The sequence below is a fragment of the Trachurus trachurus genome, assembly GCF_905171665.1.
Source record: "Trachurus trachurus genome assembly, chromosome: 24".
Lineage (NCBI taxonomy): Eukaryota > Metazoa > Chordata > Actinopteri > Carangiformes > Carangidae > Trachurus > Trachurus trachurus.
The window spans coordinates 24,131,395-24,275,573 of NC_139910.1; the positions used below are offsets into that span (position 1 = coordinate 24,131,395).

The 144,179-nt window shown below is 43.1% G+C and overlaps 6 protein-coding genes across 10 annotated transcripts; 4 read left to right on the forward strand and 2 right to left on the reverse strand.

Annotated features, from left to right (window-relative positions):
• Nucleotides 1–2,920: 2,920 nt before the first annotated feature.
• On the forward strand, nucleotides 2,921–43,186 carry runx2b (RUNX family transcription factor 2b; the record flags this gene model as incomplete). Its single annotated transcript, XM_084000351.1, has 7 exons — nucleotides 2,921–2,993; nucleotides 20,617–20,879; nucleotides 22,453–22,609; nucleotides 24,801–24,905; nucleotides 35,734–35,901; nucleotides 39,018–39,179; nucleotides 42,708–43,186. The coding sequence occupies exons 1-7, from the start codon at nucleotides 2,936–2,938 to the stop codon at nucleotides 43,184–43,186; spliced, it is 1,392 nt and encodes a 463-aa protein (XP_083856477.1). The 5' UTR covers nucleotides 2,921–2,935.
• Nucleotides 43,187–50,413: 7,227 nt separating this feature from the next.
• Nucleotides 50,414–75,039, reverse strand: LOC311007559 (uncharacterized protein). Its single transcript, XM_084000796.1, has 10 exons — nucleotides 74,141–75,039; nucleotides 72,710–72,886; nucleotides 69,765–70,212; nucleotides 66,880–66,887; nucleotides 66,125–66,762; nucleotides 56,029–56,138; nucleotides 55,816–55,941; nucleotides 55,106–55,212; nucleotides 54,682–54,863; nucleotides 50,414–53,294 (listed from the first exon to the last, which is right to left on the reverse strand). The coding sequence occupies exons 1-10, from the start codon at nucleotides 75,018–75,020 to the stop codon at nucleotides 53,130–53,132; spliced, it is 2,841 nt and encodes a 946-aa protein (XP_083856922.1). The 5' UTR covers nucleotides 75,021–75,039; the 3' UTR covers nucleotides 50,414–53,129.
• Nucleotides 75,040–81,595: 6,556 nt separating this feature from the next.
• hmgn3 (high mobility group nucleosomal binding domain 3) lies at nucleotides 81,596–89,733 on the forward strand. 4 transcript variants are annotated; one of them, XM_084000632.1, is made up of 7 exons: nucleotides 81,596–81,781; nucleotides 83,870–83,920; nucleotides 84,209–84,238; nucleotides 86,333–86,386; nucleotides 86,963–87,061; nucleotides 87,286–87,385; nucleotides 88,892–89,733. In XM_084000632.1, exons 1-7 carry the CDS (start codon nucleotides 81,767–81,769, stop codon nucleotides 88,897–88,899), a joined length of 357 nt encoding a protein of 118 aa, XP_083856758.1. In that variant the 5' UTR covers nucleotides 81,596–81,766; the 3' UTR covers nucleotides 88,900–89,733. The 4 variants fall into 4 exon arrangements, with proteins under 4 accessions (XP_083856758.1, XP_083856759.1, XP_083856760.1 ...); XM_084000633.1 differs by having other exon boundaries at nucleotides 86,966–87,061; XM_084000634.1 differs by lacking the exon at nucleotides 87,286–87,385.
• Nucleotides 89,734–93,571: 3,838 nt separating this feature from the next.
• phip (PHIP subunit of CUL4-Ring ligase complex) lies at nucleotides 93,572–129,164 on the forward strand. Its single transcript, XM_084000457.1, has 40 exons — nucleotides 93,572–93,687; nucleotides 93,801–93,859; nucleotides 93,945–93,974; nucleotides 94,126–94,185; nucleotides 97,409–97,559; nucleotides 97,813–97,911; nucleotides 98,234–98,394; nucleotides 102,062–102,283; nucleotides 104,473–104,573; nucleotides 104,988–105,058; nucleotides 105,689–105,789; nucleotides 106,300–106,340; nucleotides 106,889–106,987; nucleotides 108,232–108,388; nucleotides 108,922–109,056; nucleotides 111,551–111,679; nucleotides 111,849–112,074; nucleotides 112,751–112,873; nucleotides 114,735–114,918; nucleotides 115,113–115,215; nucleotides 115,467–115,604; nucleotides 115,800–115,897; nucleotides 116,043–116,250; nucleotides 116,669–116,779; nucleotides 117,034–117,141; nucleotides 118,539–118,663; nucleotides 119,059–119,141; nucleotides 119,312–119,423; nucleotides 120,351–120,412; nucleotides 120,548–120,703; nucleotides 121,559–121,679; nucleotides 121,780–121,905; nucleotides 122,139–122,214; nucleotides 123,132–123,191; nucleotides 123,383–123,535; nucleotides 124,076–124,228; nucleotides 124,394–124,605; nucleotides 124,705–124,946; nucleotides 125,299–125,445; nucleotides 126,789–129,164. The coding sequence occupies exons 1-40, from the start codon at nucleotides 93,648–93,650 to the stop codon at nucleotides 127,511–127,513; spliced, it is 5,508 nt and encodes a 1,835-aa protein (XP_083856583.1). The 5' UTR covers nucleotides 93,572–93,647; the 3' UTR covers nucleotides 127,514–129,164.
• Nucleotides 129,165–132,028: 2,864 nt separating this feature from the next.
• LOC311007922 (uncharacterized protein) lies at nucleotides 132,029–135,911 on the forward strand. 2 transcript variants are annotated; one of them, XM_084001340.1, is made up of 7 exons: nucleotides 132,029–132,242; nucleotides 132,438–132,579; nucleotides 133,183–133,272; nucleotides 133,575–133,669; nucleotides 134,914–135,074; nucleotides 135,182–135,298; nucleotides 135,383–135,911. In XM_084001340.1, exons 2-7 carry the CDS (start codon nucleotides 132,455–132,457, stop codon nucleotides 135,491–135,493), a joined length of 699 nt encoding a protein of 232 aa, XP_083857466.1. In that variant the 5' UTR covers nucleotides 132,029–132,242; nucleotides 132,438–132,454; the 3' UTR covers nucleotides 135,494–135,911. The 2 variants fall into 2 exon arrangements, with proteins under 2 accessions (XP_083857466.1, XP_083857465.1); XM_084001339.1 differs by having other exon boundaries at nucleotides 132,031–132,218.
• irak1bp1 (interleukin-1 receptor-associated kinase 1 binding protein 1) lies at nucleotides 135,747–140,898 on the reverse strand (the record flags this gene model as incomplete). The annotated part of the gene is made up of 4 exons (XM_084001338.1): nucleotides 135,747–136,277; nucleotides 137,016–137,146; nucleotides 137,261–137,342; nucleotides 140,624–140,898. 4 exons carry the CDS (start codon nucleotides 140,896–140,898, stop codon nucleotides 136,016–136,018), a joined length of 750 nt encoding a protein of 249 aa, XP_083857464.1. The 3' UTR covers nucleotides 135,747–136,015.
• Between the last annotated feature and the right edge of the window lie 3,281 nt (nucleotides 140,899–144,179).

Sequence of the window (144,179 nt, forward strand, 5' to 3'; positions counted from 1 at the left end):
GAGGCATCTACTTGTTTTAGACAGCAAATATTTACAGAGCGCCGCGCCAAGATAAACGCTTCACCGCACAAAAATAAGGTAGATGGCAAAGACGTGTGGAAATGCTGTTGTGCTGTGCCGTGTGGAACATGTGGGCGGATTGTTAGTTTTTCATGATTTCACTTTTCTTTTTTTTCTTCCTGATGCTATATTAAGTTTATCGAAATTTGAGGAAATAAGGGGCTGAGAATTCATGTTTACTCTTACTGTAGCATTTACACAGCAGAAGTCTTTATTTGGGTTGTGGTCACTTAATTATGACATATTGCTTGTGTTGTTATTGTGATTATTTTTTAATTACAGATACTAATTTGTTAATTGACCACATGGATTAATGTAATAAAATATACTTAGTGATTTTATGTTATCTTGGAGCTTTTGTGTAACTTTCTAAAAGTTACACTGTAAAATCTTGCTTTTTAAATATATACAACATAAATGTAGAGTTATTACATTTTAAGATGTGACTTTTAGATGTGTTAAATTGACATCCATAAATACACCCAAACAATATCAGCCGTATTCTATGATGCACAAACTGACCCTCAAACAGTTGAAACAGATAACAAAAAACATCTTTTCTTATCAATCTGTTGTGGTATTTAGCTTGAAAAACATTTTTTCCTTCTACCTGACCAGGTTTGAAGATTCCTGCTGCCACTCAGTAAAGCACAAGTAACAACTTGTTAGTTTGTGGTGCTCAGAAATTACATTAAAAAAAAAAAATCATCAGCAACAAGAACAGTCAATAAAACACAGCGGTAACAGTTTTCATTGGGACTATTTTTTTTAGTCGAAAGTAGATCCAATGAAAACTGCTCACAACGAGGGCTGTGGACTCTCCACAGTAATGGAGAATAGTTCCTAGAAAGTGAAGAGAAGCTGAAATTTTCACTTCACCTCTCTTCATCAGCATTTTATTTTTCTGCTGGAGGTAGAGATAGCAGAGATGAGTATCTCAAAACCCAAATGGCTGAATACCATTAGATGCAGGTGAGGAAATGTGTTTCTATAACATGACTGGACCGTCCCTTTAAAACACAAGCTGAAACTGAACAGCAATGATAGACTTGATATAGAAAACCCCTGAGCCTGTTCCAGTCTTTACTGCTTCGTCATGCTCGCCCCACTGGCAAGTGACAAGAAGACCGAGACACTTAAACACTTTCCAACCTGACTCAACACTCGGCTTCATTCCGCACATTCCTGTTCTTCTCTACTAACACCCCCGTCTGCGTATTTGATCTGTTGTAACAAACACCTGCGATGGCTGATCAAAGACGAGCCGTGACACCGCGAGGGCGTGGGCCGAACGTGCTTGTGTGGGAATCCGTGTGTGTGTTCGCATCTGTGTGTGTTTCAAGTGTGATGATTCATCGTTGATTGTCATGAGTTGCCTGCGCTGCACTCCATGTTGGCAGGCCGCTCTGTGTTATTGTGTGTGTTAGCGAGACTGTGAGAAGGCATCTCTTTCACAGAGGAGACAGGTGGCCGTGATTTACGGCCTCTTACAGGAATCGCCCGCGTCTATGAGAGCCATTTAAAGCTCAGCACGGGCCTGCTCGCACACACACACACACACACACACACACACACACACACACACGGTTATTACAGTAATAACAAAACAACAGGACTCCTGTCTGTGCTGACAGCAGCGTAAAGAGTGTGAAACAGGAGAAAGAGAACAAATTCAAGCTGCAAAAAAAAAAAAAAAAAGTGACACTGAAGCAACTCTTCAGACGCACTCTTCTGTAAATAAACTGTTTTCACACCACCCCTGCTTTCACTCACCCAGCCTCCCTCTCTTCCCCCATTCTCTCTGCTGCTCATGCATACACAGACAAACACACACACACACACACACACGCTCAGACACACACTTACACACCCAGTCTCGCACAGCCAGCCAGCCAGCCAGCCAGCCATTCGCTCCTCACTCACACCCTCAAATCTTACCAAGCTCAGCTCTCCCTGCTCAGAGGCAGACAGGAGCAGCACGGCAGCCTGTTAAAGGAGTTGAGGGAAGGAGCAGCGGAGTCAGAGAGACAGACAGAGAGAGAGAGAGAAGGAGAGAGAGAGAAGGGAGGGGGATGAAAGAGTGAAGGGAGAGGAAAGCAGAGAGAGCGCTGTTCCCCATATGCTTGGGGAGGCATGGGCGGTTGAACAAGCTGCCCCCACTGAAGCCTCCTGACTCATGGGAGCGTCAGACCCCGATCCCCCAGAGAGCCTGGAAGCGCCGGCGAACCACGCGTAAGAGAGAAGGAGGCGAGCCAGAGAGGAGAGAAAAAAGTCCGAGGAGAGGAGAGAGGAGAGAAGAGGAGAGGAGAGGAGAGAGGGAAGAAAGCCACAACGGTAGGCTGTCCCATTCAATTGCTGTGCCGTGATGACGTCAGAGGGCATGTGACCCAGGCTCTCCAGTGACGGCACATGGAGGGCAGGAAAGAGACGAGTTTTAAAGCTGGTGCCTTTTGGGTTGTGTGAGGGCTCTGCTCGCCTCCCAAACAACCACAGAACCACAGACGTGCGGCTCGGGGTTGGTGTTTGAGGGCGACCTGGAGTGTAAATGGTTAATCGTCGCGGGCCAGCACCAGTCACAAGGACGGCGCTAAGCGAGTAAGTACGTTCCAACCACACTCGCCAAGCAAGCAAGTCCGACACCATCTGATCTATCCGCAAAGGCGATATTTGCCTCTGCAATTTTTTTTCTCTATAAAACCAGACCTGGTTGTTACTTGTGGTCATCCAAATAGTTGATACGTAAAAGCATGTCTTGTGGATGGCTTTTCCATTTTTTTTCTTCATGACATGCTGCGTGCTCTTGGTTTAGGACGTGTCAAGGGTCACGGAAACCACAGAGGAACAAAAGTGGGGCTTGCTGCAACCAGAGGCAGCTATGGCATCTAACAGCCTTTTCAGCACAGTGACACCATGTCAACAAAACTTCTTCTGGGGTGAGTACTGTACCGCTTCGCTCGCTCTCTTGTTGTGTCTGCAGTTGGTGTCAGGGGGGCTGGGGGGTCACGGGGAGGACTTCGGGGTCAGGTGTTGAGGTTTTGGATGGAAGAAGGAAAGGGGGTTTTGGGTAAAAAAGAGGGTAAAGGATGTTTGGATCTGATCTGATGGAAAGATCTGGGTCCAGTGTGAGCGAATGGGGATCAGCTGAGGTCACCGAGGACCTCGCCATCCAGGTCCAAGCTTTTTGTGGTGGATGAAGGACCCGGCTACCATCTTGGCTTTTTTTTTTTTTTTTGCGGTGCGTAAATACAACAACGCAAAAAAAAGAAGAAAAAAAAGAAAAAAGAAAACCTCTTCACATTTAGAGATTTCCAGTATTTACTCTATGTGATGTTTATAAATATTTCTCCAACAGGGAGATGACATGTTTGTGCAACGTACCCTTAGATTTACAAAGCGATGCCATTGCGGAACCAAAAACAAAAGCATGGGTGATATTTTTGACAAACGTAAACAGACACTGCACAAGGGAGTTTACAGTGGAGCATTGAAACAAGATGTGGGGATTACTGGACTGTGTGCGTTGGGTGTCTGTGTTATGCAGAGGGAAGAAGTATTGATTAGTTTGCCAAGAAAGGTCTGTAATCGCTTCCTGAAATTGTTCAGTGGCACTGCTGCCATTAATTAATCAGGGTCGATTCCTGCAGCCTCCTGGGAGCGTTTCATCCACAAAACAGAAATCCACTGTGAACAAGTTGCTCCATGTCCAATCTATATACTTGAAATGTATAATTACAGCACAGTGATAATTAATTTCGACTCATAACAACCCGTCTATCCTGACTTACTGCTTTTCTGAAAATTACTAGGAAAGTATGATTTTCAGAATTATTGTCTCTGATGTGATTTGTATATACAAGTAACAAAAAAACCTCCTGAGACATATTTTCTTTCACTGGAAATATTTATCTTTTCAAATGACTGCTCAATTTCACTCATCAGTTGAATTTATTCTTCATATTTATCCTTTATTTGTTTAATTCCACGCTCGACGTCCCCCTTGGCTCTCAGAGTGGATCTATAGGAAATAAAACCGCAAAGGATTCAGGGGCTGTGAACAGTAGCAGTGTCAACTTTATTATTTCCAATTACCTGTGAAGGCCAATGTGCATGTTCCAGTTTGAGGCCCTCTGTTTTGGTTTTGCTGTATTTTATTGTGTCAACTCCTTTACACAATCTAATTAGAGCAGCAAAATAAATGATATTTTAGGTTTACCAGAAGGATTTTCAAATTTAAACAAACATTTTCGTTCCCGTGCGACACAAGAAATAGACAGGGCTGAGTTTAATAGACCCACCACCAGCAACACCACCACCACCAGCCCTCCCCTCTCCCCCTCTCTTCTCTCTTCTCTCTTCTCTCTGCTCCGGTCCATAGCCTCCGCTCCCCTGTCCAAATCAAATGTTTAAAAGATGTTTTTAAGAAGTCGCTTCGTGGTCAGACACAGCTGTTCTGGGCTCCTGCTCCACACAGAAGCAAGGGTGGTTCCTTAATACGCTCTGAAAGCCGGGAGAGAGTGAGCGTCTTCTACCAATCACCACCACCTATTACCATGTTAACCCCCTGACCTCTCGCTGTGTCTCTGGGGTCGGAGCGCAGGAGAGGAGAGGAGCAGCGCAGCAGGAAATTGAAAGCATGCTGCAGCGGAGGCTGAGAGGGGAGCAGATGTGTGCAGATGTTCAGGTGGAGACACTCAGAGGGGAGATAATCATCGATTCTCATATTAGAGATTGTTGAATGAGACCGTGCTGCAGCCCATTGATGTTGCCCCTGTTTGTGAACATCTGTGCAGTAAATCTGTCAGTGCAACCACAAAAAGTCCCCTTGACACCGCAATGTGATTTTGCAAGACCACCAGTGCTTTCTGTTGTCTTTCTAATTTAGGATAAATAAATAGAGTGAGCTGTACTGTATCAGGACTGGTATAAATTAGGAATGGCATCTTAAACATTTTTGTTTTGATCAGAGACAAAAGGGGATCTGATTCCTTCTTTTCAGTGAAGTTAGAGTTAAATTCTGAGAGTTCACTCAGCTGAAATTGAATGAAAGATTGACAGAAATTTATGTCTGATAATCTAAGGTCTATTTGTTGGACAGAGACTTGTTATAACTAGCTCTCTGAGTATTGCCTCTTTGTTGATTTTATGTATTTTCTTCAAGTCCTCCTGGTTTTATGTTTCTCCTGGATCACTTTGTCCGGCGTCAGCCAGTTTGCCGAGGACACGAGTTACAAAATATTGTTTTGTTAGTTAGAAAGCCACATTACCCCATCCCGTCTTCGGATTTGTATTTAAGGACATTTTTAATTTAAGGCTGAGTGCACATTCCCAGCGATAAATTGAGGCGACTTGAGGGAGCGGGCAAATATTCCAAATTGAGAGAAGGGGGCTCATTAAAATTTGTCTTGGCATTTACATCAAGGAATTTTCATTTAATTGCCTCAAATACATTTTTTATAACTCCTCATACTGGCAGATCAGATGGGGAGGGCAGAATAATCTTCAACATGTGTGGCACCCACTCAACCACCATGAGCTCTCTGGGGAACATTTAAGTGCCTATTTTCTCTATTACAAACTTAATTACATATAGACAATTAAGTCATGGGAGCAATTATCGTTCAGTAAAGTAATGCAGTCACAGTAGAGGGGAAAAAAAAAAAAAAGCGCTTACACAGACAGACCCGAATCAACACGATCAAAAGAAAAGCGGGTCGATGTGGGTAAATATCTAAAAACTCCAGGCGGAAAACTTTCCCCAAAGAAAATCTCAGATAATTTGCAGGGAAACCATATATGTATTTGAGAAAGGCAGCTTCTGTTGCATAAGTGTTGCCTTAGATCTAACCACAGGCCTGCTTCTTGGAGACATCTTAAAAGTGAACCAGACATCCTCCCCTCCTCCTCCTCCTCCTCCCCCTCCCCCCTCCCCACTCCCTCCACCTCACCCTCCCCAGCCAGGGTGGGGGGGGAAGACGTGAAGCCCACTCATCAATAGGTAATTTGAAAAAGCCAGGGGGAAAAATCCGAGCGCTTCACTGGCTGCTACTGTGCAGAGAAGACTCTTCCCTTAACTCCAGAGGCTCAAAGGAACTCTATTTAGCAATGCTTAATTGTACCTCTGAGGCAAACATGTTATTTAATCCCAGCAGGGTCATACTGATGGAGTAAAATGGTGCTGTGTGTGTTTGCGAGCTTGCACCACCTATTAGGACTTATTAGTGCTGGAGGTTCACATTAGTCTACATAATTCCTGAGGGTAATCAGAGAGGTGCAGTGTTAATGTGATCAGTGTTTAATCAAAGATAGATTAATTGGTCTGTATTTTCACTCAAATGTAGTGAGACTGAATGGTGGGTTGATTATGGCTCTAAATAGGCTGTAGGCAGTTATTAAGTCCTAAATGAGAGTGTCATGGGAACACTATAACCTGTGATTTTAATGGGCTGAAATACGCCTTTCCCACCACTGCTGAAGATGTGAAAGTTGTGTGTGTTTTTCTTTTAGTTTGAAAAAAAAAAAAGTCTTTGCCACGGTCATAGGCCATGTTTTGAATCATTATTCAGAAAGGGTGAAGAAAAAAGAAAAGAAAAAAAAACTTTTAACAAAATTCAATCAGTAAATCAAAGAAAACGAGAGCAGCGTTTTTCAGACAACAGGAGAAACCCTGACTGTTGGATATTTTTTAACCCTCGTATCAACTTTGGAACTTTCTTGTCTCTGAACCACTGATTCGTGTACGCTGTCTGCTTCTCCTTCCAAATTAAGCAGAGAGCAGTTATTGAAACATGCGGGGAAAGGAGTGAGATTACACCCTCCCCTGTAATATGGAGACTGCAACAACAAACTGGAGAGCTGAGTGTTAATACTCACAAGGCAGTGTGTATTATCTCTTGTTTTATCCTCATATTCAGTAGCTGCGGGGCTAATTACACTGTTATGACAAGGCAACCTGCCAATTGACTGTGCTTACTGAAGGTTTCTGCCTGTTTAAAGCCTTGATAAAAGACTCACAACACAATCTTCTCCAGGGAGCGATAAAATCTGTTTGTTAAACGCTGCGAGTGCTTCACATCTCTGCTTATTAACTAAGCCCCGTTTTCTCATAAATCAAGGAAAATGATTGATATCTTTGCCATGTTAATCTCAGGACACAAGTCAAAATTAGTGAGTGTGTTTTTTGGGATAGCTGCGCAAACTGGTGCTATATGCATGGCTCTGATTTTTGAACGCACCATAATTACCAGGTAGCTCGATGCCGATGCGTTGGCCAGCGAAGCTTTTAATGTAGCGCTGTGCTATTTTCACACTTAACAAGATCCTGCAGCCCTTCATCCATTTCAATTGCATCATGCTGGGCGAATTACCGTTATCCGATATAAGCCCTCAGAGAGGAAGTAACTACCTAACACTTTGAAAATTGGTCTATCTTGGAACGGGTTCACCCTAATGAAACAGAACACCAGTATTATAACCCAGATTCATATACCTCCTTCACTGGGCTCGCTCTGTTTCATGTCCTGCCTTTTCTCTCTCCCATCCCACCGTTCAGGTTTTTATTTTCATTATTTAAGTCAGGGAGATGGCTTTAAGCAAAGCTGATACAGCGAACTCAAACCGCAGGAAACCTGAACAACATTGTTTAACGTTCCCTCGCTGACCTGCGAAAAAACGGCACCAGGCTGCGCCGCTTCCACGCTCCATGTTTCTATAAGGGGGAAATATGGAGTGTTGAGCCTCCTGGATGTTTGGGTTCGGCCTGTAACGACGTGAGCGAGAGCTCGGCCACAGCACCTTACACAAGGCCTTACCTGTTCTGCCCCACGCCGGAGAAAAGGGAAGGTTTTTCCCCTTGTTAGTTTAATCTTAAAGGAATGCAGTATCCCCTCTGACTCAGGCCGGACTCCCAAATATATAAACCTACTTACCAGCAGGTCATGAAAAGAGCAGCCCCGTGTTGGACATGTTAGCCGTAACACATAATGTGCCAGAGTGTAAACATAGAAAAGGGGGTTTAGAATTTGCTTCATTTTTCAAGGAGAAGGTGAAACAAGATGAGTGACAGGGCATCAAAGAGTCACACCGAGACCTGACTGTGATCAATAGCTTGGCAGCAGATCAGTGGCGCTGTCTGAGGGCAAAAGCACACACATGAGTACACAAGTAACAACGTGTCTTCAGATGTTGGTTTCAGCGCTCGCTCTCAGCTCGCTCAGCAACAGCACGTGGTGGAGAAAAGTTGTATCTTTGAATGGGAGTTTGGTTTGTAGCCGTGTCATAGAGTAATGACAGTGAGGGTTTAGTTACTACTATGTAAACCTATTAATAGTTTAGATGTACAGTAGCGTGTGTGTGTGTGTGTGTGTGTGTGTGTGCACTAAAGGTGTCTGTGACAGAGGGATCTGTCTGCTTGATTAATGCTCTCACTCAAACTGGCACCTGGAACCAATCCCCCCCTGCTGCCGCCCCCGTCCCATGTGCACCGTATGTGTGTGTGTGTGTATGCATTCCATACACTGCGCCTTCAGAGGGGCTGAGGGTGGGTGTTGTGCGGGAGGCGCAGATGGAACGGGGCAGAGGAGGGGTGGGGGGGGGGGACTCGGAGCGGAAGAAAAGAAAGGTGTGTGTGCAGAGGAGGGAACAATAGGTGAACGTGCAATGAAGGGTATGGGGTGTCATTAATAACACGCAGGCCCCATCTCCTAATTTGCTCAAATTACCTCGGGCCCCCTGCCAGCGCCGAGGTGTGAACACAACAGATCAAATACACCTGAAAATCAGAGTGCCCACCCACTCGGCAACGCCCACACAAGCCTTTTATGGGGGTCTGACAACCCTGAAAGCTTATGTGAGCGAGTGGTAAGGAGAGGTTGCATGTTTATTCTTTAATGTGAGAGTGAGGGATAAAATGTGAGCAACAAGAGAGCGAGAGAGAGAGAGCGTGTCAAAGAAAGAAAGAATAAGAGGGAGAAAGAAGAAGAGATAGGATACAAAAGGGAGGATCGGTTTGCGCTCATGAGGCATTTAGTGAGAGCAACACAAGCCCGAGTCTTTCAAACCACCTCCCATATGGCACTGCGGGGGTGGCCATTTACCATCATCTGCCCTCCTCTTCTCCCTTCTTCCCTTTCCTTCCGCCTTCTCCTTCCCTTTATGTCCTCCCTTCATCCTTCCCATCCCACCCACACTTTCAGGAAAAGGGTGATGACAAATGTTACGGGGCGGCGATGCTTTGGTCACCACAATAATCAGAGTCACCAGACCTGCACCACCTGCAGCACACGCACGCTTGCACACACACACACACACATACACACACATGCACATATATATAAAGAGGGGGACATGCCCAAATGTGTGCGCAGACAACTGAAATGAAATATTCCCCAGAGATACAAAAGGGGCCAGGAGTGTGTGTAGGTGTGTGGAGTGGGATGCTAGTCTTTGAACTTTGAATAGTGTGTGTAGCTGATATTGACAGGTCTCTGGGGAGAGGAGGGAAACTTGAAATGGTAGCTCTCATTTGTAAAGTGGCCTCCAGAGAGAGAGGGAGAAAAGAAAGAAAGAAAGAAAGAAAGAAAGAAAGAAAGAAAGAAAGAAAGAAAGAAAGAAAGAAAGAAAGAAAGAAAGAAAGAAAGGTATAAAACACTTGATAGAGTGCAGCTATAAGCAGATATGTATCAATATGTTACTTATGCATTAACAGTTAACAGTAAATAATAAAAAATGATGATAGATATGATCAGAATAAAATGTAAAAAATAATCAATAAACATACTGAAAAGTAATATTTCATACAAATGTATATTTTAAATATGACATTGTTGATCATTGTCATCAAGTGTGAAGAAAGCCATGCAGTTTGAGTGATAGTCATTAACATTAAAACAAAAAAACAAACCAGAACATCTTGTTTACAGTGTGTTACACCCAATCATATAGTTATTATTTGTCAACGTGGGTTGATAAAGTTATACCTGTTTATGCAAAGTTACACAAGTTTGCACATTTCCATAAGTCTGCGTGACTCCTGCTGTGCAAAAAGAGAAAGAAAGAAAAGTTTGGAGCAATTTAAGCTGCCACAGCAACGTTACACAAGTGCAAAATCCCCGACATTACAGTTCAGTTTCTGGTTTCAAAGCTCTTCCCTGTGACTGGGGCAGGCATCTTTAGAGAACTTGTAGCTGTTGTGTTTTATGTTGATCCCTGAGCTGTGCCAGTTTACACATTATTCAACCCAATCATGGCGCGCCGACAAGCAGCTCAGCGTGATCAAAGGCTGTATACATACACAACGTCTGATCCTCTCTGGAGCAGGCTCTCAGTCTGGAGTTGAATCCTGTCACTCACCCAGACAGCTGCCCTCTTACAGTCGTCTGTAGTTCATTTTGTTGTCGCAGTTAAAAGTTTTCCGTCAACTGTTGCGCTGTTCATTCTATTTTCTGTCTTTCCCCAAAGGAAATAGGTCTCTCTCTCTTTTCTCTCCTTCTCCTTTTTGGACGGAGACCAATAACAGGCCTTTTCCACTTCACTTCTCCTGATGCTGAATGAGCAAAGGAGGATCCCAGAGGAGCAGGAATATTTTATTAGAGTGATTTTGAAAGTTCCTCTCCCCCTCCTCTGTCTTTCTTCCTCTCTCGTGATGGAATTTTAGGATGCTGCAACAATTCTGTGTGTGTGTGTGTGTGTGTGTGTGTGTGTTTCTGTGTGTGAAAAAAAACAGCTCACGCAGAGCAAAGACAATTCAAAGTTACAGCTAAATGACAGGCTGGGAGCTCCGGTCGTTTGAATTGCATTGTTTTCTTTTTATTCCTGCTTGGGAGGAGAATTGGTGGGAAAAAAAAGCCCAATTGGGACAGAAAGCGAGCAGTTTAGTCTCAGGAGAATTACACTCGGCACAAACAAAAATAGCAGCCATTTTTTGCTGACAAACACTTCTTAATGCGAGAGTATTTTTTTGTGAAGTTGGGCTCTTTTTGTTTTCTTATTTATGACAAAGCTTCCATTTTCTGGGCAGGAAAGGGGTGTATGTATATTGCAGCCTTGATTTACTGTCGCTTAAAGATGCGTGAGAAAACCAGGGGAATGAGGGATGTCGGAGTTCTTTAGCTTAATTGGAAGCACTGGTTTCTTTAAAAAACAAAGCCCTTTTAAAACAAAAATATGCTAAGTGAAGGGAATTTACAGCTGAAATGGTCTTTATAATGTCCACAGAAGAATTTATCTCCACCAATTCTGCAAACTGTCTCTTTCACATGGTTCATTACACACATGATTATACCTACACATGCACACTCACACACGCACACACACAGCCAGACAGATACACCCGCCCTTTTCCTGCAGGACCCTGCAGATGCAGCAGAAACAGTAGAGTTGGTCTCTCTGGTAAACAAACAGTGAGAGGCTGCTGGGAGTCTTCACTGGGCCTCCAAATTATAGTCTGGTTAACCAAAGTCTGAGAGCCAGCCCCTTTACTGCTCCACGCACACATACATACTGTACTGTACATACACACTCCCACCTCACATGCATATGCGCACATATGCACATGACCTGTGCACATTAAAGGCACTATAGAGGCATAGTTAAAAAGCACATATACAATCGGGTTCTAATGGGACCTTGTCTGCGCTGCTGTTGAGCCCAGGGTAAAAGATTTTATAGACATAAGAGAGACTGAGAGGGAAGCACACCCTGAGGGCTCATCATAAATATTACCCAATCATCAGGCTCACAGTGTGAGGCGATTACTGATGAAAAAGAAGCCCTTGCAATGTAAACACAGGTTTAATGTTTATAGCTCTTAACCCTGTATACCTATTTTAATGCTTTTTAAAGGTAGAAGCTGCTTTAAGATGCTTGAGTGTTACGCGACAATTCTTTGTGGCTTGTAAGAGGTGGAATAGTTGCTTCTTTTGCAGGAAAGTTGCTAAAAGAGAGTAATTTGGTGTGAGAGTTTTTGGTACATTTGTTCAGCAAGAGTGGGATGGACCGTTTCGTGCTTCCTTAATTGTCTGTAAATGAGTTCTGCAACTACTGGGAACGGTTTTCAGTCCCCGAAGGATGCAAGAACATATCAGAGTGATCTATGACGCCATAAAATCCAGTTAAAACATTTAAGATGATCAGTTCTCGTGAAATTATTTGCCATAAATCTCATGCTTCCACGGTGATAGTATATTGCAAGCGGACAATTTAATTGTCAGCCCGAGACCACATCCCAACAACCCTGATGCCAAGATTTTTTTTTTTTTTTTTACATGTGTGACGTTCATATTCTCAACTTTGCCATAATGCAACACCACAGAATAGATTGTATTTGAAGGACAGCGTTTCACAACATAATTGATGTTCCCTGTGGGATCCGGCAGTTGATGAGCCTCCCCGCTCCAGCCTCCATTGAGGCGCTATAAAGCTGGCGTCATCCGCGTCTCAGCGAGGGGCAGAGCAGACACGGCATGAAAAGGCCCTGTCCCGGAATGACCGGCAAGTTCTGAGTGTGGAAAATATGGGGTCATAGGTCACATAATCAGACAATAGTCATTTATCTTCTGTGAAATCATGTTTTCCCCCCAACTTTCATGATGTTTTCTTTCATTGAAGCCTCTTCCAAAGAAGACTGGAATTGATTTTGTTTGAGGACATGTCTGAGGACAGGCTGGAAGCTATGAAAGTGAACTCCATCCATCCGTCTCTTTTCTCCTCCTCTACACCCCCACTTTGTTGTGAGTCATCTCTGACCAGTGGCCTTATAGGCACGGCGTAATTACAGGCTTCAGGCAAAAGGTTTTAGGCAAAGGCCCATCTCTGAGTGAGCTGCATCAGCCGTGACACTCACAACTTAATTTGTTAACTCGTTCGGCGCACGGAGCATCAGATGCTACATTTAAGGCCTCTGAAAACACTCGCAAGCCAAGGCTCCTCAGGGCTCATTTTGACGTCTGATTGGTTTGGAATTCGATCTAATATGTATGGCTCCAGGTTGCGGAGTTCAGGCCCAGCGTTTTGGAGCGGCTCCGAGCTGGAGCGCGATCAGGAAGAGAGCAGGAAAAAGCAAAAAGGAGCGAGATCCAAACCCTCGGAAGTTGAGTGCCGTTGCTCGATGCACGCCCAGTGCTGCGGCTGCTCGGCCGTGCCTGCCCAGTGCTGTTTTTTTTTTTTAATTTCCTGTTTATCTGATTGGCTGCTGTCTCAGTACTGGACATATTCACTTGACTGACTGACAGTTTTGATGTTGATTACCCCCCAGAAATGGAGCCCGTAATACAAACTGTAGCGGAGCAAAAAGCCATTCACGGTGCCCGTTCTGTGAGGACGGCCAAGCAAAACATATTCTATATTTAATACATTTTAATGCTCCAAGACAAAAAATGTATATGGTATATTTCCAGGCGCGGATTTACTCTGCTTTGGGTTAAATGTTTATGTCTGTGTGCAATTGAGCATCCATGACAGACATTTTTTTTCCCCCTCCATCTGTTCCTCCTCTACCGCCGCTTCCATCGATTTGGACCTAGTGCACCTGGACATTCCTCCGCCCCGTCTCCGCGCATGTACAGTACAGAACATACATATATCCTCGCCTCCCGTCTCCTTCCTTTCCCCTCCCGTCTCCAGTCGCTGCCCCGTCCTTCCTCACCTTCCTCCGCTCTGGAAACAGGGGCAGTGGAAACGGGGCAAGTGATAGCCGATAGCCCCCCTGCGAGTGCTAGTCTGGGCCGCTGCCTGTTTGTAGTCACTCTATCTATCTCGCCTGTGCCTCCGTTACCTCACATAAATCATCCTCAATGGTACTGCAAGGACAGGCAGAACAAGGAGAAATCTCCCCCCCTATAAATCTGGTATTAGTTTTACCTCGCATAATGAACACAGGGCTTAACGGTCCTGGATACATGAGAACAGCATGTCTTGCAGATGTACTATAAATATTTTGATACTAGCCGGCTAGTTTGCAGAGGGGAAGTAGACCAGTGAAATACACAGAGGAAGGGAAAAGTGTAAAGTGGAATGTTGGCCTAGCCCGAGTGTCTGTATTGTCTTTAGCACCTACAGAGGGTCTCAGTCCAAGAAAAACGCTCTTTACAGGGTTCCTGTTCCCAGCCGTGGTCCGGTACCACTCCTGGATACGCTGCGTTTCCTTCAAGCCAATCCTTCAAACTGGTCTCCGAGGAGGGGGGGGCTCATTGTTTGATTAATAGCACGATCAGACCTGATTGAGTGATAGATGTTTTGAAGGGAAAACCAGGAAGCCTTAGGGACACTCTGGGACCGAGTCTGGGAAAAGCTGCTGCGAGGAGGGTTTGATTGGTGGAACGCTTGAATTAAAGTGAAGGGCTAATAATAGCATAGCTAATGACACAAAGGGCTGCATAGAGCCGGGGCCGGCCAAATATGTCTGATGACTGTAAAGATATTTTGTTGCAGCGAGGTAAAGAAAAACTCTTAACATACACACACAGTTGCATAGAAAAGTGGAAAAACTGAACTCCCTCTTCTTGGCATGTTTCTGGCCTCAACCCCGGGCACTGTCACCCTGCCCCATCAAAGAGCCACACACACACACACACACCAAAACGCACACACACATACACACAAAACCTACAAATACTCTCTTACACATGCACAGTTTTAGTGCTGTGACAGCAGGTGGTGTGTGACACGTCAACATCTGAAGGTTCCCTGGCAGACACAGAAAGAGTTCTCAGCTCTCTGCCCCAGTCGCTCAGATCTATCATTGGGACTCTTTAATGGCAGCCTTCGTCACATATTACTGCTTTATTTTCTCCTCTCCATCTCCCAGCCCACAGAAGTTCCTTTTTTGTTCCTATTTTTAAGTACAAGTGATCTCAATTAGGGACCTCCATGAAGGCGGTAGGCGGCAGACAGTCAGAGCAATAAGAGCAGAGAGGAAATTGTCTTTATACCCCTCCTCCCTCCCTCCCTCTCTCCCTCCCTGCCTCCCTCTCTACCCTCCTGCCACAAGCAGTGAGCGGCCGCCCCCTCCATGTCTCCATCTCTTTCCATGCTGCTCCCTGCCATTTAAAAAAGAACAGAGTGAAATATCAGACAAACTCCCTCTGCATCTCTCAGTGCTGCAGTATAAATACATTACACTCTATAGGCACGGCCGCTCCAGCTGTCTTGAAGTCAAACGCAAAACTTGGATGAGCCTCCGTGAAAATGGTTGCTCTGAGACACACACACACACACACAGATACACCGCAGAACGTGCCATCCTGGTCCAAACAGTTCACAGTGATGTCACAGGCTGCAGTGACAAACAGTCATTAAGGGCTTAGCTGTGATCTGGGATCAGTGCGTGGATGTGAGTTAGGTTAGGTCGTATCGATGAGGTCAGGAGGAGTCAGGTTTCGGCCTGTCGTCATCCCCCTGCTGGCTAACTGCTCCGCTAATTGGCATGCCCGGGGTTTTTGCCGGCTACCATGCTGAAGTGAAGTCCACCTTAGCTGACTGGCAGGACCAGGTTTGCGGCCGCCTGTCGGCTCTCTTGGTTCGGTTTTGGTTGATTGGCTAGTAGACTGGATATTTGGCTGGTTTTCGCTGCCTCGCCTGGTGGGCTCGCTGATTGGTTAGCTGGCAAGCCGGGTTGCCCTGGTGGGCTGCCAAACATGGAAACATCCCGTTAGTGCTGAAAAGGGCCTGGGCCTCGTCACAGCCTTCCTCTAGAAAGCTATAATTAAGTGTCTTGAAAAATGCACCACTGTGAAATGGAGCCTTAATCCTGAGTCTTAAGTGGCTGTACTTTTCCTCTTGAATGATGAGAGCATGTGCTTATGAAAAAGAGAAGGAGAGAGGAAGAGCGGTGTGGAGAGACAGTGATGTTTCTCACCAGTGTTTTTATTATTTCTCTATAAACGTTAAAGGGCTCCTCGGGTGTGTCCTGTTTAGACTGTAGCGTCGGACTGTTGGTGCATCAACACTGAGCTCCTGTGTCTTTTTTAATGAGGTGTTGTTAATGGCGTATATAAATGGGCTCTTATGTGTGTGTTTCTGTGAGTGTCAAAGAGCAAAAGAGATGTCGAGGTTGAAAAGAGAGAGAGATTCTGCATGGTTGTAGACAACATTACAGACAACATGTGTGTGTATGTGTGTGTTTGTGTGTGTACATATTAGTGGTTCACACAGTCTTTGTCATTCCAAGTGGGAATGAGAACAGAAACTTTTATTGCGCGCTTGATATCACGACAGGAAAATTAGTCAGAGTGTCAGCTGAGTTTGATTTTTATTGAAAACAAATAATTGAAACTGAGCAGCAGAAATACAATATTACCATAAATCATAAAACGCACATCCGTCTCAATGTGGTATACTGTGGTTCTTCACTGTTAGTGACTTCTCCTACTGTGCAATGACTCCAAGCCAGTGTAACACAGTAGATGAATAATACCAGAGCTGAGAGAGACGATCCAGCTGTGCACCAGGCGAGCAGCAGCCGCACTGAATGAACAGCTTTACGCTAGATTCATTACTACGTAATATTAAGTCTCTTAATACAGAGCAGGATCGGTCAGACATCCTAAAAGTCTAATACTGCGTTAAAAGTTCCAGCGCTGAAGTTTAATCTAAAGTCGATTCCTGGCTGGGTTAAGTCCAGGACACTGCAGCAGCGGTGGAAGTGGTATTTTTTTGATTGAACAGCATATTCTGGCACATTAACGCCTTCTCCTCTGTCTCCCTCACATCTCCGGGACATCAAACGGCGGATTTTTTAAAACTCAGAGGTCGCCCTACACCTCTGGATGACAGAGAGCCAGACTGCAGGCCTCAGCGTATGCATGCAGGCCGTATCCTGTAGGGAGCTGGAAGACAGATGCTGGACGTACAGCGGGGAGGCAAAGCGGAGTCAGATGGGACAAACACTCTTTGATGAGCCGGGCTTGTCAGGGTCTAAGTCACGACTACACCAGGGTGGGGTGGAGAGGAGGAAGGGGGGGAGGGGGGGGTAAAGTGGGGCGTTTTTTTGGGGGGGCCAGGGACTGGGCTGGGGGAAAATCAAAAGGTTCTTCTGCTGTTGCTGTTTCCTCTGATGCGACAATAACAGGGTACAGAAAAAAGACAAAAGTGCAAGCAGCCTGGGGATGTGAAATTAGAATAATGCACCGATTGATGTGTCTTTTACTCATAAACTTTACAAAGGAACAGCGAGAGGCTGAAATTCAAATCTGAGCGAAAACAATGTCAAACACGTATACATTCAAAATATTTACGCTGACCAAATTGATTGTGTGAAATTGACCCGGAGTTAGTTATTATTTCAACCCTAACATATCCTAAATTAGATTCCCCTCCAACATTAAGGGTGTTTTCCACATTACCCCAAATGTATTGAGCGCTGAAAAAAAAATGATACTATCAGAGCTGAAACTTAACTCTGCTGGAATAACTGGCTTCACGGTTCCTGCAAGGCCATGTTTATCACTATTACAGATTTAATTACTACTATTCACATTTATTCATCCATGAGTTGTTAGTTGATCTTTGAGAATGTTGGACAATGTGAACCATATTTCTGGTGTTTGGGGCACACGGAGGGGAAGTGTAACTCAATCACTCTTTTTTTTTTCCCCTTCCCTGTCCACATGACGAGGTGCCAGATGCGTGTCAGTGCTTTCAGACTTTATATATATCCCTCCCACATCCTCAGACACACACACACACACACATGCTAACAGACATGTATGCATGTGCACACCCACGTTCCATACATACATACTTAGGAAACAAAAGAAGTCAAGTTAAGTGCTCAGGCTGCAGCACCGCGAATAAACCTTGTCTTTGTCTTATTGTAAAACATATAAGGCTGTATCCAACTTAAGAGCATAAAAATAAGCTGCAAAAGCTCCGACAGGATCCGAATGCCCAGACAGCTGTGTCTCACAGTAGTCACTTTTATTCTGAAACAGGCCCACAGTATCAAAGGCCTTTGTCTTAAAGACTCTGCAATAAAAAAGCCCCAAAAAAGGAACACAGGGTAGCAACACATGCTGTTGTGTGATGTGGCACTCAGAAACACTCATCAGGAGACTGATGGATAATCAGGGCAGAGAGGGTGGGGTGGGTGATGAGAGTCGGCTGAGATACTGAGTCTCTCAGAGCTGACGGAGGGTAGATGATGCCCTCTACAGTAGACACAGGAGGGGTAGAAGAAGCAGGCCCTCTCACTGACGGGCCGGCTGCATCCACTCTCTGCACATTGGGACATTTCAGCTCTAAAATCAAAGCATAAAAATCTTTTTTATTCTTTGATCTGTATAGATTTTGCAGTCAATGCACAAAGCTGTAATTAAGCTGTAGTGTAGAAGTGCATTTAATGTTTTTTTTCTGATTAGATTGTCATCAAAATGTGGTTTGTTAGCTTTTGTCATGTTTTGAAAAATATTTAATTTGCAGGAAAATTATTGGATGAAGTACTCACGTGATTTATTTAAATAACACCACATTACAAGTGAAACCCTGCATTGAGAATAATACATCAGCAAAATGTACTTGAAGTCTTGAAAGTAAAGTAGTCAGGAAGATGCCCCCTGTGACTTTTACAGTATGATATCATATTGGATTATTATTACTGGTTCATTCATGTGAAAGGAGCATTTTATTGCTGTAGTTGGTCCAGATGGAGCTAATTATAACCGTTTTATACTACACTGTTGGGTAGTTTAATATATAATGATGCATGATATGTTATGAACTCATCATATGTTTTATGTGTTAAATCTTAATCTGCAAAGTAGCTGCTGCAGCTCTCATTTAATGTGGTGGAGTAAAAAAAAACAAAAAAAAAAACATTATTTGTGGAGTAAAGTCCTTACAGGTAGCATGAAATGGAAAGTTCATGTACCTCCAATTTGTGCTTAAATACAGTTGATGAGCTTCATCACATTGTACCAGTCATTTGTGAGAGATGTGTTTAGGAAAGGTCGTGCGTAATTACGCACTTCCAGGTGGTCTTTCGACGCGCTTGTGTTTGGTTTCATTTAATGAAACTTCACCCATGTAATAACTATAACAATTTGGATGAACTGCTACTAATTGTTAAACAGGATTTTGCGTAACTGACTTTTTTTTAAAGGCGCAGTCAGGAAACGTGCATATGGGTTCAGGCTCTTAAATGAAGCCCGTGTTAAAGCAGTAATACCTGTACACCTGCACAACAGCTCTCCCCTGCGACCTAAAGTGAAACTCTACTCCTGCGCCTCTCTACCTGACGCACCGCTCTCCGGTGACTCACTCACTCCAACCTTATAGAGCCCAACTCACTGCTCTCTCTCTCTCTGGACGCTCTCAGTGAGCCGCGCATTGTCAGGACATAGTGTGGGTAACACAACCCCGGACTGACTGGGACTGATGCGGTGTTACACACTGACTGGAAATGACCACCTCCAGAGTTAGGAGCGCGCGGATGGTCCAGGAGAGCGGTAACATGTCGGTACGTACAGCAGTGCTGCGTTCAAGTCCTCACTGGGAATAAAAGTAGAGATTAAAGGTGGTGAAAAACGGTGTGTGTGCGTGCGTGTGTGTGTCCTGAAGGTATAGACGTTACACGGAGACCTGTCTGGTCGTCTATATAGGCGTGATAGATTATGGCTGAGGGAATGGATCTGACTCCAGACACCACGTGTTGGAGTCGCATCAGTGCAATAATTGCTGGGCGCTTGAGCTATATAAACCACAAAAAGCCTGAGCACGGGAAACCCCGACCTCCAAACACTAACCACATTTACGGCTTCAAAAACGGGATTCGTTTTTCCGCCTCCTTCACCTCAGCGGCGATGATTTTTTTTCCTCGATTCATCAACCTTTTTAACCCTATACACAAAAGCAGCGGCTCGACAGAGAGACTTTATGGAAAAATAAGTACAATGTGCAGGCGTCGCGGGGTTATAAATAGCTCTGTAAAGTATTGTTAAAGCTTATCCCTTTGACTTTGAAAACTTTTTTTGTGTGTGTGTACATAGCCTGCGGGCTTTCAGAGACTCTTTCAGTTTGGCACAAAGACTTCAATGACGCACCTGGAGCAGCGCTTTGACTTTGACTCACTCAACGAAGACAGACAAAAAACTTTTTTTGAGCATCTGGGTCGGCTGTTCATTTTAGAGCCGCTTCTGTTTTTTGTAACTCTATAGCCTATTACGCGCTCGGACATTTATTTGATGTTATTTATATCCACACATGAGCAGCTACGCCTGCGTTATGGCGCATGGACGCTTCCACCGAGAAGTTTGAAAAACAGAACTTGTCATTTAAAACATCATCAAGTTTTCGAGGCTTGTTTTTCTTTGCCGGAGAAGTATATTTTATGTCGTTTGAAGGCACCCACTAAAGTTTGTAGTGGAGAGGGTTTTGAAACGCGGTGTTCGCTCACCAAGTCCCATTTTCCATTGGCAGACGCGCTGAGGTTCAGCGAGCAGCGGCACACACTCTGAGTTTCTCTCCCCCGAGCGTGTGTGTGAGAGAGACAGAGAGAAAGACAAGGAGCTGGAGAGCCTTCGGTGCCTTTTCTGATAATCCACGCTGTTGTGATGCGAATTCCCGTAGATCCCAGCGCCAGTCGGAGGTTCAGTCCGCCGTCCAGTAGCCTCCAGCCGGTCCCAGGGAAGATGAACGATGTGAGTTCTCCAGGCGGCCAGCCGGACGCAGCGGCGGCGGTGCCAAGACTGCGTCCCCACGAAAACCGCAGCATGGCCGAGATCATCGCCGACCACCCGGCCGAGCTGGTCCGGACCGACAGCCCCAACTTTCTGTGCTCGGTCCTGCCCTCCCACTGGCGGTGCAACAAGACGCTGCCTGTCGCCTTCAAGGTGAGTCCCGTCTCAGCTATGTGCGACTACATGAAAAGGTGGGTAAGCTGCGGTGTGGAGGATAAACAACCACTAAACTGAGCCAAGTATTAATTAAAAAAAAAAAAAAAAAAACATTGAACAAAGACTTTTATGCAACTTATATCAATTTCAGACAGTTTAAAGCCGTGAATGTCGGGTTATTCCCCCTATTTTTACACTGTTTATTTTATTCTCTCGTGTCAAGTATGACTTTTTAATCACCTGTATTTATCAAAGTTTCTGAAAAAACATTGTGAATTTTAAATAACAAAAATAACCATTTAAGGTGGAATGTGTTTTTAATGCCACTTCAAACAGAAATATATTCAGAAAATACATTTTTAAAAGACAAAGCATAAAGGGAAGGAGCTGTATAAAGGCCAGAAAAAATGTTAAATACCTAAATCTTGATGTAAAAGAAGGAAAGGAAACACATGTTCATATTGTTTCTTTTCATATGTTGTATTAAAACAAAAATTTTATTTTTTTTATTGCCAGTAAGCAGTTATCCTAGTGAGGTATAGCTACTATTGTGACTCATTTAAAACGCCTCAATCAGTGAGTAATAACGATAGCACAACCAAAGCTTTGTTTTCATGATGATTAATCACTATATTAGGCAATTAATTTTTCATGTTACAAATATTTAAAAATATATAACAGCATGTCAGAACCACACTACAGTCTGTGAGTGAAACTAACACTGATGTTTACGCTACATTATTGTAATTAGTCACGTGTTGAGTTTTACTGAACATTTAATGAGCAGAAACTCAAAGACAGAAAAAGATATATTTTAAGATGCAACAAAGAGTGGTTGTTTATATTTTAGGCCTCTATAGACTCCCATGATATTTCACAGGAAAGACCCTATTAATTACTTGACAGATATTATTAAAGGATGGATCAAAGAAACACCAGAGAGGAAATTTGTAGCTGCAGAGCTGGATCAAAATCAAATATGACACATTTTAAAATATATGTGTTATTTAACTGTTCTTATTACTACTCTCTGTAATTATTTCTGCTCTGTAGGCCCACTCATGCTCTTTTATCTGCATCCAGGAATCTAAATGATAACACGAGGTCTCCCTGCTTTTGTTTTTAAGACTCTGCAAGTATTAAGTATTTGAGAAGTGATTCACATAATCACATTCATCATGATCAAACAGCTTTGGGAGAATGAAATTACATCCATTTATCAAAATCATTTGGTGGAGGATGGCATGATGTAAAACAAGTCTGTCACATTAGCTTGAGAATTTCTTTCACCAGTGGAACAGAGAAAGAAACTAATGTTTGATTTCACTCAGCTTTTGGCTTTTAAACTAACAGAACCCCTATTATTCAATTTTCATCTATAATCGTTCTTCTTATTTTCTTTAACTATGAACAGAGAGAGGATTTGTTGCAGTATATTGTGGGTGGAAGTTAGATTTTACCACTTGTTGGCCACGGGGCTGAGGGTGTTATGAGTGTGTGTATTCCTCCAGAACATCGATCAAGATAGTTCCTAATCATCTGCCCTTTGACCTTTCGTGTCTCCCGACAGGTGGTCGCCTTGGGAGATATACCTGACGGGACTGTCGTCACGGTAATGGCCGGGAACGACGAGAACTACTCCGCCGAGCTGCGGAACGCCTCAGGTGTGATGAAGAACCAGGTAGCGCGTTTCAACGACCTTCGCTTCGTGGGCCGCAGCGGCAGAGGTGAGGCCGCGCTCCTCCGCCTCCACACTACTACTACTCAGTCACAGCTATTAGGTTCAGTGGTGTGGATTAGTGGTCACATTCCCTACGTGGCAACCACATAATGATCTCTCTAACTCCGGGCTCGAATCCCACCGCCAGTCTCCTAAAGTCTGAGTGGTGAATCATGTTGCTGCCACTCTCTTTGCTTTTAAAATGAAGCTGCCTTTATTTACTTTTTGAAATCTTCTAACCCAGGAGAGACAGACAAGCTTTGTAAACACCACTGTCTCCCACTTAGGATCTTTGCCCTTTGGACAGAGATGGGATGTGTGGTGGTCGTGTGTCAGTGCATTGGCTGCATAAGATAGTGTTGACTTGATAATCAGGAATAAGTGTTTTTTTTTTTTTCATCCTTCCTTTAATGTTCACCTGACATGACCCAGCTCAGACAAGGCTTATAAACATGGTGGGTGGTGCTACAGCTCTGCATCAAGTTAGTTCTCACTCTGTGTTATATCTTCAGGCTGTTAAGCAATGAGGCACACTGCTATTGGGTCCAATGGCATTCCCTGAATATTTGGCATCAGCAAAGCAACTCTTTGCATCATTTGTCATCTAGTTACTAAATCATCTTATTTATGATGTCAAATTTGGCTCCGAGGATGTGCTCTCACTCTCTTTTTAAAGATTCTTTCTGGAAATATTTCCTTAGAGACTATTTGACTACGGTTTCACAGAAAGTTGTCACCTAAGATAAGTTGGTGGTGTTAAGAGCTGTCAGCACGCTCCACCATTGACTTTTCTTTTCAGTTTGCTTCCCAGTTGTAGCTGTCAAAAAAGACGGCGGGAAGCGGCGGGGGTCAGGAGGGATGAGAGGGGCGATAAAGTATAGAGAGAGGAGAAGAGGTGGGGGGGGGGCGTGGTCTCTGGTCCTGCTGCGTCCCGTCACCGTGACACAGAATCTAGTCACAGGAAGTGACATAGGAGCCAGGGGAGATCAGACTACAAGGTGTCTGAAATGAATACCCAGCAATGACAGCGATAAGTACAAGCAGAGTGAACTGATAGGATGTTAGATAAAAGGCGTGTATAGAGAGGTGGGGGGAGCCAATAGAGTTAGACAAGTGGAAGAAGGCTTTTGTGGCGAAACGCATGGGCTGTAACCCACTTTCATCATGTTTTAACCTTTTCTATATGAAATAGCCATTTTTGAATAGAGTCTTTTTACACATTTAAAGAAGAGTGCGTTGGATTTCCCTTTTTTTGACATCTATGTTCCCACCAAAGAGCACCTTTGTCCTTTGAGTTAGACAAGTATTGATGGTTACAGGGCTGTATCATGACAGCGTGGGCAAATACTGTCGATAACATCATTAGGCTTAATAGCGTTAACATTAAGCCCAAATTAGATCACAGGTAGCAGATGACAGCAGCGATGATGGCCGAGCAGCGCGGGGAGGTTGACGCACTCGCTGCCCCACTTTTTATCGCAGATCACCAGCCCCTCTGCCTCACCCACATGCCCCTCAGAAGCAGGTATGTGGGACACCTGTTGCATCTGTGATCTGCTATCTCCCGGACTTATCAGCGCGCTTGAAAGGCATGTTTACAGTGAGCCGCAGCACGGAGCGGAAGAGGGGAGGACACGCATGGGCAGACGGCTGCTACTGAATGGACAGCTGCTCCGATGAGTCGCTGCCGCTACCTGCCCCCCCCCCACACACTTCCTGTTAGTGCGCGTAGTCATGGTTACGTGATGCGCCTGCATACCTCGGGCGTTAGTGCTACTTGCTGACTCGGCCGTTGCGCTCTGATTCATAGCATTCCTCGTGCGCGCGCAGAGGAACATACGCACTCGCACAGACAGACACTCAACCCCAAGGCAGCAACTGCTGGGGATTATTGAGAAAGGAAGTGACTATTAAAATGCCTCTCGCCCACTCACACTGCGTTAGACAGGGAGAAATTCTGGATAACAAGACACTGGCTCCTCCAGTCAATCTTCCATTTAGACTGTGCCAAAGAACCTAAATAGACCCCCTCAAACATGTTGTCTGCCGTTAATCCTCTTAAAGTCGATTTTTCCCAGTTTGTATTGGCCATTATGTGATCACAACCACACTTGTGACTTAGGGATGGTTTAGCGATGAATGCAGGTCATTGTCTCTGCAGATGGCATGTCATTTGATGTTGTTTGATGTCACCACAGGCAAGAGCTTCACGCTGACAATCACAGTATTCACCAACCCACCACAAGTGGCCACTTACCACCGAGCCATAAAGGTCACCGTGGACGGACCACGTGAGCCCAGGAGTGAGTACAAATGCATGCGTATACAGTTTGCCAAAATGCGCACAATATGGTCTTCTTTCGTTTTACTGTGAAATGGTTTTGTCAGTAAACGTGTGATGAAGTGTGGGAACTCGCGAGAGACAAGCTAGAAAAAGAAGTTCTAAAATCAAAGCTGCAGAAGTCAAGATATTCTTGTTTTATGGGTCAAGGTCCAGAAACACTGAATCCTACATTTCCCATAATGTACTACAGTCATGTCTTTCATTGGACCTCTGTTGCCTCCTAAATGCTCATTTCAATCAACCCCCAAATCTCCAAACTCTAACATAGGTTCAAATTTGAAGTCTCAAGCCCGAGCCAAGATAACCCTGATGACATCATCCCTGCAGAGCCACACAGGACATTATACAGCTGTTTAGTTCATAGACTGCAGCAGCCTGGGCTCTGTGTCCTCACCAAACCATAGGATTCTGAAGAGTGATTTTGGAGCTCAGAGCGAGCTGCTGCACTGTTATTATCATGGCAGTGCATGACTCCACCTAACTCCCAGCTGATGATGAGGTGGGGGCCAGTAGAGTTGGCTCCAGTTTTATAATAAGCATACACTGCCGTTGGCATTGTTACCACAGCTGGCCATCTTAGTTCAAAAACTAACCCAAGGCTAATTCATTTGCTGACTAATTAGCCATTTATTAAGACATTGAGCACAGACATGGATTATTGATTACTGACACCTGCTCATAAGTGCTAACATATGAATTGAATAATACCTCACATACAGACTTGGTTCCAAGCACGGCCAAGAGGTCACATTCACCGGCTCAAATTAGAAATGACAACTAACAGACATCTAGCAGCTTAACACAGAGCAGTTAGACAACTGTGATGTTATTAGAAACGTCCTTTCTAAGCATAACTTTAAGCTTTAATAAAATTCAAAGTGAGTTATACAACTGTTGTCGTGAAGGCGGAAATTCAGAAAAGAGTCCAAAGCTGTTTTTTGTACCAGCCTGTAAATGTTGACTTCTGCTGTGTAGTTGGGAACTTTTACCATGGGAGTCTATGGGAATTGACTTTTTTTGGAGTCAGCCTCAAGTGGCCATTGGAGGAACTGCAGTTTTTGGCACATGTGTGTTGGCTCGGTTTGTAAAGACTGAATTGTGCTCCTAAACTTGCCCCTTAAACTAATGTGTGGGTGTGGCTGACTGTGCAGCTAGCCAATGGCAGCAAATACCCAGCTAAAATGGAGACACAGCAATAAAACAGGTTAATTAACAAAACAAGAAAACAGTTTTACTGGGGGGGGGTGGGAAGTTCTGATTGTGTTAATTAGCAATCAACTTGGCTTCTAATTAAGTTGACCAGTGAGAAAGCAGTTGAGCCTCTCGTGTGACAGCTTAAGAGAAAGACGAGAAGTAAAAAGTGAGGCAGAATATTCCTGAGAGGGTACACTGGGTAGCAGAGTGCTAGCATCAGCTCATTTTAATGGGCCATATAAAAACAACTGAGAAGGAAAAAAAACTTTACTATAGCCATCAGTGCCAACTGGTCTGGCATGCAGCTGTTTCCCCAACCCTCCTCCCTATTCATAAAAAAAAAAAAAAAAAAACATATTCTCATCTCATGGCGTCTCTATGAACAATATCACATCACAAACAACCCACTACCCGCCCGCTGGCCCCGTCACATATGGCACCAGGACGCACAGAGACACAGAGGAGCCGGGAGACAGAAGGATTAGTACCACCATCAGTCTCTGTTGTAGGAAACCTGCCCGTGGTGCCAAAAAACGCCTCACACAATCGACATTCAGCGCTCATCAACACGCACCCTGAAACAAAGGCACATGCTTGTCCTCAAAAGCACATGTACTCAGTCACACCCACTTTTTTCCCCCCTCCCCTCCCCTCCGTCCCTCCCCGCTCTCGAGCCATCTTGTTTGATCAAAAGCATTTCCTGTGCATCTGCTGTCCCCCGTCAGATGACTTTCAAACAAGTCCTGTTACTTGGTGGCGAGCAGATGGGAGTCGGAGCTGAATTTGTTTATAAAAGTCAAAGTTTGGTCTCAACAAAGCTGCAGGCTTAGGATTCGTGTCCTAAAAGCCTTAACCCAGAAACAGACAGAAGTAAAAATGAGACTGAGACACTGTACCAGACAGTCAGGTGAAGGGAAGGGACTTAACACTTTGATCTATTGTTCTTCCCCCCCCTGTGTTTGCTCAATTTGTGGTCTGAGAGAAAGCTGGAAAGTTGAACGCCGAACGCTGAAACTTCAGTCTCGGGACAGTAATTTAAGCAATAAATACTATGTCATCATACGTAACCCCTGAACTTCTTTACTTAGCTGTTAAGTGGTCAGAATTGCAGTGCGGGTGTAATTTACCCCCAAAACTACAGCCAGAACACATCTCTCTCTCAGGGGTCATTAAGCCAAGGTCAGAGGGTGGCAAAACACACATGTGCCCTCTCAACCGCACCCCTCCTCCTCCTCCAGGTTTCAGCACGGAGAGACTCGGAGCTGAGAGCACCGGCTGTCTCCAGGACTGTGATTCTATCTGTGAACGCTTCATTGACACATGGGGAGTGGGGGGGCTTTGTCGGCCATTACAGCTCCTATTTTGTGTTAAACGAGTGGGTAATTAGAAGGCCTATGGTACGCTGCCTGGGCCCCTACAGGGAGCGGCCGGTCGGTCGGCACAGAAAGAAAGAACAGTAGGCTGTCTTAAAGTTGACATACACTGGTCCCTCAATGCCCCGGCTCTGTGAAAGCACTGCGCTGTTGGTGGAAAATAAGGTGACAATAATACTATACGATCTCAGCACGCGCTGCAGTCTGGTCTGAAAAGCTCGAGTAAATAATCACTCCATGTGCTTTTATTGAAATTTCTAAGCTGTCAGCGTTTGCTCCCTGTTAATGACTCGCCTGGTTGTGGGTGTCTCATTCAGGAAGGACATTTTGTGTCAGCGTGTTTGATAAGCCTTATGGCAGCCATATGAGTCTTCCTGAAGGATGTCATTTCCCCAGTGGTTCCTCATCTAATATCAATGGGGGGGAATAAAGAGAGACCACCCATGAATGAAGGAGGAGAGGGGGGGGGGCTCATATCTCTGTGGCGCTGAGCTCCAGCTAATTAATTGGGTGGTTAGAGTGACGAATATCAGGGAGGCCTAGTTTAAAGATCTGTGGTATGATTTTTCCTTAGAGGTTTACAGTGTGTGCGTGCGCGTATATGTGTGTATGTGTGTGTGTGTGTGTGTGTGTATGGTAAGTGGTTAGTCAGGTCCCTCTGGCCACTGTGTTATTAGCGGGAGGCTAACTCGGTTTCTGCGGCTCGCATTGTGCTTAATCGCTTGACAGCTCTCGGTTACCCTGTGGTTTGCCACTGTACCAACAGCTCAACAACTGTGTTTGTACATGTATGTGTCTGTGTGTGTGTGCAGCACCGTGCATGTGTGTGTTTTTGCTCATGCAGATGTGATGAATGTATGTACGTCTGTCCTCTAGTGCCCCTGCATGTGTGCACCCACATGGTTTTGAGAGAGAGGGAGAGTGTGTGTGTGTGTGTGTGTGTGTGTGTGTTATGGGTGTCATTAGTCTCGTGTCTAGTGTAGCCACAGTGCTGATTTGGAGCAGAGCTAATAGGCCTCATTAAATGTCATTTTGAGCTAATAGACAGGGAGTGGCTGTTTAAACCAATATGCTTTTATAGGTGGTTCTGTCTCCTTTCAGCTGCTCCTGACGGTGGCTGCAGCCAGCTGAGACAAACTTCCTGAGTGATAATAGCTGAGCCATAATAACACAATATACAAGGCTTTCTGTCCAAACCCACTGTTCTCATTATAGTTAATTGATGACAGACAAACATAGGAGGTGACAAAAACCATTATGGCGTCACACATACTGTGTCTTGCTGTGGCATATTGTGGTGGTTACTGTGCATAAACCAGTGTGTGTGTGTGACGTGTTTTTGTGTGTGTGTGTGTGTGTGTGTGTGTGTGTGTGTGTGTGTGTGTGTGTGTGTGTGTGTGTGTGTGTGTGTGTGTGTGTGTGTGTGTGTGTGTGTGTGTGTGTGTGTGTGTGTGTGTGTGTGTGTGTGTGTGTGTGTGTGTGTGTGTGTGTGTGTCAGTGGTGGAGGTTGGCGGTCAGGCACGTCTCTGCCCTCTGGCGTTTGAAGCCGCTGGGTCTGGGGGGTTCTGGGCTCGGAGACGGGGTCGTGTTTTGGTTTAGTTTTGGTCAGGGTGTTAACAAGTCTGGTGAGGAGGCCCTGGTTACTTACAGGCCTGCAGACAATATTAGTGGTTCAGGAGACCTGTCTGCCAAGCCAAACTCTTCCTGTGACACACACACACACACTCACATACCCACACAATAGTTATGCAGATTTCAGTGTCTATACAATCACAACAATAGCTGTTATCACAATAGAAAAAAAAACACACTAGAGGCAAAAGAGGAAAATTAAATAACACATCAAATCACACTGGAAAATACACAGTGGCTAATAGTAGAGATGATCAACATGAAAAAGGCTGTAAAAAAAAAAGAAAAAAAGGCTTTGACACAGACGTAAGAAGCCTAAATTGCTAAAGCAAGGAATTACAAAAACACTGTCGCCTCCAGTTACCAACCTGGACAGGGTAGCCAGAGGTGCTCGGGTCGTGGTCCACTTCACAAGGGGTCAGGAGGTGACGGATGTATTTTGGTCCTTGATCTTATTAAACTTTGAATGCAATAAGTACAATTTTGACATCAGTTCTGAAATTAACTCATAGTGAATAGAGGTTAAGATGGGAATGGTGTGATCACACAACTAAACTGAGTTACAGGAGTTCTATTTGGATGAAAAAGAAGCAGTGGATAATTTTCTCCCAGGTCAGCAGAGGACAGAATATGCCTGTCTTTTGTATATAATCTTTAAGAGAAGAAAGAAGGTCTTCTTTACTTTAACATTAAAAGGGGATGATTCTCAGATTTCTAGCCACATGTTTAACACGTATTAAGGGACTCCAGTGCCAACACTGTTAAGGATGCGCTGAGTAAAGTTTGGCATACCAAATAGAATTATCTCCGGTTTTAGTGGGAGAAAATAGACGGACATCTGGTGCTCATCAGGACCGTTAATATCGCTGGGTATTATCGATACACCCGGTTGGCAGCGGTCTGCGTAAAAATTCAACTAAACTCCATAAAACACCTCTTAAATAACATCTAAATCACACCAAGGCCACTGCAAATCATAGTAAGGGCAGTGTATTTTAACGTATTATTCTTATATTTGATAAATATGTCCTTAAGAGGAAGCATATGAACAGAAAACAGTAGTGGGCCTGAAAGCGAGCCCTGTAGCACACCACACCACACCACAAGGGAGATGTGGGGGAGAGGATGATGCATGTTTCCACCACATGCACTCAGACAAACACCATCACACCTTATTAATCTTATTAGTGCGGTTGTTATGCTGCACTGAATTAAAACTCCTGGAATATGCCTGCCATCCTCGGCGCTGCTAGGCTGTAAACAGTATGAGTAAGTGAGATGCCTCCATTAACACATCTGTCATGACAACACCAAAAGGCCTCTGAAACATTGTCATCACATTCACATGCCATTACATGAACTTGCGGGGTATTATTACCTGCTGTAAAGGCCCCGGCTTTGTTTCTTACAACAGATGTTTATCTTCAATGCTAAACGCTAAGATGCTCACGTATGCTAATTACATTGTACCACAATGTTTAGATGATGTCAGCCAGCTATCATTTAATTTCCTTGCATTTTGTACAGGGATATTATGTCTCTTGAGTTTTCATTTCTTGTCAGTGAATGCCTCAAACAACCTGTCAAAAAAAATAGAAGATGTGTTTGTACAGTGTCCAGGTAATTAAAGAGGACTTAAGAGACTCAGTAGTCTTTTGTCCCTCACAGACATACACAGACACACACCCACACCCATTATCTGCTGCTTTACTCGAAGCAGCTTTTAACAATGGGATCCGGACAAATAAAACTCACCCAAACATCAGGAGGAAAAGGAATGAAAAGAGGGAGGAAGGGAGGGAGGGAGGGATGAAGAGAGAGGGAGGGGGTGAGAAGGGGAAAAAGAGAGGGAAGAAAAAAAAAAGACTTCAGGCTTTTCCAGAGGCAGTCAGTCAGTTGAATGTCTCATGAAGTCCCTTGAAGAGGTGCCAAGGCCTCTACAACGCAAAACACAAAATCATTCAGTGGGAGGGAGAGACAGAGAGAGAAAGACGGATGAATAAAGAGCGAGAACGGGAGGAAGAAAGTGAATTATAAAAGAGATAAAGATTAAGACAGAGGGTGCAGAGGTGGTTGGCTCCGAGCTGCAACAAAAACATCTCCGAGGGATTTGTTCTCCCCTGTTCTGAATCAAAACACTTTAACGTGAGCGGTGGGACGCTGTCTGAAAACCTACATCTGTGTGTGTGTGTGTGTGTGTGTGTGAGAGAGAGAGAGAGAGAGAGAGAGAGAGAGAGAGAGAGAGAGAGAGAGAGAGAGAGCACTTTAAACTATGGACAGTATCATACAAGAGTGTGTATAAAGTGTTTTTACTTTCAATAAATGTATTGCCATTGGGAATTGTAGTGTGCGTGTGTGTGTGTGTGAGTGTGTGTGTGTGTGTGTGTGTGTGTGTGTGCCCTTCCCTTGCCTGGCTTGCTTCCTCCAGGCTGGAACGCATGGACCACACAGACGGCTGGCAGCACTCCACGACAGCCTGGCTCCCCCTTTCTCTCTTTCTCCTTCTCTCCTTCGCTCGCTGCCTCATCTCCCAAACCTCCTCTCCCGTCTCTCTTTTCCACTTTTTTTTTTTGCCTTTTCTCTTCTTTTTTTTCCAGTTCTGTTTTTATTAGCCCTCCTCTTCTTTCTCTCTCCTTTCTTCCCCTCTCCTCTCCTCCTTTATACCAGACCCCCATGGTAGACGGGCGTCTGGCTGTCACCCACTCAGCGCTTTTCCTCCCGCGCCACGCTCTGCCAGCTTCAGATTGCCACCTGAAATAATTCATTGTTTCTGACTGCTCACAAAAACAACATGGCCACTGTGAGGGCTCCAAATAAAAAAGTGAAATATGGACCCAGTGTATTCATTCATCGACTTTACTGGCTGTTCCACCGCGAGATGACTGACACACACATACATACTCACACAAACACAGACTGGCTGATTCAACTCAGGCTCCATGAGTATGGGGGTTTTTCTGAATCAGCCCCAAAGATACATTCATTCGAGCTCACCCAGTGATCATAAACCAGACTGAAGGGCTTAGAGGGCATGACGTGACACCAAATTTATAAATTATCCCATTTATTCAGGATTTTCTGGCGCTCTCCATTTTCCTCACATGTTACTTAGTCAGGCAGCAGGCAGGAGAACTTCCTACTGATGTGTCTGCAGCGATAGCTGAAGCTTTATGTGTTGGAGGGTGACATTTATCTTTTAAGTAGTGGGTTGACATTTTGGAAACATCTTCCTGGTGTCGGTACGGTAAAAACATTTGTTTTTGAATATCACTTTTCATACGGGTTGGTGCAGTTCAATGTGCTTCACACATGACTGATAAGCCAACAAGTGAAATATAGCTGGGAGATGTTAGCATGGAAGTACGTTAAACTGTCAGAAAGGAACAGAATCAGGCTACCACCTCCTCCAGACCTGACCAATCAACACATTGTTTATGTTTGTTTAAAACTTATATCCATCCAACACTTGGCAAGAAAGCAAACCAGCATATTTGACAAAATGTGAACTTTTTAACCCTTTTGTCATGTAAAATCCCAACAGCATCCCATCGCTAAGTGAACCTGGGTGTTGGAGGAATATTTTCAGCCAGGACATATGAGGGAACAGCAAACCATCCGTTAAAGATCTCTGCGCTCAGGCTCAGATCCAATCTAATGCTGCCATTAATTATAGAGGACTTATATTGTGTTTGCCTACTTGCTCTTACTAACTGTTATCAGATCAGCAGGGGTGAGTCGAATCCAGACTTATGTCTCTTGGACGGCTGGAATAATACTATTCTAGGATCACTGTGCAACTGTGTGATTAGAGATACTATCTACAGAGGTGTTATCTAATCATTATTAATCTTCCTTTAGTGTGTGTGTGTGCATGTGTGGATCCATACTATGCGTGGATGGGCAAAGGTCTACGCACCATGAATGTGCATAATTGCATGTGCAGACATGTGTTTGCATATGTCCATTCTTGCATGTGTGTGTTTCTATGTGTGTGTGTGTGTTTTTGTGCGTGTGCGAGTTGCACACATCTGGTCTGAATCTGTCCATGTTTCCGGCCGCTGGCTGGGCAGGGAAGTGGCAGGCGCTATCGAAAATCTCCGCTGTTTTCACAGGGATGATGGGAATCTCAGGGACTTTCCCTACGGCAGTGAAATCATCCGCCTTTCCCGCTCCTTTAAATACCCCCGGCTCATTCCTACGCCCTGCTAGGGTTCCGATAAAACAGCTGAGACGTCTTGTGTTTGGCAACAGTTGTCGTCTAAAAGGTGTAATTAACTCATGAAAAACTGTATTTACTGTCAGGGCCTGCTAAACTAATGGACTTGAGGTCTGGCTATTTGGAGTGTAAAGTGGACCTTGATGTGGTGGTTGACATGCTTACATTCCTATAAGACAAAAAAATACATTTGTTTCCTTTAAACAGAGTTGCATCCATAGGAGTTGTTGTCCAGGGTGAAAGCTGAGAGTTGCAGAAACTGCGTGGTAAAGATAAAGTTACTGGTGATATAGAGCTGGGTTGTCATGCGGATCAGAAACGTCTTCATCCTCTTAAATATACATGTGAATATCTGTCTGTATTTTGAGATCTCCCTCAGAGATGTGAAAGTCCCAAACGCGGTCTAACTGTTTCACCATTCGCCGTACTCCGTGCTCAGCACTCCTCACTCCTCCTGACTGGTCCAGACCCATCCAGAGCTCTTAATTTACTGGTCATCAGGGTCTCTTCCTCTCCATGTGCCTCCTCCCCCCCCCCACCTCGTGTCTGTCCCCCTCTGTCTCCCCTCATCTCCCTCGGTCTCCCATTGCTATTTATTCCCATCACTAGGAGACGGGGCTGTGCACAAAGCCCGCACTGTGTCCCGAGGCTTTTTTAGAATAGAAATTTGGTCTGTTGAAAATGGAAACGCTATGATTGACTGGGCACAGCTTGCACAGAGAGATGAGGAATGCCAGCGAGAGGCACAAATTATCCACAGGAACGATGGAGAAATATTATTAATGAAATATGGATATGAATTATGTTATAAAGTCTTCAATAAACTGAGGTTTTCAAGTAGCCGGTATTATTCTACGTTCCAAAGCAGCTATGTTAAGAAGCTGATGATGAGATTGTGTGTTTATTTTGAACTGGATGATGCCAGTCCAATAACGTCATTGCAATAAAAATCGTGGTCTGTCACTGGCGGCTCTTTCACTGCCGCCATTCTCAAGTCTCATTTCATAGCAGCAGTATTCGGTATTAAAATTCCAAACAGTTGTTCCAGAATAAATTAATTTGTTGTGAAGAGTCAGATGGTTTATAAAAGCATTTCTGAGGCTGAAATCTTTTTTTTTTTTTTTTTTTTGTTCAAAGATGCAGTAGTGGAAAAATTCAGCATTGAAGATGAGGCCGTTTTTTTTGTTGTTCTTTTGTTTTTTTCTCTATCACTGCGTTTATTTGAGATTAAAAGTGACAGGAAATATGCAGAAACACTGAACAGTGAACAGTGAACGCTGCAGTTGGCATATAAGCTCCTCAGCTGGCTCCGGGGGGTAATGGAGGGGGCATTAGTACACATGTTACACTGTTACTCCACGAGGACCCCCGGTGAGCGGCTTTCTGTGCTCTTTGATCTCAGTAATGATGCTTCAGTAACACAGATGACGATGATTCTCCTCTCCCTCTATAACACACACATACCCAGCGCTAAAGGTGTAGTGCCAGACCTTTGTTCCCAGCACAGGCAGGTTGGGCAGGATTGTGAAGTAGCTTGCTGTTTTCTGCCTGAGCCAGCTGGAGCTCTGCCAAACACAGCAGGAGTTTCTACTCTCCCCTGTTTGATATTTACTTTACCGCCTTTACAGAGGAACTAGTGCGAGACCAGACAGACACACTGACACAGTCCTATGTCAGTGATAAAAGGGACCGTGTGTGTGCACAGGTCTCTTGTTTTTATCCCACCTTTGCAAAACCATAGCCTACACCTGGGCTGCGGTTCCTGCTACGTCTGTGTTTTTGCAATGTGCATGTAGTGTATATGTATATAATAGCGGAGGAGTCTCGGGTTACCAGCCTGAAAAAAAACTGATGAGAATGGGATCAGGAGTATAAAGGGTGCGAGATGATCAACAGAGGAATGCAGGAAAAGAGCGGCTATAATATATTTGGCAAAGGTTACGGCTCCTGTGGGGATAATAGGGGAATGGCGTGAGAGGAAGGAAGAAGCCTCAGGTTAAAACGTAACATACATGCAGCTTCTTACTCTCTCCTTTAACTCTCTCTTTCTCTCCCATGCGAGGTTGATGCGAGGTAATTGCAGAGGGTCTTGGTTAATTAGCGGGACGTAGCATCCCGTTCCCAAAAGCCTCTATAGCTCCGCTTTGAGTCGGAGCGCAAACATTTACCACATGAGACGCGACACATGTCCAGGATAAGAGTGTGAGCCAAAAGAACAGAAAGCAAAGTGACGCTAGTAAAAATGATGTTCTGCATGCGACATCATAGAAGTAACAACAATATAAACACTGATATCTAATAAAATTGTCTTTTATTACAGCCTGGGTCCCATCTGTGACTGATCCAATGAAAAACTCTGTGTGTGTCTGCAGGGCATCGTCAAAAGCTGGAGGATCCTCCCAAGACCGGGCTCTTCTCAGACCGCCTCAGCGAGCTGGAGAGGATGAGGGTGAGGGTCGCCGTTCCCACTCAAGGCCCGAGGCCGACTCTCAACACGGCAGCCAACTCCTTCAACCCGCAGGGACAGACACAGATCACAGGTGAGCAGCTCAGACCTGACACCCCCAGCACCATGATACTGGAGTAACAAGGATCCACCCATGAGTCTCTTTTAGCTTACTGCTCTGGAGTGGACCTTGACCTCCGTCCTCTGGGATTATGCTGCTAGGAGTCACAGTGGTTCTAGTGTGCTGTGCATCTGAAATAAGGGTAACACTTAATTTGACGCCTATCTCTATAACACATTATAATCATACTTATGAGTTATAATGCAGTTATAGCACTGTATAACTATAGTTATGAACACTCATAAATGTTCATAAGACTTTATCATAAGCATTTTATGATGAATTATAAGGTCAGGTTATTATAAATATAGTTATAATGTGTTATAACTGGCTTGTAAACGTGTATAACTATCATTATAAACACTCATAAATTATCATAAGACTTTATAAGAATAAGCATAACACATTGTAGAGCATTTTATAATGGTATAAGGTCAAGTATTATAATTAAGTTAAGTTATAATGCTCTATAATGTGTTGTGCTTATTGTTATAAAGCCTCATAACAATTTATGAGTGTTTATAATGATAGTTATACAATTATAACACATTACGACTGTATTTATAATGCATTATCGACGTTGGCATTGTCAGCAAGTTACTAACAATTATAACGTATTATAATATCTGACCTTATAAGTCATGATAAAATACTTTATAGTGTGTTATGATTATTGTTATAAAGTATTATGAAAATGTATGAGTGTTTAGTTATACAGTGCTATAACTGCATTATAACTCATTATAATGGTTATAATGTGTTATAGAGATAGGCGTCAAATAAAGTGTTACCGAAATAAGTTTAAACTACAAAATGATTTTGCTGCACAGCCTTCATATTGTTCCTTACTCCAGTGTCCTGAACAATGAAAACTTTTCCACTGAGAGTGAAAATCATTAGAGGTCTAATCTGTTGTTACTGTGATGTCATGTTTTTATGTTTCCTGCATCCTGCTTCCAAGAACACAAGACATTTAATTATAAGACTGGGCAGTCTTGCAGTGCAATCGTATATGGACCGAAGTTCAAATCATGTCATTATGATATGATGTCACTGTGTTACTTTTTGCTAAATCCAGTCGTCAAACATAGGACATATTTTATTACTCTCAAAGTCAATTGGATTATTTTTTATATGGAGTTATGTGTCATGCATTTACTATATTGTGTGTTTTTTTATATATTAAGTTAGGTAAAGGGAAATCATTATATTAAATCAGAAATATATATTAAATCAGAGATCTCATTCATTATAAAAAATAGTTTTCAGAAAGATTTCACAGGTCACATTTGAGGTTTAATAATTGATGTTTCTTTTTACACACGAACCAAGAAAATTCAAATACAGTTTATTTAATAAGAAGGAGAGAATCTATAAGCTATCACCACACTTCTCTAAACTGTGTAAAGAGCTTCGCTGAATACACAAGCAGGCAGAGGCCCGAGCTGAGCAACATTTTACTGTAAGGAAGGTGAAACGTCAACCCCCCCGGCTCCTGATGGGAACGGCGCTTTACGCCACACAACGCCCTGTGCTGTGTGTTAGAGATCGTCTGTCCTTCCCCGCTCCGTCACTCAATCTATCTCGCGTCCCAGTAGGTAACGCCATCCGTCACAGCGCGGGGGCGGCTGCCACCTGATCGGCCCCCTCACACCTCCTCACACCTCCTCGGCCTCGTCACAGCTCTTCACTTAGCTCCTAGTTACTCTCCGACACGGCTTTGTAGTGTTACTTAGTGGATGGTTTGAAGGATGGTTGAACAGCGTAGCGATGCGGCGGTGAATGGAGGGTATTATCCGCCGGAGCGTGAGAGAAAACCAACTCTCAGGTGTGATTCAGAGGTGAAGCTGGAGTTTTAGACATGTAGACGTATTGATCAGAGCAGTGATTATCACACCTGCCTGATTTTGAGGCTTCTTTTAAAGCCTCTTCAATGAACTGTCTCTGTCACTGCTCCTGTTGGAGTGACAGAGGCAACATAAGCACATTATTAAAGTCCCCCTAAAGAGGCATTTTAAAATTCGTAAAAATGTTCTGCTATGACAATTTTTTGATTAAAATTGTTTTCCCAGAGAAGAGTTGTTTAAAAAAAACTCTCAAAGAGGCTAAAAACACGTCTACTATTTCTCCCACATTGAAAATTCCAGGTTATATGAATATTCATGAGCATGCAAATGCATCATGACCTGCGTCCACCCACCGCCACCAGGTTGCTCGGTAACGGCGGAGGGTCGATATCAAAACATGAATTTGAACCCTGTCTCCCTAACTGTTTGCACCATTTATCCTGGAGCACCTTTAGCTAACCAAGTGTTTTCATTCATTTATCTGTTTGCTGAAATAAATCTATATATTTTAGCTTTCTAATCCAACCATTTATTATAACTGCTACTTTTCTCAGTCTCCTTCTTTATTAATAAGCCATTTTTTTGTTTGTTTTGTTGTTGTTTTTGTTCTGTTGTCGTTTCATCAGCAGAACAACTCTATTCCCTGTGGATCAGGAACCCCTGGGTTGAGAAATCTCTGATTTACAGACTGTTGATCCCAAATTTGTTCCCAAATATCAACGCAGCACATAAAAATAACTCACAGCCATTATGATCTTTATCGGCCGTTACGCCATGCGCCGATGTTGCAGCGCAGACACGGCGTTCAAGTCTGTGTGACGGTTATTTTCATGGCTGGTCTGCTGATGTGTTTACACCCTGGGTATGTGCCAGCGAGGCTCTCTGTGCCTCAGCTGCAAGCACCATGTTTTATAAGGCAAACAGGAAGATCTTCTCTTCGAAAGTAAACATCAGATGTGTCATTACAGAGGATGTTGCATAACACGCCCAACTGATACTTACCTCCAAACACAAGCGCTGAGAAACAAGACGCTAATAATGTCTGCAGTTGTTGTGAATGTTGTTGTCAAGTGGCTGCAGAACGTTTGAAACATTTGAAGCAGCTGATTGGGCCACTAGTAATTATTCTCTCTTTTTCTCTTTTCCTGTCTGTTTTTTTTTCTCTCTCTCTCTCTCTCTGTCCTTCTGGCTTGTTTTTCTCCTCCCTCCTCTTCCTCCCTCGCTTCAATTTCTCCCCATCAGACCCTCGTCAGTCCCAGTCCTCTCCTCCCTGGTCATATGAACAGACGTACCCGTCCTACCTGAGTCCCATGGCGTCCCCCTCAGTCCACTCCACCACCCCCCTCTCCTCCAGCCGAGGCACGGGCCTGCCAGCCATCAGTGATGTGCCTAGACGATTGCCAGGTAGAAACACCTCTCCTCTCCTGATCCGCCACCACCAATCCAGATCATACATTTTCTTATGCGATTAGAAGGAATTCAGGAGGGGGATAGGAGGAGGATGAGGAGGAGGAGGAGGAGGGGAGGGGGGTTCACACACACGATTTTCACACTCAGACGAAAGCAGAAACATAAACAGAGTCTTGTTCGGTGAGCTACAGGGAGAAAAAAAAAAAAAAGAGGATGTGCTACTATTTAGCAGAGACTAACAGAGCCCGGCGAGCTGCTGCTATTAGCTCATTCTCAAATGAACGTGAGGAATGAAGTGTGTTGTCAGAGCAGGACTGTCTCTCCAGAGAGCGGTTTTGGATGGCGTTTTTTAAACAGAGGAGGAAAAAACGATTGTTTCCTTTTTTCCTCGCTCCAAGTCTTTGATCCCAGAGGAGTATGGGTAATAACAGGCCCAGGGATAATAACAGGCTCGTGACTGACAAATAAAGTGTCTTTATAGCGATACGCTACTCTCACAAGGCATTCTGGGTAATTGCATTAGCCCAGTCTGTTTGCCGTAACGGCGGCATCTGTGTTCCAATTTGTCTCTGTTTTTCCCCCAATGTGAAAACTCCTTTAAAACCCTCACATGCCGCCAGACAAGTTTCTCCCCCGTACACCTGTTTGACTCACTGCCATGTGAGGGTTTTTTTTTTGTTTTTTTTCTGCCCTGCTTCTTTTTTTTTTTTTTTTCCCCTTCTGCTTCCTTGTGCTAACACACTGCACCCTCCTCTGTGTGTGTGTGGGTGTGTGTGTGTGTGTGTGTGTGCCCCGAGCGAGGGTGAGTGATTACGCGACGCGGCCGTGTGACTCTGCATTAGAAGGGGTTTAAAATCCAGCCAGCTGCCTTGTCAGCTTTGATTACTCCACTCGTCCCCCCTTCAAGCTTTCATCTCCCGACCGTCGGGCTTTGTTCTCGAATTGACACGCATGCAACGTGCACACGCATAAACATGTTGCCAAAACGCCTCCCCACCTTTACCCGGTCGCACACCTCCAGCGCTTAATGCCTCGTAAGTGATGTGACTAAGGCTCTCAGATCTCTGGAGATCATGTTGACACCTCGCCAGGCTGCGCCGTAACAGTATCCAGCCGCAGAACATACCGACAAGTACGAGCAGAAGCTGATATGGATGCTCCAGTACAAACACAACACCTTCACGCAGTTCGAGAGCTGCCAAGAGGCGGCTGCAAAAAAGTTCATCAGTCACATCGGACACCTAATTTTGGAAATGATGCTCCAAACTTTGTCAAAAAAAATCAAAAAAAAAAAAAATCTCTTCAAATATGTTCCACTCTGGTTTCATTTAAACCAATAAAGTTCGATCTGGCTCATCATCACACGGCCCCTTTGAGCACCAAAATAGGCCCAAATGTTAAAAGCAGGAGTCAGGAGTTTATTGAACAGCGCCGGTCATGTCTGAGATCACACTGCTCCTCCGCAGCCACGGAGACAATCACCTACTATTTCTATTAGAATCAAACGGATCTTGTGGAAAGAGGAAGTTTAAAGGGCCTTAATTGGCAGCATATGCTATCTGACGCTAGCGACAAACCGGGCTTCGCAATTCCTCCCTGCACATAAACACTGCCCCCCCCCCCCCACCACCACCACCACCACCTCCTCACCCCACCCACCCCTCCTCTTCCCCCGCCGCCCCCTGTCCTCTCTCACAGCAGACATGGTGACACGGAAGACGCCTGGTGATTTATGATAAGAGCGCCATGGCTGGACTAAACCACTGAGAGGAGACAGGAGGGGAGGGAGCGCGTAGAGGGGGGGGGGGGCCTCCTCTTCTCCTTAAACTCTGCGCCCAGCGCGAAGCTCGCCGCAGCCAGTTAGTGGTTTTTGGGTATTTTTTAAGGGATGAAGCGAAGAGAGGAACGAAGGGTGAGATGGAGCAGCTCCTTCTCCCCTCTCTCTCTCTCTCTCTCTCTCTCACACACTCTCTTACTCGCTCTCTCGCACTCTCGCTCGGGCGCGTGCACACGGACACACACGTACACACACACGCTGGAGCCGATGGGAGGCGAGGAGAGGAGCCACATCAGAGCTCAGCCCTGCCTCATTATGGATCTCATGGAAACTGTTTCTGCTCAAAGTGTTTCCACATGTGCAGCTCCTGATTCATCCCAACTGCTTTTTTATGTGCATACAGTATTCACACACATACATCCCCCTCCCACCCACACACACACACACACACACACACACACACACACACACACACACACACACACACACACACACACACACACACACACACACACCCACACACACTCTTGTGTTTGCACGATGGAGTGTGTTTGCTTGCATAAACAGTTATGCGGATACACATAAACATGCTCCAACACACACACAGAAATATAAATATGCAGAGGCGTAAACATACGAGGACGCACACGTGTGGGACTTTGCTGATGTGCTTGTTAACTTTATCAAAACTCGGAAATTGAAGTGAACAATCACAGAAGTTGATGGATATTTATGAACTAAATCTGATTTCATAACCGTGCCCACAAAATCCATTAGCCAGCCCAGATTGGTTAATGCTTATATCTGGCTTCAAACGTCTGATTACGTACAATTCAGTTTACTACCGTTTCATCTCTCAGGGGACTTATTTGTTAAATTCAATTACTTTACAAGACAAAGTGCTAAATGGTTTAAAAGTCCAAAGCCACATTTCACATAATCAAAACTGACAAACTGATAAGATATGTAATTATTGAGGCTTTTATGATGCTATCTGCTGCTCTGTTGATGTTGGAGAATCTTTAAAGGTACATTGTGTAGGAATTACTCCCATCTAGTGTTGCGGTTGTATATCACAAGCAACTCAATCGTATTATTCATGCTGCATTCACGTGAAATTGGGCAGACGGCAGACGGCCGCTGCACAGCCGCTGCAGGTAACGGCATAAACAAGCCTCTATGTAAACAAGTGGTCCGTCAGCACGAGGCAAAACAATACACATGACAATATGTTGTCATGACGATGTCGTATTGTTTACCTGACCCACATTTTGACATCTGGTTTGTTACCGACGGCCGTCTGCCCGACTGCAGGTGAATGCAGCATCAGTGTAACGCTCCATTCCTCCCCTCCGTCTCCGCTGAGTTTCCGTGGTTTCCTACCGTCACGCTGCCACTGAACGTAAAAACATGGCGACACCACGTGGCAGCCAGCACCGAGCTTACCCGCTCCATGTAGATATGAATGATATGAACGGCTACTTCAGAGCTGAAAGGAACACTTTGGTTTGTTGATGGGGGGGATTACTGATTAATGAAAAACAGACTTGAATGAAATAATAGATTTTTATGAATAGATAACAGGAGAAGTTACACAATGTCCCTTTAAGATGAGGGTCTAAGGGCAGAGGATGTTGTTATGATGCCATGTAAAGCCCTTTGAGACAAACTGTTTGTAAATACAATACAAATAAAATCGCCTTGCCTTGCCTTTAAGATGTGTGTTTCTCTGTGTGTGTCTTCAGGTTCCTCCGACCTGAGCCCGTTCCCCGGTCAGTTTGAGCGTCAGTTCCCGGGCCTCTCCTCCCTCACAGAGACGCGTTTCTCCAGCCCACGGATGCACTACCCGGCCACCTTCACCTACACCCCGCCCGTCACCTCGGCCATGTCGCTGGGCAGCGCCCACTACCACACCTACCTTCCCCCTCCCTACCCGGGCTCCACCCAGAGCCAGAGCGGACCCTTTCAGACCAGCAGCACGCCCTATCTCTACTACGGAGCTTCGTCCGGCTCCTACCAGTTCTCCATGGTTCCCGGCGGGGATCGCTCGCCCTCCCGGATGATCCCGCCTTGCACTAGCGCCTCCACGGGCACATCCCTGGTCAACCCCAACCTGCCCAGCCAGACGGAGGGAGGGGTGGACGGCGACGGGAGCCACAGTAACTCCCCGACAGTTCTCAACCCCGGAGGCCGCATGGATGAAGCTGTCTGGAGGCCATATTGAAGAAAGGCAGGGGAGGGGCGGGGAGCGGAAGTCAACTGATGTCATGGTTTTGAAAGCACAAAACCTTTTTTTAATGAAAAGGGGATTTTTGAGCTCTCATCAGCTATCTCTACCTTTTGCTTGGAAATTAAGGTTGAGGTACAAAAAAAAAAAAAAAAAAAGACTAGACTCGTATGGACTTGTCTTCCTGGAATGTGTTTTGACCAAGGCACCACAAAGGGAGTCATTCTCACAGCAATAATGAGAAAGACAATTTTGGTTTACTAGGCCCAAGTGGATGAGACGTTATTTTAGTTTATTATAATCCACAAGCTAAGGGATGCTTCAACAATATTTGTAAGAGACTGCCTCTTTTGTATAGTGTTTGTATTTCAATAAGGCTTTTTGCAGAGCATGTTTTTGTACTACGACAATATCAAGATGCAAGTTAAGCACTGAGTAGCAAGTGATGAGAGTAACACATATGTTACCTTCAGTGGTATGGACAGTAAATTTGCTTTAAATCAATTAATTTAACTTGTATATTGTGGGTGAAACTATGTAGATTGAGGCGTTTTCTTAGTTTTAACTTATAAAGCCATAAATTATGTAATGTATTTGAAACTTGAGTCAAAGAAGTGTAATCTGAATATTTTTGATGCATCTATATGACTAAGTTAAAATGATTTTTTTTTTTTTTCGATAGGTAATTTAACAGAGTGAGAGGTTTAATTTTGTTTTGTAGTACCCAAAGATTTAAATCGTTTCAAATATGAAATGTAATTTCCAAAGAGTATTGCGACATGTTTCTTCTGGTGTAACTTTCAGTTTAACTGCTCCACACGTTAAGAGCCCAACATCCTCACTAGGCGTTGACACACATTTGGCTTGGAATTAAACCTTTGGTATTTATTGAGCAATAACTCGTATTGTGCCTCTTGGCAACATACCATGGAAGAGAGTTTCAATAGGGGAAAATAATTATCCGTTTGGGGGATAAAATCTGCTTTATTTCTTTAGTTTGTCTAGTCTGACATGCACACAGATACATATGTATTTTCTTGTCCAAAAAGAAAAAAAAAGGTACATTTTTACATGAGTTGACATGTAGCCTAGAGATGATTGCAGCCGTGCGCCGTCTAGCGGTGTGCTCCGAAGCGGCAGGTCAGACTTTTAGAGGTTCACTCAGTTTGTGACACATGAACTCCTCAGGACTGGAAATAATCCTTGGGTTATCCCTGCATGACATTTTTCATATCCACTTCTGCTCTGTTGAGATTATAGGGAAACATGCCAAGTCTATTGTAGCTTCCACATCATGTGCAAAAGATAGCTTTGAAAAAGTTTGTCTTAGTGTGTGACACACATGGGTACTTGTCTTTGTTTCTTTCTTTCTTTGCGTTTTTTTTTTCTCTTTCAGTCTCCAAGACTGAAAAGGAGATATCACAGTTAAAGACAAAATAGACTGTGACATTCCTCCGGACTTTTATTTATTTTCCATTTCTTTTGTTGACATGGTTTACCGAATACATTTGTACCATCCTCACTGGCCAGAGTCACAGTCCAAAAATCTTTCTGTGGCACCAGGATAAGTGGGAGGTCTGATTTATTTTTTTCCAATCTAAAATTACTATGTGAGATTTTTCTTTTTTGAAAAAGTGTTGGAGTAAAAGGAAAAAGTGCAAAAAGCCGAGGTGATTGGACGCAGCTGCTGGCAGCAAACTGGTAACCAAAAGATATGGGAGACTTGTGTATGTTTGTTTCATAAAGCACTTATTTCTTGTTTTATTTCTAGCAGCACTTGTGGCTGGCTGCCAGCAGGGCTCGTGGTTTTGGTCCTCAGTGCAGATATAACGCCACTGGAGTCACACACACACACACACACACACACACACACAGGCACACACACAGAATGGATAACACTTGGCCAAACAAGCCATTTACATTGGAGTCGAATCTGATCTCACAAGGCAGTTGGTATTTGTTTGAAAAAAAAACTTCATCATTTTTTTTTTTTTTCTTTTTTGGTTTCATACAATATGATATTCAGTGCATGTAGGTAATATTATAACCCAATTTGAAAAAGCTGAGAAAAACATGGCCAAGGATCAGGCTTCAGGCTTTTCATTGAAGGTTTGCACGCAGTGCCTCTTTCCCGGCCTCTGCAGAGGATGTTCTGAACTCGCTTAATGGAATTGAACATGTCACACTACATTTCCCCAAATGCTTCAGCCCAAACGAAAAGGGTTTTTGCTGTTACAGTGTAACATAAGAAAGCAAATAAAACCCTTTTAGATTGTTGTGATTTTATAGCTTTTTTCCAATTACAAATTTACCCAGTGTCTCCACAGTAACTATGCACATCTGTTGCAATTTATTTGAACCTCTTCTTTTTTTTTTCCTCTCTCAATTTTGAACAGGAAATGGTCTTTTAAAAACTGTTTACACATCAACGCAGCACTGACATCCCATTCTGTCTTCATGTGCTTTTGTTTGTGCTTTTATTCCCCTCATCCTCAGAAATATAAGAGGCTCGTCCTTTTCTTTCTTTTGGTTCAATGTTGCGTACAGTCTGTCATCGCAGACCTTGTATTATTTAATGATCAACATGTATGATATCCAGGAAGCGTACTTTACCCTGCTCTTATGTAAAGTTTACTTGTTATGTCTATTGTTATGCTTCTTCTCTCATGAACACTTGTCAGGAAACTGAAACTAATGGAGGCTCCATTAGATTTTGCTGGTACGTTTCATCAAGTGATTTTTTTTTTTTTTCTTGAAAGGGACAAACAGACCTGACAACAGTGAGTGAAATTGGCATTGTGATTGTACATTTTGTTTATTTTAAGAATAAAATAGGAATTTTGTAACTTATTTTTTCCTCTTGATCTCCTCTTTCCACCAACACAACTGCTTTTGTTTGATATCAAAATGAATGTGCATGTTGTGTCACCACATTTTGCCTCCACTCAGAGTTTTCCCTCATTGTTTCCCACATCTTTCCTCACGTTGTGTGTGCTGGGGTTGACACTAGCAGCTTGTTTTCATATTTATTTACTTGAAGGGGAAAGTTGGACCTTTCTTTGTTTAACACTTTTAGGACGTGTCCTGCATCTGTGATGATGTTGTGACGTCACCATGGGACACCAGTGGTGGTCTAGTTTGCAATTTACACAAGTGTAATGTGGAAACTTGTAACTTCCAGTGCACAAACACAGAGAGTTGACTTTTCATTGAAGTAGAAGGCGTCTTGTGTTCAGGAATTTGACTTCTGAGAGGAACATTATTTTGCATATTTATAAATTTTGAATATTTCTGTAAGGGAGAAGGAGAAGTCTGTTTTTCAGAGGTAACTGAACCTTTCTTTGGAGCAGATTTTACACGTCAAACACTCTGTTTATCCACCCTGTTGTCTGGGTTTTTGGATTAGATTACACTACTGAATTTCCTTTTAAACAGAAAAGAAGAGCCACCGCTGAGCATACTCCCTAACTCTCTGACGCAACAGTCATGTCATCACCTGTTTCATCTTCTCTGAAACAGTTAACGAGCAGATCATCGAGAGCGTTGTGCGCAGAAAGCACATTTAGCGGTGTCATCTCTGGTCTGCCGGTCCGTCTGCACCAACATTGTCTTTGGACGGGGACTAAGGCGAGCTGGGGGCCCCGGCACGCTCAGCCAGTCTACGACTGCCACTGCCACTGCCATGGCTTCATTTCAAAGGTGCACTTGGAAACCAGAGAGATGGAGACAGGAACAGAGACAGGGAGAACCAGGGAAGCTGTTTTACATTATTCCAAGACATAATAGAGCCGATCTAAGTGTGTGCACACACACGTACACATGTTGAAATAGAGAGAGGGAGAGCTGCACCATCCCTTGTGTTTTTTTAAGGTTCAGATTGGGAACATTCTCGGGATTTCCCTGAATATAGATTGCGTGGAAAAAGCTCCCGCTGGTTTCAGGTTCACATTCTCAGCGTTCTCAGCCATGTCTAGCAATTATAATAATGAACTCCGGAGGAGCAACGGGACCCAGACACCCAGAGAAATTAGCATAACGTCCTGCATGCACGGGAGAGACAGCGGCATGGAGGCAGACTCATTTAAGTGGGGTTGGTATAGAGTTTTTGTCCCTGTTAAATTTGATGGTAGAACATGATGCCAGCGATGATGTGCGCTTGATTTTTCTACCAGGTTATAAGTAGTTTTGCAGCAGCAGCAGCAGCACAAAGCAGGCTCCACTCTCTTCCTTATGTTATGCAATCAACAGAGTGGGATACAAACAGGAGTTTATGAGGAGTCAAAACCACTCCATTCAGATGGCTGTGCACACACACACATATACACATGTACACACACGGCCGACAGCCCAATACAAACTGTTTACTTGACCTCTACAAACGTTTCAGAGGAGCAGCTCAGGCGGGAAGTGATCCTCAAGGGTCCCGTACCACTCACAGAGCTGTATATCTCTGCCTATGTTTCCGTCTCCACTAACAGGGCTGAGGGCCTTTTTGTGTGTGTGTGTGTGTGTGTGTGTGTGTTTTCTACGCTCAAATAGGGAGTGCATGCATCTTGATATCTCATTTAGGCCAGAGATAAACAGAGGGCAGGGGACTCCTCAGTGTTGAATCAGCATGACGTCCTGACCTCCTTGAACTTCTCTAATCTTCCGTCATCTGATCTGGACAGACAGCAGCGGTCCAGCCGAACGTCCCCAGAGGACGACCATCTTTGAGATCAGTCCATGCCCACCATAACATACACAAAACTGATCTTAATTTGATCAGATTGTAATTGAGAAACTACCCTCCCAGTCCAAGGAAATTTCCTAACAGAGTCAACAATAACTGTGTACTTTGGCGCACTCTAGTGGCTTTTTTATTTAACCTTAGGGACCGGGGTGAGGGGCCCACCCATACGGTGCTGCATCCAGCCAAAAGCAGGCGGGATGTGGCCAAACTAGTCCTTATTATGTTATTGGTACTCCTGCTAAAGTTCCAACACCCCACATTTCGTTTCTGTAGACTTTAGCCTGCTCAAGAGCTTTTGCGCTGTAAATGAATACCAGATATGAAAAGTTCTTCACCCTCACTGAGACTGGGTTGTAAACGACGACTTGTCTTTTGACCTGTAATAAAAGAAATGATCAATTGGCAGGCGAGCTGCATCCAGGCAGGCGAGCTGCATCCAGGCAGCGGCCCAGAACCTCACAGACATGGTAGGTTGTAAGGCAGCCTGACATCCTGCACCAGAGTCCATTCATCACTAGATTAAAGCATGCCTGTGTCTTTAGCCTGCTTTGGAAACATTTGATTCCATGAAACCATTTGCTGCTAAGTGAAACCCAACTCAGAGAAAAGTGCACTTATGAAACCTAAAAAGCCTACATTTAATGAGTTCTGCCAGTTCAGATTATGCAATCTGATACTGGCCACACTGCCTGAAGAAAAAAAGAAGAAGAAAAAATAGGAATTACTGTGAAAATTCAAGTGTCAGGACCATGGACAGCGACCAAACACACAAACAAAAGGCCTCTTTGTCCAAGGCCTTCGCTTCATGTCAGTGTTTAAAATTATACACCATCTCAACTGTCAAAAATGGCAAACTGTTGCAGCACGACTGAGTGTACAGAACATAAGACAGGATAAACCGCAGCTCGCTGCCAAATATTCATGCAAAACAGGCCTTTTCCATAGGTTTCAGCCAGGCAATAAAATTTCAAAAATTTGGGCATGGGCCCCATCTTCGCCTGAAACCAAGCATGAAGGAACTCTATGTGTTCTTCCTGTCAGATGAAAGGTTGTTAAAACTTTATCAGGCGAGTGTTAATTGAGAGCTAATGGACTGGTAATTCGGAGCAGTCGCATGGATCCAGTTCACTGGTGAATGACATACAACCCTGGTGACATTTAGATCACGTTGGGGGCTGTTTGGAAAATCCACCACACGACCGTGGCTGTGTGGTGGATGCCAGGCAAAGAGAAAAAGGGGGGATGAAGGATGCCCGCCATCATGTCTGGTTCTGCTTTAGACATTCATCCTCTCTGTCTCCAAGGATCATAACTCGTGTTAGAGGCAGGTTTTATGGTTTATGACTGGAAAATAAAATGCTGCGTGTTTCCTGCAGGCGAAGCGATGATTTACAACTATGAATGATAAAGTGAGGGCCCGGCTGACAGTGCGGATGTGTGAGGGCTGCTGAGGATCCAGACATGTCCGACATGTGGATGCGAGTGTGGTCGTATAGCGAGTGTGGTCACAGTGCGGTTATATACATTGGAACACGGGATAGAGAGAAAAGTTCTGGCTCACTAGTAGGTATCAATACCTGACATCATCATCTCACATAATTAGCACAGTGTCCACATCCTTCTCCAGTGACCATGGATTATTTCATGTGGTTCACAACTGGAACTGAAACCCTAACCAGTAAATCTAACCAAGAGCATAAATACCCGCGGGTTGTGCTGTCTGCAGACATGGTTACTCATTTCAACGACTCCTCTCCAAAAAGCCAATCAGATATGTTTATTGTTATCTTCGCCCTAAATTTGGGCCTGATTATTTAAATACACAGAGAAACGTCTTGATCACCTGGCTCCGAGCTGCTGAGTTCAGGCCACGACAGGCCTGTCCCAGCCTCTGCACACACACACACACACACACATACACACACACCCTCCACTGATGGAGACTGGGGACGGCCTGTGCCAAGAACTCTCTCTGGTGAGGTCGTCAGTCTTACGCCGAAACCGCAGGCGCGCGCCAGGCAGATCAATAATCCCCATCAGGCCTCACCACAAGTCACTCAAACCTCCAAGGGCAGGCGAGCGGAGGAGGGCCGGGGGACCTGCTCAGAACCTGATACTCTCTGAGATGCTCTCTGTCTCCGAGTGGAAGAGACGAGGACTCGTCCCGCGCCTCTGTCTCCTGCTCTTAAACCTGATCTCCTGTTATGACATGGCTCCTGGGCCGTGATTAGACGCTTCCTCCTCCTCCTTCTCGGGCCTGTTGGACCTCAGCTCTCAGCCTGTGGATGAGTTGACGTTGATGTCACATGTCAGTCTTTATCCAGCTGCAGGATCCACAGCAGTTAGGGAGAAGGGAGGATTTCAGAGGCTGGAGAGAGTTGGATTTCTGCTCAATTTTTGTATGATGCAAGAAAAATGTAATAGCGCCCGTTTTATAAATGAAAATATAAAGCTATGGCAGTAAATGTAGCCTTTATAAACACCATTTATTTTTCAAAGAGACAGATGGGAAGATCTGTCACATGTGTGTGTGATCATAGTGAAAAATGTGAGGTGACAGTGTGAAACAACACAACAAGTGGAGCCTTCTGCACAGCTGCTGCTGCTGCTGCTGAGCGACATGGTCTCTGCTAAAACACAGGAACAGCAGCAGAGAAAAGCAAACCTGAAACATTATGTGTCCGTCTCCAGGGAACAATATTCTATCTACGGTGAGCAGCAGCTAAATCTGACTTGTTCTTGCATTGAGGGGGCATTGAGGTCTACATGGCAGTATTTCTTCAAACTATGGGGTCTGGCTCTTAATTGGATCACAGGTCTGTTTCTGGTAGGTCCTCACACGTCAAACACACCAGTTTGTTTTAATCAGCTCGGGTCTCAAAGCAAGACTCAATTTACACAATTTATGCCCGAGCTGAAAAGGTTTAGTAAACCTGGCTATAAAAGTGCTCTGTGTGTGAGTCCCCGTCAGCCTATACCAACTCCCCGAGCTACGGTGGCCGAGCCAAGGCCAGCGACTGGTGGATCCACTGGGAGTGTAATAACAGATTAATGTGGCGTGCCAGGCCCCATGACCAGACGTGTTTGACGTTAATGCTCCACTGTATATTATCCAGCCTGCAGAAATGTTGGATGTGAGCGATGGGATCCAAGGACAGGGATGTTTAGGTACTAATTACCAAACAGCAAGGCACAAGTCTCGCTCCATATTTCCTTACTCCTGTGGAAACACTAGGCAGGCTCCATTTATTTTCTTTGACTGTTGTTTCTGGCAAGGCTGAGTCTCAGTAAACACCACTCGCCCACCATTGTAAATCCGACAGGCGCAGATCTTTCAAGTTAGACTCCTTTGAGGAAAAATGGAGACAGATCGGATGGCGGTGCTCGGGTTTTCCGTCTTAATGAGAGAGTGGAGAAGAGGGATGGCGTTTGATCCCTGGCATGGAAGCCTCTATTTAAGCCTGTCAACGGTCATCACTCTCTCTCTCTCCTTCTCTCTCCTTCTCTCTCTCTCTTTCTCTCTTGGTTATGGATGGAGAAGCAGACCTGCACCACTGGATTTGATCATCTCAGTCAGACACACTTAACCCCCTTTTTTTCAGGGCTTCAGGATCCAGGCTTCAGCAGCACCTTTGCTATCACCGACTCAGACCACTCGCCCTCCCTGCTCCATGACAACCTATAAGTATCGGTGTTGATTGATCACCAAGCTGGAAAAGAAAAGAAAAGGCAGAAGCAGATCTGTGAAAATATTATTTTATTTGTAGAGCTTTGCAACGAGCAAGCCTCTCAGTCATCATGCTCCAATTTCATATCATATGTTTGTCCAAACCACACAAGAGCCTTATGGTTCTTCAAGGAAGTCTCGCTATAGTTGCAGCCTGACACCGAGCCAAAGACGATAAGCCCCAAGACTAATTTCCATCCTCCTCTGTGCGGACAATGAAACTTTTGAACTTGAACTTTTAGGCTGTTGGAGGTTGACAGACTCCTCAGAGCGGAGGAAATGTCTCTTTGATGAAGAGCTGGAGGGCAGAGCTCCTGACCATCGTAGACCTGGCCTGGAAGACGCTTTTCATCGCGGCACTAATGGCTCAAGCTAATCAGGCCTGATTGGGTCTGGTAAATAAATACTCTCCCCATTCATAATATCATCTGTAACTCAAGACAAAATCAATATCTGGACTGAACACTAACAGCTAGAGGCAAAACAAATGTCTCAGCTCTGGCTGCGATACATTTTTCTGAATGAGTCCATCAGTGACATTGGCATGGACTTGTGATACCTCCAGACAAAGGCACGTGGTCAAGGGTCTTAAATAGAGGCTCTATTCTCAGATTTAAAACAGATCACATTCATGCATGCAAACAATTCAGAACCAAGCTCATCATCAGCTATTATTTGTTCTTCTCTCATATAATCTCTTTTTTTTTTTTCAAATCAACCCTTCTTCAAATCAACCCATCAGAAGCGGGAGTGAATTTTGTTTTAAAGGTTAGAAAACAAAACAGCTACAGCAACAGCTACAGGAATGAGTGACCATCAGAAGGAATCTGCAGATTGCAACAGTTATATTCAGCAAAAACAATTAAGAGCATCAATCACAGATGAATGGAGGCGTCCCGTCCCCCCTCCCCCATAGGAACCAGAGCTTGATAATAAACACTGGAGTCAGACTTGACTTCTGTAGGCTTAGGAATAAATAAAGTGAACAACCCTGACATCAGCAGCTAGTAAAGTGTTTGGCGGTGTGGGCCGGTGGAGTACGTATGAAAGAGAGCTTTGTGTTATGAGAAATGAACACAGACAGACACAGACACAATCGGGTTTGAGCGAAAAAAGGATTCGGACAGAAGTCTCACAGCGGCTAAGTTTGAATCTGGTCGACTCAAACACATCGTGCTCGATTTCGATTTTGCTCCACTTCTGCTCCGTTCGTGTCTGTTTCAGTAATTACAATACCATACACACTGAGTCCTGAATCTCTGACATCCATCACATCTGGAGCTGTGAAGCAGTGTTAAACATCTGCAACTTCTCACCTGTTTGCTACCACAGACAAAAAAAAATGCAGGTTTTTAGAAAAATGTCACCAAAGAAGACTTTAAAGATCAGTCACATGAAATTTGGAAGTTTGGTTGTTGGTGGGGTTTTTTTAGTGTTGTACTGCTAGTTTTTACTTTTGCTCCAGCTTGTGTTGGGAGAGTTTACTTGGCCAGTCTCCTCGCCACGTCTTTGTAGGCGGTCTCGATCTCAGAGTCAGCAGCACAGGTGTTGGTGAACTCGTCGCGTGTGTAGGCGTTCTTCAGATACCGCCACACACCCGTCATATCTGAGGGGATGTCGTAGTTACGGTACTTCTTCGCAACAACCTGCAGCAGGAGAGGAGGCAAAGCTGTAACTTCAACATCAATGTGATTTATAGTGTCAGACATTTACAATCCAGACTTGGGTGTCCTGACGCAGTCAGTCTTATATGAAGATGTTCAGTTCACTCCATTTGTTTCCTGCTTTTCACTCAGCTGGAACCGTTTGCTGCTTTTCCACTTAACAAATGTGAGAATAAATGACTTTATACAAGCTCCTGGCTGTTTGCTGTGCTGTGTTAGTGAACACTGGCAACAGCATGGTGATTTTTTTTTCTTTCAGAGAAATGAAGAGAAAAAGAAAAATGCTGTGAACTGGTACACTCACTCAAATTAATTAAAATGATTAAACAAATAAAATAAAAATGCAGAATCAATAATTTAAGCTAAAAGCTGACTAAAAAGTCAGCTAACATGGCAATGCAACATTCTGATGTTTATTCTTTCTTCCCTTTATTCCAGTAATGTTTGCCATGTAGGCCCCACTATCTCAGTTGTGTGTGTTAGCATGCTAATATTTGCAAACTGTACCATTGAGAATAGTTAGGGTTGAGAATAATAGGAACCTCATTAGATTTGTAATAAATTGGACAACTTGAAATGTTCTCCTTCCTTTTCCAGTGTGAGATGTAAAGTTAAAGGATCCACAGAGATGCTGCAGTTCTATCACTTGAGGACAATAAATGTTTGCACCAGATTTCATGACAATTCATGTAGTCGTTGAGATATTTCAGTCTGGACCAAAAGGATGAGACAATCCACACAGCCCACGCTGCTAACATTGCTCAAATGCTAACAATGGTGCAATTCCAATTCAAGCACTAATGAAATGAGTCCACATGATTAAAAGGTATTTCACAGGCAGTGTGCGGTGCATTACTGTATGTGGGAACTGTTGTCCATGCAGGGCTCAGTATCCCTGCCTCTTCAGTGTCTGTCCTGTATGACCAGACAGAGAATCATTTCTCTTGGTGGCGCTGGTTTCTGCTGATGCAGTTTATAATGGAACTGGATCTTAAATTACAACCATATTGTTGGCATTTGGCTCAGTTAGAAAATGATGATGATGACCAAATAAATGTAGGAACGCGATGCATGCACAGCCATCATGTAGTGATCAGGATGTCAATTGTGTTCTGTTTTTTTGTGTGTTTTTTCAGTCTCAGTCTGCTTTTATGTTAGTGTTTAGATGGCTCTTTTTAACAACAACAGTTTTATTATGAATTACAGTTTTTTTGTGATTATGTGATTAAATTTTGTGGGTATTTAGTAAGTCCTGTGTTTTGGTAATCTGGATGGGTCAGGAGGTTAGGGGATTCGGGTTAGGTTCATGTTCATCTTTTTCCTATTAACTAATTACCTGTATTTCCCCTTAGACACCTTTCCTCTTTACCTTTACTATGTGCAGTTTGGGCAGCAGGTTGCAGTCGGCGAGAGTGAGCTCGTTCCCGTCCAGGAAGCAGCGGTTGGAGCCCTTCTCCTCCTCCATGCTGTCGGCGTCGATCTCATCGGGCAAGGGGCTGTTCAGGTAGTCGTCCAGCTTCTTGATGGCCTTGCTCAAACCCTTCTCCAAAACTAAACACACAAGTCACACAGATACACAGACAGTGACGTGACCAGTGTGGTGATAATCTCACTAGGTGGCAGAAAATAGCAAACAGTACCACTTACAAAGAGTGGACTCTGCTACAACCTAGTGGAGGAATAAAGTAATGGCGGCGGTCATGTATATATATATATATTTTTTTTTTTTTTTTTTTTTTCACCATGTTGTCTGTGTGTGTCTGAGTGTAAATGGCAGAGAATGAGCAGCCCACCGTCATTGGCCTCCGGTTTGGTGTTCTTGATGTAGGCTGAGAACTTGGCGAAGATGTCATTTCCAGCTGTGTTGGACTCTCTCTGCTTGGCGGCCAGTTTGGGATACCTGAGCAGAGAGACGTGGTGGACAGAGGCAGGAGACGCAGTCAGACCGAGGCATCTGGATAACATTAACACCTGGACTGGAGCTCAGTTCAGACTGAAAACATGTTACACACTCAAAACCAGTTGGCCGCCCGCCCCTTTAGTTTTCTCACACTAAGGTCCATTTATAATGTAAAAAAAAAAAAAACTTTACAGGCAATAAAAGAAGGATTTAGTTAATCTGACGCTGTACTCTGCAACTACTCACACATTCTGACTCCCTCTTTTTTCTAATGGCAACTAAACACAATAAACCTACCTGAAATTACACAAATGCTGTATATTTGGATTTGTAGATAGTAAAGTTTTTTATTTTCAAGAACTGAATGGTCAAATCTCCCTGACACACACACACACTCGCTCGCCAAAGATTTACAACGGCCATAAACAACAAACAGTTATATCAGTTAACATCATTCCTCATCACCTGTAGTCGTCTTTTACTAGGCTCAAGTGTTTCCTGTCCTTTCAACGGTGTTGCTAAATGGAAATAAATCAACTCAAAGCAGCATGTAACATAATCTGATACACTAAACTGTGTTGTAAAACTGTCCAGTGGAATTACTTGGGAGGGCTGAGCATTTCCTCGAGGAACTCCTCGATCTTGTTGATATCGGTCTTGACCTCTCCGTCGAAGGTCAGGAAAGGAGGGTGTGTCCCCGGGGCCAGGTTGTGCAGATCCGCCGGCTTCCTACAGAGGACACAATGAAAGAAATGTCATCAAGGGGAGGTCAAGAGTGTGTTGTCATGTTGGGATTCACCATCTCCTTTTCCTAACCTCTTGAGGTCGACGGTGGTGACGTTGAACACGACGCCTTTGAGCCACAGGATCATGAAGAGGCGCTGAGAGAAGGGACAGTTTCCGATGCTCTCTCCATCGCTGCCCGCCTGCACACACACACAGCGTGACGGAAAACAAGTCAGGAGGATGAAAGATGGCGCATAGTGGAAATGTGGTGTTTACATGCAAACACGCACATACAGTACAGTGGGTGGATAGTTCACAGTATGTAATCCAATCCTACAAAGCAAACAACTACCGTATGAGAAATAACCAGACTCTGACGTGGTCGTATTTAAACTGAACATAAAACTGACAAATGAACACAAGTATTTTAATTCTACAGAAATTTTCATTTTCATTTTCTGTTATTGCCTCTTAATGCGCTCTGTCACTTTGCTCACAAGGTTAAAACATTTGCTGCAAACAATTACACCCATGTTTGCATTAGGTGACTGTTATGATGACTGCTTACTGTTATCTATTTGACTAGTGAGGCTGTCAAGAGGCTGTATGAATATAAACACATAAATACATCACCCTTACAACACTGTTACAGAGATAAGGACTGCATTCACACAAACTCTCACTTCACAAAACCTCACTAAAAAGCTAAGTAGTAATAATGCAATATTTAAAAAATACTCTACTACAAGTAAAGGTTCTGTATTGCAAAATGTCACTGACAAGATAACGCATTAAACATCTACAGACTTGCCTATTCTGTTTGAGTCCAGCACTATTAAAAAAAAAAAAAAATCATATAATTATTTATCTATGGAAAGATTTTCATTCTTTCTTTAAGTGTATTTTATTTATTTATTGTGTTATAATGTGTCTTTGAGGGCTTTGGTTGGCACCTATAAATAAAATGTGTTTGTTATCATTATTATTGCTATTATTAATATGAACTATTACAATACTTCTGCCATGTATGTAAAATCTCATTAAAACTGTGAAATGAATATGAGAAAAAATCAATATATAAATACTAGTAATAGGCTACTATCATGAAATGAAAATACACAAGTATCTGAAACAGTGTGAGTTTTTGCCAAACAGCCAGATGGTTTTGTAGTTTATCATCTGTTAAATTGCACATAAAATGTGAAAGGAGGCTTGAACCTCTGACACTTCCTCTCAATCATACAGTCTACACACAGTGATATCGTGTGTCCTGATGTATGGACACACAGCAGAGCACCAGCAGTGACACCTGATCCTCTGGCCCAGCTAAATTATAGATAGTGACTCTATCAGCTGGTTCACTGGCCTCTGGGGCGCAGAGTGCAGGTCAGAGCTGTCGACCTGCATTCACAACACAAAATAAGAGCACTGACCTGGAGGTCAGCCAGATGAGCACAGATTTATTTTCCCAAATTAATGCATTAATGCTTTTGAAATTAAACTTTCTTAGAACAACTTGTGAAGCCAGTAGGGGAGCTTCATTAAATGCATTTAATTCCTTTATGTTCCTATCATTAAAGCAGGGACTTAAGACTCACAATAAAAGACACTGAAGTGAAAAACATTTTGCCATTCAGGACGCAGCTCCCAGCAAACACCAGAAAACAGAACTGTCAGTCTAAAAGTAGCTGAGCCAACTGTATGCGCGCCAGCCATTGATGCTCTCAGTGCTGTCATGCTGCATGTGATGCTTCGGTCTGTGTATTGTTATGGCTGGGCTCAGCAGCACGGTCCGTAACACAATACACAGTCGCTGATAATAGCCAATCAACATCTAGAACATGGGGGACAAAAGCTGTCACACACAACTGGGCGCTGTGAGTGTGTGGAGCCACCGGGTCCACTGGAGGCAATGTTACCTCACACCATCCATCACACACATTTGCATGTGTGCTAAACTAAAAGCAGCGTTTGTCACATTTTAATTAGAGTAAATGTGTTGATATCCCATTTTCCTCGCTTGTGATTTATTAATACTGTAATGTTCGGCCATTACCTCTTCAAATTTGACCAATGCTTTCTTAAAATTGGTGCTTTCCAGCAACCTTGATAAATACTGTCGCTGAAATGTCAAGTGCATAGATGAAACACATAAAGATTAGTTTGAATAATGCTTCCATTAAGTTGGAAATCGCAAGATACTAAAAGAAATATGGATAGAATTGAGCTGATATCTATATTATTATAGATTTTTCCTCCTCAATGTTCAAAAATGCAGCATCCTACACTTCCTGTGATGCAGCCAGTCACTTTTTTCATTGGTGCCCCACTGTCTGATAAACACCTACTGGATCCAAACTCCACATCCATGTCAGTCCTGCAGGCAGCTTAGTGTTTTTCATTCGACCCTGATATGTCAAGTGAATTACTGACTATAAATGGTGAAGACCTGCTATCGAAGGAGGATTACGTCTTAGGTTCATCATGGGGGCAGATGCTGCTTTTCTACAAAGATGCTCTCTCCTTAAACAGAGCTAAAATTTTTAAAAAGCTAAGAATCACCTGTGCAATCAACAGAATGCTATAACATCCCAACACGTACATTTGTGTCACGACGGGCTGAACAGATTGCACTGTGCATGTTTAAATGTTGTGCATCACGGGGTGTGCAGCTATGCAGGGTAATTCTCTGTCCATCTAGGTCACATCTCAGATGGCAGCACGAGGAAAACAGTCATTTCAGGGTTGCAGCTGCAGCGGAAACCAAATATCAGCAGCCTGTCAAAGTCCTGCTCTGTACTTACTTATACGGTTTACACTGATAATGAGTTTGCTTTTATTAAGAAAAACATCTAACGAGAGAGTGACAGCGAAGCTAAAGGGTGATCTAAACAGAGCGTGTTGTGAACTTTTAGTCACCCAGCTGACTGGTTTCCTAGGAGGTGGACTGGGCTGAAAGGAGCCTTCACACCAGCTAATTGGGTCAGTGCATCCAGGCACCGCATTGGTTCTTCCACCTGCTTCCACTTCACCTGCCTCAGGTATATTCATCTGCCTCGAACGTTTCTCAGGGGGCCTCGGGTTCATCCAGTTATGAAGAACAAAAACAACAGCGCTGTATGTGCTGAATGTGCTTCAAACCGACTCTTTAATCATGCTGGCTCGATTTCAGGTGATAATCTATTGATCAGTGAATTCCTGTGCAAACACAACGCCAGGAGGATTTCCACAGTGCAATGCCAAATCAAGTGTAAAAACTCCACCATCTGTTACATAATGCTTCTTGTAAAAAAGAAAGGTTTCAGTGGGGTTAGTGGTACCACAGCAGTGCAGAGCTTCCCACCAGCAACAAGCAGCTTCGGTATCGCTGTCACAACAACCCTGGGTCAACATGGAGCGCAGTGTGCCAGTGCCGCTGTAACTCTACCTGTACTATTAAGTTACACAAGCTTTCCACAGCACACAGTGATGCCACAGAGAAACTTCTCCTCATGAACTGCTCCTATATAAAAACATAAAATAAACTGCAATCGTGGTTCTGTCTCTGTCTTACCTTGACAAACAGTTCAATATCAGGATCTCTGTCTTGACCGTTTGTGGACATGATGCCTAAGTCTGGCTGTCACCTTCTTTCTTTAGTATTTTTAGTTTTTTTTTTTTTATCCACAGTCCTTTGCTTATTCTTGGAGGTCTACATCCTCCAGAGAAGACAGAAAAAAAACACAGATATCCTCTCTGAGTGCTCCTCTCTTGTGACTCCTCACACCTAAGGAAGCTGTCTTGGTTCAGTTTCTTCTAGTTTTCTAAGATTTCCACCACTTTTCTTCTCCTGTGAAGCTTTTTCCTCCCTTGTTTTGGTCCTGCAGGTGAGGCTGAGAGAGCCGGTCCAGGTGGCAGGTAGAGAGCCCTGTGCTCTGATTTAGACACAGATGGAGAGCAGAGCAAGCTCTCACTGACACAGAAGGGAAAACAGGTGTCAGTCTATACCAGGGGGTGGAGCCCCATCTCTCTCTTCCCACCGCTGCAACCACCACACTCCCCTGAAACACACTCACTACCACTACTTGCTCCCTCAACTGTCCCTTTTTCCCAACCTGCCTCACCTCACACTTTCATTTTTTATAATTACACGGCATCTATTTGTTACTTTTTGTCAGATCAGATTGAAGAAACCGGTAACACTTTATTTGATGCCATTATCATAAGGCTTTATAATAATAAGCATAACACATCATAGAGCATTTTATAATGGCTTATAAGGTCAAGTATTATAATAGAGGTATAATGCTCTATAAAGCCTTATGATCATTTATGAGTGTTTATAATGATAGTTATACACATTTATAAGCCAATTATAACACATTACAACTATATTTATAATGCATAATCGATGTGGGCATTGTCAGAGAGTTACTAACAATTTTTTTTTAAAGTGTTTTATTTTATTTATAACACATAAAGTCTTAGAAGTCATGATAAAATGCTTTATAGTGTGTTATGATTATTGTTATAAAGCATTATGATCATTAACAAGTGTTTAATAGCTATAGTAATGCAGTGCTATAACTGCATTATAACTCATTATAAGTATGGTTATAATGTGTTATAGGGATAGGTGTCAAATAAAGTGTTACCAAGAAACCTTTTCAGACACATGACAAACTGTCCAAATATATCACCACATCCCATGATATTGCCCAAAAAGTGGGGTAAAATTTGTGTCACCTGTTGGTTTTTCCATCTTTATACGAACGTGTGAGCAGCATCGTTCATATTTTATGTGCATTCACACGTACAACAGGATAGCGCAGGTTATATTTGATCACCCGCAGGAGACCTAGAGAAGACTCCTCTTTGAATAATTGATGCTTGGCTTTAGTTTTAAGGCAGGAATTGGCATTCATCTATAGAGAGGGCCTATGTAGGGCAACAAAAATAAAAGCAGGTCTGACCACAAAAACCCTTATAAGCACACAGAGAACAAAATGACTGACTCTTTGGCTGCCCACATCTGTGTCCAACAAAAAAAAGAAATCTCATCATCTGTCAGTGAGGAAAGTTAGATGAAAGCACGAAAAAAAAAAAAGATGGGGCAAGAGCTAATTTTTTTCAACTGTATCTATTTATAGAGCAGCCCCCTCTCCTGGCAGACAGACCGACATGCAGCACAAACCGGTTACTGGGCCACTGTGGGAGGAAGAGTTCATTATCTGTGTTCATGAGGGAGAACGTTCAGTAGATTCTCAGTGTTATTTTAGGTTTTTCGGATGAGTAGGAGTTTCATTGTACAGGAATTAATCAGTCTCAACAGGCTTGGCAGCATGCTCTGGTGAAGACAACATGCCATAATGAGCCTGAATGTGGATACATAATTGCATTTCCTTGTGATATTGAGATTACAGATGCACTGCAGAGAGGGCACATTTGAATTCATTTCACATTATAGATTGACATTTTATAAGCTCTGTTTGTTTCTGGCCAGGCTTAGAAGGTCAATACAGCTCTCATATCTGTATATAGCCTACAGCTAGAGCCAGCAGCTGGTGACTGGCTGACTTAGGGTAAAATGTCAAGAAACAAAACGACAAACTTAAAGCAGATATCAGTGGAATGTTTTTGTTAATATAAGTCCTAAATAGTCCTATTTTCCATCAGCAATCACTTACATGAAGTATTTCAGCCTAAACACGAGTCTCTCCGTCACTCTGCTCTGCTGTAACCCGAGGAGAAAATTTTCCTTGTGGGATACAAGTGTTATCCAATGAGGAGAGAGAACGGCATGAAGGGCTGTGTGTGCAGCCAAGGGATGCGCGTGAATGTGGTGACGTAGCACGAGGACCAATTGATGCCTGACAAGGGCGGGGGCTGCTAACTCATGGTGCGTTCAAAGAAACTCGTACTTTGTGTTTTTCCTTCCTGTGAAGTCATACCAGTTCGATCTGGTACGAGTTCACGGGTCGGAAGTTACGAGTGGCCGTTATAGGGAACTTTCACAGACAACAGGATGGTAAAAACACGAGCTACGGGTTACCTGGAACGCTACCAAGTCGTAGTTGTGACTTGAAGCTGTAACTTACGGTTTCAAAAGCCTGCCTTGAACGCAGCATTAGCCGAAACGGCCGTGAAGCTGATATCTGCTTTAAATAAAATGAAATTTTGTCAAACTGTTTCGTGAAATTGTTTCAAAAACAAAGGATAAGCTAACCTACATCTCTGCTTATTTTATCCTTCTGGTAGCCCACTTATAAATGAAAAACCTATTCCATTTAAACATTAAGGAATGCCTCAATGTGTTGGTAAAGGTAGCCTACTTTATTTGTCACATATACAGCTAGTACAGTGAAATTCTTTCTCTGCATTTAACCCATCCCTGAGGAGCAGTGGGCAGCCACGGTGCAGCGCCCGGGGACCAACTCCAGATTATGAGCCAGTGCCTTTGGTCAGTGGCGCTGACTGGAGGATTATGGAGGTATGCACTCTAATCTGTGTGAACTATAGACTGACAGGAGATAGCTAGCTTTGCATCAATACCACACACACCCATCCATCCACTGTAACACAAACCTCCTGTTACGTCATAAAATGTTGAATTGAAACTTGATTTTTTTAGACCAATCGAACAAATTAGCCAACGTGTGAGCACTAGAGTGGTCGGACAGCAGACTTTTGAACCATGAAGCTAACAGCATGCTAGCTATTTATCGTTCAAGTATGACAGTGCTATCAGTCTCCTAGATCAGTGGTTCCCAACCTTTTTCTTAAGGGACCCATATTTTTACCATTGAAAACTTTGGTTAACCCCCCCCCCCCCCGATGAAAAATAAAACAAGATAAGGAACATCATAACTTCTTTTACATGAAATACTTTATTATATTTGAGTAATTTAATAACAGCATGGAACAAACAATCAGGATAACCTGCGTATGATTACAACATATTTCTTCAGAACTTGTACTTTTAAAAACATAATTGTGTTTTTAAAAGTACAAGTTCTGAGGAATATGTTGTAATTTTACACAGGTTTTTTCTCATTGCTCCATGCTGTTTTCCAAATTCATTGTGCCTGATATTGCCCTGCTGTATATTACGTATTTAATGTTTTAAAACTGTTGATATTCAGATATATGTTATGTTATTATTTGTTTATCTATTTAAATACACTAATACATGTTTAATGTGGCCCTTGAATTTAGTTGATTTTGTCACATATATGAATTAAATGCTTAGCCTACTCATTTATTTAACATTTTAATTACATTAAAATTATTAAACCCCTTAAAATCAAGAGGGCTTCGCGACCCCCCCTGGATCTTTGGCGCCCCCCTTGGGGGGTCCCGCCCCCTAGGTTGGGAACCACTGTCCTAGATCACAAACAGGCTTTTTTTCTCCTTTAAAAAAAAAAATCAGGTTTTGAATGGATCTCCTGTCTTTATACTAACCCATGACAGACTATAACCTTATGTTAACAATCCACCAATCCAACAGTGGCATCAATTTTCTTAATTGACTCTCAGCAGCAGCAAATAATACTCTAATCTAAATGGCATATGGACTGTACTTCTTTTCTAGTCTTTACATTCACATACATGGCACACTGATACACTGATTGAACCATCAGAGGTAATTTGGGCTTCAATACCTTGCTCAAGGACACTTGGACATGTGGGAGAGCCCTGGTTTTAAACCATCAATCTTCTGATAAGAAGATGACCTTCTCTACCTGTCGGGGTCATGCTGCCCCCAGATGTGTGAAGTGTCCCTGTAGAGATTTCCAAATCCTTGCTGCTCATAAAAAAACAGCATAAAATTATGGTTTAGAGTTAGTTTTTGTCCTCTTGAGACAAAAGGAAGCTCAAATCACTCACTTGTTGGGCTAATCATTCACCCAAACATCAAACAGTAACAGACATCTTTCCGGAGCCAGTGGTGTTTGAACTCTCCTATCGTAACGCCAAACACTTCCCAAATGTGACAGCCCAACAGTTCTTGTCCACACTGTCTTCTGTCTTAAATTGTGAATAAATGAACCATCAGTGATATTATGTAGATTATTATGTGGCCATCTTATCTGTGACAGCGATTAGGCTACTTGAGCATCTCGCACAGTGGTCATAGTGTTATCTTAAACAGTTTGTTATCATCTGATATAAGATTAAAAATGATTCTGTGTCTGTTCTGTAACTGCTTAATCAATGAGAGCAAGGGCGGAGTCACGTAAACTTCCAGCACAGATGGATGATCTTCCAAGTCTCCTCCCTACTTTATAGTACAGAGCATGTGGTTTATGGCAACTGCTAAAGATTAGACTGTTGGAAAAGCTGCCCACGGCCTGGATTCTCTCAGATAAGAGGACCAGATAGAGTAGAGGACAACGTGGTATGCAGAGTAGGGGCTGAATATGTTGTCACCTCTCTGGTGAACTATGGTTCATGTTTATCATAACTGTGACATAACAACATCAAGATAGCGTATCTGCCCCATGTGTCAAATGTGTCCTTTTACTGTTGTACTAATGTGCTGAGCTCTCCTGTGCTCTGTTGTTGTGAACTCTGTTGTCTTCAATGTCAAAGGAATGTGTAAAAATCTGCTGCAATGACAGACATATAACAGTCTATATAGAAAGAGAAAGCCCCTGTATGACTTGATGAAATTGATTTTACTGGGAATTTTCCATCGGCAAAAGTCAAAACAATGGAAATTCAATATGTTGTTTTTATGATAATGCAATGTTCATGAAATATATCCTCTGAGAAACGAATAATTTTTGAATTTGGCAAAGCCAAAGGATAATTACTGTTTCTGGACTTCACCCCAGTCCCTGTCACTATTGTATAAAAAAAGACATCATCATCATCATCCTCCTCATCATCATCATCTGGGCCAGACTGTAGTAATTATTTCTGTTTGTTTGCAACTCATCTGTGTTGATTGCATCCACCCATTTCAGGTAATCATGGCCTGACAAGGCAATTTCAAAATTTAGCATAAACTTACTACTGTCATTCCTTATTACAAGGACTATGCTGAGCTAAAACAGAGCTCCTTGAGTTCGGCTCAGTTACTCTCAATCTGTGTTGCCCAATCAGCAAAGTGACCCCTGAGTGTGCTGATAGTACACCTCACAGACCGGCTCTATCAGAGACGCAGCAAAACACACAGTCAGATTTACTCAGCCGTGGAGTTCACCCCTGGTTTCTATGGCCCTGCAGAAAACCAGTTAATTATTACATGAGGGCTGCCAGATTAAAGTCACTGCCAGTGGCTCTGATACAGAAACGGCTGCGTCTTTGACATTCATAATTAAAATCAATTGTTTTGTTGATATTTCTGAATATACCTCTGTTTATTAGAACATACAAGTTCATTATTAAAATATACAGACACCTTGTCGGCTGAAATGGCACCTGAAATTAGCTGAGTTTACAGTTTTCAATAGAGTATTTAGATCCCTTAAAAGTATTTTCTTTATTATTTCAACAATGTCACTGTTCTGGCTTATGTTCAGGTTTTAATTTTTGTATGTGTTCATATTGTTTACAGTATATGGCCAACGACATGAATCCAGAATTTTTCCTGATAGTGCACATTTAAATAACAAGTTAATTTTACTCAGATTTGTGTCTTTTATTCAGTGATGGCCGGACTCCAGATCATTTCATTATAGACTATTACAGTATAATTAAGGCCTCTATCATGATGACATAAAAGGCAAATGTTATGATGTGCCATGCCAAATGCTGTTATACTGGCTACCAGATAACACAACACTGTTCTACAGCGGAAATAGAGAGTTTATATCCACAGGAGTTAAGGATGTGAGCCTGTTTTATTGTCATGTTAGTCACTCATAAACCTGTAATAATAATTAGGCTACTGGCTGTAATCATAATCAATTAATCAATAAAACGTGTTTTGCTCTGTCTCCACATGCAGAGGCTTTTCAAAATCTAAATGTTCTATCAACACCAGATGACAGCTGTGCTAGAAAATATTAGAAAAAAATAAAGAATGTGAAAGTTTCAGAGCAAATCAGAAATGTTTCAAGGAGCTTTTTCTGTATTTTATTCTGATTTCAACAAGTTTAACCCCAGTGAGAACAGTTACTGTGTCTGCTGCCTCATGCTGAATCGAGGCCGAGGCGAGCCGAGCCTGGCCCGGGTCAGCTCAGCGGGGACTGGGTCTTACCTTGGTGAACAGAGCGATCTCAGGCTGGTCGGGGTCAGCCGGGGCGGCGCTGCTCTCATCCACGGTCAGGTTCTCCAGAGTTGTCAGGGTGTAGGACTCCTCCGCCACCAGCATCCCGGTGTCCTCGGCGTTATCCTCCTGCAGAGTCTTCGGCTGGATCGGCGGGTCGTCGCACGGGTCTCCGTGGGAGACGGAGGATGCTGAGGAGGCCGATGAGCGCCTGGATCCGCCGTGCGCCTCTCCGTTCACCTGCTGCTCCACCTCCACCTCCACCTCCGCTGCAGCCTCCGGCTCCACCACCGCCTCCACCTCCACCTCTGCACTGTGCTCTGCAACTTCTTTCACCTTCTCCTCCTCTTCGTCATCGTCGCTGGATGAAGAAGACGAGCAACTGTGTCTGTCCTCCTTGATCTCCATGTAGTCCGGGGAGTCGCGCTCTTTCTCTCCCCCCGCCGAGGCGTGGACCAGCACCTGGCTGTACAGCTGCTCCGTCGCCTCGGCCGAGGCCTCGGCCTGGGCCGGGCTCTCGGTCCGGGCAGGACTGTCAGCCCTCTCCCGGCGCTCCTCCGTCACATTTCCCTCATCTATTGTGTCATAGATGTTTTCCATGGTTGCTGGCTTTGTGTTGTTGTTGTTTTCTCAGAGCTGGGGAGAAGAGCTGGAGTGGTCAACGTGGTGGCACACACCGCCTTGCCTCACTGACTGACTGGCTGACTGAGCGCCTGTGGAAATTCCTGCGATAACTTATAAAAGACCTTTGATCCTGCGAGTTGATGACAGATTAATGCAGAAACAAAGGACCTTCAAGGACATTTGCTTGGGAGGAGACTTCAGCTCAAGCTTACAGGCTACAACAACAGTTGTCATTTTGTTAAATTTTGTCTGGCTTTTCTCACTCCCAATCGATTTCCAAGTTTAATATCATCACAACTTTAAAGTCCAGGTGTCTTGCTTTCTTGCTTTATAATAAATCAACTAAAACTAAATAATTAACTAAATTTTAAGTTACAAGAACACACAGGTAAGAAATTAACTGGTTTGTTCCAACTTCAATGTTCAGTTAAGGAGCTTCTCAAAGGGTCTGAGGCCTGTAATTCTCCTTTTTGCTGAAAGGAGGATAGTCAGTTTGTCTTTTTTTTTAATTAATTAAACTGTTTAGAATCTCTTTTATTAATCAACTAAGTGGTCACCTCTGATCGACATCACATACAGTACATATTTTATTTTCATTCTATTGACACTTCATGTTAGGTTTTTTTTTCCTGCTTTGCTGTCTTTTAATTATTAATAGCAAAATAAATTGCAGGGTCCAAAGTGCAGATTGTATAATGTTTATACAGTTCTTGTAAATTGTAATGTTAATTTATGCCATAAAGTAAGATGATACTTTTTTTGTTAGAATCTGTTCTCTTGAATTATTTGGTTTCTTTATTGTAAGCAGAGGAAACTGAAGGGTTAAATGGTGCTGATTCACAAGGTGTAAAAGCCCTGTCCTCATACACAAACATGTACACATAAAAAAAATCCAAAACAATACAAGACATTCAGTTTCACATAAGTCCCTTTATTTTCAGAAGACTCTTTAATTGCATCAACATGGCAAAGATAGTTAATCTGTAAATCATATTAAATACATTTTTCTTTTTCAAATTCAAGGTAATATTGAACTGAGATAAACCTGATCTAATAATTACTTATTTTCTAACAATTTCAAAGGATTTATTTAAATATAGCTTGGATATATTTCATCTCTCTTTCAACAAGTCAGGGGAAAAATTACCAGACAACACTTTTCACTTTTCATAAAACAAGATCCTTTTCAGAAAATTAACAATTTCATATAAATGCTTTCAATTTATGAATTTAAATTTTGTAAAAACTAAATTCTCACAGTGATGTCTGTCATTTTTTGGGCACAGGTATTAGTCAATGCATCTAAAAGCAGACAAAGAAAACGGAACCAATTCTTTCCGGAAAGATGCTGAAAAAATATTCTAATCATTCACTGACAGATTTGGATTTCTACTTTCTATGATTAAGCTAATTAAAAAGCTTTTTTTTGGCAAGAGGCACCTAACGTTTTTTTTTATTTATTATCATCATTATTTCAAATAGCTACTACGAACAGGAAGTGCAAATTATACATGACCTAAAAAGCATCCAACTACTGCCCCTTCGTTCTGTTTCGTTTCTGTCCTGTAGTGCAAATCAGGGGAACAGTTCTCGCAAGTCATGCCAAAGTAGTCTTCTCAACCAAGCAACAACGAAAACCCTTAAATTCCCTACTACGAAATACTCACCAATAGCAATTGCACTTCACAATTCACCAACAAATGGCCATGGTTATGACGGGTCGACGTGTGAAGAGGAGGGCAGTTCACAGCCATCTACACAGATAAATGCCTTCCCAACACAAAAAAAAACAGACCAACTCACACACGGACGATTGCACACCTTAGAGAGAAGTTCTCTGTTAAGTTAAAAGGCAAATGGTAACCGACTACTGAAGAGCAAGGTGGTGACGTGACGGGCTCATGGACTGACCTACACACATGAGTAGAAGCCTGGCACATTGAGTGAGTCTTTAGTGGAACGTATGTTTCCAAGTAACATTCAGAAAAGTAACACTGAGCCCAGCGGGTCTCCTCGGAGTAGTCGAGTTTGAATACTTCAGCTCAATCACAGCGTTTTTTTGTATAGTAAAGTAACTTCTAATTCAGTGCTCAGATGTCAAGTAGAGCGATTGGTGGGAAAAAAATATCTGACAGGGCCTTGATCGTTGTTTAGCATCGCAACATACAAATCTGCTTTGCATAGATTTGAAAGCGTTGAATAAACCAAATCTACTGCCTGAATAGAAGGTGTCAGCGCACTTCAAAAGAAGTGGGTTCTGCTGAGACTGACTATTCCTGTAACTTAAAAAAAAACAACAACAATACTGACAGTCACTGCATGCAGTGTAAAAAGATAGGCAGGATTTCAGCTTCTCTCTCAAGCCATTGATTTTTTTTTAGCAATCATACAATTTTCCGCACAAATGAGTGCAACACCATTAATTGTCATCAAGGAAAGATTGTCTAAAAGTGTGCGCACTTGTCACCATCAAGAAAAAAGAAAATTATTGCTTCCAACCCTTTCTACAAATGGCAAGAGTGAGGCTGCTCCTCACAGCTACAAACACACCAGCCTCCAGACAAACTCACTTCTTTTGAAAACACTGACACCTGAACATGATCCAAGTCACAGTTTTAGCCACCAAAGGTTCATACTTGTAAGAATCACAGGTTAAAATTCTACATTTAGCGCTGATTTTTTTTTTAACTCTGTAAAAGTGACAATGAGAATGATGAGATGATATTAGGTAAAATTCACAATCAAAGCAAAGCCACTATGACGCCCTATAATTATCTTAAGCCTGCACCAGAAGCGAAGCCTGCATGCTTCCCTCACACATGAGCAGATCAAGATGCGCCTCTATACGTGATTACCAGGTCAGATTAGATTCTCTTGAGCTCCGCCTGACAAAAGAGCTGCACAATGGCATGGTGCATCAGCGGCGTGAGGGAGGCGTGCAGGGCGTGCTTCTGGACAGAGCATAACTACCTTGGGGGAGGAATACCTCCTCTTCTTTTATATCTGCCATCCGTTCTGTTCCTTCAGCTTCAGATGCAAGTCCTCCTGCAGTAAGGGCTGTGACATCTCCCTGCTTCTGTGTTTCAGCGAGGGAAGCTGTTTGAGCGTCACTTGTCTGACGTAGAACACCAGGAAGCCCAGCACCATGACCACGCTGATGAAGGAGCCCACGACGGGCGCGTAGGAGTACTCGTTGACCCTGGGAGGGCTGCTGCTGGCCGTGGGCGTGGTGGGTGTGGTGGGTGTGGGCGTGGGCTCTGGGAACAGCAGATCCCTGACGTTTGAGAGGGAGCCGTTGTTGGGCAGAGGGCGGATGGACAGGATGTGGCACATGAGAGGGTACAGGTCGACGGAGCGCATGGAGGGTTTCACGTAATTCTGACGGAAGGCCGGCCCACGGGCCACGAACACTGGCTGCATGCTCCGCAAGGTGTTGTCGTAGCCGTGGTTTCCCACTGGAGAGCAAAAACAAGAAATACATTCGCATAAGGAGTTGCAATGCTATGATGTTAATGATTCTTGCATTGTTAAACTATAGCTGTCCAGTTTCCACATCCCATGAATCACAGGCAGCACATTTTGTTTGCAGATTTATGGGATCTGGCTCTGCTTGCTCTGTGTCATGATTTACTCCTGTCACTGCTTTGCCTCGCTGACTGCTTACTGCTAGATCAATCACAACAACGCACAGGCAGAGCTGAAAATGAAATCAAAACACACACACAAGCACAGAAATCTTTGATAAAAAAAAAAGCTTAGACCGGCTAACTGCTGCTCCTAAGATTTATCACTGCTTTTACCTTCCTGAAGACCTGACAGGATTCTTTTAGTTTGTCGAGTTAAATCAGTACAGGTAATCTGCAGCATCAGTGGCTTTAAAGGCAAATTCGCCTATTGCCATAATCCCTAATAGTCAGGGGTATGTTCATTACCTTTAATTATCAGTGCATGTTGTTTTGAGATCAGCGGAGCTGCTCAGCGACCACAATGGAGGTGCATGGTACAGGTCCCCTGTCTCTTATCAAACCCATCTAGTACACAATTTCTTGAAATATGGGGAGGGTAGGGATGTTGGCTTTTTTTTTTAAGTACAGTCTATCAGCCACTGATACTGATGGATATTTTTGTTGTCTTTTGTGCTGAATTTTTGTGAAATAAAAAAACATATATACAATATCTATATATACACAATCCAACAACTCCAAAACGCTCTCATGGACAAGTTGTGACTTGCACATTCACCACGCTATGAGATAATCATGTATAATGTAACATTACGACACATAAAGCTTTTGAAATCACTCCGCCCAGCAGTCGTGTCTGGAATATAGCTATGCATTTGCCTAGAAAACAACTGTAAAGTAATGTTACATTATTATTTAATAGCATGGTGAATGTGCAGGTCACAACTTGTCCATAAGAGTGTTGGATTGTGCATTCACTGTACATTCACCGCCGTTGTGTTCACTGAGCAGCTCACGTCTCTGCCCCGCATATCTCAAAACAACATGCACCGATAAATGAACCTATCCCTACAGTATGACTATAGGGATTATGGCAACAGGAGAATTTGCCAAAATATTGAACTATCCCTTTAACAAACCATCCTATACCTCAGACTCATCTGGCCTTAAAGGGACCCTGTGGAGTCTTTGACTAGATGTAACACTGTAACACACTGTGGAGGAGTGTTTTCATGTGGACCACATATATATTATAATAAATCGTGTATACATAGGATGGTAATGTGTAACAATATGGGTGACATATGTTTGCATAGTCCTGCCTGTAGTTTCTGGCAGATCAGTGGTGGAGGTAATGAGTAAACAAATCTAGCAGGAGGCCCACTCCAAACATGGATGTAAACAAACCTGGGTTCAATACATGTAAAGTACTGAAAATGCAAATGTTGTACGAGGCAGCTCAGAGATGCACACCGTTCAATTCAACCAAACTCTAAGGGTCATCACAAGCTCTGCACAACAACACTTTGCCAGTACTAGTGTGGGTAAAACATAAGCATCGAGCAAAGGTATCAGATATTGTAAACAGACTGTGGAAATGGGGCTACAGTTTGTATTTGGGTGGTGTAGCATGATCAAACACACTACAATAATAATCACTGTTTCTTTTGGCCAGCTGCTGAAACAGCTGGACAGTACAAACAACTTCTGATGTGCAGCACAGCATCCTACAAGACATATCTAGCTGCACTAACGTGGCGTCAGTGAACAGGGCCGTTGCTAGGAATTCTGGGCCCCCTGAAAGAATACCAAAGTGGGCCCCTGACTTTTCCACTTTTTTTCTTAGACTAGGTATGTATTATCATTTTTTATTTAGCCTACTTTGTTTTGATGCTAATGCAGCATTACTATGAGTATTAGTAGGGTCTTATGCAGAATAATTCAGTCATACAAAGATTAGACTACTGGGGTTTTTGTGGGCCCCACTGGGCGCTGGGCCCCTAGAATTATAATCACCTTTCTCCCCTATACAACGGCCCTGTCAGTGAATACTGAGAGTGAGCAGGGTTTCCTTTCAGCCACCAGGTCATTCTACTGATTAACAATCCCTCAACCAGAAGAAGAATTAGGCAGTAAAACGAGCAGGGGTAATCTGTGGCTGCATTAAATACTAGTCTGCCTTCCATCGTACCTGCTTGATTTGAAACGGATTAAGAAAAATAACTCTTGTAGGCAGCGCAAGAAGAACATCCACACCCACACGCACATTTCTGCTGTTTCTAAAGGAGAATAAATTTGGGCTCTCTGTGTTAATTACAGCTGCTACAACATGAGCAGGCTCTGATTCACTGACTGGAAAGAAAGAAAGAAAGAAAAAAAAAACTCCTGTGCTGCTAATAATAGAGCAGATGGATGCTGCTGCTTGAAACAACAACAAAAGACGTTTCATGTGTAAAGCTGCAAACCAGAGTATTGTCTCAAAACGTACACATAAAGGAGCCGGTGCGGTTCTGCAGGACGGTCCAGCCCTCCTTGGCCTCAATGATGATGGGCATGATCCTGACGTTGTGCTGATAATGGAGGTGGATGGGGATGTCTTCCTTCTTGTACACCGCCATGTTTGGGTTTGCATCCACCAGCTTGCTGTACACCTCATCAAGCTTCCCTGGAGGAGACACACACATACACACACACACAGGTGCTAAATTAGAAGAGCCAAGTTGGAGAAAAGCAAAATGTCCCTCTTACATCCCACATTGCGAATATATTCCTCTTAAATTGCATCACATACCCATTAAAGTAACTGTTTAACATAAAACCACTTATTCATCATTCTACACCTCTTTTTATGAATCATGCAAATGGAATATTATGCATTAGGTAATGAGCTTTAGAGTCACTGGTAATGAAATTTGTCTGTTCATCTCATATATTCATATTCCTACTCCAGACATGAGAGTGGTGTCAGTCTTTTCATCTACCACACAGCAAATAAGTGCATTTCCTAAATTGTGACTATTTGTTTTAATGTGTGATATCAAAAAGAATCTGATAATTTAATATGGATTCATTTAATGACTTACTGATAATATAATGAATGGCTGTGGCTCAGGAGGTGGAGCGGGTCATTCAATAAACATGTGGTGGTTGGTGGTTCGATCAAAATGTCCTGGGGCGAGATACTGAACCTAAAACTGCCCCCAATGTATCATCAGTATGTGAATGTGTGTGTGACAGATAACTGATAGATATGTAGGCAAAAGGACTGTTCAGATGTATGTGAATGGGTGAACATACTGTATATATTCAAGAAAACAACAAAGAACTACTGAAAGAGCATTGTATTAGCCAAACAGCTCTTGGTGTCTGTCGATGTTTAGTTGAGGCTACTTGGTACAATCAATTAGTGTGATCCAAATTCTGTTTTTGTAAATGTAATATAATGGAATTATGTCTAACGTATGTTGATATATACTTGACCACCTGACTATTTAAGAATTATGTTAAAAAGCTACATGTACATTGTGGAGGTAGCCTACTGTTACATTTGAATTAGGTCCTGTAATATGTGAATGTTGTTTTTGTTTCGTAGATTGTTGTGAATTGTTGTTTTTTTGTGTGTGTGTGTGTGTGTGTGTGTGTGTGTGTGTGTGTGTGTGTGTGTGTGTGTGTGTGTGTGTGTGTGTGTGTGTCTCCTCCTGTTTTTGTTGTGTGATGTGTTTTCTGTGATTGTGTACTGCAGTGGGAAGATAATTGTGTTGGGTATGGACTCCAGGATGAATAGCAATGGCCTTAGCCAAAGCTAATGGAGATCCAAATAAATGAAATGAAATGTGATTCCTAGTATAAAGCACTGGTGGTCATTGAGTCTAGTAAAGAGCATCACAAGTGTGAGTCTGTTGACCGTTATGACAGATACCTTCTTTAGGTAGTATTCCCACCACTGGACTCTTATCCACCCAGGTGTACAGGTCTCTGCTGACGTACTGGTCCAGCTCTATGATATTATCGCTGAAAAGCTGCGTCATCCCGTGGTCACTGGTCACGATCAGGTTCACCTGCTCGTACAGCCCGGCCTTCTTTAGCTCGTTAATGAGGAATCCCAGCTTCTCATCGATGTCTGCGATGACTGCATCCATGAGGGAGCTCTGAGGTCCCAGGTTGTGCCCGCTCTCATCGGGCTCCTCCCAGTACAGAACTCCAAAATCCACCGCTTCCTCTTTAGGTGCAGCGAACCACTCAACAATCCGCTCCACTCTGCTTTCAAAGGTGACAGAGGCATTGTAGTGAAGGTACTGAGAGGGGAACACGCCATGGATCTTCACATCAGACCCGGGCCACATAGCCGCCCCGCTCCGTCCACCATCTTTCTGGATGGTCACCCAGAGAGGCACGGCCTCCTCCCACCACCGAGAATCATAAATACTGTCCGTCTCCATGGAGAAGGAGCGGTTCAGAGTGGGGTCGTACATCTCGTTGGCCACGATGCCGTGTGTCTCGGCGTACAGACCCGTCACCAAGCTATAGTGGTTGGGGAAGGTTTTGGTGATGTAAGCGTTCTGCACCTGGTCCACTGTCACCCCCTCGTCCATGAGGCTGCGGAAGTTCGGCGTGGGGACCCGGTCCACGTAGTCCCAACGGAAGCCATCGAAGGACACTAGCAGGAGCTTGGGCCGGTCCCTCGCACTGTGGCTTCTGCTCCCAGGTTGGTTGAGGCGGTGGGGGGAGACCAGAGGCAGCAGCAGGGCCCAGAAGCAGACCAGAGGACTGCAGCCTCCTCGCAGCAAGCAGCCCAGCATAGTGCAGTGAGTGATGACACAACCTGAAGAGACACACAAACACTGCAAAGCCTGAATAACGTGCCTCTCATCTGGAAAAACAACACATTAACCACACACTTTTATATACTTTTGGTCAGGGGATGTTTTGTGGTTTGACTTTTACCTGTTATTTCCAGTGATGGGGAATCATAATGCTGCAGGATACAGCCATATAAGACAACAGTGTGGCACAAACAGGGCTGCAACTACCATTTTCACTTTAGATTTCTTCGCTCATTACATTCTACATCAACATTTTATCTTTAAAATGTCAGAAGATAGCAAAAAAAAAAGTGCATTAAGAAAGATTTCAATGCATTTCATACAAGATTTAGAGAAATTACCATTTCCTTGACTGATTAATGAGTCAAGAGTAACTGAACTAACTTGCATCATGTATTAATCAAAGATTATATAGCCTACTAAAAGTACATATTTGCTGATTCCAGCTTCTCCAATGTGCTGCACTTTCACTTTTATATTATGGTCTTGCTGCTGAAGTCACACCACCGCAGTCTTCTCTGTTCTCTGACATTTGGTAGGTTAAATTATTCATCCTTTCATCAGAGAAGTGATTTCAACAGATTAATAATGAATGCAATCATCATTTACAGCTCCAATGTGAATATGGAGCCCAACAAATGAGATCTTAGTTCAGAAAATACACTGTAACATCATGTAAGATGCAAGGGATCCTAAGTAATGACTGTATCAGTATCTTAGTGAGACACAGAGGTTACAATAAATAAACTGTGTTTGGACTGTAGACATTACAGTTCAGAGCAACAGTGATGTCAGTGAGGAGGTGTCAGACTGAAGACACAGTGACTGCAGTAAACACAAGACTTCAGTAGGCTGCAAATGAAATAATGGCAGCCTTCATTCTCCACAGCCGGGGCGCTTGCAGCTTTAGGTGCTGCAGAGCTAAGGGGGCTAATAAAAACACGCATCAACATGAGCAACACGCACGATCTTCAGGCTGAAAATATAACACATACACACACACATTTGAACCACGCAGAAGGAGAGAGAGCCGCTGTCAACAAGCCTTACCTCGTTATCTGATCCTGCACGGGCTCGCCTCGCGCTGCGCACAGAGATAAACAGAGGGGAAGCGCGCGCGGCCTGTTTCGTTAACCCCGGTCTGGTCCGGTTCTGTATGTATGTGTGTGTGTGCGTGTGTGTCTCCACAGCTCTCCGTCGCTTATGTTCTGATGCGGAACCGAACCAGGTCATAGGAAGACAAAAGGCGGCCCGGCGTTTCCTGCAAGTGCATGCTTCGCCTCATGAAGAGCCGCATCCCCCCCAATACACTGCGATCGACAAGTGCACAGGTCCTATGACGTAATGTAGGACGAGGAGGAGGGGGGAGGAGGGGGGAGGACCCAGCGTTACAAATAGACGTCTTGGTGTCAGTCAATTTTTTTTTAATTCATATTTGTATGTGTGTTTTTCTTTAATGATCATTCTTGAACAAAACAAAACAAAAAATACTAATAATATATCATCAACTTTTCCAGATGTGATGTTGCATTTACAGATGTGAGCGCAAGACTGACACCGTGCTAAAAATAGTGCAATTCAAAGACACTGCTGCTCTAATTCAGTCAGCATTTTTTTTTCTTCTCTCCCGTAGACGTGATAATTCTAAACGTGCAGCGCAATAGTGGCCCTGCACCGACAATGACGCAACCTGGCCACAAGGTGTCAGCCGCGCGCCGTGTAGAAGTGTCCACATCCACACGCCCACAGCTCGAGTCCCCCTCACATGTTAGTGCGTTATAAAGAAAGATGGCATCTCAGTCATGTTGATGCCTATTTCTGACCCTCTGACGGGCGCCTCCATTCCCGTGGAGGGAAAGATCAGTTTACTGGAGCTGATTGCCTGAATGCATCATTTTCATTTTCTCCATTAGAGCCTTTTCATTTGCTGTTAATGCAATGACCTGCCACTTTTCTGGAGGCTACATTATTTTTACGACCTTGATTTATAGTTATGATCAAAAGCTCCGCAACAGTTTATAAATGGACACTGTGGTGAGGCTGCTTTGTCAACTGTATCCATTTTTTTCAATTATTATTATGATTGTTGAGGGTGAGAAGTCCTGGGCAACTGCATCTGCTGCTGAAGACCATGTGGTTTGATTGAAAGCTCCAGAGCAGCTCATAAAATCCTTTTTGTTTGTATGAACCCTAAACATATATTTGCAAAATAGCTGCGCTGCAGTGACTGAAATGTCACATTACACATTAGTATTAATACGAGCCTTAAACACAAGAACACACACACAAAACAAAATCACACTGTAAACCTCAGAAGACATCTTGAGACGGCTGTAATGGGATCATGTTCTCTAGCTTGGGTTCTAATGCTGGCTTGAGGGAATTCCTCATTAGTATCCATTACTTAGCAGCAGCAGCTTTACAGCTAGCCAAACAATAGGACATTACAGTTGAATAGACTTGTAATAAAGACATAAATGGGTTTATAGATTCAATTCAAAGAAACCCAACCTCTTTAAACTTAAAGCCCCACAGCAAGTTCCAGACTCATTCTTTCACCAGAGGAATTTTTATCCAGTCGTAATATGAATGTACCTACAATAGGCCAATCAGGCATGAAATGTGTTGTTGTCTCTTTTAAAGATGTGATGATGTATTAAAACCACCAGACCTGACACATGCATAGCCTACTACCATATAAACCTCTCCCTCACTGATGTGTTACCTTATTTAGGGAATTCTATTAACTGACCAATGAAGACTAAAACAATTCAGATTCACTGGCATAAAAAAAATCAGGCTAAACAAGTGCTTGTGGTTTAAGTGTTTCCTTATACAGGAAGTATCTCACATGTTCATATCACACGTATAAGAACAGAGTGGCAAGCATGTCTGCCACTTTGATTCAGACTGACATACATCAACAAATACTAGGTGGACTGCCATGATGTTTTGTACAAATTTTACCACCGACTGTGGTGATCCCCTGACACGTAGTCCAGCAGGTTGATGTTGATGTTTGTGGTTTGCTGATGAACTTGAATATTTAATCCCCCACCTCAAATTCATTTCATCTTGCTATGCATGCACTAAAACAACATTCCCACAGGTGGATAATTACTGTAATTCAGCTGAGGACGGCAGAGAACCAAAACGCATCCAAACTTATTCTTTGCCCATTAAATTTTGCATGCATTTTCAGATGTGAGTGTCTGTTTCAATTTTTTTTTTGTGTGTGTGTGTAACGTTTTTTACTGTGCACCCAGGCCTGTAGATATCAATCTTTTGGAGCTGTGCAGATGTTTTCCACATTTTTTTTGTCACTGCTGAATAATTGACATGTTGCATCGAGCAGACAACATCTGTCAGCAGACACTCTGAGGATGTGGGAAGAGAAGAATAAACTTTGTAATTGGGAGCTTCAGTTTATTGACTGAGACATGTGATTTATATCAAAATGAATAATGTAAAAACTAACCTGCTGTGAAGTTAATATGCCACTGTTTATGAGCTTTTATGGATCCACTGGGTGTGTACTGTACATGTATGTGTGTGTGTCTTTGACTGTTCACAGATGTTTGTGTATTGGGACAGTAGGTTTAAATACTCAACTAAATCAAAATGAAATGCCACAATAGGGGAACATCCAAAAGAAAGCCACATCGACAACTGTGTATTTGAAAAATTAACATTTTCATCCACAATAAAATGTTGTTTGAAACAAAAAAAAACTTTCTATATCATTTTTAGGGGGGTACTTCTTTTCACAGTGGACTCCTTTTGTGCTTTTCTTTTATGTATGTATGTGCTGTACATATTCCTCATTGTGTTTTCACTGTCTATTTAGCTGACTGTGTGAATCTATGTGGGAACAGTGGAGCTGCCATCAAGCTACCTGCTCCTGTGTGTTCTGGGTTGACTTCTAAACCAGTCGTGTATTCACAGCCATGTAGACATGAAGGGGTTTTGTTGGGTTGTTTGGGCAGGAAAGCTCTGTCTTTTGTCAGATTTTTCAGAGACCTTTCTCCATCTATTGTGATGTTGTACAAGAATGTTGCAGTTGCTTTTGTTGATTTCTTTGTAGAATGTTTTTTTTTCTTTTACAGTCATTGTGCGTTTAAAATGGTGCAATATGTGCTGTAATGTACATGCTTAAACACTGTGGGACAGGGTGAAAGCTGCTGTTGTGTAGAAGACATTCTGGATGTACACAGCAAAGGGATTCTGTAATAATACTGTAAATTACAGAAGATTCCTCAGGGTTTGAATATGTGACTTAAACTTAAAACATACATCAAGTTTTGTATGCTGCAGCATTTATCTATGATATCATAATAAACATCTAAAATGCTGAGGATGATCCAGTTCGGTCATGGAGTAAAAATATATTTTGTAAAGAGAAACAAAATACTTACATACTAGAGAAACACACAACTTTGTGCACTGAGATTGTAGACTGTCTTTAACATGAATATTCTGGCGATACACTGATCTGTCATAACATTAAAACAGGTGAGCGTTGTGTAGTTGTCAGACTGGTGTGTATTAGGGGTGTGTTTTACGAGTTCATTCTGAATGATTAGTAATTTGATTTGAAACTTCATTTGTAGTTTCTGTTATTTTCCCAAAACTACAAATGAAATAAAAACATAAATGAGTCACAACATCAAAACAAGTCACTGGTTTCAATGTTGTGGATCATGTGTGTGAAGAATGACAGATGAGAAAGAGTGAACAGATCTACTGACATCTTATCCTCCTATCCATGTCTGTTAACCTGTGAAAGAAGGTTTGCCATAGTGGTTTGCATAGACTTATGTGGAGCAGGAGAGTTGGCTGCTGGGCATGGGATTTGCAAGTATTAAGATTACCATATTCTCTAAATCACAACAGAAGACATTTCTGGGGCCAGTCTGAGCCGTCCTCTGCAGGGGCCTATCTGTTGAGCTGCAGGATACCTTGGCCTGTGTGGGCACCTTGACTCGCCAGATTGGAAGTGACTGCTCTTTTTGCCTGACCCCTTTGGCTGTGTAAAAGGGCACAAGGGCTGGCAGAGAGGTCAAGGTTTTGGCCTTAGGGACATTTACGCATATAAACGTCCCATCAGGACATAACACTATTTGGTCAGCATCTTGTCCAATATTTAGGACAATTAAGTGGATTGAACATCTGTCATGATGCGACCTGTCCACATAATATGCAGTTCTTTAATATGTATCATTTTAAGATGCTTTTTTTCCTACACGTGTTACATTCAGTCATTCGCTCACAGTGGACTGCAAGCTCAGGTTTTTAGGTTCACTGAATCCCGTATGGCCTCATGTTATTTTGCACAATGATTCCAGTCAGTTCCACGGACTGAGGTGCACATGTTTTAAATGTATGGAAACACAGGTCAATGCAATAAGTGATAAAAGACAACAGTATCAGCTCCACTATAGAATTATTCAAGAGAATTCCCAATAACAACTGAAATACTAATAGTATTTACTAATATATGATAATAAATACAATTATTTTATATATGGAAAATCTGTGTCTTTCTTTTGGTAAATGTATGTATGTATGTATGTATGTATGTATGTATGTATGTATGTATGTATGTATGTATGTATGTATGTATGTATGTATGTATCTATCTATCTATGTATCTATCTATCTATCTATCTATCTATCTATCTATCTATCTATCTATCTATCTATCTATCTATCTATCTATCTATCTATCTATCTATCTATCTATCTATCTATCTATCTATCTCATTAGACCCAAAACAAGGGTGGGGAGGAGTTTGTAACCACAACTGTAAAAAGTATAGACTTTGTGAACAATTAGCTACAAACAGGCAAACAGATGAACCAATAGACAAAGATTCCCATGCCTGGCCATCATCAATAGGACTCTGTCAATATTTCATTTTTTAAATGTCATGGTTATTGTAAATATTGCTTCATCACATCACCTATAGTGCCAGCCTATATGATCAATGCCAAACTCATTATTACACTCTCATAAAAATGTGTAGACTGGTGAAAGAAATCACAGCCTCAGTATCCAGAAGGCACTGACAGGTCCACTGTATGCTAAACGGTGCCCCTTGCATTGTTTTACCCAGTATCATGTTCCCACAGGGACTGGTACCTTTGCTGTCACAAGGTGTTTGCTGTGCCATTGCTTGGTGTTTGATTACTGTAGTTCTTTAGAACAGGGAAACCCTGTAAGACACAATGCTTTTCTGGAGCCAGTCTGTGGGCGACATTGTGTCTTTGTGTCCGTTTTTCTGGCCCTTTGTGTGTTTTATTTACAACATTCTCTGTCTTCTCATCCTACATTACCCAGATCCGCCGAGAGTCGGCCCCGCTTTCATTGGCCTGTCTCCACTTTCCCTCTCAGGCATCGCAGTCTGGTGGGATCTGCGCACAAAGAGCGCGGAGCCAATCACAGGCGGTCTCTGATAAACCCCGACCAATGACAGCGGCCCTCTTATTTACATAGAGTCAGGATGAGCCAATGGGGAGTCAGTACAGGAGAGGGTTTTGACCGCTCTGTCCAATGGCTGTGGGAGGTATAGAGTTTTGGGGAGTGCATATAATCAACATATTATCGAAGGTGCTTAGATATTGATCCAGTATTTCGAGGTAGTTCAAATTCACCTCTCTTGGACCTTCAGGCTTGACCTTAATTTTTTCCGCGCTTGGTGGAGAATAATTCACACGTAAAAATGCCGAAGAGAAAGGTGAGTGTCGTTTGTGCCATCCGGCTCACTTCACTGTAGTTTTTTCTGCTCTTGCATTTGAGGGGAAAATAGCGGTGCGCGATTTTGTGGCGACGTCGAGGCAGGTGAGGTGATGCCAAAGTTTGAGGAAGCGTCTTTCAGCCCGCAGCGTTTCAGGTGTATTTAACACGTCGGTGCTTGTACGGGAGAGGTTTCATCTACAACATTTGATCTTTTTACACTGTCAGTGTCCCTGTGTTCATCTCAATGGCCGTTCTTGTGGTCGTTTTATTTGTCACTTCCCTGTCCACCGTGCGCACTGGTTAAAGTCAGACGGAGCCGCCGGATGGATGGATGCGTAAAATCCCGTGGGAGACGTGCGTGATGATAATTCTGGTGGGCGCGTTTCACGCATATATGAGACTTGTAGATGTTTGGATAATGTGTAATCTAATAGGAGAAAAAAAAACAGATCACCACCTCCCTGTCTCATTATAGTTCTCCAGTAGCGGCGAATGGTCGCCGCCAAGCCGATTGAACAAACCCACAACCAGATGAAGAGAAAGGAATAAAGAAAGAGGGGATCAGGGACAATCGCCGCCGTGTTAAAAGGGGCCGTGACACTGTCTAAACAGCATTTCACGACGAGCTCCAGTGCATTGTATCATTGCATACATGGAAACTGGCTTTTCTACCATCTAAAAACTGCCATTGTCTGCGCAGATTCGCCTTTGAGGACAGAGAATGGGGGGCCTCTAGGGGCGGAGGTCGCCCACATGCAAATGATGCGATTGCCAACCTGCAGGCTAAACCAACATTGTTTTTTTTTTTTCGTGGTGGGGGTGGACTCTCCTGTGCACTGTCCTTACCTACCTGCAGCCACCATGTTCATAGGATGGTCTGAACGGAGCATGACAGCCCTCACTGAGCGCTATAGTCAGCGATTGCGTCTAAATGAATCCATGTTGATATTCCAGTATTCTTAGGGGGAGCTCATCTCCTGGCATGTAAACAAAAAGCCCCCATTAAAATGATAATCAAAGAGCCTCTGGCAGCATCATTTAACATCATCAGATAAATATGAATTTCCAATTACGTATGTAATTTACAGCTCAGATACAGATTGCGACTTAATCAGGTGACACGTTCGAGTTGTCAATTAATTCTGTGATTTAAAGCCAAAAATACCAAATTATGGATCAATCCAGAAATGACCAAATACTACATTCATTCTGAGTGATGGTATTCAAACCTTTAAAATTCTGAGCTCTTCATTTTGTACACAAATATTAAAATATTAAAATTAAAATATATCAAAAATATTCTAATAGGCTACCTGACAGTGTATTGGAAGGAGGCAACCAGTAGAAAAAGATGTACAGGGCTTCCTTACTCAGTGTTGTGATCTACAAAACAGGTGTTGTGCACAGGACTGAAACCAACAGGCAATTCATGATCAAACAATAGCTTTCTCAATCAATTAATCAAACAACCAATCAATCATTTGGTCTAGAAAATGTCAGTGAACACCTGAAAATGCCCATCACCGTTCTTCCAACCAGGCTGAAGTCTTTAAATTGATTTATTTGTTATTTCCATGTAGTAAACTGATATCAGCAAATTCATAAAAGAGAAAGTGAAGCCAATTAATGTTTACTATAAAAGTAACTTAAATGATTTGTTGATTTATCAATAGTCGCATTTTTAATTTATGTTGATATCTGAAAGCTCAGCTTACTGTAAGTTACACTTTTATTAAAATTGAATCATGTATATGGATGTATCTGAAAAATAAGAGCTTCCAATACTAATCATGTCTGTTTCTGAACTTTTGACCTTTATCCAAAGCCTCACTGTTGATTTGCATTAGTTAGTTAATTATTACTTTATGATTCATCCACGTCACCTTATTGATCATCGGCACAACTGAACACAACAAACCATAAAGGACCAAATCTCATTTTCATCATCACTGATAGTTAAGTACAGAGGGCTAATGTTGTTCTCTGGGTAGGTGAATGGGTGGGGGGCCGTCCAGTGTGTGTGTGTGCACCTCGATCCACGTCGCCCTGGTAACAGTTTCTCCTTTTGTTGCTTTATTAACTACAGTCTCCAGAGGGTCCCGAGGGCAAGGAGGCCTCCAAAGTCACAAAACAGGAGGTAAATGTTTCGGGTGTGTTTGTGTGCTGTGCGTGGGCGTGCAGGCGTGTGTTTGCGTGCTGTGTTTTTTTGTATTGACAGAGAATGTGTATGTATGTGTGTGTGTGTGCGTGTGTGTGTGAGTGAGTGAGACAATAGACACATGACAGGTTAATGATTAGGACACTTGTAGCAGTCACCAAAGCAGATCAGCTCCAGATCAGGTCGCAGAGGTACAACTGATATCTCTCTCTGTCACTGTCTCTCTCTCCCTCTCTCTCTCTTGTTGATCATCCCTTGCTCCGGTAGCCCACCAGAAGGTCAGAGAGACTGTCAGCGGTAAGTTTTGTTCTCCCTTCCCTGTCTTCACCTCTGTCTCTGTCCTCTCCTTCCTCTCCCCCCGCCTGCCCCCTCCTCCTGCCTCGGCCTTGTGAGATAATAAGTGGCACGTTACCAAAGTTCAGAGTAAAGTCCTCACCCAGTTTATGGATTTGATCAGTGCATTTTACAAATTCCATAAAAAAACGCTCCCCCTTGCGTCTGGCTTGGTATGCATGTCTTTTTTTCTGTTGTCTTTTGTCCATTCTCAGTGTGGTCTGTTGCAACACCTTGTTGACATGTAGGGCTGCATGATTACAAGAGTTTGTATTGCAATTTGATGTCATAATAGGTTAATGGATGTGGAATATCATTATAATTCAGCTCTTAACTGTACAACAGTTTGGAAAAATGTTCAGTTTGCATCCAAATCAATCCTGGTAAGATGAACCATATTGGAGAGAAACCAAACCATGGTTAGGTGATCATGCAGCTCTGCCATACAGACCACGTGTTTTTATCTGTGTTGTAGTTTGCATGTTGAACTCATCCCTTTTTAGTCTTTGCATGTGTACGTATATTTGCATGTGCACTTCAAAGGAAATGTTTGACATTTTGGGATCTGCGCTTATTCTTTTTTCCTGCAGAGACATTGATGTGAAGATGGGTAGCACTGTCATGTCTCTGTTAGGGATGTTCCTTCCTAACGACTTCTTCCTTGTCAATGAAATGGAGATTTTTTAAATTTAGACCAGTCTAGGAATAGTCAAGATCAAACTGCCAAACTACACCACAGCCATAGGTTGGTAGCAGGTGGCTATGTAACATCTTTGATGCCAACACATAACCAGTGTTGTACATAAATAGAATCCATTAATCCATGAGTATTGTTGGTGCCCACTAGCAAGGATGGTTATTCAATCTAAGGTCAACTAATTTCACACATCCATAGCGTTTAAACTTTAGATATGATGATCGTAGCCAGCAGCTGGGTAGCTTAGCTTAGCATAAAGACTGGAAAAGCGAGGGAAATAACCTGTTAGGCTTATCCTAAAATTAAAATGTCATGATAAAAACATCTACCAGCACTTGCAGAGTTATTACTTATTAACACATCATATGTCTGGTTTGTTTAACCTGTAGCATGAAGAGCTACTAATTACAGTTGGTTATCTCAAGGCACTCTTCAAATAGAGGAGGAGCAGACTATGATCTTTATTATTATACTGTATATCATAATAACCATTAACTGGAACCCTGCAGTTCCCACCAAGAGCATGTGACTCGTGAAGTTACTGAGCTATTTCCTTTTATTTCCAGTGCCTATAATAAGATAATGTGTGTATTTTCCTCAAATATCAGCCCACTTCTCAGGAAACACTATTACTGCTTTTTTTTTAATGTTTTCTGATTTGATGTTTCCTTTAAATGCCTTCAACTGCAATTCAATTAAGTGGAGGCCACTATTTGGACTACATGGCACATAGTACAGTCTTTCTTGTCTTAAACTCTAAATGTTAAGCCCCATTTGCCTCAGAGCAAGAAGAACTTATGTCTTTCATTTACTGTCTCATGTGCAGAGTGTCGGTAATTTCTAAAGAAAAAGAGGGATATTCTGAGCAAGAATCACATGATTCAATTTCACAGCAGCGTTACTGTAGCTCGTGGCTTCAGGGTAACGTGGTCCACGCTCAGCCGCCTGGAAAAGCTCTGCAGCAAACTAGCTCACACCGACTGGCTAGAATTTAAACTCCCATCTGATATAGTCATTGCAGAGTGGTCTGAGGTCAGTTCACTTTTAGAAGAGGCAGATATTTAAAACTACTCAACACAGGAATATTGTCAGATCCCATTGCCTAGGAGATTCAGTACGAGTACTTCATCATTATTAACATTTACAGTGGGATCCAGTGCAGACATTCCAATCCTCAGTGGGCTGTGTTCATCCTAATGAGTTTTCTAAGCCGCTCTTCTGGCTAAAGAGATTTTTATTTTAAACGGTGCTGAAAGGTTCTGTAAGAGTAGCGAGATCAACCATTCTTTCTCCAAACACTGTGCACTTATTAATACACTGTCAGCATGGTCAGTACTGACTGGCTCTTGTGTAATCTACAGAAACCTGCTCCTCCACCCAAGCCTGAGGTCAAGCCCAAGAAGGCCATCGTCAAGGTAAAGCACACACACATACACACACACACACACACTTACTACTGGTTTATGTACTTAACCAAGGCTGCTGGATCTGGAGAACACACAGAGAACTCCTCATGTTGCAGTTGACACATTATATTTCAGCTACACCTACAGAATCCTCGTCTCACTATTTATCCTCCAAACAATCTAGGAATTCACAGATATTTATTTTAAATTCTTAACTATCGATAAATACTGCAGCACCAACATTCAACTTTTATTTATATAATTAGATTTATTTTAATAACTTGCGAGCACAATTGACATTTTGTCTTCCCTGACTATTGAGAAAGGCAGCTTTGTTACTGTATTTGACAGCAGGAAATAGAAAAACAAAACAAAAACATTCATATACTTGAAATTAGTTCAACTTGGAAAAATATTTTAATAAATTCAGGGTATTTTGGGGTGAAAATTAGTCAAAATACAAAAAGGGAACCTCACACATACTAAAAAAACATTATACTGTCAGTGAACAGCTTTCATATGTGATAATGTCTGTCAGCATCATGTTTATATGCAGTGTGTGTGCTTGCAATGTTTTCTATCCAGAAGGTGGCAGACGAGAAGCCAATGAAGGCAAAGAAAGGTGGCCCTAAGGGAAAGAAGGACGACGGCCCTGCCCAGAATGGAGAGACCAAGACCAATGAGGTGCGTGGAGGGAAAATAGAAAAGAATGGGAAAATATCTCAAAGAGGAAAATGCACTTTCAGTCTGAGAGAGACGAGAAAATAACAATCTTTATTCCCTTTACTTTGTCACTTTGTGTATAAACACTTCATCCAACACACCTACATTACTCCTTGACCTGCTGTGCAATCACATCACTAATAATCACCTTACTTCATTCCACTCACACACACACACACACACAGATCTACGTGTCTCGTCCGTCTGTCAGTGTGTCATCCATCAGAAGCTCGGCTCCCTCCATGACATCAGTGAGAGGGCAGAGTGAGACAGTCAGAGTTAAGGGTACGGTCCAGTGTTTCTAATCCGTCTGTGGTGTGTGTATTGAACACTAACATGTAGTACAACTTACAACTAGTATTATACACTAATCCAGCAAACATTTACCCAGTGTGCTTTGCAGTGTTGTGTGTGCATTGGCAAAAGAGAGAGAGGGAGAGAGGATGAAAGACGACAGCGGAGTGAAGAAGGAGAAGTGAGGATGTTCTGGTGTGTTCCTGTGTGCGGTGAAGAACTTTTTACACATGAGCAGGAAGGTTCAGAGTTGTGACATGCAGGGCGATTGGCTCAGTTTTGGCTCAGACAGGCAGAGGAAACAGACAGGAGATGTTCACTCCAGCGAGATTGCGCACATACTCAAACACACACACACTGCTGGATTTCGATTCCCTTGTTGAGATAATGTTGATTCCTGCTGATACCAGAAGAGTTATGGGTTTCAGTGAGTAGCTTTTTGGAGCAATGTAGTGAATAAAGAGAGCGTGCTTGAGTTTATCTACCAGAAAGGCCAATGTTGGAGATATATAATTTTAGTCTGAGCACTATTCACAACCAGGATAATTTGACTTGACAATTTGATGCTCTCTCACATTATAAGAGTAAGTTCAGTCTAATCACAAACACATTTCCCATTGGTGTACTACCATGGGTTTTATTTGCACATGGTTTTCAGATAGATGAGAGGATTTCTTTTTGTTCAAATCAATGAGAAATGGACCTTGACAAATTTAATGGCGACAATTGTCTAAACTTACACGGGTGGATATCTGAAAATGTTGTGCACCACTTGCCAAGAGTTAGCTTAGCTTAGCATGGAGACTTCTAACCGAGCAAGTGTTAATAGGTTTGTTTTGTTAACTTTTGACAGGGCCGGGCTGTTTTACTCCATCTTTTGTGGTTATGCTAAGCTAACAAGCTCTGGGGCCTGGCTTTTTTATTCACAGACATGAGAGCGGTGTTGATGTTCACCCGTACCTCTCGGTGAAAAAGCAAATAAATGCCACTTTACAAAATGTTTATGTGTTCCTTTAAGTGTGCCTCAGAAACTCCACTGGCCCGTTTCTCTCCATGAATATATTCAGAGAGGATCTCAGCTTAAACTTTAATGCTTACTAAGCAGCCCCTGTGTTTTTTCTATTTTGAAAAAAAACCTTTTTGCCTCGTTCCCAAAAGTTACCAAGTTATTTGATTACGTAGCCCCGAGCTACAGACTGATGCCTGCCTCTGAGTTCCTCGGATAACTCAGTATAAAGATGCTTCCAAGCTCAAGTGAGTGCCATATTCGCTCAGATTGTGCGGCGAGATCAGCTTTCGTCTTAAAAGGCTGGTTTAGTTACATGAATGATTTTGGACTACACCCACTGAGGACCTGCCAGGTGAGTCTTGGCAGAACAAACCAAAGCCAAGTGTAAGTTGTGGGTTTTTGCTTTTTTGAGCCTATTCTCGGGGGGAAACAGAGGTAACACTTCGAGACTGACCCTGTGTCCAACTTTCCCTTCCTCCTTCCTTCAGGTAACTGAAGCAGCGGAGGAGGCCACCGAGGAGAAGGCGTAAAGACACGGACGCAGCATCCACCGACTCGTCCCCTCTGACTCCATGGCAGCAAAGCATCTTTTTTTACTGACGATTTTTGTACCATGCTGAATTTTTTTTAGACTTGTGATAGTAGAGATGGACAACCAGCAGCCCCCATGCCCATGTGCTCGCACTCCTTTTCAGCTCCTCGACCTTCAGTATGGTTTTTTTGCTCCACTCTCCTCCCTCCTCCATTCTGCATCGCTATACGGCACGCCTCTCCGACGCAGACAGACAGAATGAAGTGGTTTTTATCAGACGGCTGCAGATGTTCTTCATTTTTGCCCGAAGGGGGGCTGTAAACACGACTGTTATGGTCTTTTAAAACCAGCTCTGCCTATATTTGTAGTTTATTCTCTACAAAAAGATGATCACTACTATCGGGCACTCCATTTCCAACCCCCCCGACGGCGAAGTTGAGGATTTGTCGATATGTGTTAGTAATGTGGATGAAGAGCCACAAGAAACCAGGTCCATGGTCGTCATGGAGAACATCTGCAGCTTTTTAAAAAAAATCTTAACTTTTTTGGAATTACCGCCACTGTGTTTCACATAGCTCCTTTTTGTACGTGTGCTGGAGTGAATGTGTTTGTGGGTCTCTGTGTTTGACTTTGTTCACTTTGCAACCCTCCCCCCCCCAACCCCCACCCCCCCGGTCGCCTTGTCCTGCAGCAAAGTGACATAGCAATAATGAGTGGTGCTTCTGTTCTAGACGGCTCTATTGGCTTTGGACCCTCTGGGCTTCTCTGAGTTTCATCCTGTTGGGAGAATATTTTGAAATAAAAGAAAAAGTTGATGTCAAATCGGAGTTTCTGTGTTCTTCTTTGTCTCCTCGATTATTGGTGACTAAAACTATGTGTGTAGAAAATAATGTATGTTGAGCATTGCATATGTGTTTTCTCTATAGTTGGACAGCAATGCCATGTTTTTGTTCTAACCACTGGTATACCTTCACCTGTGCTGGGTTTTTTTGTAGGTTTGAAAACACAGGCAATCCGTGCAAAGCGCTGTGTGTGTGTGTTTGCATGTAGCATGTGCCCCCCGCTGGAGTTCCAGAGCTCCTTTTCAGTGTGTTCATGTTCAGAGTTAGTTTTTGAAACCAACACAAAGCCACCGCTGTGTGTCTGTATGTCTTTGTGTGTGTGTATGTGTGTGTGTGTGAGGTCGCCAGGGGCACGTGGCTGTGTTAAATACAACTGCTGTGTCAGGAAGTGAAAGGTCAGCATTTGCCAGAGTGGTGGGACCTGATGAAACCATACAGTCTCTTTATTGCGGGACAAGCTGTCACTCACAGTCACAGACCAATGACAGGCTCCTCTTTTTAACACGAGGAGGTGTGGAGTGATGATGTCTGAATACCACAGATACCGGAGAGGCCAATTAAAATGTATTATCCGTAGCCTTAGTCAACAGTATGACACCTCTTTTAACAATGAGATAACAGCAGAAAGAAAGTGCTGGATATTTACTTGAAAAGTTACTTTTTTTATGTACACAAAAAACAAACTCAACTTCCTTGAATTCTCACATTTTTACCCATACACCATAGCACGGAAGTGTAAAGTAATGCTACACAGGTACAGGATTTAAATCTGTGCATGCTTGTGGCTACAAGAAGATGACAATGAATAATGCTGATAAATCCATCCCTGCTCTCAGTAGAGCTACAAGGGACAAAGATATCTGCCGCCTGGATTAATATCTTTCAGTTCTTTTGGCCTTTTTTTTAAAAATCTTTGACACATTGAGAATGAAGTAGCCTAGTGTATCAAACCAAATCTCCAAACAGCACCTCTCATGCTGGATGTCCAGACATATGAGAATTTGTAAACACTACAGGTCAGGATTCATTTGGTCAATGATGAGTTAAGCTCAAAGTGATGTATATTTTTTCTTAGGCCTACTTTTGTGTCCATTACAATGATGAGATATCTCCTGGTGGACCGTGTGTTGGGAAAGACAAGCTTTAAAACACATCAGTGGATTCCTTTTGTATTTTAGAAGGAGAAAATGTGTGACTGATTACATTCCTCCTCAGTACCTATAACCTCTGACTCCTCTCTGCCCCCCTGCTCAACTGAGTGGTGTAGGGTGAGATTGCCTCCTTGTGGCCATGTCAGTCAACACAATAACAACTACACTGGAGGGGTCAGGATGAAAGGTAACCTGGAAGAGATTGGCTGGGGCTAAAAATTCAAACTTGGGCTAAAAATTCAAACTTGGTCCTATTCCACAACACAAGTGCCTTGTTGTGTTTTTTCCCCCCAAAACCTATAAAGCTTGTGAAATATGTTGTGCAGATTGCAGGATGGTCTAGAGGTTTAAGAGACCATACATCAAGTGGTTGACACATCTAAAGCTGGTACTAACTCCAACAGCTGTTGGGGTTGCTGTACAGGTATTGAGCTTTCTCTTTGAGTTTTCTATATCAATAGGCATTGCATGTTCATGACTATATTATATTATATTATATTATCTATCTATATTATGAGGCCTGAATTTTATATATCAGCAATGAGAAGTGCTTCTTGTTCCACTAACTAATCTGTCTGTAGGATAGGCTATATGGATGCAAAAATGGCAGACTATGCCACCTGCTTCTTCTCAAGTATAAAATACACTCACATGTTCCAGAAGACTTGTGATAGTTGGTGGAGCCACTGGACGATCACCTACTCTGGATTATTAGTGACTGACAGAGCCATAATTTACCCACAAGTGCAAAGCAAAGTGTACGACAATGTTAATAATGACAAACAAAAATTGGATATGTAGGGGAAATGCATGGGCTCCAAAATGTCTGTCACGTTTGGATTTGAGCATGTGTGTGAGAGATATCTTAAGAGTGTCTGCATTTCACAGGGAAAACTTGTGATATGTGAATAGCTACATCAAAGCTTTATTTATTTATTTTTTTCATTTAAAAAAATGTGATCAGTTGCTACTTTTCTTTATATCATCAGCATCCTTTAAGACACAAACTGACATATTCCTTTACATCTCTGCCAGGCACTGAAATGACATGCACGCAATGTAAATGGAGAGGTAGCCTAGTTTTTGAATAGTTTTAAATTATGCTATCTAATTAATAAACCATTCATTACAGTATATAGGCTATCATGCACAATATATTATACAAGGATAAAATACTGGTAATAGCCTAATTCTTTATTGAGGTAGATTACACTATGTAAGCACCTGCTCATGTTTACGTTTACACTGAGGTGAAACTAAGGAAGAAACTGGTGGGGAAAAAAATGTGTGACCAAAAATCAAGCTCTAGCTTACCTTTACAGTGGTGTTTGAAATGTTTTATTTGGTTCCTTGCAAATAGGCTATCTCACACACTGAATTTGAGGCTGTGTGTTTTCTGTCAACAACAAAACACAGTATTAGCCTCACTTACATAGTGGATTGTTTTGTAATAAACTGATCTTAAAACAGTTCCAACATAATGTAAAGAGATGGTGGTAATATGGAGTGGTAATTTGAGTAATTGCTCCTGCTTTCATTGATGTCTCACTTCAAATAAGAAAAACAGTTCATGAGGTGAGCAAGATAAGAATTGAGTCTTGTTGTAAGTGGCTCCATGCTTTAAAAATAGCTGTTTTCAATTGCCATGTAATGGACCTCCCTCACATACATAATAATATAATATGATTTTATTGTATAAAAATAGCTCCTTAGTGATGTCTCTTCTTTATTCACAGGTGTCTCATGAACCACATAGAAAGTGTGCTTGTCAGTCATCTAACCAATTTCTTCAATAATCCTCTGTGATGGTCCATCTTGCATAAATGTCTGATTGCCATTAAATTCCTGTAACTCACGAGGTTTCATTCATTAAGCTGCATTCCCCTTCTTCTCCAACCCTTCCCCCATTTTAATGCCTGGCAGTATTTGGAAGAGAAATGGACGACTTCCCCACCAAACGGCTCCCAGAGAGAGTGGGTGTGTTAGCGAGACATCTTGTTACACAATAACATCAGTAACAAGCAGCGAGGCAAACGAGAACACACAGTATTATCAAAGCTAGCATTATTATTATTATTTTTAATAAAACGTAGCTGAAACGGTTACATCGGCTATAAATCCCTCTCAAACACAGGAGCCATGTTTTACATCCGCATCTAAAAAAAAAAACACAAAGTACAACTGAATTTAAGTAGAATCAATGCGCCTCTGTATTAAATGTATGTCAATATAAGTCTGTAATTATTAAAACATGATAAATGTCAGCTAGCTACGGAGTAACGGCCATTCTGCAGCAGTGTATCCTCTCCTTTAGCACGCTGCCATTTCTACCTCCCCTCTACAGTGGCGTGCGTGGAACACACCGTGCGTATTCTTCCGCAGAGGGCTTGCGCTTTTTCCTTTGAGGGGGAGGGGGATTTCGGCTAACATACCTCCACGGTCGAGCGACCGCCGCTAAAAATCACCGCGAGGGATAGTAACCCCGGGGATGTCGTGGCTGTTGGTTCTTAGCGAGAGGAAGACGGTGTTCTGCGGGGGTAAAACCCACACAGTGCCCTAATTTGCGCTTCGCGGAGGACTACTCGACGCAGCCGGGACTTCGTGTGAGCGGAGCTGAATGGAGGCAGCCTCTTCCTGGTGGATAAACAGTGACAGCTACAGGGCAGCCACCTAGACCCACCACACAGGCTCTGGCGCTGCCCTGGCAAACAACACCAAAATGGCTTCAGACAGTACACACATCGCGCAGTTGACTTCTGGTGAGTAAAGGAGATCGGAAAATATGTCATGGTTGTTGTAATATCCCCACAATTTCCTCGGTGCCCTCTTCTAACGCAGCTCCCGTCCTCTTCTCCCCCTCCAACCATACCAGAACTGTACTTCCTAATAGCCCGATTTCTAGAAGCTGGACCGTGTCAAAAAGCAGCCGAGGTTGGTGTTTTTGCATTTAAGGATAATTTATAATATGTCCGAAATTGTCACGGGGTGTAATTTTGTATTTGTATGTTATTTTCAGACCCTGATAAGGGAGGTGGAGGAGAAGGAGGTAAGCAGTCAGCAGCACGAGAGAGATGCTTCTCTCTGCACTGTACTTTGTGATGTTGCTTTTACTCTGATTTCTCATTTACTGTTTTAAAACATCACTCAATACATTTATGAACTGGATGATCACACTCGGCACTATTTTTCCATCTCAGCTGCTGCCCCAAAGACTGGACTGGACGGGGCAGGAACACCCCGGGACGTACGAAAATTTGGTAAGGGAGCCCTATAACTGAGGAAAAAGTTTTTAGAGAGCAAAATAAAAATTGAATTTCCCGCAATTTTTAAATCAGGTGGTGAAGAAAAAAACTGAATAGGACTTTGCAGGGCGAGCTGGCTGCTCGTTGGGGCCGTTTCGGGGCACCGAGGGGTCGGGTCCCAGCCTCATGTGCACCGTGGTGTGCGAGTTCGGTGCCATGCATATCCTAAAGGTTTTAATAGTTGTTGGAAAAATGTGTGTGAAATGTTGATACGTCATGAGTGTTGTGGTGTAGGAGCGCCAGGATCCGGAGGAGGGACTCCCTGCGCCACAAGCCAGAGAGAGATGGAGGCGCTCTTGTCCTGCAAGAACCATCATTTTTAGTGCACGGGTTGAAAACACACAGGGGGCAAGAGTTAGAAAACAGGAGTTTTTGAGGAGAATATAAACAGTGTATTCAGTAAAGCCGGAGTTACAGTTCCCATTTGAGGTTTGGGGGGAGGGAGGCTGCTGGCTGCTTGTTGTGGAGTCATTTTTTGGAGAGCAGTGGTGGGGGACTGAGGTCCAGACTCGGATGGAAGAGGAGAGACAGATCAGTTTATGTGAAGATGCGAGGTAACGTGGAGCTGATCTCTAATAATCGCGCTATTAATTGACAACGCTAATTGTCATGTAAACAAAACAGGAGTCGCCTGAAAGCGCCGTTTACGCATGGGGGCGTGGAGAGAATTAATCATCGCGTACATATTTATTCCTCAGCGGCTCTGCCCGAAATGTGCGTCCTCGTTTTTTTGTGCTGTTTTATAAGTTTTATTTAAACACTTATATAAAACAACAACAACAGCGACCTATGGCCTATTTAATCCGCAAAGACCTACATGTGTGCGGATTCGTCCTCCCACGTCCACACGGACACACGGAGTGAACATTTGAAGGCGAGATCGCGTGAAGTGTGATGTAAATGTATACGTTTAAGAAATTATTGAAAGTGTGTTTCTACCCGCCCGTGTGTGTGTGTGTGTGTGCGCATGTGAGAGAGGGAGAGTGAGTGAGTGTGTGTGTGTGTGTGTTTTCTCTTCCTGCTTGGCTCACTCGGCTCTCCGTTCCTCCTCCTCCTCCCTTCCCCAGCCGATCAGCCTGCCTCCTGTCTATTGTGCATAATTTCCCTCTATTGGAAATACTGCGGACTACTGTTTTTGATTATTAGGACTAATATATATATATATATAATACAGACTAAAACGGTGTGCAGAGGCTGGAGCGGTGGATCATGGGTGTTTGTCAGCTGTGTGAGCTTGATGTCTGGGCTGCTACAGAAGGGGGTTGGGCTGCTACGAGGAATCAACGCTGATTTCTGAGATATTGTAATAATTAACAGTATTAATTGTGGTTAATTAATTAAGGCGGGTTAATGAGATCCATCATTATTTTCATTTAGCATATAAAAACGATCAGTAACGTCATACACATATACACATAAGGCTATTTTTGAATGAAACGAAAACATATAATCATTTTGACCATAATTATAATTATGTACATTTGTTAATTATCATATTTTGCATGAATTATAAGCACAATTCAACATGGGGCTGGTTTTTAATGTTATAAATCGATTGTAAATGTCAATAACGTTTCAGATGGAGGATATTTATAGGTTTTTAGACCTAGAGTGTGTGAAATGTAAGGAAGGTGATAGTCACAGTGAGGGTGTCTTGCAGGCATGTGTGCAGGACCATGTGCTCTCTCTGCTAGTGCTGTTGTGGATGGGGCAGTGTTATCCGTTACCCTTAAGAAGCAAGTAAAATGGAGCAAATTGTTATTACAGATCACTCCAGTGGTGTGTGTGTGTGTCTGTGTGTGGATGGCTGATATGTGCTTAGAAACACTGATCACGTCTCTGAAGCAGCAAGGATGTTGAAAGCAATTAAGGGGTCATTAATTGTGTGTGTGTCTGTGCAGCATGTGCGTGTGTGCATGTGTCTCAGGGAGAGAATAAGTGTTAGTGTCAGTGCTCAGATAAAGGAGAAAGCGTGTGTGTGTGTGTGTGTGTGTGTGTGTGTGTGTGTGTGTGTGTGTGTGTGTGTGTGTGTGTGTGTGTGTGTCAGAGAGAGAGAGAGGAGTAATTGTTTCATTTCAGGCTTATTTGACCCAGTTCAGATATTTAAATCAGATGTGTCTGAGACAAAGCTGATCACTGCATGTCTGATTGAAATTAATACATTTAAAAAATAATCCTGCACCCTGAAATAAACACAGTGCTGCATGTTTATCTCGCTCATCCTGTGCTGTGGAGCTGCTATTCCAGTCATTGAGGCGTGTGTGTGTGTGTGTGTGTGTGTGTGTGTGTGTGTGTGTGTGTGTGTGCACGTCTCTTCAGAAGTAGGCCATGTAGGAGCGTCTCCATGTGTCAGTGGAATCAGAGACACACTGTGTTTATAACAGTGTGGCTTTCAGTCTGCTTCATGCTTATGTTGCCTGCCACGCCCCCCTCTTCTTCTGCCACCGCTGCTGCTGCTGCTGCACTGTAGTGAACTGTATCTATATCCATTTAAAACCTCAACAGCCAAACTGAACTGAAGCATTCATTTGGTTGCAGATATCATTTTATTCTTTTTTTTATTCAATTATAAAATGTGCTATCGTTTTATTTTGTTTTTTCAAATTATCCCACTCAGTTAAGTTGTAGTGAAATGCTCAGAAATAACCAGGCAGTAATTTCATTAATAATAAGACAATTTTCCAATTTTAATTCTGAGGCACTCAGCAAACAAAACAGACAGCGTTTGGGGGAGTGACCTTGATTTTTGCTTTTCCTAATGATGCTGACAATTTTTTTTTGTTTATTTGTAGAATTAAAAACTCAATGGAGTTACACTAGAAAACATATCTTTTTATTTACAGGCTACAAATACTTGTAAATGATTAACTATTCCCTTTTTGTTGCTTGCCAGCCAGTGTTTTATTTTTAATGAAGAGCCACTGGCTGAAGATGTTTTTTTAATATCCTAAAGTGTCCAATAGATTTTTTAGATTTGGTCTAATAATATGATTCCATGTTGATTCTGATGGGGAGCTTCTCTTTTCTGATCAACTAAAAAATAGATTGAACACATTTCTTTAATTTTCCATTTAGTTTTTACCACACTGTCCCCTTCACATCTGACTGGTGTTTTGTGTTTTATTAATCAGATTAGAAACTGAGTTACATATGTCTATGTGTGTGTTTCTGTGTTAAGGTGAAACTCTACCGGCACATCAGTCCAGACCACCTGCTGCAGGTCTGCACCAGGGTTTGCCCACTGCTGGAGACGGAGGTCCCTGCCAGCGTTCCTGGACTCACCAGCCTGCTGGGGGCCGGCAGGCAGAATCTACTCCGCACCAGCAAAAGTGAGTGAATATGAAGTGCATGAGCAGTTCGGCCACTTAAACGTACTCATATGCAAGCGCCCCCTCTCAGGCGAATGTTGTGTCTCACTGCATCTTTGTTAGGACTAACATATCTCATGTAAATACATTCTTTCTTGTGTTGATGCAAATATCAGCAGCTGCATTCATGGGCCAAGTCCTAATGGATATGGTCTACTCTATATGGTGTGTGCTCACTGCTCAGTGTTTTCTTTTATGTTTTTTTTTTCTCCAGGTTGCAAGCATGTTGTGTGGAAGGGCTCAGCACTGGCTGCGCTCCACTGTGGACGACCACCAGAGCCGCCCATTATCTATGGAAGCCCTCCTAATATTGGTACTGAAGAGGAACCTTGAACACAAAAGAAAAAAATTAGATTCATCCACATTTCCTCTTTGTTTGTTCCTTTGATCTCCGGTCTATGAGTCAGATCTTACACACTATGCTGTATCGTTGTCTGCCAAGGTCTCTTCTGCCAGCAGCATTTGACAGTAGTGTTGTTCGTATTGATTACTCTAAAAATCACACTGTTTTTGTTGCACGGACTTGTCGCCCGTTTTTTATGTTTTTATTCCCATTGAATAAGCGAGTGTTGATACAATCTTCTCCACATATCATGTCGTCCTCCTCACCTGTTGTGTCTTTGCTCCCCGTACAGTGGAGACGGGCTTCGGCCGCCGACTCAACGGCTCGTACCGGCTGCGGCAGCTGGTGCCCACGGCCGTGTACCAGCACATGAAGATGCACAAGAGGATCCTGGGACACCTGTCGTCCGTGTACTGCGTCACCTTCGACAGGACGGGCCGGCGCATCTTCACGGTAAAGGGCGGCTGCGATTTTGTGACATTGTGGCGCGTCTGCGTCTGCGTCGGCTGTGTGTTTGTGTTTGTGTTTGATTGTTGCAAGCTGTCTGTCTGTCGCTTTTACACCGAGATGACCGAGCATCTGTGTCGCCCGTTGTAACCGTTCTGGTAGGAGGTAATTACTGTTTACCTTGGCGAGGTGGGACGCTTTTACTCACTGACTGGCAGCTATAGCTGAATCCAGCCGGCAGGTGGCTGAATTGACACAGCTTCTGATGTGTTAAAGGAAGAGGACAACTAAACTAAGGAAATCCCCCACGCCGTCCAGAGGAGGGAGCCTGACCTTTGCCCTCTGGATGCCTCTGGTACATGTTGTGTGGCGATGGCTGGGTTTGTCCGTGCGGTGGTGTCGGAGTTAAATATTGAAGGAGCAGTGAGATAATGTTGATTTAATGTTGCCGTCCTTCTGTTTGGATCCTTGAGTCAAACACTGCCTGCTGCTATACACCATTTTCAGCTTTCTCGTCTTAAATCTCTAAAAATGGCTGTCTGCTGAGTGGGGGGGGTGGGGAGGTGGTGGTGCTTGTGGGGGGGCTCTCCGTCTCTCTTTTTTTCCGCTATCTCTCCCTCTCTTTCTTATTCCTCTCCCCCCGTCCCTTATCCTGCACGGCCCCTCCTTTGTTCCTTTCTCCCTCTCTCTCTCCTCTCCCCCCTTCCTCTTGCTATTTCTCATCATAACTGGAGAAAATGTTTCCTCTGAGGCGCTGGCTAAGTGCCAGAATTAAAATTCATTCTTAGTCTCCCTCACTTTCTCCTTCTCCCTCTTTTCTCTCAGCTCATTTTTCCCTCTCTCTCTCTCTCTCTCTCTCTCTCTCTCTCTCTCTCTCCCCTCCTCGCTGTCTCCTTTCATCACAAGATCATTTTTATTTATATATTTTTGTATTTTTGGATCTCTTCAGTCTTTCTACTCAGGCTTTGCTGCAGTGGCGGGCGGATTGATTGACGGTTGATTAATTAGTTTAACCTAAACATGCGCTGCCTATGATCATGTGTGATCAATGTGCACGTGCATATAGGTTTGGTTAAACAATTGATTTGGCAAACAGCCATATTGATTGGTGTAATATAGCTTCAGAAACAACTGCAAGCTCATTATCATGACCATTGGGAAGGACAAATGAGACCAGCTGGACTATGGATTGTTTGCCCCTGTGACTGTACCTAACATAACTCCAACCAACGTCTACGTATACTATAGCAACAAAGAAAGTTTGTGCCAAGTCTCTGGCGTTTCCAGACGCTGCACCTTTTCAAGCCTGGCTCACATTGAGCCATATCAGTTTTTCTTCGTCCATCTTGTCACAGCTTTAATTTGTCCTTGTGCTTTTTTCTAAATCACTACGGGGACCGCTCGGTGTTTTGATCAGTCCAGAGAAAATAACAGCTCCAGTCAGGCTCTGCTCTCCTGGTGATGAAGCAAATGATTATGATTTATTCAAAGGAGGGGGTCGGTGTTTGTATCTCACATTTCCTCTAAAATCTATGATGGCGTGGATGTGGCCTGTCTTTAAAAATGTTTTGCAGACGTAAAATGAATGCTTCGACAACTAACTAACTGAAATCTAATCTGATGTTGTCATCAGAGACCGACCCCCCTTTGCCTGTTTGTCAGAAATGGCTGATTTGGATAGAAACTTAAGTCTTGACAATCACTCTGCAAATTTCTGAATTTTTCTAACACTCCACTCTTTAATCTCTCTCTCTATTTTTTAGCATTAACCAAGCTCTTCTTGGATTAAAACCCTTCAATCACATGGCATTGAGTTTTAGTTTCTCTCTACAGGTTTACCTGTTGGTTTTTAGAAATTATTTGGCGATATTAATCCAGGCCCAGATGGTTCTGGTGCCGTATATTGAATCACAAACATGTTAAACCCTGGTAAACTGGATCACGGCCAGAAATTCTCAGCTGATACCCCGCAGGCTGTTTTCATGTCTCGATTGAATATGCTTGATCAAGAACCTCAATCTAGATTAAAGGATGTTTACGAAGCCGCCTTGAGAATTTAGTAGCTTTTGTCCTCCGTTCATTTCTTGCTTCGGTTTTGTTCACCCGCTACTAAACACTCCACTGAGAGGATCTTTCCCCGAAACGGCCTTTTTCTCGCAGGGAACCGGCAGCAGCTATTGTCAAGATGAGACGTCTTGTTGTGAGGTCTTACTGAAGCCCCAGCCAGCACACATTAGTGTTTCTCTACAGTTTGATATTACTCTATCGTCCTCGGTGCAGCTGAGGCGGAGCGAGGTGGGCTCACAGCGCAGGCCAGGCTCAGACTGTGGTGTGAAAAATCTCAGCTCTGAGTAGTGAGTCAGTACGTTTGTTGCTCCTGTTGTATGTGTTTACCCCTGTCGCTGTGAATAACCAAAAGGCAGGTGAACATGATTCCCTCAGTAACCACAATTAACCTCATTTGTTTTATTCGCATTTAAATGTACACCGTATTTCTAATTTGTTTTTTTTTACCTCTTCTCATAAAATTATTGTGACAATGTGATTCATTCTTGAAGTGTACATTTTCTCAAAACGTTATTGATCAATCTCTTCCAAACATATCAGTGTGAAAATGAAACTGTAATTAACCTTTATAATAGGAATAAAAAGAGGAATGTGTCTGAAAACAGTTTTTTCCAACAGTGTACTAATATAATATAGTTAAGCCAAAAGAAATTAATAATAATAAATACTTTATTTTAATAGGGATAGTGCATATGGATCCGATGAACACTGGTATAAAATACTGTAGTAAATACCAGTTTGTAGCCAAGCCGCTAAATTACATCTGTAGTCCCTAATAAATAAATAAATAAATAAATAAATAAATAAATAAAATAAAAAAGTACAACTAACAGTACACCACAAGGAATAAAAACAATACAATAAATAAAATACAAATGGTGATACACTACACAGACAGTAAAGGCAAAACAGCTAATAAAATATAGAACACAGTACTCAGACAGGACAATACAATGATGAAGCATCAAAACAGCACAACAAATGAACAGCAAGTCCAGTTAGTGGCCGCACTCCTGTGTGCGACCACACATCACAAAATAAAAGAACAAACCTTGTGAATACTTGGTGTGTTTATATTTCTGTGTGTTAATGTATGTAATCATTGTTTCTCTGTGAGCGTATAAATGTGACTTTGCATGTGAACTCCTTACAAGCGCGTCAGACGAGCTCTAAGATGTACTGACACCGTGGCAGCGATGCGCCTGCTAATTGGCAAAGAGAGACTTGGTCCTTGTTTTGTGATGATATAGTGAAGGTGTTTACATGACGATTGCAGTGTTATTCCTCTCACTGATAATAATCACGTTAGATGTTTTGACTTAAAATGGTCAGTATCACTCTTTGTCAGACTGTAGATTAATCAACTCTATTTTTGCATCTGAAGACTCACTCCTCTGTTTGTGTTCCAAGTTTGCCAGTCTGCTGACAGTGCGCAGGCTGCAGCGAGCTGGGATGGATTTCTTTTAGAAGTCTTTTTTGAACTTGACATGTTTAATTTGTCTTACTTGAAGTGTGCTTCAGAGACAGACACGCCACAGCTCAAACTTTCTTAAAATACTAGTCTTCATTTGATAGCCGTGTTGACGGGTCCGTCTTCCTCTCCCAGGGCTCAGACGACTGCCTGGTGAAGATCTGGGGAACAGATGACGGACGGCTGCTGGCGACGCTGCGCGGCCACGCCGCCGAGATCTCCGACATGGCCGTCAGCTACGAGAACACCATGATCGCCGCCGGGTCCTGCGACAAGACCATCAGAGTGTGGTGCTTACAGACGTGCGCCCCCCTGGCCGTCCTGGAGGGACACGCTGCCTCCATCACCTCGCTACAGGTAGGAGCATTGTCAGGGTGATGTGGCTTTGAATGGATGTTTGTCTCTGTGTATTTGGTTTTCCCCAAAAGAGGAACTGAAAGACACTAAAAGTATTTTTAATCGTTGCCCTCAGGCTTTGCAGTGTGTGTGATTCTGTGTTTGTAACAGTACGCTATTGAATCCTCATTTACACTGGTTGGATTCACACTTGTTCAACTAAAGTTGGAGCCTAGCTGATGTTTTTGTGGGTATTTTTGCACACTGGTTGATTTTGTACAGCCAAATATGATGTTTTCTCAGAGCCACTGAAACTATATTTAAATTATGAACAACTGAAACTTTACTGCAGTCCACCCCGCTGTAGTGTTTTATGTTTTTAAGTAGATTAGGTCAAGAAGAAACCCCCAGCATATGGGCGATTGATGACACGGCTGGCTGATATCCAGGATGTAATAAAATGGTATTGTACTGGTCTGGTGAACAGAGTCGTTGTCACAGTCAGAGATGTGCATAATGATGTTATAACACCATGTCTGTTAAAGGATAAGGTGGCCCATTGTTTATGTGAGTGTCCAAAAATTTCCCAGCAGAAGACCAAACAGTGCACTGGTTCAGTTTACTTATGAGCATACCTTTTTTTTTTAAAGGCTTGGTCGTTTCCTGAAACAGCGAGTCACTACAGTTTTTAGTTTTGTTCCTCTAAGAGAAAATAGTGCATTTGTTGGGGACTAAATTTTGGAACAATTGAGATCTATGGCACAGTGTAATTAGCCATGTAAGGCTTTGGTTAAGCAGGAAGTACTTTCAGTTTTGGTCTGTTAATGGAACCGCTTCTCATTAGACAAATACAGAGCATTGTCACACTTATGCTGGTGAATATAGTATAGTGTGAAATGTTTGATGATGGCCTCTTGATCTTCTGTATCTCTGAACCCTCCCGAAATCACTGCATTGGTAATTGCCCTTTAGTTTTTTTTTGGTGGTATTGGTAATGTGGGCAGCATGGTGGTTAGGGACGGGTACCTTTCACATTTTAACCAATACAGTATCAGTGTTTCCTTAAGGATTTTTTAAGCAGTGCCCCCCCTCTGCAAGATCATCATGTTATGTTTACAGACAAAAAAGGACACGTGGTGTAAAACTTATGGGCTATAATAACCTCGTCAATATTGTTTATTGATAAACCCAGCAGACTGAGACATTTTAGGGGGTTTATTATTTATTAAGGTGCAAACTAAGTACTGGTAACTGGTAGATTATTATTGTGTGTCAGGTGCATCCGACCTGATTCTGAAGTGGCGGCAATAATTAACAAGTGGCAGGCCACTACTACTTAATGTAGTGGAAACCCTGCTGTATAAGTTCCTGGGTACCAGTACTGTAGGCGTATTGTGTATGTGTGGTAACTGAAGTTATTTTGGTTATAAGACATTAGTAAAAACTTGTACGTTTTGAATATTTACTGTTTTGCTAGTGCAAACAGCGTAATGAGGAGTCTCTGTTTGCAGCTTCAGAGTGTGCAGGGAGAGGAGGGGCTGTTCACAGACAGTAGGGTTCTCAACAGGCCTGAACAGCCCAGACCCACTGTCCCACCGTGGTCCAACTAGCACTAATCCTCGGGCCGAACCCGGCCATAAAAAAGAGGAAGCCGGCCCGGCCCGTTCAGACAGCTGCGTTGTCAATCTGTTTACGAGAGATAATGTGCAGCGAGGAGCCAGACACTCCTCCACTGTCTCACAGACATGACGGTGCGTTCAGGTACCAAACTGAGGTCCCGTTTGATTTTAGGTAAATCGATACTCATCGGGATTACTGTGGGAATTATGTCTGTACCAATAAAAGTACAGAATTTGGTTCTCATCCGAATCATGGTGCTGTGGTTCATTAGCAAGAAGGTTCTGGGTTCCACTTTTGGGCCTGGATGGAGTTTGCATGTTCTCCCTGTGCTTACATATGAGCTCTCTGGGTTTTTTGGCTTCCTCCTGAGGAATGTGTAATTACCTGTAGGAGTTTAAGTGTGTGTGTGTGTGTGCTGATGGTCCCTGTCCAGGGTGAACCCACCACTCGTCCTACGTCAGCTGGGATTACCTCCAGCCCCCCACCCCACTCGCCCCTGTACGATGAGCAATCGAGCCAATGGTTGGATGTTCTTAATGTCTGAGTTACCACGGTGATCATCTGTAACCTCTATTCTGTTGTGTTTGCAGTTTTCGCCCCTCTGTAGTGGTTCCAAGCGCTACCTGTCCTCCACCGGAGCAGACGGCACCATCTGCTTCTGGCAGTGGGACGCACGCACGCTCAAGTTCGGGTGAGAAACACAAACGTTGTTCACAAAGTCTCACCTGCACGAGTGATGTTCACACCTTATGAAATGACAGATTTTGTCAAGCTGAAACTGTTATTTTCTGTGTTTGTTACATGGTGAAAAGTCGTAGTTTTTTAGGCTTTTCATATTTCTTGTGTGCTGTCTTGATAATACATTGTTACTCCAACACTTGTGATTTCAACTTCCTGTTTACGGCAAACTGGATTGCAAACTTGTTCTGTATTGTACTGAATATGCCAAGTAATGCTCAGCGTGACAGTGATCCTAATTCACTGAACCTGCCCAGATGCGGAACCTGCTCTCCTTAAATCACACAAACCAATATATTCAGGCACAAATGGTTTATGGCTGAATTATACTGTAACCGTCTATTTCTGTTCTCGTGTCCATGTCCAGTCAGAGGCCCAGTAAATTCACAGAACGTTCCAGACCTGGCGTCCAGATGATCTGCTCCTCCTTCAGCGCAGGTGAGAACGGCTCGCTTTGATCTTCACGCATGCTTCCACACCACCGTAAAATAAAATAAAAAATAAAAATAAAAAAAAAGCATAATTATTATATCAGATTAAGTGAACGGCCGGCAGAGTAGACAGCAACACTGAAGTGGCCCCACTGCTTGTCAGAAAAAGTGGAATACGTGTTCTTTCCAGCTGCTGAGATTATATTTCTGGTCGGAGATGGTACTGACCTTGAATGTTTGATGAATGACTTGTAAGTGTAAAAAGTTTGTTTTCACCACAATTTGATCCTCGGAGAGTATATCAACCATTATGTATTCTATTATTTATCTTAAATCCACCTTATAAATACTGGAATACTGTATATGGATATTGTTATGCTGCAGTGCCTCAGGCATGAAATAAAAGAGAAGCAGAGGAGGATATACAGGAACACTTCCTAAAATGATTTTGTTGAGAATTGTAAATGAATGCCTGTGCGCAGTAGCAGGACTGACTCTTGTGTGTGTGTGTGTGTGTGTGTGTGTGTGTGTGTGTGTGTGTGTGTGTGTGTGTGTGTGTGTGTGTGTGTGTGTGTGTGTGTGTGTGTGTGTGTGTGTGTGTGTGTGTGTGTGTGTGTGTGTGTGTGTGTGTGTCCAGGTGGTATGTTCCTGGCCACAGGAAGCACGGATCACATCATCAGGGTGTACTACTTTGGTTCAGGCCAACCTGAGAAGATCTCTGAGCTTGAGTCACACACAGTGAGTGAATAAAGAGTCTGTTTGTGAAAACTGTGCTCTGTAGTCAAAGCAACACGCTATTAAGATACATTGTTTTTGCTAATGAATCAAAAGGTGGGCTATCGTTTAAGTCTGTTTGTCCATAATTTGTTAAATGATAATAAAAATAATAAAAAAAAAACATATTTTATGTCCACATCAATCAGCAAGCTCATTTAGAAAGAAAACTAAAAACTCAAGGTTCACTCACCCTTTGTCTCGGGCTTTCAGCTGTATCTCATGGTCTTCCTCAGCAGCTGGATTTTAACGGAGATTGTTGTTATTGTCTCCATGACAACCGAGCAAACTCCATCTGCTGAGGAAGACAGTGGGATTGTGTGAAAGCTCTGAAAAAAGGTTTGTAAGTGGTCCTGGAGTGAACATGATTTCCTCCTAATATACAGTAAAAGCGCTGTGATTACTGACAGAAGAAATGCTCATTACTCACTGGCTTATTTTAACTTTTTTTTTTTTTTTCCTTTTCTCACCCAGGACAAAGTCGACAGCATCCAATTTTCACATTGCAGTGACAGGTGAGTTTGCACAGGTTTCCACTGGCTCTATAGCTGGTGTAGTTAATATTGGTGTGTGCACTGCTGTTTGTCTTTATGGACCCTCAGGGTGTTGTAATGTGACTTGATAGTGTCAGCAGAAAACCACAGTTACTTACTATCTGATGCATGCTCTTATACACGTTCTCTCTCTCTCTCTCACACACACACACACACACACACATACACACATAGACACACACGCATACTGTTGCAGAAATCATGCACTGGCTGAGTGTAAAATGATGTGTGCCTGTGTGGAGTTTGCAGAAAAACAAGCTCAGCTGTAATTCCCCTGGGCTGCTGTAATCTCAGCAGTGAGGGAGGTGGACTGTCTATGCGAAGGGGGGAGAGGGTGGGAGAGGCAGAGAAGGGGAGGGTACCACTACCTACAGTTAGTGTATACTGATCCGTGCAGATGAAAGCAGCCATTGTACCGCAGAACGCCGAAATAGAAGTGTTACATTTACTGTTAAGCTGCTGCTTGATTACTATACGTGTCTACAAATGTGTATGTGTGTGCGTTGTAGGTTTGTGAGCGGCAGCAGGGATGGTACAGCGCGAATCTGGCAGCTGCAGCCTCAGGGCTGGAGAAGCATTCTGCTGGACATGCAGACCAAATTACCCGGGTAAGTGTGTGTATGACTGTCAAAAGTCTGCTCAGAGCTCGGAGCCGTGGGCTGGGACGATCCTACGGGTTATAATGCCAGGCTAAATTTCACAAAAATCAATCATTTTATGAACAGAAAAGCCCAGGCCCCTGCTGTAAACTGTGGACCATTTAGAATTAGAAATATAATATATAATAATCCCCGTTAGGGATGTCACGATTATAGATTTTCTTGGTATGATTATTGTCAGAGAAATAATCACGGTATTACGATTATCACGATTATTATGCATCAATACATTTACATTTACATACACATACATTTAAATTCCCACCAATTCAGCGTTACGTTAGATAAATGGACCAGTATCTGTGCATTTTCCTTTACTTTGGCGCACCTGCTGATATGGTTCCGACATAATCTTTTCCGGAAAGTGACGGTATTTAGGAATCTTTACGATCAATTAATTGTGGCGTTTAATACCGCGATTAATTGTGAAAACAAGTAATTGTGACATCCCTAATCCCCGTAAATATTTTTCTTTCAATTACATACATCTGCGTTTATATATTCACCATTTGTGTGAGATGCCTCATAATGTACAGAGCATGAATAATTAAGTTGAATAAAAAAAATAAAACAACACTGTGACACCTGTGGCATAAAGTGTGACAGTGATTGATTACCCGATAGCTCGCAGGCAGAATATAGATTCACCTCAGGCATCACTCACAGTGAATGAATAGAGATGGTACTGACAGGCTTTTAAAGTCTTTATTGCCTGAATGAACACAAACACAAACACGAGACAACCATGAGAATTAACGCAGTTAACGCTTTGTTATCCGTGGTATAAAAACCAGCAGCTGCTTTGTAAAAATGCCTCCCAAGCTTATGTGATGTGATAAAACAGTGAAAAACACATGGATTTCAGTCTGCAGACCATAACTACACTGCTGCACATAAGTTAAGGCTGTTTCTGTACCATCTGGAAAAGTACAAAAAGTCACAAGAAAAGTGTTTTTCACGTGCTGCTTTTCACAGTTTACTTATGTAACAGCCGTGGTTGTGAATAATTCCCCTAAGATGTAAAGAGGTTGGGTCTAGCTGACAGATTGACTGGCTCCTCATTAATGGTGTAAAAAAAAAAAAATCTATTTAATTTAATTGACGGTTTAGAAAGATGATCCTCTTAATTTTTATGCCATTTTAACACTTACATTCATTTCTGATCATAATTGGTGTCAACATCTTCCCCGTAGGAAGTACAACCCTCCTCCACTGGAAGACAAGGTGACCAAGCTGAAGGTTACCATGGTAGCGTGGGATCGCCACGACGGCACGGTGATCACCGCAGCCAACAATCTGACGCTGAAGGTGTGGAACTCCCTCACGGGAAACCTCGTCCACGTCCTGATGGTACGAAGCAACTCAACACACTTCAAACACAAACACAACACACTCTGGTACAACGACGACTTCAACAGACGCTTTCCAACAATTAAATGACACTGTCTAGCACTTTTCTGCGATTCATTTATTGTTCCTAAAACAAACTCTGAGTAGTTTTTGCCAAGTAATGTTAACGATGCAGTCGTTAGCTGTTGAGAACACTACAGCGTTGCATTCAGAGAAGTGGGACATTTGATGTTCGCCTGGAAAACTTTGCAGATCAACCAGCGGAAAAACAAAAAGCAGTGGTGCTGATGTTACGCTGGTTGTTTCTTACATTAAAACACTTGTGGTTTTGTAGCTGACTCTGAAATGTTGGATGTCTGAGTAACTCTTGGCTCACCCTCTAAACACACTTACACAGGGAAAGGGAATACAAGGGACATAAATGTTAAAACATGTTAAATCAAAAGGGAAAAAGACCTTTACTAAACACACCCAGATGATTTATTGTCCGTCTTGAGTGTCCTAACCCAAATGTTCCAAATGTTTAATGACAGGGTCACGAGGATGAGGTGTTTGTGCTGGAGCCACACCCCTTTGACCCACGAATCCTTTTCTCAGCGGGGCATGATGGGAATTGTATAGTGTGGGACCTGGCCAGAGGGGTCAAGATCCGCTCCTACTTCAACATGGTAAGATCTTTGTCCATCCTGTGTCTCTGACTCGTCTTCGGCTACATTCAAAGCTGATTCTTTCCTGTCTCTTGTATGAGGCAGTCGTCTTGTATCTTGTGCAGCGAATAATTAGAAAGATACAGGGATTAGCATTTTTGTTATCTGGCCTGCAGAGATGTGTGCTTTTTATTGTGCATCTGTCCCCTCCACACATTCCTTCTCTGTCCCTCTTTGTCTCACATTCTTTCCCTTTCACCCTCTAACAGTCGCTCTCCTCCCACTCTGCTTTCACTTTCTCTCTCACCTCCATTATGTCTTCTTCTCTTGTCTTTTTTTAATGCTCCGTGCGTGTCCGCGGGCTCAGGTCCAGCGTGGAGTGAAATCACGGCGCTACGCTCATGTGCATATGCTGCTGTAGTTATTCATCTAATTGTTGATGTCTCTGTTGTATTTCCTGCCTGTGTCTCTATGGTAACCAAGGACAGTATTAGTCAGCCTCAAAACAAGTGCGTCACGCGGAGAGCTGGTCAGTCGTCCAAAATCTTGGTGTTGATCGTAGACAGCGAGCAGCGTTTGTTAGATAACACCAAGTGTGTGAAAAGGCCCAGAATTCAGCTGGAAACTTCAAAGAATAGTTCAGTGTTTCTTCACTTTTCCTGTTGAGACATGAAGACGACAATGTAAAAATACAGCAGCCAATTAGTTTAGCTTGGTTTACAGACTGGGAGGAAAGGGAAACAAAATGAACTTACCAGTACTTTTTTAAATGATCAAATATATTATAATATTATAATCAGGCTCTGTGCCAAACTGTAGCTTGAGTTGTGGTGCTGGTTGGCAGAAACAGACTTGCTGTTTCCCTTGTTTTCCGTCTAGCCAGTGAAGCTCAGTTCACCAGCTGCTGACTGTGTGGCCTGATGTTTCACAGACAGAAGAAGGCATGGGCCGGTTACCGTGCTCAAGGTATAACACGGTATGAAAAGGTCACGGTTTTAAAACCACTAAAATTCTGCGTCATACCGTTCCTGCGGTATGAGCTGGTTTTTATGTCCTGTCAAAGAGAGACAGTGCAGGTCAGAAATCCATCAGGTTGTAGCTGTAGACTGTCACGTGTGGCGCTCTAACACTGCCACACAAACACAGCAACAACAGAGAAGAAGACGTGGAAAGTTTGTGCGATGTATTCAAACTCCGAACATTATAGAGTAAATGTTGACTGGGAGAGTCGTGCCAGTCCAAATAGCCGATTGATGCCGATTTAATGGACGCATTTCAAGCGCAGTATCTGAGGGACCAGACAGTAGTTGGCTGTTGTTGTTTGGTTACGTCTAGCGGTGTGGCTCAGGTTACAGGTTAGAGAGGTCGGGCTGTGACAACATTGTTTCCCAAAAGATTCATTTTGGGCGTTTAGACGAAAACTGTGGGTTTCCAAAAAATAGCCTCCCTTAAAGGACTGCATTTATTTTTGATTTTATTAAGAAGATTACAATTATTTCTTCATAATTTATTCCAACTTGATACACATTTACTAATGATCCAAATATTCTATATGTTCAATGGAAATTTTTTATTTTTTATTTTTTTACCTAGACATTTCGAAACAACACATTTTAGTGCTGTAACCGCAATAATGCCACTATACCGTGAAACCACGATATTGATGTATGATTGATATACATGAGAGTGGTGTCAGTCTTCTCTCCTAAACTCTCGGCAACAGAGCGATGATGAGCAATGATTTCCAAAGCAGAACTGCAGAACTGTAACTTTGATGGGGCAAAGCCTACAAGACGCTTGAGGCAAAAGTTGAGTGGCACTGCTGTGTGGGACAGGTGCATCATGTCTCCCACACACTTACCATTTAAGCAAACACACACCGTTTATTCTTTCAAACACTGTCGTCATATTGTGTCCCTTCAACTCCGCTCTTTGTGTTATATTGTCTGAGTAGGAGACACCTGAAAGCTCACTGCTTCAGATTTGGACTCTTGTCGTCTTTTTTCAGTGAATAAGAGGTAAAAATGAAACTAGAGATGTTTTCGTCTTGTGTTTGAATGGAGCTGAAGTGAATGTGATGGAACAAGTGAAGGCAACAGGTAGTCGATGACTTCTATGGCTGTTTTGTAAGAGAGGATAACACTCTCTCCTCTCCATCATCTGACTCTGTTTACTGCACTATTGTTGCTGGGATTGTGAAATGCTGCTGAGCTGAAATGTTTATCTGAAAAAGAGACCTTGGCACTTTTCTCAAAGTGGCTGTTTGCTGAATCACAAATGCATTATTTTGATTCGATATTTAAGGAAAATGTTGTAGAGCAGCACCTGTATGTTTGTAGCCATTAGTTTGGCTCACTCAGCAGCGCGTGTGATCATGTGTATTAGATAGTGTTGACTGTCTGTGCCATACAACAGCTACACTTGCCTGGAATTCCCAACAGGCAGTGAGCGAAATTAAGATTAACAGTGTGCTCTGTTTGCCTTCCTTCCCTTCTTTCTTTATCTCTGTTAATAGATTGAGGGCCAAGGGCATGGGGCGTTGTTTGACTGCAAATGTAGTCCAGATGGGCAGCATTTTGCAGCCACAGACTCACACGGACACCTGCTCATCTTTGGCTTCGGCTCCAGCAGCAAGTATGACAAGGTAAAGAGACAGGGCCGTCTTATATATTGACACAAATACCTTTAACTGAGCATTTAACAACATTTCAATGTCACTTCCTGAGATCAGCAAGTGCGGAAAATGAAAATGAAACGTATAGATGTATTAGCTTTTGTGTAAATTGACCCGCTACCCTCCACCTCTGCTTCAGATAGCGGACCAGATGTTTTTCCATACCGACTATCGGCCGCTGATCCGGGACGCCAACAATTACGTCCTGGATGAGCAGACGCAGCAGGCGCCGCACCTGATGCCCCCTCCCTTCCTGGTGGACGTGGACGGAAACCCCCACCCTCCTAGATACCAGCGGCTGGTGCCCGGCAGGGAGGGCTGCAGGGACGAGCAGCTGATCCCACAGATGGGCGTCACTTCCTCAGGTACAGAGACCGGAGCCGGGGCGGACCCCCAGCCGCACCTCTCCTTCACCTTTTTTGGGGTCGCGGAGAGCCAGCCGTAGCCGAACTTGTTCCTCGTCTGTTTCTACACCTCCGATCAGATCTTTACCCAGAGGCCTCATCAGAGCCCATCTGTCAGCCGATCAAAGACGCTTTTGTCAAGCTGATCATGGCGCTCTTGTAGCTCATTACTTGACAAGAATGTTATCTGTCTTCAAATGTGTCTAACGAGAGGCTTTTACTGAAAATGCCCCTGCACTGGCAATTAAATCCAGAATTAATAAAGCAGTTTATAATCTTGGCAGGTATATAAACAGAAACAGTCAGCGTTTAATGAAAAGCATTAGTATTACACAGTGAAGACAGGTGAAGGGAACAAGGGGAGCGGCGCAGCGCGGCGCGGCAGGAATCTCTACAAGCTCTCTGGAGTTTTACCTCACAGTTTTTAGAATAATGTTACCTGAACATGTCCTACTTTTAAAATGCACTCTGAGTATTGATGTGAATCGATAGGATTCTTTTTTTAGAAAACCCCACTGCGTTTTTTTCATTTGAAGTAAGTGGTAGCGTAGTGTGACTTGCGCAACGTAGGAATGTTTCGAGGCTGGCTGCGGTGAACTTTATGGCCCTAATGTCTTTTTCTTTTTGTCCGTGTCAGGCCTGAACCAAGTGGTGAGTGAGCAGGCGGTGGACGGTTCCAGTCCTCTGGACACCATGATTCAGAGGCTGCAGCAGGAACAAGACCAAAGACTGGGAGGAAATGACACGCGGGCCAGCAGAGGTAGGACCGAGTCAGGACTGGAAGGTCTTACTGTTGCGGTGTGGGCGGCTCTTTGACGTGGGTTCAATGTGGTTCACATGCTGCGGGGGAGTGAAAACACTATTTAAGGGAAATTCAAAAATGGCACCTCAGTGTCTTCATTGAGTTAAAAATACTCTCTAAATACTGTGTTACTTAAAAGTTGGTTCAAAGGTTCAAACAAGCTGAGAGTTGTTTGCAGACGCCACGTTAATCCAGATATGATGAATTTGTACAATTAACAGTGTGAAACTTACACCGCACAATACATTTGTAATAATTACACATTTATCATAGTCATAATGATTACTTTCCCTCCCTTTGTTTGGAATGAATGCACCATGAAATGTAAAAAGATTTTTCATATGAAACATATATAATGTCCAATTATACAAAGCTACAAAGGAGACACAGGGAAGCTAGAAGATGTAATGACACACATTTAAACTGTGTCTTCAGAAGAGTTGGTGAGTTCAGAAGATACATGAGTGTTGGGGATATGTGCCTTTTGGTCAGGTAATGCATTTAGAGCCTGTGGCTGCAGTAATCCATCCTCACACATTAGCATACACAATGTGAAGTAATTGCATTCGTCTTCATTTGCAAGTGTCTTTATTGTACACTTTGTAAATTCCATTAGGTTTTACAACTGAAACATAATTACCTCAACAACTGACTCCATGTTATTTAGAACCGCTCGTTTTTTTTTTCTTTCTTTGTATCTCTCACTCGACCACCTTTACTGCTGCAACCGAATTAATTGATTAGTCAGTCAGTAACTGTTTTGTAAAATGGTTAATAGTCTTAGGGACACATTTTTTTTCTAGTTAAGATACCAGATAGTTTCTGGATTCAGCTTCTCATACGTGAGGATTTGCTGCTTTTCTTCGTCTTATGTAATAGTTTCTCTGGGTTTTCAACCACTGCAACCAGAAGACGTCACCTTGGGTTGATGGATATTTTTCACTGTTTACTGACGGATTATATTATTCCTTTCTGTACCATTTACACAGCAGTTTGAAAAAGAGCATTGTGCTCGAAACGTCACTATGCTATTAAATCCTTGAAAGGGAGCCTCTATGGTGTGCAGATTTTTTCATTGTTTTTAGTATTCCCTCCTTTATCCAGCACCCATCCCAACTGGGCCTACTGTACCTGATGTGCGTGTTTTTTCACAATTTTTACTGACGGATTATAGACAAAGCAATGAATCAGTAAAGGAAATAAGTAAAAAATGTGTAAAAAATAATGACTAATAAGCTACTTCCCAATAATTCTACAGCATAATATTCCCATTCATGAAAGGGACAACGAGGAGTTTCTATTTGGTTATAAAAAAGTCTCACGTTAATGTGGATGAATCTACGTTACCCACACTTGTTAAATGGGCCCATTTTCGATAAATACTGTATATCGTTTTGTCTCTATCGTTATTTTGTTATTATTAGTGGTGGCAGAGATGCTGGTCGAGTCGACCAGCTTTTCTTTACTTTCGGTTTCACGGCGAGTCATGAGAATAACGCCGCCGAATCGCTGTTTATGGTCGGGACTACGACGGTATGTGATCGTCTTTGAACCTCTGACTTTAATTCTTGATGAATGAAAACATGAGTCTGTCTTGCGCCGGTCAAAGAATTTCACGGTGCGCGCGGAGGCTCATAAATGTATTGTGAAAACGCTTCACTTTTCCAAAACTCCTCGTTGTCCCTTTAAATTTTGGGATGATTAGAGTCCTCTATTGTTTCTTATAAGGTACAGGAAAGGGCATCAAACAACGTCAGTCAATGGAAAAGAATTTAACAGACAGTACACTCTCCCTTTCCTTGGTGTCTCCCCTCACCAGGATCGGTGGGTTCGCCTACAGAGGTGCACTCCCCACCCAACGTAGGCCTGCGTCGCAGCGGCCAGATCGAGGGTGTCCGCCAGATGCACAGCAACGCCCCACGCAGCCAGATGGCCACAGAGGGAGACCTGGTGGCCTGGAGCCGCAGGGTGCTAGTCCCTGAGCTGGAGGACGCCTCTGTCAGGTAAAACACACACACACACACACACACACACACACACACACACACACACACACACACACACACACACACACACACACACACACACACACACACACACACACACACACACACACAGGGGAGAACACTGTATGATTCCCTCCATTGAAAGTTGTATCTTAAATGTACACCATGAATTGTGTTTGTGTGTCGTGCAGGAGACAGGTGAACTGGCGTGAGGCTAAAGGGGAGGAGGAAATCAATATTTATCAGTCAGAAAGGAGGAGACGCACCATCCACTCTCTCCCCAAGGAGAGCAGGGTAAGTGGATTAACATTTGCACACACACTCGCAGACATTATTGTTTAACAGCCCTTTACAGAAATATGATTATTTTCCCCTTTAAATCATTTTACTGACACCTCACACATCTCTTCAACACATTGTATTTTTAATCCAGCTTCGTTGTTTCCTTGTTTTTATTTCCTGTCCTTGATTGTTCTGCTTTCAGCTGTGATATCACATAGCTGAGTTATTTCTCATATTAACCAAGCTACTCTCCGTTGCTGCAGGTTCATCCCACATCAGACTGTGCAACTGATGAGGGGAGGAGGAGCCTAGGTAACCATGGTTATCAAACTCGCGCTGCCATGGAGGAGACGAGCCGCCAGAGCGCTGAGGCTGCAGACGATGATGAAAGCACCTCAGAGGTAGATGCACAGCTGATGCTGCTTTGTCTAGGATTTAGTTTTATACTTCACGGTGGTTAACTTTTTTTTTTTTTTTTATCCAAACAAGTGTGTATTCTAAAACAGATGACCTTGTTTGTGGTTTTAAGTTTTAAAGGTTTTCATTTATTCATTCATTTGTTTTTTAATTCAATTCTGTGCTTCTCTTGTTTGCAGGCGGAGGTGGAGGTTCGGCAAATCAACGGACACTCTTCAGAGGAGGAGAAGGAAGAGGAGCAGAAAGAGCCCTGGCCAGATGACCACAGCAGTTCAAGGTACGACACATACAGTAGAACACGCACATGTATCGCATCATCTCTCTCCTACACATACGTCCACAGACTACGTGCAAAACATAAATCCGAAACACAAGCAAATACATCTGGGTGTTTAATCTTTGCCCCTGTGATGGATTCACAGCGACTACTCCAGCGATTACTCAGACTGGACAGCAGATGCAGGGATCAACCTTGAGCCGCCCAAGAAGAGCGTTAAAGTGAAAAAGAAGAGCAGCGGCTCTGAGGAGGACGGAGAGAAGAAGAGGGACGGGAAAAAGGAAAGGAAGAAAGACAAACCAGACAAAGATGGCGCATTACCAAAGAAGAAGCAGCCAAAGGAGAAGAGGAAGGTTGGTCATCACTAATTGGAATTTTGGTTTTGTCCTGTTCAAGAGACAGAGAGACAGACAGAGAGAGAGAGAGAGGGAGAGAGGAACAAGTAAAGTAACAAGCTGTCATCAGCCTTTGTCATAAATTAGACATAATAATAAGCGATACAGTTCAAACTGCTATAGTGGCCATGGTTACAGTGATCAGCTGCTTATATAATTAAATGATAAATAATTGGTTCAAGGTTTCGGAGTCACTGTGTGTGTGTGTTGTACATTGTGCTCATAATGATAATAATTATAGGCAAACATGGATCGTGACAACCCACTTAGCGTAGGTCCTTAAAAAATGCAAAATCCTCATTCATTTAGAAAATGTTATGAATGCAAACCTTTTGAATGAACTGTTGTTGAGTGTTTATTGCGCCTTGTCATTCAGAGGACAGAGTTCCAGGAACAAGGGCTGACTCTGGAGGAGTGGCTTCCCTCGGCTTGGATCACAGACACAGTCCCTCGGAGATGTCCTTACATACCCCAGATGGGAGACGAGGTACACGCCGCCGCTTTCTCTTACACATGTGAACCACATGTGTCCTAGCACCAAAAACACACAGGCGGAGGTTTTACATAGCAACAAGATTAGAAGCGTATGGCAAGGGAAAAACAAGGGGCACATCACCTGTCATTGGCTTATAAAGTTACAGTCAAGAAGAGTACGAGGATCATATACACAGGTAAAGTTGTTATGTCTTTTTTTTGTGTATTTGAGATGATCTATGTACATGCTTGTGTGTGTGTGTGCAGGTATACTACTTCAGACAGGGTCATGAAGCCTACGTGGAGATGGCCAGGCAGAAAAAGATTTACAGCATCAATCCTAAGAAGCAGCCCTGGCACAAGATGGAGCTGCGGGTAAGGAGTAGTTTGACAAAGACGGATTTAAGACTTTCTGAAAAGAGACATCGCTCTTTACATCCCATGTTTCTGGAGATTTATATTGTCTCTTCACTTGTGTGCCCACAATCGCTGAGGAGAAGCCCATAGTCAAAAGAAAAGCACAGTGGAGCCATGTAACAAGCTTTACACAGAGGAACTGTACTTTCATTAAAAGAGCTATTTGCAAGTTTTGCTGTTGCTCCACAGATAGCTTTAGCATTAACAGCTGTTTGTGGACCAGTCTTAGGAAACTCTGCAGGCTCAGGATGAGACTTCATTCCTTTCCTCAGCAACAGCTGTTTCCAGAGGTGCAGGGCAACAGTCTCGTCTCGCTCACATCTTTTTTCTTCCACTGAAGTTGGCAATGCTAACCAGCTAGCCCCAAACACATCACTTTCTGATAGCGACTCACTGTAGCATCCATCTGCTCCCAACAAGAAACCACATTTGGCAGCAGAGAACACATAGCACATTAAAGAACACGAAAATAATTAATAAGTACATGTTCTCTACTTCTCTGATAAATAGAGAGCAGGCATGGTATGACTGTGTTTTGTGATCTATTTATCCAACATGACATAATTAATTGTGTTATATTTCAGTGACATTTTTGCTTTTGATGTTGATGAATTTTCAAAGTAAGGGCTAAAAGATGCAGGGAAGTAAATATGAAAAAATGGCACATAGAGATTACATATAGACAGCACATTTAAGCATTCACTGTTGTTTTATTGCTATCAGCCATTCTACACAAACACACACACATAGAAGCTAGCAAAAATCTGATATATTATTATATTTCACTCTCAGGTGGACTTAAATCCCATCTCTGTCCTAAAAATGTCCCTCCACTAAAAGACGAATGTCTGCCGAGTACAAAGTTCCCATCCCCGTCTACCGTCTGTGAAAGAAAAAGAAGAAAAGAACGCCATCACACACTTTCCTTAAAAGCAGCAGCTTATGGGGTCGTATTTTTACTTGGTGTATTTTTCATCTCTTTTCCATGTGTGCAGGCAGAAATAGCAATTTCTGTGCAGATGGCAGACCATAATGCATTGGAGGCACGGTGTGCATCTTTGGGATTGTGTTGCCTATAGCGTGCAAAATGCAGCGCTCCGTATCTTTTTTTGTAACTTGAACGACCAGGCATGGCGATGCTAAAGCATCTGTCTCCACTCTCACTTTTCCTCAGCTGGAAAAACTTACTGCAGCGTCGCTAACACTCTCTCAACCTCCATATACACAACGAAACAGTGAGAAGAAAATCTATTTAAGTGAGAAGTGGTGCGTTGAACTGCGGTTGGGTTCCAGGTTATGTGAAGGACCTTGTTTTAGTTTTTGTCTCATTTGTTCTTCCCTGTTTTGGTGCTCAGGAGCAGGAGCTGATGAAGATCGTTGGCATCAAGTACGAGGTCGGCCTGCCCACACTGTGCTGTCTGAAACTCTCCTTCCTCGACCCTGACACCGGCAAACTGACCGGAGGATCCTTCTCTATGAAGTAAGGAGCTTTAGCTGCACAGATGATTAAAGATTGTGCCACTTATCAAATGTCTTAACCTTCAAGATCTTGGCAGTTGATCTGTTGGCACATGTGCTGCTTTACAAAGTCCATCCTGTGCCTGTACATACAGACTTTCAGCGCTGAGTGTGAAACTCTCCTCCTCAGTAATACGTTCTGTTAAGTTTAAATGAATTCTCTTGACACAAGAGAAGACGGGACTCATAAAACATTGAATCCAATAATGTTACATTATAAAATAAAGAGTGTTTGAGAAAGGCAAACGGTGCTGCTACAAATTCTACGATCCTGATCTCTTGTACATTGTTAACGTGGGTGTCATATTTATGGTGTCAAGGCTTTGTCGTAATTTGTCCATGTTTCTCTTGTCACAGATACCACGACATGCCTGATGTAATCGACTTCCTGGTGTTGCGGCAGCAGTTTGACAACGCCAGAAAGAGGCAGTGGAGTATAGGTCAGCCAATTTTTGTCTTTTGCTGTCTGAATAAAACCAGACTTACTGAAAATGTGTGCAGCATTTGAAGCAAATAGAAAATATATTTCACATACATCCTTTAGCTCAAAATTTTTAAAGTGAAACCTCTGTTTTTAGTAAAGGCCTAAAAATTCCTGTGATGTCTGTAGGTGACAGGTTTCGGTCAGTGATTGACGACGCCTGGTGGTTTGGGACTATCGAGAGCCAGGAGCCCTACCAGTCCCAGTATCCTGACAGCCTGTTCCAGTGCTACAACGTCTGGTACGAGCACCACATCTCTTGTCTGCAGTTGGCTCCTATGTCCGATCTTATATAGAAAAAAATCGCAGCTGCCACATGACCCTAATTTCTCTGTGAGTTGCATGAACAAATGAATAGACTGCGTCACTCCACAAAGTGCACAGGCAGAGATAAAAAAAAAAAAAAAACAGAACTAAGGAAACGTGGTGGTGGTGAAGAAACGGAAACCGAGTGTCACATTGTTTTCAGTTTTGAAGGTGATAATCACAGTCATAGTTATACGCCTCACTGATACTGTATATTGTCTGTTGCATTGAAAGTTAATGTCAGGAAGGTTGTAGCCCTGAGAACTAAAAAAGCACTCAAGCACTGAGAAAAAGAGAATTTCTTTTTAATCAGCAATCTCATTATTTAAGTTCTGTGACTTTAAAGTCCTGTGGAATTTCGCTTGAAATTTAGAGATTGATTTCTAGGAATCAATGAAGTGAGAAGACTTTGTGTCAGCTCCCCCTGGCTCCACTGTACAGTCTACAGGTCACTTGGCACATCGAGTGTCCACATCTGAGTGGAATTTAGTCTGCTTAGACAAATTCGGGGAAATGTAGACAAAATAGCTGCTTGTGATTTTTGCCGATGACACGGCCTCTCACGATGCTCATTAAGTGCATAAACACCTCATGGCTTGAATCATTCCAGTAGTTTTCACAGAAGTATCCCGGATGACAGTTTGAATTTGAGATTTATGGTGACGCCAGCTGGCACCGCTCTTGAGATATTTTCTTCTCTTGAAAAACTTCATTAGAGAATGACATCCACTCTAGGGTGTGGGACAGGGATGTCAGAGCTTGCGATGCTGCACGTCTATTATGTAAAAAAGGAAAGAAATGACAAACACAAAGATGATGTGATGAATGTTGATGATTCATATCAGCACTGTTTCCCATCCAGCTGGGATAATGGAGACACAGAGAAGATGAGTCCTTGGGATATGGAGCCCATCCCTGATGATGGTGGGTTATCTAAAATACACCCACACTGTAGTGGACACACAATTTAGACTCGCAAACAAACTATTTCTTTCTTAACAAAGTGAAATTCAGGTTTTTTTTTTTACATTACATTTTTATTTATTTATTTTTGTGCAGCTACGTTCCCTGAGGAGTTGGGCATGAGCGTCCCGCTGGTAGAAGACGAGCAGAAGGAGCTGCTCTACGTCCCCCTGGACGGGGAATGGGGCAGCCACGCACGAGCAGAGGAGTGCGAACGCATCATCAAAGCCATCGACAAGCTCTGCACACTCGGTATGGCGTCATCATCGAAACCCCTTTTGAAAATAAAAGTCCACTTATGTCATGGAAGCATGTTTGGGAAGTTCAGCCACGAGGGTGCAGTTCTTGTAAAGAGGAAGCAGCATGACTCTACACAACATGAGTCACCGCTCTGAGCTCATCAGCGCGAGCCCAGCAGGGCCACAGATCGTATGTTAAAAGGAATAAGCTGCTAACAGGTTGAGCCAGATATTAAGGTGTTCGCTTGAATTCCTGTTGAGTGATGTAATGTCATATTCGGCACAGACTTTGTGTTACTGCAATCCTGCCTCGTGGAGGAAAGTCGGTTTGGAGGCTCCCTCTAGTGACAGTTTGTGGAAACAGCACACACTGACAAGTACCAGCAGCTGGCACATTTAATCCTTCTAGACCTCTCCCCGTTACTCCTACGCTTTATGCTGCAGTTGGCACACACAGCAGGATTTATAGGACTTCTTTTAGGGTATGATTTGAATGTCCAAATTTAGGAGGGAATATTTAAAATAGATGTAAAAGTGTGAGCTAATGTTGCTATGGGAATATCTCACATACACATACAGTATGGAAAACAGATTTCCACTTCGTTGAATAAAAACCCTCACCTCCCTTATGTTACCTGCAACCTTATACACTCGATCATGTGAGCTTCTGTATGCATTAAACACACACCCTCACACCAACCTGCCATTTTGTTTCTGACTGTTGCCACACATCACACCCTCCCCTTCCTTTTCCTCTTGTCACCTTGAAGTGGTTTTGGTTTTGAGTAGTGCTGAAAAAGCTGGCGTGCCCAGTAATAATCCTTTCTGAACTTGTCTTCTCTCTGCCAAACTACCTCACCGTCCCCAGATGTGGCAGCGCCGTTTGCCTTTCCCGTGGACCTCCAGGCGTACCCCACATACTGCACCGTAGTGGCCTACGTCACTGACCTCAGCACCATACGCCAAAGGCTGGTGAACCACTTCTACAGGTGATAGGCACAACACATATGGAATGTGTGTAGCTGTACATAAAAGAGAGAAACAAATATATATATAAACACTCTCCACAACTGTGCCATTTCCTCTCAGACGGCTGTCCTCTCTGATGTGGGAGGTTCGTTACATTGAACACAACGCCCAAACATTCAACGAGCCAGGATCATTCATCGTCACCACGGCCAAGTTTGTCTCTGACCTCCTGCTGCAATTTATAAAGTGAGTGTGTTAAATGTACAGCACCATTCATTTAAAAGCCCCTCTGTCAACATCTATTAACAAAATGATAACCATTTAATGAGTGAGCAAAAATAACATGCTTTAAATTCATGACTTAACAGGTATTAATTTCTGTGCTAGCTGTTTGACATTGTAACAGTTCATTTTCATCATAAACGTCTGACGGCTCAGACTGTCAGACATGAATTCATTTCTGTTCTCGCCTCCTTCAGGGACCAAAGTCTGACAGACATCATGCCTCTCTACAAAACTATGAAGAAGGCTACCTTCTCTGACTCTGAAGATGAGGTATGTGTGCATAGACACATTTTTATATTTGTATTAAAATTTATCTTGACCATGTTATTTTCACACAAATCAGTGTCTGATATTGTCTATGTCATAGATAGAACATTCATATCAACCTATGCTCTGATGTTATGCCTTTTAAATTTAAAACTTAACCACACTAAATCACATTAATACCTGGTAATGCTATACTCTGCGAAGCAAGCAATTTTTGTGATGAAAAATTACCAAGATTCTTATTGATCAGATTTACTGTTGCATTATTTTGACATAGAAACATAAAAATAGGGCTTGGGGGGGGGGGGGGGGGGGGGGGGGGGGGGGGGGGGGGGGGGGGGGAACAACTACGTTTAGTTTTTGCTAGGGCTAGCTAAGTTTCAGTCGATATAGCATTATTACTCTTGTTCCAGCAGTCTAGTTGGATTTTATGATTAAGCTGTTCATGATTTCACCGAGTATGAATACGAATTACTTTATTAACCCCCGAAGGGAAATTCATTTGTCTGTCAGCTCATCGACCATTTGCAGAAGAATTAAAAAAAAAGCCTAATGGCTGGAGGTCCAAAGGATCTTCTTTCTCCGTCCTGCAGCAAAGAGCTAGGAGCCGAGTAGTGCAGGCCTAAGGCTTCAATATTGTAATATGGTCATGCAGATGTCAAAAAGTCACATTCTAGTTTCAACTTAATTTTGACCAAAGTATGTATGTACTCGATGCACTTTAGCATTGTAGGGCAGGATCACAACAATCTGAAGTGTGTTTTCATTGGATCTAGTTTTGCAACTTGAAACCTTAAATCTTACATACTGTAATGGAGTACTGTACTGTATACCAGAGTAGCCTGCAATACATGATCTTAGTGGAATACAATGGTACAATATGCGTTACCATTATCATTTCTGTCCCTCTTCCTGTGTAGGACGAGGAGGAGGAGGATGAAGATACTAATACTCCAGGAACATCCACACGAAACCACAAGGTACAGTGGCCTATCACACAGCAATAGCATGTTCTTATACGTTCCAGATGAATAAAACAAGCCATACTAACCTCTCTCTTTTCATACGAGAAAGTTAGTCCTCATCATCCACCATCAAGAGAAGAGTAGGCTTTTTTATCAGCTAGTATAGTATATATACTTATACCTGCGTATTGTTGTTTTCCCTGCAGGGCCGTCGACCTATGCAGCGTCAGCTTCGAACCCGACCCCCTTCGTACAACCCTCAAGCGTGGAGGGGGCGCTGCAAGGAGCTGCTGGACCTGATCTTTCAGTGTGAAGACTCTGAGCCCTTCAGAGAACCCGTGGACCTGCAGGAGTACCCGGTACGCGTGCAACAAAAGTCTTACTTTATTTTTAAAGTGTGGTGCACACATGTGAACCGTACCTCCTCAGAAACAAACCCAACTGTTCTGGCTGCGATTTGAGGTTAGCTGGTTGTGAATTTCCATTAGACTCCCTTTTGATTTGCATTTGGTCCTCGAGTCTTTCTGCACAGTCCGTCTGGGCCGTAAGTGGCTGCAATTCAATTACACAAGGAGCGGTATTTGAGGTGAGGGAGTTGTTTGATCTGAAGAACAAGCCTCTCCATTCGGCATCTGAAATGAAGACCAAATCGAATGGATGTACAAGCTGTAAAGGAGAAGCTATGTGAACAGACTCTGCTGGCTGGGGCCCACTTGTTAACAGAAGAGGGGCGGCGGTTCTTTTCACAGGTTTTTTCCAGTCCACTCAAAATGAAACCTCAAATCCCCCTTATCTCTCACTTGTCTACTTCCTCTCTCTGTCTCTGTCTTCCTCTTATCCACTCACAGCTTTTTCAAACCTGTAATTGAAATGTCCCAACCTACCTCTGCCTCCCCCAGGACTACCTGCAAATTGTTGACTCACCAATGGACTTTGGAACCGTTCAGAACACGCTAACGGAGGGAAAGTACCAGTCGCCCATCGAGCTCTGCAAAGACGTCCGGCTCATTTTCAGCAATTCTAAAGCTTACACGCCCAGTAAGAAATCTCGGGTGAGACTAGCATGCACAAACACACACACACTGTCAATGACACCAACATAGAGTTTTAATTTAACTAGTATTGCATCATACTTTGAAGCCATAAATTAAAATCCTGAAATTAGGCAGCCCTGTTTTCCAAGTATGATTTCAGTGTGCGCTTTACTGTGTCTCCAGATCTACAGCATGAGTCTGAGGCTGTCTGCGCTGTTCGAGGAGCACGTCAGCTCCATATTGGCCGACTACAAGGCCATTCACGGCCTGACGGATAAACTGAATCGACAGGGCACGGACAAACAGACACGACACACTACGGACAGACAGACCCGGCACGCCATGAAGAGGAGGAGGAGGAGAAGCGAGTCCCCTGCAAGCAGCACCGCATCCAGGTAGAAGGAGAGGACGTCTTATTTTAGATTGTGTATCTCCCGTGGTGCGTTGGTTTTGATCCTTTTTCTGTTCTCTCTCTCCCTACGCTGCATCTTTAGCCCAGAGAGGAAGAGACGTGTATCATCCAGGGTGACCGCAAAAAGGGAGCCGTCGCCAGCTCCTCCTCGACCTTCCTCCCAGAGACAGAGCGTCCCTGTGAAACAGCCCCCCCAGCTGGTCAACGGGAAAGCGGAGACGCCGGCCGCAGGGCGAACACGGAGCGCGGCGCGGCACTCCGCACACTCTCCACCCGCGTCATCCTCCTCACACAACGCCTCGAGCAGCACACCGAGTACAGCAGGTAAGACCACCTCATCAAAGCAACTCTGAAGCGTTTTCTTTATTTTAAATCAGTAGTTTAACATCAGTAGTTCAACCTTATTTGAGCCTGTGAATATTCTCATTTGTCCAGGTCATCGTTATGCCCAAAAGAAATTTAAGTCAAAAGCAACTTGGTTATTTGTCTAGGAAGACGTTTCACCTCTCATCCAAGAGGCTTCATCAGTTCATGTACGCATCTGACCAGGCTGGGACTGGTCCGACCAGACAAATAACCAAGTCCAGTTGATTTTGACTTAAATTTCTTTTGGGGACACCTTATTTGCTTTTGTTGGTTCGTATGTTCACACAGTCTGTCTCTTTGCCATCTTTAGAGTCTAGTCGTTCGCTGAGGGCTCACAACTCTGCGTCAGCTTCGGCGCCACCAGCTTCTGAAAAGGTGACACCCTCTACGGCCGCAGAGAGCAGCACCGGAGGAAGCACCCGGCGAAAACTCAGGACGCCTGTACGACACACACCTGGTAAGAGATGAGCTTAGGCTTAGCTTAGGTTTATGATTGATGGTTTAAAGGGATAGTTCAACATTTTCAACAAATTCGCCCATTGCCATAATCTCTATAGTCATAGCAGTAGGTTTGTTACCTTTAATTGCCGGTGCAAGCTGTTTTTCGATTGGCGGGGCAGAGATACGAGCTGCTCAGAGCTACGCCACAGAGGCATATAGTATTTCCGGGTTTCCCCCATCAAACTCATCAAATACACAATCCAACAACTCCAAAACACTCTCGTGGACAAGTTGTGACCTGCACATATGCCACGCTATGAAATAATAATGGAACGTTACGAGTTGTGTACGAGGCATATGTGTAGCCGGAACTACATCCCAGACACGGCTGCTCAGCAGAGTGACTGCAAAAGAGCAAGTAGTTCTGAGCATACATTGCTATTTCATAGCGTGGTGAATGTGCAGGTCACAACCACGAGAGTGTTTTGGAGTTGTTGGATTATGTATTTGATGAGTTTGATGGGGGAAACCCGGAAATACCATATGCCTCTATAGCGTTAGCTGAGCAGCATATGTCTCTGCCCCGCCGATTGAAAAAACAGCTTGCACCGGCAAATAAAGGTAACAAACCTACTGCTATGACTATAGGGATTATCACAATGGGCGAATTTGCCAAAATGTTGAAATATCCCTTTAAACAGTGCTGGGCATGTTACTTTTGAAAAGTAATTAGTTGTAGTTACTCTTCACTTTCTCCAAAAAATAACATTACATTATAAAAGTAACTAATCACTGGGAAAAGTATTATAACTTTTTTATAACATGCTCAAATATGTCAAATTACTTGGACTCACCCCCCTGACCTCCCGTTTATCTGGAACTATTCAACTCACTAGTATTCCTCCACACAGCCAGGCGCCGTGACGCGCTGTATCACTCCGCCTGTCAGCTGCTTGTGGAAGAGGCGGAGTGATACAGCGCGTCACGGCGCCTGGCTGTGTGGAGGAGTACTAGTGAGTTGAATAGTTCCAGGTAAACTCCATTTTTCCAACTAGTTGATGGACTGAAAGTAGTGTATATAACACACACTTAAATTGGTGTATTATTTTGTGACGGGACTTCTCGAGTCAAGTAACGGCGAGTAACGGGGGAAACAGTAACTTTTTAATTACCATACTTGTTGTAAACGTAGCACCATTAGTAACGCCATTTATAGATAGCGCCGTTATTCCCATTTTCTTTTCTTTCTTTTCTTTATTAGGATCCCCATTAGCACCTGCAACAGCATCGGCCATTCATGGGTTTAAATGAGGTATTTAACATTACATGCTTACTATTGATGTTTTGTCTTCCTCTCAGGCTCTCCTGTCAGCCCTTCACCTCAGAGCACTGTCCACCTGAACGGCCACAGTAGTCACATGACCCTGGGCGTGGGGAGGAGGGGGCGGAAATCCAAGACGGAGCCGCCTGTGAGTCCTCCGGAAGTCACAACTCCGGCGAGTCCCTCCAGACCCCGAGGTCGCCCTCCTGGTAAGAAGAGGGGCAGGAAGAGCAAGCAGGAGCTGGAGGAGATGAGGAAGAGCAACAACCGCAGGAGCTCCACCCCCGACGACGACCTCGACCAATCCACGGGCGACGAAGGCGGGACGTCTTCCGCGCAGGAAACGTCGGTGTTGTCGGACTCCGGCGCGGCGTCGACGCCCCGGCGGCGCGGCCGGCCCCGAGCAGTAAGAACTGAGGAGACCGCTCCCCCCGCCGAGTCACCGGAGCCCTCGCCGCTGAGGAGGAGCAGCAGGAGGGGCAACGAGGAGGTCACGCCTCCCGCGCAGACCGCTCCTCCTCCTCCTCCTCCTCAACGACCCGGACGCAGGGAGTCTGCGAAGGAGGAGGCGGGGGACGAAGCGGGAGGGTCCATGCGCACGCGGAACCAGGGGCGACGGTCGGCCTGGTACATGGAGGAGGACTCTGAGGAGGAGCAGAGGCAGCTGCTGTTTGAGGACTCCTCAATCACCTTTGGCACCTCCTCTAAGGGGCGTGTCCGCAAGTTGACAGAAAAGGCCAAAGCCAACCTGATAGGCTGGTAACAGAGCAGAGACGCAGGATGTGAGGAGGAGGAGGAGGAGGAGGAGGAGGAGGAGGAGGAAGAGGAGGCCGTCTGTCCTGGCAGAGGAGAAATCTCCAGGAATTCAGATTTCTTGGTGAGTGCGTTGGAGGAGCGGTGGTCATGCTTGGCGTTGGATGCATTAGTGAGCGTGGACGTGTGTGTTCCTCTGGGCGGCCGCTGGTTCATCTGCTGCTACGTGAAGCCGTGACTACGGAGAGTCACACCAGCGCCGCTCCCCAGCCCAAACCTCCTTCCTCTCTGCCCCAGTAAGCACATCACTACGGCGACCGGTGGCGCACATTCATTCGTTCCAACTCCTTCTGACATTATTGGTCCATGTTGGATCCGATGGGGGACGGCTGCTGCTCGCTCCTGTGTCGGTTGGTCTCGTGACTCGCCCCCACCCCCCCCGCCCCTCCTCCCTGTCCAGTGAACCACTCCTCGCCCCCTGTCTGACCTTGAACCCTGTTGGCGTCAGACGTGGGTTAAACACTTGTTGAACTGAGTTTTAGTACTTGAAAAAGTCACGATGAGAGCTGGACGCATCTTCTCTCGCTCTTACTATTTCTGAGAACTTTTCGAAGCGGCTCCGCTGGGGGTCGGTCAAAGACGCCCACCGAGCTAAAGTTATTCGGTCTGTGATGGACAACAGACCGTCAGCCTGACAACATATTTCGCCCACCCCCTCTTCCCCCCCGTCTCCATTGGTCCTGTTCTTTTTTTATACAACCCTCTCTTAGCTTTTTCTAAGATTTGTACGTAACGATCGGCTCTCTGTTTTGGAAGTCTTACACATTGGCTGACCTGAGCGTGTCTGTCTGCGCTAAAATACCAAATGGTGTACCTATGTTGGTACTGTAGATCAGTGGGGTTTGTTTACTATTGGTGTGTGTGGCAGTGTGTGCGTGTGCGTGTGTGCGCGTATTTTTGTTTTGCATGTTAAATAGAAAGAGGAAGCATCTGTTCTTTTGTTAGAAGCTGTCGGGTGAATGGGGTCATTTATATGTTTAGATAGATCATGTTTCAATGCGTCCTCAACATTAGCAATACCTTGTGCCTTTATGTCTTTGGTGTGCGTGTGCGCGCGTGCGTGTGTGCGTGCATGTGTGTGTATAAAGCGTGCTCGGCCTCTGCCCTGCAAAGTACATGTGCCTGTGCGTGTTCGAAAATGATGTTGTGACTAATGCGAGTGTGTGTAACGGAAGGACTGTGTGTGTTTTTACAACACAATGGAGCGTGTCGTTCACTTTCAGCGTACAAACAGTGGCATACAGTTTGATCGTTGTGAAACCTCTCAAAGAAATGTATTTATAGCAGTGGGGAAAAAAAAGACTTTACTGTCGTTGTAAGCATACCATTATCCATGTCAATATATTATCCTATAACCAACCTATCGTCAGTTTATACCTAAGGTACAGAGAGTGGAGCGTTGGGTGACTTAGCTTTGAGATGCACTTACCACAGACCGGTTATCAATGCAGTCGTAGGGAGTAACCCTGTGTATTTTAAAAAAATTGTTAACATATAAAAATGAACTTTTTTTAAAATGTTGATATGTTTCTATGGTGACCACACACATGTGCACACACAAACACACATATCCACAAGTTTCCGAACGTCATCTATGGTCAAAACCGTTTTTGCATTTCCGGTGGAATTGTACGTTTCCGTTTCCATGGTTTTCAGTCGTTGACATAGTTGCGGTAAACGCATGGATCTATTAATGCTCTATTATGATCTATTTAACACAGATGTCAATTTGTGTGATATCCATTGTTAAAAGCTGGTGTGATGATCCATGCGTTTTACAGATTATCATTGAAAAAAAATAAAAAAAATCCATGCATTTACCGCGACTACCAAAACCATGGAAACGTAAGGAAACCACCGGAAGAGCAAAACCGGCTTACGTTTTTGATGTTCGGAAAATGGTGGATACACACACGATTCTGTCTCGCATGTTCTAGCACTTTCTCATGCCTGAAGTAAACAGGACGGAGCCAGATCAAACTGGTTCGGACAGAATTTGGACGCAAAAGTGGAGAGAGAAAGAGAGAGAGAGAGAGAGACACTAGTCTACATTCATCTTTCTGATTGTGTGCCTTCGCTACTCCGGCATAATATCCTCAGTTTCTCCTTTCGGGGCCTTTTTTTAAAATTTTGTTTTGTTTTTTGGACTTCCTGGTTCCGCTCATTGCTGGGTTCAGGGAACTGGACTCTGGGGACTGGATCGGACCCGACAGGCCAGAAGGCTTTGGAAAGAGAGAGAGGACAGAAAATTAAAAAATCTGACAGGAGACAAACACATGAAGTCACTCTCTCTCTCTGTACACACACCAAGAGGACTCAGTTTATAAAGATGGCGGCCTCCACTTTTGACATGTTTCTGTTTTTTAACCCCAGCACAGAGCAAGTAATTGCCAAAATCTGACACTTGTGGGGTCGACTGGGGAGAACTGAATGGTAGCATCTATATACACCTGATTCATTTCATAGGTCTTCCTTGTCACATATTATTGGACATATATCTCATCTGCTTATCATTTGTTTTTTGTTTTCTTTGTTTTTCTGTCAATGCCAAATTCTGTCTTTGGGCACTGAAATTTTAGGACATGGCTTTTGAATGTGTTTTATTTTTAGCTTAGTTTTACAATTTCCACTGTGAGTGTGTTGAGCTCTGTCACATATATTGTGTCAAATGTTTTCTGTCTGTGTCCCTGCCATACAGAACAGTCAGTGTTTCAGTGGCCAGATCTGTGGAGTCGTACTGTAGGAATGGTGTTTCACACTCTGCTGCAGGTCTGAGGACAGAATTAACAGTCGTTTTTCCATCGGTCTCACAAATGCGTTGTTTATATTGTGTATATGAAGAGTTTTATTCCAAAATGAGTTCCACTAGTGACTGTTCATCCAATTAAATCTTATTATCGGGGTTCTTTTGTTCAAAATAGGAAGTTATCGGTATCTGCCCATAAACCTTTTCCTTTTGTGGGCAGCAGTTTTGTTGTTTGTAAGTGTTCGTAAATGACTTTCTATCATGAAATCTACCTATAAACTCTTCATAGGCACATAAAAGTTCTGGATTTTTTTTTTCTATTGCAATCACCAATAATTACATTTACATATATGCACAGATTATCATGATGAATCGATTTAGAAGCTAAATTTCCGACCCAGCTTTCTCAACATCACTTTTAAACATGTTTACATGAACCAGCTAAAAAACAAACGTAGTGGAGAATCCCAAATGTCTGTAGGATATTGACGAGGATCTAGCCAGTGTGGCTCGGCATCCTTGGCCTGCTGTACAGTATTTAGGAACCCTTATATTCCCAACACTGGGATGGGGAGGGATGCGCGTTAATCTCCCGTTTAAATACAGTCAAAGCAGGAATGCATTCATTGGATGAAAGTGGACATCAGGCTTGTTTAGTCTGCTACTGCCTCCCTTTTTTTTGTCAAAGTAAGAGAGCTGATTGATTTTTGCTGATCAGGTTTACTTTACCATATTAGCGATCATACACAACCTCTAATCATGTCAAAAGGGGCCTTAAAAACAAGTTACTGGTCATTGGTTTGTTAATTTATTCTCATATTTTCAAACACACACATCAGTCACATCTGTCCTGCAGCTGCCCTGGGGCCTCGTCACTGCTCTCCACCTTGACTCAGCAGACATGATCAGCCCTCTGACTTGACCACACCCACGCTGCGTTTAGATTGCTTCATGGAAACATGTATTAATTCACCACAGGCCTGTGCTAGTGTGTGGCAGAGTTGTGCTGTTTGTGGCCTCTGACCCGATATCACAGTGTTGGAGGTCAGGGGTTAAAGGTCACGGTGTATGTGTGTGTGTGAGAGAGAGGTGGCTGCATGTGAGCCACTGGGAAGCATCTTGGGAAGTTTTTAAGTTTTAATTGGGATGTGGGACGGGGGAAACACCAGAGCGGGAAGGGGAGTTAAGGGGAAATAGGGGTCTGTTTCATGTGAACTGATTAAAGAGGATGTCTTTGTTAGTTTGGATACTTTTTATATATAAAAGAATTAATGCAAAAAAGAAGCATAAAGCTAGAATGTATGTGTAGGGGAGTACTGCTGTCCTGTTAGTTAATACCAATATTTTAAGTAAATAAACAGTTGTGTTTCCATATCCACTTTTACTTCCTGTTCATTTTTGGAGTCATTTCAAGGCAACAAGTTGTTGAGAGTTTTTTTTAAGGTAGTTCCTTTTTTTCTTTGTAATAATTGGTTATATTTGTTTGTGCCTGCTAAAGTACAGTACAATATAACTTTGATATAATGTCTTAAAAACAGCTGACGCTACACAACAGTGTGGTTTGAATGAACAACTCTCCCACCTTGTGTCGCCAAAGCGTAACTACGTCAACAATATAAAAAAATAAAAAAACCTCTTCCGCGCGCGGAGCTCGCGGGTTCGGCTCTCTCCTGACGTGGCGAGCCGCTAAAGGTTCGCCGGTTCCTCGTGGGCCGCGGTGATTGGGCAGACGAGCACTTCAGCAGTTTTGACAGAATGTAAATACACAGGTGGCAGCGACATGGGCGAGAGAGACAGAGCCCTATGTAAATACAACAGAAGTGAAACCGTGTCACTCAGTTCTGGTTTCCAGCCGCAGTCGCAATGTGCGCCAGATAGTTGGAGGGAACACTTTGGATTTTAACTCGAGGTAAGAGTCCTAAGTCTGTCACTAGTGAGCTTTTACTATGTTGTTCAACTTGCATTAAGTTTCTATCGCTGTTTATAATGTAAATCAGGGTTTAAGTTGCCATAAATTGAGGTGGAACTATATTCCGCATGTCCGCATAAAAACTACCACCCGGACTCATTAAGCTTCGGTTCCTGCTCCTGCCGCATTCACCTGACGCGCGTTTCCGTCTCCATGCAGGTGACAGCCGCGCGGCCATGCCTCAGCTCACTGGCCCCGCGGTGCTGCAGCTCGTGCTGCTGCTCTCAGCCGTGCCCGCGCAGTACTTCATCACCAGGTGGAGCGCCACGAGCGTGGCGCAGCGCTACCACGCGATTACACGGTAGGTGTGCGGCGCAGTAGGCTAATGCACAGTTCATAAAGGATTGAAGATGTTTTAGAGGGATGTGCTGTTTGGACTCTTTGACTTTTAAAAAATAAAATAAGGACAAGCCCAGTGAAACATTTATTAACAACCTCATCATACTGATGGCAGAATTTCATATTCATAATTGTAAGTTTACACAAAGAAAACCCTCTTTTGTTGCTTTTCACAATCAGCTCAGGCAGTACATCGATTCCATTGACTTCTCTGAAAACCAAAAAGTGATTAAAACTGTTAATATCTGTGAACGATTTAATATAATACTGTAAACTCTTTGCATACAGTATGCATATGTTTTGTTGAAGCTCTGCAATTTGTAAGCTTCCTATATGTGAAACAAGTTCTAATAAAGGTAAAGAAAAAGAAAAAAAAGAAATAAATAAAAAGTAGCCTAATGCATAAAACAGGTAGGCTAAGTAGTAGTGTTGGGTGCCAGCACTTTGCATGAGACAGAAGAACATGACAGGAGTAGGGAAAATGTTTTGAGAACTTACAGTAGAACCATGTGCCTCAGGCTGTGTGCTGCATCAGTCAATTACTGTAGTTCTACTGGTGTTTCAGGTTGCGCAAAATTTGGAGAGACTGGAGAACATCATACCTCAATGGCACCGCATGGGTGGACTGGGCAAATCAGCAGCTGGTACATGTCAAGTGAGTGTTTGGCGTCCCAGCGACAACTGTGACACTCAGGCATGTGTTCTGATACTGCAGGGCTCTGTGCTCATTTGCATAATCCTTTTCTTTCAAGCTTGAATTCCCTTCACTCTAAAGGTGGCCTTGTTAGAACAGGAAAACAAACACACACACACACACACACACACACACACACACACACACACACACACACACACACACACACACACACACACACACACACACACACACACACACACACACACACACACACAACTCATTTCTATGTGCAGGCTGATGATGTTTCTGCTTTTCAAAAGGTCTCTGGTTGGTTTGGGCCAGGCAGATGAAGAGGCACACACACTGCCTCCTGTAGAGACCATGCTGTTTGACAACGACCACGGCTTCTTTGGAGGTTTGTATTCATACCTATAAACTTGGAAAAGTTCAGATACTGAGGAAGAATCTGAGGTTAATCATGTGGAGCCTTCACATCATATAACCCACAGTTTACACAGACACATCAGTGGGATAAACTCATATGTCATCTGAGTCTGTGGAGAATGACACACTAACTAACATTTTTTATTCGTATCTCTATCTCAGTCTTGTTTCCCATTAAATCTGAGCATGGAAATGGCACACAGAGTAATGTGAGATACTTTCTGTGTCATTTCCATGCTCAGATTTATTTGTCTCAGTAACAGGCCTGAATGTAACCCCTCAACAAGTGCAAAATACAGAATTGAATTTGAATTATTAAGTTCCAGTGCTCCCAAATACTCTGAACTCGTATTAGAATTTCTCAGTTGTTAATTTTAACAAAATAACTTGGTCATATATGTCTGATCTGATGTGACATAACGACACCTTGAGTGTGCGAGAGAAAACGAAGTGTTCTTTCTGTTCTGTGAAACATTCTCACATCTCTTCAAGCAGATCTTCATAGCATAAGTAATTGGTGTGATACCTGGTTATTGAAATTAAATCCAGAAAAATGTAAATATCTGCAAATTGGAGGAGGCGGTAACAACTGTGTAATTATGCGGTTGGAGACATGCTTGTCCAACATGTAGAAGAGGAAAAGGACATAGGTGTGGTGGTTGATTCATTGGAGTTCCAAAAACACATTTGTGAAAAACTAAAAATAGCAAATTCAAGGGTGGCCAATAACAAACTTTTACAAATTTAAGTAAGGAAATACTTTTGCCATTATATAAAGCTTCGGTGAGATCTCATCTTGAATTTGCAAGCTCTGTCTGGTGTCCTTATAAAGTAAAATATTGAAAAAATTGAAGCAGTTCAGAGAAGAGTAACCAAATTAATCCCAGGTCTGAATGTCATGTCATACGAAGAAAAATTAAGGCACTTAAAACTGCCAACTCTTGTCTATGGGAGGTATAGAGGTGACATGATTGAGGTGTACAAACTCTTCCACAAAATATATGATTCCACAGTGGAGCCTGTAAGAGTATGGAATGAGCTTCCTGAGGATGTAGTGCAGGCTCTGTCAGTAGAAGTGATATTTACGGATTATTGAAGTTTTGTTTTTTGTATGTTGTTATTATCATGAGTCTGATGTAGAGGATTTATATCCTGTATCAGATGTATTTTCATTAAATTTATAACATATTCTCTTATTTTCCCTCATTCCTGCAGCATCCAAAGCGGTGCGCAGCCCCCGTCCTCCGTACGTGTTTCTCCGAGTGGGGGAGGTGGTGTTGGAGAGGAAGGGCCACATGGTCGGGGTGGTGGTGAGCTGGGACCCTGAGCTACGAGCCCCTCAGGAGTGGGTTGACAGGATGTATTCTAGCTCTGAGGTCAGCAGCCACAACTGTTCTCTATACTAAAGTTGTTTCACAAAGGCTGTATCTCCATGCTAAGAACTTGAAAATTCACCTGTTTGACTGTGTGTGTGTGTATAAAGGGCATCGCAGCAGAGAAGACGCCTCATTACAAGATACTGTTCAGCGGGCCTGGCGCCTCCTCTCTGTTGGTTGCATACCTGCCTCAAACGCAACTGGAGCGCATCACGGGGATGAGGGTAAGTACTGGAAAATTACAGCACGCACACACACACAACCACACACACTGAATAGGTCCTGGACTCACTGTTGGATGTTTCTAGCCGGACATCCCCACCTTGGAGAATTACTTCACACATTTCGACGGGGAGCGGTTCGTCATGCAGCCCTGGCTCAGAGAGCTCTTTCCTGAGGATGAGATTGATGATGCCTGACTGCTCGTTCTGAGAGATCCATCCATCTGACGAGTTCATTTTCTTCCTTCTGTGGTGTTCTGTGATCAAGAACTGACGTGGTTGTTGTAAGTGCCAAGCTCGGTACAGATCAAATCCCTCCATGCTGGATCTCAATGTGAGGTTGTCCGTAGGGGATTTGGAGACTGTTACATATGGATGAAATGTTGTAATCGACCCTTAATGAAGTCACATTTCCAAACTTTATTCCTTTGAGATGTAGAAATATACAGTATTTTAATTTGATGTTTCTAAAAAAAAAAAAAGTAGATTTTTTTTTTTTTTAAGACAGACTTGAATGGTTGGCACATTTAAGTTAACTGATGAGGCAATAATTAAATGTCTTTGCAAATGTTTATAGTTTTGACATGACTGTTGGCTGTGATTCAAAATGGAAACCAAAAAAATGAAAAATTGCACTTCTGATCAGCCACAAGAATGTAATAAAATCATTTTAACTGTGAAAATCAGTTTTTTGGTGTTGACAGCCGATGACAAATGTCTTTAGGGTTTTTTCCTGCTTTTGTCTCTGAGGCTGAAGGAGACGGACACGCGCGAGGACACAGTGATTGTGGGTATGTGGGGAAGTGGAGAGAGGGCCGTAGGTCCCAGCCCTCTGCTTCCACACTCCTCATCCTCGTTCCTCCACTCCCTTGTCTCCTCCTCTCTGACCAGCAGGGGGTGCCCCAGGCTTTGTCCCAGGAGCTCAGTGACCTCACAGGCCTTCCACTGAGCATTTTCAACTGCTGACACACACGCTCGCCTCCTGAAACGCACACAAACACACACTAGTTAGAAGGCTATCCACATATGCCCTTGAAGGGATAGTTCAACATTTTGGCAAATGGGCCCATTGCCATAATCCCTATAGTTTTAAGAGTAGGTTCATTACCTTTAATGGTTGGTGCAAGCTATTTTTAGAACGGTGGAGCAGTGCCACGAGCTGCTCAGAGCTACGGAGGCTAATGGGATTTCTTTGTTTCCCTCATCAAACTGATCAAATACACAATCCAACGCTCTCGTGGACAAGTTGTGACCTGCACATTCACCACGCTATGAGATAATAACGGAACGTTACGAGATGGAGTTGTTTTTGAGGCAAATGCAGAGACTGCTTGCGGAAAAACTGCCCCCAATGGTCACGCGCATCAGCAGTTTTGCATGAATTTACCTCGAAAACAACTCTATCTTGTAACATTCCGTTATTATCTCATAGCGTGGTGAATGTGCAGGTCACAACTTGTCCACCAGAGCATTTTGGAGTTGTTGGATTGTGTATTTGATGAGTTTGATTAGGGAAACCAAGAAATCCCACGAGTCTCTGTAGCATAGCTCTGAGCAGCTTGCGGCTCTGCTCCGCCGTTCTAAAAATAGCTTGCACCAACAATTAAAGGTAACGAACCTACTCCTAAAACTATAGGGATTATGGCAATGGGCCAATTTGCCAAAATGTTGAACTATCCCTTTAAAGATGAAATGAGAGGTGTGCTGACGTTTTCCCCACCTCAGTTGACTCAGGCATTCTGCACTGTGGTAAAACTTGGGCGTCCCCACACAAACGCTCTTGTCCAGCTTTTCCAGCAGGACGCCACATACTCGCTCCATCGTCTCAAAATCTGAAAAAGTGACCAGGACCTGTGGGAGCAGTTCATTACGCTGTCAGATACAAGTCAACACACACACACATAAATGTTGAAGGCTCAATGATGGATTCAAGCTGTAACACATTTCAATTTCCAAATACGTCACCTCTGCGTCCATGTGATACAGGTCTGCCTCTCGGTGGAGAAACCTCCTCACTGAGGTGTCATTGTCACTGATGCCATGTTGCCTGAAGGGAATGAATAATGTAAAAATCACACTCTCACAGAAGGAGGTGAGAATTTGGTACTGCACGTCAAATTTTTAAAGTAATTTATTTCTCACAACATGAACTTGACATATATGGTATTAGAAATACCAACTGAAGTTATTGATCGGCTCAGCAATAAACAAATGCTACTTCTATTTTGTGTTGTGGTACTTGTTGAGACTGGTCTTGAGACCACATTTTCAAGGTCTTGATCTTGTCTTGGAACCATTAGCCTATATTTTTAATCGGTCTTGTTTCGATTGATCTGGACTCAGGATTTTTTTTTTAGCAAGACCACAGCTGCAGTTTTTAATGTTTTAAAAAATGTTGTTTTTTTTATGTCTCTGTCACTCACTCACTTTGGTTTATGTCATGCAATTCAATAACTTCAAGATAATTATATTGTTCTACAAAAGAGAATGCTTGTGTAACCATCTGAAAAACTTGCACCAGTGTCAAAAGTGGGAGGAGGAGACTTCCCACTATTAAATATAGTTTAGATTTTATATACAAATACAATTATCTTTTCTTTTTAACTCAGGAATCATGTATCAAGTCACATGATTATTATGAATACTGGTACTGAATACAATGGTCTTGAAAATGGTCTCAGAGTGGTTTGGTCTCAGTCATGGACTTGGTCCCGACTCGGCCTCGACCCCCTCAAAGTCTTGGCAAGGGCGCCGGAATGGGGGGGGCCAAGGGGCCATTGGCCCCCCCACTTTACGCCCCTGCCCTGCTCTGCCGGTCGCTGATCACCATAGGCCGCTATCCCGGTTTCAATAATTCCCCCGGTCCCACCCACATCAAATGAAATAAACCAGTAAAACATAGAAGAATCTTTCATTTTAAATCAAATCTAATGCTACTCTGCCTGTAGTGCAGCCCAGTAAATAGTCCCAATTCAAGTCTCTCCGGCCATATGGTGCTCACGTGAATGCACAGCTGAACGGAGCTTCTCTAGCTTCCGTCGTCCTCCCTCCGCTTATTATCACCTTCACCTTCGTCACCTTCTCAGGCTTCATCCACAAACACTGTGGACCAAGTGCACCATCTCAGAAAGTGCAACTTCTGCTCTGCCGGTGAGCGAAGGGAAGTTTACTTTGAAAAAATGCGAGGAAAAGATTAATTAACCTGACGTGTTAATAGCCTAGTTCAGCTTTGGTGATAAATGCCTTTAGTTATTATCAATACCAGGTGATTTACAGTTGTTACAGTTGTTTCACCTGGAGATAGCCTACACACCCACCCACAGAGACAGGTGATGAACCGGACTACAGTGGCGAGAGATTTATGACGTTACGTAATTCAATAATCAATATTAACGAGGGCGAGTAGGCCTATGGTGTCTGCTTATTTCCAGCATGTCACTGTCTGTTTACAGAATCAACATCTAGCTCATTCCTAAAGTTTGTGAAGTGTGTGTGGAGTGGTTGAGCGGACCTGCTGACAGATGTGCAGCTGACAGCCATGACATCACTAGACCTGAGCCACCAGCTGATCCTCCCTCGCGCACGTCCTGAGGACGGGACAAGTCTCCTGGATATTATTTTTTCTTTTCCTTTATTCATTTCTAACTGGCTCGTTTTGCCAGTAAAAACCATAACTTGTGAGAAAAAGAAGAAATGCGCGAAAACAACAAAATTGAAACATTGTAACCACAGCTGGCCCGAGTGGTCTATAACAGCGGTCCATATGAAGCGCGCACAGTCACGGACTGAGACAAAGTTATTCAGCTAGGCCTACATAAAGTCCAAACGTCTGTCTTAGCAGGCGTTGTCCTTAAGCATTGTTCCTATTATTAAAACATGAATGACAAGAAAAGAGGTGAAAAGTAGCTGCTGCAGACTGATGCGCCACAGACCTGCAGGTCACCCATGAGTGCTCATAAACTGTTACTTCGGCTTTTAAAGGCTGATTTTCTGCTTGATCCATGATGATTAATTTACCTACAGAAAATCTAAATGCATGGTAAAAGTAACATTAGCCTACTAATATTTTAGAGATCTCAAATTCACAAATGATGTTTTCTATTATTAAAATTCTGATTAAAAAAATTGGGTCAGGTCGGACCACGGGGTTCTTTTATTTTTTTTATTTTTGCCGTGGTCCAGCCGAGAGACTGCTTGCGAGTCCGGCTGCATCAGGTCCAGGCTTCAACACCTGGATCGGACCGGGTCGGGTCGTTGAGAACCTAGCAGTTTATAGAAACTGCTCAAAGAGGTGTAGTATTAACAACATTTTATTTACTCAAACCGGCAGCCAGACCAGAACAGGAGACCGGAGTACAGGGCTTTCTTTTTTTTCCTCTTCTTTTTTTTGATAAATTACGGTATCATGAGGGTCTGGGAGACGCTGGCGGAGGGGGGGGGGGGGGGATTACGCATTATGCTGGTATTACGCATCACGGCCGGACGCTACAATATGACTATTGCACCGACAGTGAGTGTGTAAATCTATGCCCCGTAACAACCCAACCTCCATGGCCCCCCCACCTCTACAATGAATCCGGCGCCGCTGAGTCTTGGTCTTGTCTTGGTATGCTCTGGCCTTGGTCTTGACTCGATTTCGGGTTAGGTGCATGGTTTTGACCACAACACTATACTGGTACTTAAAATACAGACACTGCAATGTTTTATTAGACACCTACCACTGAGGAGAGTGCTTCTCTATAGTGCTACTATTAGAAGTGGAAAGTAGATCTATTCAACTAGTCCTTTTGCTTTTAGTAACTTGTAGCCTATTTCTCATTAGGTACAATTAAGACCAATAGCGTATGTTTTTTTCACTTGACAGATAGTTACTCAGGCATATGTATGCCTGATTAAATACAGATTAAAACCCCCAGCTAATTCTAATAACTAATTTGCATTATCCGAAATGCTGTTGGCACATTGAGGCAATAGTAGGCAATTAAACACAATGTCATTATTCTCAATAGATTCATTCTGTGGGCTAATGAATCATTTTGTTGTTAATGCTCATGTAGGCTATTAACGAAACCAAAATTTGGAAGTAGTAGTAGAAATGTGATTGTAGCACTGAGAGCAATGGGTAGGCTACATTATGTATGATCAGAGACAGAGTCAGACATCGTTACCTAACTTACATCACAACAACACACTACAGCCTGAGAGGGCAGCACTGTGGAGGCTACATGTAGCAGCTAGCTGAAGTTAGGCTAATGTTACATTTCAACTCAGATCTTTAACTCTGCTCGTAGGCAACTTGAGATAAAAACATCAACAGTGTGCCTTCACCTGACAGACTGTAAAATGTACTCGAGCCGCCGTGAAACGCTGTTGGTCACCTCGTTGACTGACTCCTTGCTGTTGCCCACACTAACCCGAACAGACACTCGGTCCGCGGGGCAGCAGACCTCCGCTGCTCCGGTCACCTGCAGCTCCCTCACACGGGGACCAGGACCCGGTCGGTTAACGGCCTGTCCGTCGAGCCCTCGCTCCTTCTCATTACCGGCGAACTCACGGTCTGACGCCGGTAGTATCGCAGCAAACACTCGGCTCGGGTTGTCCATGGTGGACAAACTAACTTCCCGCTGCTATGGCAATAGGCGAAATGCATGTCGGGACTTGTAGGCTAATTCGTCTAACGGACTACAAAACTTTTGGGGGGGATGACAGGTGTCGTGCCAAAAAGGGATTGCTCACCAAAAACTAATTTCCATCCGCGGGAGCGCGCCTGTTAAAGTTGAAAAGCGTAGGTAGTTTACATGGCCCTCCAGCTGCTTTCATCAGGATCAAACAATGACGAACAAATAAACTGACTGTGTAGGCCTACACCCCTCACATTTTTGTAAATATTTTTATTATATCTTTTCATGGGACAACACTGAAGATATGACACTTTGATACAATGCAGGCTATGTAGGGTGACATCAGGTAAATTGAGCCTCCTAGCTTTTTAAGTTTTAACAGGCAATGGCATGATTTCAAATTGTTGCTACAACTGTACTTGAAAAAAAAAAAAACAATTGATTTGAGTGGTCTCTGGTTGCTGTGGGTGGGACAATGGCAATGCTTTATATCCAGCCTGCTGAGGAGAAGTGTGCGAAAAGTGGCCTGGCAAACAAATTTCACTTGAAACTGATAAGGTTGATAACTCCGTAAAAAAACAGATCTACAATAAAAAAAAAATGTGATTTATAATACACATTGTGATTCCCCCCATTGGATAGAATGCAAAATTCTTGCTAAGCTTACTTATTTTTAATTTAAATGCATTTTTTGTGGGTGGCTCAATTTACCTTAATGCATCATGGTAAATTGAGCCATGCATTTCAGCTAAAATGGGCCACATACAAAACACAGTCTTACACTGAAGTTACACAGAAATTGAGGGTGCAAAACATGTTCAAAGTTAGATATATATCCAAGGTTGGTCAGTGCCACTCATGGTGCCATTAGCACTGTGGGGGAAAAAATGGCATAATGCGACACACACACATACACACACACACAGTAAAAGAGCCTATAACATAGTCAGTTAACAAAGAGCATAGCAACAACATGATCATGTAATTTTAAAATGCATTTTAAGATTAAAAAATGTCTTCAACCTCTTATGTATTCACTGTTAATGTTAAGTTTAGTGTTGTAGTTTAGTAGTAGTCTCAATTAATTATTAAAATTTAAATGATTTCTGCTAAAATTACTGTGTTGTTCTCTCTTGGCCCAATTTAACTGAACGGCTGGCCCATTTTACCTGAACATTCATCGTACCTCGAGAGGGAATATCCCGATACTTTAACTCTCATAATTCCAAAATAATTATACTTTTTAATTTTTTTTTCACACAGAAACATTTAAGAGACCTATGTCGATTTTTTAAAATATCAATGGATTTCATGCATAGCGTTTTTGATGGTCTTATTAATCGTTTACCAAAAAGTGGCCCATTTTACCTGACTTCACCCTAGATATTTGTGAGACGATAACACGCATGTTGGATGTAGCCTACGGATGCACGTGTTGGCTCTTTATGATGTAGCCTAATCAAGCATTATATTAACGCGATTGTCATTGTTATTTTTATGTCTCGGTAGCTATGTCCAATATAGCTGTTAGATAAACTGTATAATAATGAATGAGTAAAGGCCCATTACAACGCATAGGCTACATTGCAGTCTTACTTGCAATTGCAATGTACTGTAGGCTATGCATTATTGCCATTTACACATTTTTCAAGTGGTAAAAAGTAGCCTACTGGTTGATCTGGTGAGTGACATAAAGTCATTTTTAAGCAGAAAACCCCCTTTCACTAGATGGAGTGCTCAAATACCATATAAAGAGGTGTGTCTCATAAAACAATGTATTCTATGGTCCTGCACAGATTTTGAGACAATAGTTCACATGACCTCTAGGCTAAGGTATTGAGCTAAAACACTAATATTTGGTCATGATGTACATGAACTGTTTATGATAGCCTACAACAAAACACATATTGTTATTAGCCAGTATTCATAGTCGAGGAGCCACAGGCTCAAATATGGGTTGAACCTGACATGGTCTGTCATACTTTTTATTTGTGTTTTTTCTGTCACTGTCAAACACAACCACACACACCAACACACACAGGTAACTTCATGTGATTACAGTTACAGACACACACACACATCAAAACACACAGGTAACGTACACATGGGCGTGTATGCGCACACTCCTCTCCCACACACACACAAACACACACACAGGTAACTTCATGTGATAAAAGTTAGAGATACACACACACACACACACACACACACACACACACACACACACACACACACACACACACACACACACACACACACACACACACACACACACACACACACACACACACAGGTAACCTAAAGTGATTACAGTTCCTCCATATCAGTGCTTATAGAAAGATGATCATGTGTCTATTTGATCAGCTCTGTCTTGACCTTAAGATCGTGGGTTTGATTCCCATGTTGACAGTGATGGCAAAACCGGCCGCAGCTCCCGTGGCCCTCTCAAAATTTCCCAGAGGAAATCTTCTAGTTATTGTTATTAGCCAGTATTCATATTTTTGTTGTTTTTGAGAACTAGTTATTATATAGACAGGATCAACCTCAAACCAAAGGTTCACATTGGGTGCTGCTAACTGATGTCACTTCTTTGGTTTTTTAACAGCTTGCTACAGGCAGGAATGTGGCACTAAACAAGCAAAGTGATGGACCCCTATACTGCATGTTAAAGACAAACCTGAATGTTTCCATATATGATGGACAGTAACATGTGACATGTCTCCTAAACCTCCATAAACACAAAGCTGTTTTGGCCTGGGAGAGTAATATAATAATATGACTATTCTCGATTGAAAATGCTAAACATAAAAATGTGTTGTTCCATGTCAAGTCTGTACAAATTCAATTCATCATAAAGAGCAATTAGCTGTTTACAATGACATGTGTATGTTATTTAGTGTTTCTCAAAGCTGCGTTTGCAACATTTCACAAACCTTTTCAGTGAGTTTCTTCGGCATATCCTGCACTGACTGGAAATCTGTATCAGGCAGTGCCTCACTAGTTTTAAAAAAGAAACACAATATGTCAAGTATGTATTCATGGTCTTGTATTTTAATCCTGTAAGGAACTTTCAAATAAATGTCACTTACTTACTTACAATGGACTGTGCAGAAATGTTATTAGTGCTAAAATGACATTATTATTAGTATTGTCACTTTATTGCTTCTGTATAAAGTCATTCTTTACAGAGGGGGAATTATTGGCAGGGGTCCCTGTCATGTCTCATAAGCAGAATCTAATAATTATCATATGAAATAGAAAAA

Bases quoted from the DNA above. Each gene is read 5' to 3' on its own strand.
- LOC311007559 (XM_084000796.1), bottom strand. From the start codon at position 75,020: ATGCTGGGCTGCTTGCTGCGAGGAGGCTGCAGTCCTCTGGTCTGCTTC. The intron at 55,942-56,028 runs GTTAGGAAAAGG...TGTCCTCTGTAG, and splicing joins ACCACCGTCGACCTCAAGAG to GAAGCCGGCGGATCTGCACA. The intron at 53,295-54,681 runs GTAAAGAGGAAA...CTCCTGCTGCAG, and splicing joins CCAAACTGCACATAGTAAAG to GTTGTTGCGAAGAAGTACCG.
- hmgn3 (XM_084000632.1), top strand. The intron at 83,921-84,208 runs GTAAATGTTTCG...TTGCTCCGGTAG, and splicing joins CCAAAGTCACAAAACAGGAG to CCCACCAGAAGGTCAGAGAG. The intron at 84,239-86,332 runs GTAAGTTTTGTT...TGTAATCTACAG, and splicing joins GGTCAGAGAGACTGTCAGCG to AAACCTGCTCCTCCACCCAA.
- phip (XM_084000457.1), top strand. From the start codon at position 93,648: ATGGCTTCAGACAGTACACACATCGCGCAGTTGACTTCTG. The intron at 93,975-94,125 runs GTAAGCAGTCAG...TTTCCATCTCAG, and splicing joins GGGAGGTGGAGGAGAAGGAG to CTGCTGCCCCAAAGACTGGA. The intron at 118,664-119,058 runs GTAAGGAGCTTT...CTCTTGTCACAG, and splicing joins GGAGGATCCTTCTCTATGAA to ATACCACGACATGCCTGATG.
- LOC311007922 (XM_084001340.1), top strand. From the start codon at position 132,455: ATGCCTCAGCTCACTGGCCCCGCGGTGCTGCAGCTCGTGCTGCTGCTC. The intron at 132,580-133,182 runs GTAGGTGTGCGG...CTGGTGTTTCAG, and splicing joins CGCTACCACGCGATTACACG to GTTGCGCAAAATTTGGAGAG. The intron at 135,075-135,181 runs GTCAGCAGCCAC...GTGTGTATAAAG, and splicing joins GGATGTATTCTAGCTCTGAG to GGCATCGCAGCAGAGAAGAC.